Source organism: Pipra filicauda, unplaced genomic scaffold, assembly GCF_003945595.2.
Source record: "Pipra filicauda isolate LSUMZ 115617 unplaced genomic scaffold, ASM394559v2 scaffold606_size451818_pilon, whole genome shotgun sequence".
NCBI lineage: Eukaryota > Metazoa > Chordata > Aves > Passeriformes > Pipridae > Pipra > Pipra filicauda.
In genome coordinates this window covers 1-141457 of record NW_024104761.1, presented here as the reverse complement: position 1 = coordinate 141457, position 141457 = coordinate 1, and the positions used below count along the sequence as shown (strand labels likewise).

Below are 141457 nucleotides of genomic sequence, written 5' to 3'. Positions count from 1 at the left end.
TTAAATCCAACAGAGTTGATGCTGCTTGAAATCCCAGGGGCTCATCCACGTCTGCCTGACCAACATCGAGGTCTCCCTTTAACGGGTGCTGCTTTTCAAGCCTGACCGTGACCAAAGGTGGGCACCGGGGACTCTCAACCCCCCCCCTGCCTGGCCCGGGTCAGAGGGTTGTGGTCGTTTTACCCCCTCCCCAGCTGCCAAGAAAGCTTTTGCTTTTTCAAAGACGTGTTAATTGGGCTGTTCGTTTGTGACGCTCTGTCCAGCTAAGTGGTTTAGTTTCAGATGCGAACCGTGTTGTTGTGGCTCAGGTTTTCTGCCCCGTGTTTGATCAGTGAAGTCACCGGTGAAGTTTCCGAGCGCCCAGGTCCTGTCTCAGGGCGATCAGGGATTTAAGTGTGAGCTGGGGGTCGACGAAACTTGGTATTCGCCCTTCCTCTCGCTCTCGGAAAAGAGCCCGAAGGCTCCCAAAATGCTCCGGGTGTCTTTGAAAACGAAGCTCCCTGTTTGCCTGGGTGTAATCTTTAGCAAATTTCTTGCTAAAGAAATTCAATTAAACTCGGACCAACTCCCGGTGAAATTCAAATTTGGTGATTTGTGACTAATTAGAATAGAATATTTTCAGTTGGAAGGGACCTACAATGATCGGATTAGATGTTTCAAGCTCCCTGAAAACGTCTCCTCTCTACAAACTTTTCTTCAATTGAACACGGTTTTGCAATTATATATCATTTTATTCACTAATATATATAGAATCATTACTATATGTAAGTTTTATTGCATAGAATAATGGGACATAGTGCATATTTTTTAATAGGAGATAGAAAATGTGAACCTTGGTAAAAATATTGATGATTGTGCACAGTGATGGCAGGGTAAGACTTGTTCTCTAAACGGCATCAGATTTTATTCAGGAGACATTTTCTCTTTAAAACAATAAAAAAAAAAATTAAAATTAAAAAAAGGCCCTCTGGAGAACAGCAACACTTTCTCATGGAGAAACAGGCTCATCACTTCTGATTTTCTTCTGCACAGTGGGTGGAAGAGGGATCTCAAACACTTTCCTGCTTCACAGGACATGGGAGCAGCTTTGGGATGTCGCTGGTGTCTGTGAGACGTCTTCTGACCAACGCTATTTGTCTGAATTCCCAGGAATGTTGCTTGTTATTCGGAGCGGAAAAATGTTCTATTTTTGGCCGTGACAACTTTTTTTTTTTTTTTCTGGGGGGAAAAAAATGTTTTAAACAAAGCATAGCAAGGGTTGGGGGGGGTGTGTGTAGGTCTGGGTGGTGTGGGATGGGGATGGAGCCAGGCAGAGCTTCAGGCAAGGACACCAGGGAGTGATTAATGCTCTATTTGCAATTTAAGGTGTCCTCGTTAAGTGGATGATGATGGTGGAGATCCTGGTAGACTTGGATATGTGGGAAGGTGTCTCTCTGACCAGAAAAAAGATCAGAACCAAGGGGTAACTAAGCATGGCTCGGGACTGGAAAAAAGGGAGATGGGGGGGGGGGATCAAAACCCAGCATCATTCAGGAGCTTGAGGTGGCCCTGGGGGAGCAGAGGCACAGCAAGAAGCTGTGACTGCCCCAGCCCTGGAAGTGTCCAAGGCCAGGTTGGACGGGGCTTGGAGCAACCTGGGCTGGTGGGAGGTGTCCCTGCTCATGGCAGGGGTGGGACTGGACAGGCTCTAAGGTCCCTTCCCACCCAAACCATTCTCCAACCCTGCCCAGGCTGCAGCTGGGAGCTGCTCACAGATGTCCCCAGTGTCCCCACGGCCAGACCCAGCAATCCCACTGATGTTGCAAACCCCAGAAGTGCTTTAACCTTTGCAGGTAAAACGAAGTTGGAATCCAAAGGTGACAGACTGGCCCATCTGATTATAGGTGATGGCTTAGAGAAGGATTTGATTGACTTGACATTTGGCTGGTTTCTTCCCCTGTGATATGTGATGCCATGTGTTAAAGTGTTTTATGGGTGGAGCCTTTTTTACCAACTTTTTAAGCAAAACCAGCAACTGGAGAATCTCAAATGTGTTTGGAGTCGCCCATGAATGAGCCCCAAACTGCTTTCCTTTAGAAACTGCCCTGCAAAAGCTCTGGTTTGAGAACCCTCTGAAATACTTTGAAGCAGTACTGAAGCAGGAAGTTAATTAGAGCTGCTTTGATATCTTACAGCGTGTTTTAACAGCTGCTTTGGAGGCAGCTCGAGCAGTAAGAGCTGGTGTGGTTTAGTGCATGTTCCTGAGAGTTGTCCCTACCAAAATGACTCTGCATGTCACAGCACAGCTGGTTTTTGATTTCCTAAGAGCTCCAACTCGCTTTCACGGGGCCTTGGGAAACTAAAATGGCCAAACCTTACTGACTGTGGCTTTTAAAATCCTTTTTTAAGTAATTAATAATAATAATAAAATCCCTTGATGCTGTGGCGTTGCAGCCACAGTCTAAAATTTCCCGTTTCTCACTTCTGTTTTCAGTTGTCTTTCTCCCAAGTTCTCCAGCAGGCTAACATTTTCCATGGCTTGTTTGCATTTAAATGACTTCCCGTGATATTTTAAAATTAAATCATTGCAGTGAAGAAGTTCAAGCTGTCTCTTCTGGGTGAGGAACCTCTAAATAGCCCAAAAGCAAAGGTTTTGACCCTGTTGGTCCACCCTCTTGGAGGGTGCTTGCTGGCAACCATGAGCCAGCTGTGGTGTGGTGATTCATGGTCGGGTTTGGGCAATGTGCTCTGTCATGGAAAAAAATGGCTCTTCCAAAGTTTTTCCTCCCTGCAGCTGTAACTTTTACCCTTATTTCTTGTCTTTTGATTGATCTTTAATCTTATGACTTGATTTTGGTCACGTTTTATCATTTTGATTGGATAAGAAAATCATACAGTGATAGAATGGTTTGGGTTGAAAGGACCTTAAAGCTCATCCATTCCACCCCCTGCCATGGGCAGGGACACCTCCCACCAGCCCAGGTTGCTCCAAGCCCCGTCCAACCTGGCCTTGGACACTTCCAGGGATGGGGAATCCACAACCTCTTTGGCAGCTGCTCAAGGGCCTCCCCACCCTCCTGGGGGAGAATTTATTCCCAGTACCTGATGTAAACCCTGTGAGTCTGAAGCCATTTGCCATTGTCCAGTCGCTCCATGCTCTTATACAAGGGATGCTTTGGAGCTACACATCAAGTCCCTCTCTTAACTTTGTTCCTCCCCACGTCACAGGGGAAGGAAGAAGTGGAGCAGCCACGTGTGCCATTTGATGTGTGTGTCCAAATCCTCGTGTCACCTCCCGTGGTTTAAGGTGAAACCAGAACACGGTGTTAAGGCTGGAGAAGGCAAAAAGTGCCAGGTCAGCCCTGGCTTCTCGCTCTGCCTCCTCCTTCTGGGCAGTGTGACAGTCTCTGTGGTACACATCATGCACAGGGCTGCACCTTTTCCTAGGGGAGTGCACAGAGGGGGTTTGTTACCCCAGGGTGGGAGCTCAGACTGGCAGAGCAGCTCCAGCCCCACTGAAGCTCCAGACCCACTCAGTCCTGGGCTGCCCGTGCTGGGTTGATCCTGAGCGAGGTCAATGCCTGGGTATAGAGTAAAAATAAAATTATTTTGGTGGCTGCAGCGAGTAAAATAAGGAAAACCAAGAAAAAGAAGTGAGGTTAGGGTTCCCTGCAGCCCACCTCTTTTGGCTTAGTGCTTGTGTACCTAAAATGGGGGGAAACACATCTATGGGTCACAGGAAAGGGCTGAAAGTGCTGACTTGCTGAATCGTGGGAGCGGGGGACATATCCGGGCTTTTTCCTTGCTCTTTGCTCCTCCTCTTTTGGCTTCGTGTGAGCTTTTAGGAAAACGTCCGGCGCGGGCTGAGCCGTGCACACGGGGCAGGTTTGCGGGCTGTGGGGCTGTGCCGGAGTTATCCCGGTGCCCGGCAGCAGGAGGACCTGACCCTGCAGGGATGCACAGGACCGAGGTGTGTGTTTTCCCCCCCGGGAGGAGGAGCAGCCTCGGCGCATCCCTTCTGGAGGTGTGTCCTGAGGACGAGTCCCCCCGGAGCCCCTAACACCTCCCGAGCCTCTTTTCTCCTCCTGGATCAGCATCACTCCTGCCGAGCCTTGGCGCCGGGCCCGCCCGCCTTCTGCGGGGCCCGCAGCGACATCTGCTTTGCCCATCAGTGCCTGCCCTGCCCTGGCCGCCCGCCCGCCCGGCGCTGCCATCCATGAATCCATGGACGGGGGTTTCCTTCCCGCCTGGAAGCACAGCCCGAGCGGGGCTGTGTCCGCCAGGCACGGGGGGGGGGTGGGTGGATGTGCGCGGGACCCCCAGCCCCGTTAGGAGTCTCGGGAACTCTTTGCTCCCCCCGAAGCTGGGATTGCCTTCCCGCAGCTTCCCCTCTGACCCCTAATCCCAGTTCTCTCCTTACCTGCTCCCCTTTTGCTCCGGCAGCCTCGAAGCTGCTCAGCAGTGACTTGACTTCCCTGGAGCCACCTCTTTGCTGTACAAAGGCCCCTGGAAAACCGGGATCTCCCTGCCTGGCTGTGGTTATTCCCGGAGTGCGGGGCGTGGGGAGGGTGTTAATCACCTTTTGCAAACGAAGTGCTTGGGAGCCACCTCTTGGGTTAGACCAAAGGAACCAAATGGATGGTTAGGCAAGGGCTTTGGGGAGGGATGTGGTATCTTTCTGTGGTGTCTGAGGGCTACTCTTGAAGCAAGAGGCTTCTTTTCAGGGTGAAAATTGATGATCCTCTTGCAAGATTCATTGGAGCCTGCTGTGGATGACTCTGGGTGGGCTCCAGCCAACACACTGCAGGGTGCTGGGGGGAAAAGGGCAAGAAGATGAAAAACCTTGTAGCTGATCACCTGCTTAAAGTCACCACTTCTGCTTCTGCAGTCTTTGAGTTTGCAGTTTATTGCCATGGATTATAAATGCTCGTTGTTGTGCTCTTTGTATTTTGCAGGAATCTTCACTGGTTTGTCCTGCCATGGGAAACTAATGGTGGTTACAACTCGTGAAACATGTACTTGTCTTTCTGGAAAGGAAGGGAAGTTGTTAAAGTGTAACTGTGGCTGGTTTCTTTACATAAACAATCTCTTGCACATTTAATTTTTTTTTTTTTTCACCCAGTGTCCCAGATCTGTGACCCTTTAAGTCTCTAGAAAGCCAGTTGTGTTCAACTGGTTTTTCAATTAGCAAGGAGCCTTGGCACACCCCCTGTGAGGGCCGGTGGGAAGACAGAGCCCAAGGAAGAAGGGAACTGCTCCCGGGGGAAGTGCTGTACCTGGAGAGCCCGGGTGTGTGGGATGTCAGCTCTTCTCCTCTTGGACAGACATGTTTGCTTGGTTTAAAGCAGGATGTGGCTGTGTGAGGCTGTCTCCAAAAGAGGATTCCAAGAGGAAGCCTCCATGTAGCAGAGCATCATGATGTGGAGCCAACAGAAACACCAGAGAACAAGAAGGAATAATCTGGTGTCTGGTGGAGGAGAGGGGATGGGGCTTGGGATAAGAGAATGATTTAGGTCAGAAGAGCCTTCTCGGGGTCTCCAGTCCAACCTTTACCCAGCACCACGCCAGCTGTAAGATACTTTGTGCTGATTCTGCAGTCTCCTGCTTTCCAATGGCATTACTGGAATCAGGTGGGATGGCTCTCCTGGGATGTCAGACTGCCTAGAAAGGCACTTGGCCTCCAGAATCCTGCCTCTTGCAAACAGAGTGCCTGTCACCAAACCTCTGAAAATGTGGAGAGGAAGGGGAAAAATCCTCTGGAGTGCCTGCAGGTCAATGTCCTTCCAGGAAAAAAAAAAAGGAAGAAAAAGGGAATAATTGGGTTTGGCTCACGGTAGGGAACAAACACAAAACCTCCCCAACTGCCTCAACTGCCATCTGCAAGAGAGGGAAAGGGGAGAGCGTGTTTACCATGGCAGGGTGACGCAGGCTGTCAGAATTATAAAATATTCTTGGAATTGCTAAACGTTACAGACAGGAATTCCACCTCGGAAAGTCTCCCGGCGCGAATGGGATCTGTTAAACTGTGGCTCGACCCCAAACGAAACTGGGCATCGGCGTAGGAATGAGCTGGTGGTTGGTCCCAGTGTGTGGGGAACTGCTCAGGGATGTTTTACTAGATGGTCCCAAGCCTGGTCAGGAAGGCTGTGTTGGCACGAAAAGCTGGGTTGGCATGGAGGGGAAGTCAAGAGAGCTTGACTTCCCTTCAAAGTGGAAACCACACTAAGGCTTCAAACAGTCTGCAAGAGATGGAAACAGCAAACAGGGAGCCACGGGGGCCATTGAGATGCTGGGAGCTGTTCAAAACTGGTGAGGAAGTAAAAGTAAATGAGAGGGAATTTTGGGCCGCTGGGATTAAAAGGAAAAGAGAAATGCCACCATCTCCCTGTCCTGCTGCCAGTGCCACCATCAGGAGAGCTGAGCCTGCAGGTAGGCAGGGCTGGTTCAGGGTGGGTGAGGTTAAATGACTGGGGTTAGACCTTGGGAGATAAACTGCATTGGGATATTGGGAAGGAATTGTTCCCTGTGAGGGTGGGGAGGCCCTGGCCCAGGTTGCCCAGAGAAGCTGTGGCTGCCCCTGGATCCCTGGAAGTGTCCAAGGCCAGGTTGGACGGGGCTTGGAGCAACCTGGGCTGGTGGGAGGTGTCCCTGCCCATGGCAGGGGGTGGCACTGGATGAGCTTTAAGGTCACTTCCATCCCAAACCATTGGGATAAATTGACAGGAAGGTGTTAGAGATTCTTAAAGTCAGAAAAATCTCCCTTGGGAACCCCATGCCAGTGGGGGAGAGGCAAAACATCATAATGTCTTTCCAGGGCACTATTTGCATGACAAACTGCCATGATAATGCCTTTGGCTGTTGGATAAGTAGCTCCTGACAGCTTTGAAGAAGGCTGAGGAGCTCTCCCAAACCCTACTCTTGGGATGGTGGCAGCTTCCAGAAGACAAGTCAAATGCAGGTTTGACCCTGGCAGCAATGAGAGAGGGGATATTAATCCCACTTGGTGGGCAGCCACAGGAAAACACTTCGTTCAGCCCTTTCTGCTCATGATTGGCAGGTTTTAAACACTGAGTCTCATGCAGATGAGATGTTTGACACCTATAAATGTGTTACATCTGTCCTTCAAGACAGGCTGAGCCAGAGACATCCAGACGTGTCCGTGGCACCTATTAACAGGCTGAGAACTGGCTGGTGAGCCTGGACATCCCTCTAATTGTAAATAGTCAGAGGGTGTGATTCCCATAGCAAGGGTCTGGCCTGGGTTGGTTTTTGACCATGTGCTACTTTTTATTTAAAAAAAAAAAAAAAAAAAAAGCATTAAAAATGTTGGTGGTGTTTGCATTACACTCCTGTGCTGCTCTGGGGGGAGGGAGGAAAGCCTTGCCAGCATCGTTTGCATGTTTTTATGAACTTTCTTCGTGCTGATGAGCTTTTTCCAGTGCTGGCCCCGTGGCAGAAGTGCTGTTTGGTCCCAGTGCTGGGCTTGGCCAGGCTGTGTCCAGCCTTGTGTTGCACAACGGCCGCGGGTCCTTGGTTGCTGCTCGGGCTCCCTGTCCCGAGGCACAACTTGTTCCCATCTCCTCACACCAGGGGTGGTTCTTGTCGCTTCTATTTTACCCTCCTCTGGCAAAGTGTCCCTCTGGAAGTTAAAAAACAAACAAAAAAAAAGAAGTGGTCATGTAAATAAGAGGTTGCACGGGAATAAAATTTAGGTAGTGCCTGGAAAAGGCGGGTAAGGCAGAATTTGGGTAAAAGCTGCTGAAGCTGCCTGGTTTGTCAGCTGCCACTGCTGTGGAGCTGAATAACAGCCTTGGGAGCAAGCCAACCAGATGCTATTCTTAAAAAAAAAAAAAAAAAAAAAAAGAGAGAGAAAAAAAATAAAAGAAGAAAAGGAAAAGCAACCCCGCCAGGATGTGGGGGCAACACGGTGAGGAGGGAAGCACAGGCTGCTGCTGTCACAGGTACCACCTTGGCTGCTGAAACCCCCTCGTGTGGCAAACCTTGGTGTCCAGGCACCTCAGAATATCACAGAATATCAGAATGTTTTGAGCTGGAAGGGACCCACATGGATCGTCGAGTCCAAGTCGTGGCTCTGCACAGGCCCATCCCCAGGAGTCACACCCTGTGCCCCAGAGGAGCAGGTAATAATGCACCCAGGTAATAATAAATCAAGCAGCACAACCATCAACACTTAAATGTGTGGTTTATACTCCATAAAGAGTTTAAAAGTCCCACTTAAATCTGTTCTCCCTTTGAAAAATCAAATCCTACTCGGGGAGCGACAGAGTCTGACTTTGTTGAACTGTGATTCCCCAGGAGCAACCAAACCACTAATGATGGACATGTGGTTATTTTTGGATGTGGAGTTCCTGTTACTTGGTTTTTTGTCAGTTTTTCTTGAGTGAGTTTGGCCATGGAGATCCGTGGGGTGGTTTTCTTTCTGAATTTGATAACGGGGACCAAATTGAGGCACTCAAAACATCAGTGTGGTTTGCTACTTGATTCAACAGACTGATGAAATATTTTCTCTCAGAGGGAATTTGGGGCAAAGTAAGGGTTTACCTTTCAAATGTAATTGTGACAGGGGATAAAAAGTGATGAAGAGCTACAGGCATACAGAAAAAAAGCCCAGAATATTCAGAAAATTTGAAGTAAGTCATGTGCTGGTTGCAGAATGATCTCCTTGCTTGCTAAAATCTGAAGAGACTCAGCCCTCTTGTTTGGTTTTGGCACTGAGGGTGCAGACTGGACTTGCACTCCAGGAGGGTGGCAAGTCTAAATCCCACTCAGATGTTTCCAGAAAGAGTTTCTCTTTAGAGGGAAAACTGATGCCACTTCCTAAAGACATGCTGTGATGATGTGGATAGCCCAAAGGAAAGGTGGCAAAGGTGTAATATGTTCATATGATGAATTTGAGGCATGGGATCCATTTGGGAAGTACTGAAAGGAAAAAAGGGATGGGAAGGTGGTAGAAGGAGAGCAATGCTGAAAGGGATCTGAGGTCCTAAGGGGTGGGGAACTGGTCTGGAGGCAGCAGGGAAGGTCAGCCCTGTCCAGGGCTCTGTTGGCCAAAGCACACTGAGCAGGTCTGGGGAGTGCAGAATCGTGAAATCACACTGGTTTGGGCTGGAAAGGACCTTAAGGACCATCTCATCCCATGCCCCTGCCATGGGCAGGGACACCTTCCACCACAGCAGGTTGCTCAAATAATTCCTGTGCTCATCACTGGGGACCCACATCTGGATACTGGGAGCAATTTGGTGCCCCCAGTGCAAGAGAGGCATCTGCAAACTGGAGCCAGTCCAGTGTAGGGCCCGGTGGAGACTGGGAAGGGGGGGGAAGCAGCCCAGGGTTTTCTTTCAAGGGAAGGGTAAATGTTCAGGGGGTCAATTTTAAGGCAACAGGTTTAAGGTTTTGAAATGGGCATAAGGAAATCCTCCCTCCAATGCTCATTTCTCTTCCACAGAATCTAAGGAACCTCTAGATGCCCTTTTTTTCCCCCCTTTGGCCCGTGTTCCAGAGGTGCTTGCAAGCATTTGTGCACAGCTGAGGAGCTGAGATGCTGTGCACAGGCTGACTCCAAGCACGGGGCTTTGAATGACTGATTTGATTTAGAAAGTCTCAAATCCACTTACTTTCCAACTGTGCTGGTTGTGCTCATTTATTAACTTCCTTCTCCACCTCATTTACTGCGTGTCAGATGTTCACACCCAGGAAATGTGTGCTTGCATAACTGAAGCTTTTGCAACTTCAGTGTTCAGTGGTAACTTTGGCTTCTGGTTATTTATTTATTTTCTTTTAAAAAAAAGCTGTGTTTTGCAGCCTCTCCCATGCATGAAGCCCTATAGTAATAATGTGGAGTTAATTCCTAGGCTGAGTAAAACAGACCCACTCTCTTCTTCCAACAGGCTCTGAAAAACAGCTCTGTGTAGCATGGGAATTGTCTGAGGTTTTTTGGGGCAGGGCAAACGAAGCATTTTGAGCAAAAATGTGAAGCAATGACACGGAGCTGGGCTGCCCCAGGTTTGTTTTCTGAATCCACTTGTTTCATTTGGGCCGTTGTAATGGGTCTGTTGCCCTCCCTGGGAGGGAAAAGGAACTAGATAGATCACCTGATTCATATTGTGCCAATAAGGTGTTGTCTGAAGACCACAGATAAACACCTGTGGTAGCCAAGTGCTCGTGTCAAGACCACTTATTGCAGGCCCTATGAGAAAAAAGTGATGATCAGCTCAATACTGTTAATAATACCCAGGGAATGATCTTGCCATGCTCCCAGAATTTCGGTGTGAGGGTTTGGAGGGTGCAAGTGAAGGCTGTGCATGGCATCCTGCAAAAGAAGCCCCTCAGCATTGCCTGTGCAGACACCAGGGCGTGAGGAGTCTTCTCTGAGCCCTTTGAGACAAACGCTGTGATTGCATCTAAGTGGGGAGACCCTCGTTTTGAGCGGATTTTTAAGCGCAAACCCCGCAGGCTGGAGGGTCAGGGGGCTCTGCTTCCCCCTCTTGGTGAGCACGGAGAACAGCCGCAGAGCCGCGGCTCCGTCAGGCTGCTGCTCACCTGGAGACCTGGAGCTGACCACGGGGAAAGGGTGGGCACAGACCTCGGAGACCAAGGGGGATCCTCGTCCCCCTTCCGGGCTTCAGGGGGTGGAAAATGCCTTTGGCAGGAGCAGATCTGGTGATGGGGAGGTTGCCCAAGCCCATCTCAGGACTCCCGGGCTGGAATTTGCTGCTGCCTGTCCAAGTGGGGTGAGCAAGCTGTAGGGGAAGGGGTCATTTGCCTGTGGATTTAGGGAAAGAAGAAATGCCCTGTTGTCCAGGCCGGGATGAACACACTGTGGGAGCTACAGAGAGCCACCAGGCAGGACAACCTCTGCTCCAGGGTCAGCATGGGGAGCATCAGTGGTCTTCTAATGAAGACCTGATGCTGTGTTGTGTTGGGCAGGGGAGAGAGAGAGAAAGAGAGAGAGAGAGAGAGAGAGAGAGAGGCTCTTTGGTGGGTGCAGTTGCCATCTGCTACAAGGCTGCCAGTGTGGTTTCCTACGGAATCCTCTCTAATCCAGGGAGCAGAGCAGATGCTTCACTGTGGACCTAACTCGTTTTGAGGCAGTTACAGTTCTTGCACACTGCAAGAGTAAAGTGGCTTCCAGATCAAACACATCTGAGGTGTTACTTAGAGCACACAGTTCTTTGCTTCTCGGTCGATTGCAATCTCAAAAGAATAGATGGATGTAAAGATATGAGGTGAGACAGGTTGAGATTGGGATCTAGAGAGGTGTTGCAACCCGTGCACTGATGAGTGAGATACAGGGACTTTTCTGGCTTCTGTGTTGTACTAAATTTGCAATAACTTGTCACAGATGTGGTGGGTGGGGAGGCCCTGGCACAGGGTGACCAGAGAAGCTGTGGCTGCCCCATCCCTGGAAGGGACCTTAAAGACAATCCAGTTCCACCCCCCTGCCATGGGCAGGGACACCTTCCATTATCCCAGGTTGCTCCAAGCCCTGTCCAACCTGGCCTTGGACACTTCCAGGCCTCACAGGGAAGGATTTCTTCTTAGTATCCCATCTAACCCTACTGGACCTGGAGGGTCTGGAGCACAAGTCTGATGAGGAGCAGCTGAGGGAGCTGGGGGGGCTCAGCCTGGAGAAAAGGAGGCTCAGGGGGGACCTTCTGGCTCTGCAACTCCCTGACAGGAGGGGGGAGCTGGGGGGGGTCGGGCTCTGCTGCCAGGGAACAAGGGACAGGAGGAGAGGGAACGGCCTCCAGCTGTGCCAGGGGAGGCTCAGGTTGGCCAGGAGGAGGAATTTGTTGCTGGAAAGGGTGGTGAGGCCTTGGCAGGGGCTGCCCAGGGAGGTTTGGAGTGCCCATCCCTGGAGGTGTCCCAGGAAGGCCTGGCCGTGGCACTCAGTGCTCTGGGCTGGGGGACAAGGTGGGCATCGGGCACAGGGGGGATCCATGGACTGGGAGGGCTTTTCCAACCTCAGTGATTCTGCGATTCATATTTATTTGGCACATTTTTTAATTTTTAACTTATAGACACACACCCCCCACTCCCTTTCTTTTTGTTTGGTAGAAGTTTGAGATCTGTTCTTTTCTCAGTGTCCTTTGGTGTCCATAGCAGGAGGAAGAGCCCTCACAGCAGCTGCCGAGGGAGTGGGACGTGCAGCCCAGGGAACACTGTGTCCTTCTGAGGCACAAAGCTTGGCTCTGGGGGTGCTTGTTTCAGGTGGCTACATGTGTGGTGTAGGTGCCACGGATGACTCACAGATGACTGCAGTGCTTAAGACTTCTTACAAGGGGTTGATTTGAGGTGAAGAGAGAGAGAGAGAGAGGAAAGAGAAATCTTACATGACTCTGTGGGCTGCTTCTTTGAGGGTGATGTAGCAGTCACTTGCCTGTGCAATTCTCCCTCTGGCAAAGCTTAACCTTACAGCAGATTATTCCCAGGAGTTCTTCAGTTCTCAGTGACCAGTGACAGGACCTGAGGGAATGGCTGGAGCTGTGTCAGGGCAGGGTTAGGGCCGATATTAGGAAAAGGTTCTTCCCCCAGAGGGTGGTTGGCACTGCCCAGGCTCCCCAGGGCAGTGGGCACAGCCCCAAGGCTGCCAGAGCTCCAGGAGGGTTTGGACAATACTCTGAGGGACAGGGTGGGATTGTTGGGGTGTCTGTGCAGGGCCAGGGGTTGGACTGGATGATCCTTGTGAGTCCTTTCCAACTCAAGATATTCTGTAATTCTCAGCTTGTGAAAGCCAAGATGACCAACACATCCAGCAAACTGAACGTTTCTGATGTGTGCTTGAGTGCAACCAAAGTCTTTATTTAATGTGCCAAACTGCTGTGAAAACTCCTCCAAAATTAGAATTTAGCTTGTGCATCCAGGCCATCCTACAGCTGCTTCTACAGGCACTTGTTCAGGTCTACGGGACCTCTGTCTTCGAGCTTGCCCTGTTGGCTGTTGCTCATGTCTCTTTTGGAGGACCAGAGAGTTTCAGAAGAGCTGGTTGTGGTTCCTGTAGTTGTTAGAATCACTGATTCATAGGATGGTTTGGGTGGGAATGGACCTTACAGACCATCCACTTCCACCCCCTGCCATGGGCAGGGACACCTTCCACTAGCCCAGGTTGCTCCAACCTGGCCTTGGACACTTGCAGGGATGGGGCAGCCACAGCTTCTCTGGGCAACCTGTGCCAGGGCCTCTCCACCCTCACAGAGAAGGATTTTTTCCTCGTATCCAATCTAACCCCACTCTCTGGCAGTGGGAAGCCATTCCCCCATGTCCTGTCACTCCAGGCCCTTGTAAATAGTCTCTCCCCATCTTTCTTGTGGGCTCCCTTCAGGTTCCAGAAAGCCACAGTTAGGTCACCCCTCAAGCCTTCTCTTTTCCAGGCTGAACAGTCCCAATTCCCTCAGCTTTCTTTGGAAAACATGAGTGAAGAAAACGACAGGAAAGCTCAGGATTCCTCTGTGTCCCGGGGCAGAAGCTTTGGAGATTCCAGAGGTTTGAGTCGCCCTGCGTTTCCTGAGGTCTAAAATTCACATGTGCCTTTAGTGGCTTGGACTCAACCTTCACGTAAGCAACCCCTTTGGCACGTGACGCTGTGGCTCTCTCTGGGTGGTGTTGCAATGTCCTTTGGGCTGTGGGAGAAGAGAGCACTGGAAATATGCATGTTTGAGCAAGTTCAACGCAGCCTGCCCGTGCTGGAGCCTGACTTCCTTCCTTGGACGAAGCCAGAGGTTTGTGGGCTCTAATAACGTGGCAGGGAACCAGCTTGGCATTTGGGAAGGAGAAGGGCGCGTCCCCGCTCCGGTTGCACAAAAAACGTCGGAGCGTGTGGGGAGGAGATGAAGGTAGAAGGAAGACCCGGGTTATTTTCTTTCCTCCAAGGTGTCTCGTGTTTCTGGTTGCTGGGAACGATTCCTTAATTGCAAGTGCATGGGGAAAATTTCTGGGGGCCAGTAAAAGAGCTGGGGACTGAACCTGTGGCATTTGGGGCAGGGAAATCTTCCTGTGACCAAATTTCTTGGCGTTTTAGCACAGGGAGCAAAGTCAACAGATGCTGGTTGTGGTTATTGGTGTTGCTGATTCCTTGGCTGAAGGAAGTGCCTTTCCTCAGGCAGAGACTGTGGTCACCTCTGCTCAGAGCTGGTGTGTGATGGGTCTCATCACTGCCAGCCACGTGATGACCTGGCTGGCCCAGGGTGATCTCAAAGCACAGAACTAGTCCAGCGTGGGCTGTTCTTTGTTTTCCAGCTTTTTGACCCGCTCGGGGCTGTGTTTTTGAGCCATACCCTGTGGCCCCGTGCACTGGATGTTTCCTTCTGAAGGCAAGAACGGAGGCTGGGGCAACTACTGGTGTCCAGGAGCAGAGGCTTTAAAACAAATCATCAGAAGTCACAAAATCTCTTGTAAGATGGAGACTTCGTGTTTTACTTGTTACCGTGGTTCCAAATGTGAAACTGGAGAACGCTCCAACCTCATTGTCACAGTGCTCCCCCCCACCAGGGAAAAATGCCTTCGGTCTGCCGGGAATGACAAACAATGCTGGCAAAGGGAAAGTCAACAAGGCTGAAATCACAATGCTTGTGTTTCTAATTGCCTTTACCACGGTCCCTGGAAGGCTCCCGTTGCAGACGCAGCGTCCTGCAGGGTTAGGTGCTCTGCAGAAATAGGACAGAGCACAGTCCCTGTCCCCAAAGGGTTTGAGCTCTGTGAGGCTCCTCCACTGGCCAGAGTGACACCGACACGCTTGGGGACCGTGTCACAGGCACACTGGTTTCAATTGAAAACGAGAAATTTATAGACTTCTTTTTCAGCTGCAAATTGAATTTCTTCTGTCTTGTCAACGGCTCTTGGAAGGCCACTGCGGAAGGATCCCTTTGGTGAGACAAAAAAGGCTACAAAAATAATAGAAATGAACGTCTGCAGCTGAAGAGCTTGACTGAGACTTGAAAAGTTTGCTTTGGGTGGCAGCCAGGTCCTGCTGAGGTCTGCAGGAGTTTTGCTCTTGGCCTTGAGTGGGGCCAAGCCTTCACCCTTGGAGATCATGTCCTGAGGAAGAATTTAGTCTAAAATAATTTTCAAAACTTGTATTGTTTGACTCACATCCAAGCGGCTTTTTTGGAGCCCGAGTGGCTTTGTGTTTCTGACTGACTCGGGTTGCTCCCCTCGGCATCTCCCAGGGATGAGTTCCCAACGAAGGGCCAAGCACCAGGGAGGCTCAGATGGGAACAGGCCTGAATCTGGGTTTCTAAACCAACACATTCTTTGATCGTGTGAGTGTGGGACTTGTTGGGTGTGTGCTGAAGCTGCATGTTTTTGGAGGGAGATGTGCCTTGGGCCCATGAGAGAGCCACACCATCGTCCTGGCCAGGATCTGGAGCATCTTTGGGGCATCCTTCCCTCCCCTCCACTGGTGTCCTGTCCAGCAGCTTTTGGACAGAGGAAGAAGAGCGATGGTAAAAAGCAGTTGGATTCCTCCTGCGTGTGCTGCCTCTGCTTGATGATTTTTCCCTCTTTTTTCAGAACGTGGTGGCAGGAAAAGCAACTTGTTCAATTCACAGCCCTGAAACCCCTGGAGATGCAAGGCTGGGCTTTTCCCTCGGTGTTGAGACCTGCTGTAGCATCACACTTAAACAGTAGATAATTATCAAGATTTAAGGTTTGCCACCCGAAGTCGAATGGTTCCACAGCAGACCCTGAGAAATTAATTTCTTTTCTTTACTGAAAGAGAGTGTGAAATCATTTTAACAGGTTCCTTTTGGAAAACCTTGAAAACTGTCTGAGAAATAGATTTATAACTTATAGGCTCTGTTCTGTTGCACTTGAGGTTGTTCAGCATGGAGTGCATGATTTAGACTTGAAAAATAAATTAATCTGTGAATCAGTGACTGCAGTACAGGAACTATCAACCACCAATAGGCTGCTTTAAATCTCTGCTGAGCTGGTCTCTCTAAAAAAGTGTGGGGAAAATAAGGAGAATAAAAGGAAATCTGAGAATTATTAATTTTTTTATTATTATTTTTAGAAAAATAATTCCTTTTTGCTAGGGGAACTTTCATTTTCTCTGCTCTAAAACGGAGCAACGATATGGTCCTGCTGTGCCTCAGGCTGTCCACTTAAAATAAAGGAAGGGCTAAAAAGATGGACCATCTGGAAGCCTGTGCAGAAGGAGCATGCCAGGGCCGTCTGACGTGGAAGAGCATCTCTTGGATGTATTTTTGAACACTGGTCAATCCACCGAGGGCTTTGGTTTTAATTATTGTTTCTGTGATGAGTGGATGGCAGCTTCTCAGAGGCTTTTGCTGCATGATCCAGGCCTGGGTGCTTCCTTCCTGTCCCATTACAGGCTGAAAGGGAACAGTGAGACATGGTATTTCTCCCTGGCAAACAAGGCAGATATTATTATTTTTTTAGGAAATGTTGGGAAAATCCTTTGGTTTTGTTTTTGGGGTTTTTTTAATTGTGGTGGTGCTGGGTTGATAGTTGGACTTGATGATCTTAAAGCCCTTTTCCAATGATTCTGTGATTCCATAATGTTATGGTGGAAATTTTCAGGCCACAAGCAAGACCAAAGCCTCTCAATGCTCCATGCAACCTCCACGAGGAGCTGATTCTTGGGGGCTTTTTGGAGGGTGATGGAGAGGGACATTTGAAAGCTGTTAGAGTTTTTTGAAAAGGACAGATGTCATCACTTTTTCTCCTCTCAACATGGCCTGTGTGGAAAGCGTTGAAAGACTAAAGGACATTCCCAGTGTTGGGGATATTTGTGCTGTTGCTCTCTCCAGCCATATGTACAGCTGCTTTCTTTTTATAGTGCTGCATATGGCACCGTCATAATTGAATTTTTTGTAATAATTGATCTGACCTGTATCATTCTGTTCACTTCAGCAGAACTAATTCAGACAGACTGAGATCAGGGCTTCAAATACGGCCCAGTTAGCAGAGGAACCATGGAGAGCCCGACTTCACAGTGATGATGAGGCACAGTCTGGTTTGCCCAGTCCAGTTTGTACTGTTTATATGCTGCATGTGGTCAAGGCTGACAGTGGGTTTGTTTCCATTTGTTTTCCATAAGATGGGATGCAGAGGAAGCAGGGGGCTGCCTCTGTCCACGTTAAGCATCCTTGTTCTCTCCAGCAAGGCCAGCAGGTCTGGAATGCTGTGGTTGGTGGCTCTGTATGGAAAACAGGCGTGGGAGGGATTAGGGCTGCAGTGTTCCATCCCTGGACAATTGGGGTGCTAAAGAGTTTGGTATCACTGGGGATGGGCCTGTGCAGGGCTGAGGGTTGGACTCGATGATCCCTGTGGGTACCTTCCAACTCAGCATGTTCTGGGATCATCTGCTTGGATTCGTGCAGAAAACTGTGACAATGCCAAGAAAGAAAAAACTGGAATTGGAATTGGTGGGCTAAGCCTGCCCTTGTATTTAGAGGGATAAAAAAAAAACCCTTTGGTGGTCTCCAAATCTCCCCTCGCTGAAGCCAGAGTTTCACTCTCCAGCTCAGACTCTCAAAGGAAGGAACAGCAGTGACGGGCTGTGGACAATTTGAGAAGATTAGAAACTGTCCTACAAGATTAGGAAGCTGCAAAAATGGGCTGTAGCTACTTTCTCTCCCAGTGCTCTCAGCTGCAGCTGAGAATCTAGACCAGACTTTATTTTTGGCAAGGGGGAAAAAATAAATCTCCTTTGATACTGTGCAAAAAAAAAAAAAAAAAAAAGAAAGTAAATGTTAAGCCCTGTGCCTTGAGCAAGGATCTCTCCTGCTGTACAGCAGCAGTGTTTTAGAGCTGAAATCCACTTGCTTTGATCGCTGATGGGAAAAAAAATAATAAAAAAAAGACCTAAAAGGGATTTATTGTGAAATAATGGATTTGATCCCTAGTAATCCTTTCTTTGGGATTAAACTTGGAATATTATTTTTGTGATCTCTGGAATTAGACTGTGCTGGCGTAACAAACCAAAGCATGTGAGTTCCACTGCAGGAGGAGGCTGAGCTGTGAATAGAGCCCAGCGAGTTACTTGCACAGAACAAAGCAGCTGATGAATTTGCAGCTCTATTTTTGATTACTCAAGGTCTACAGGCAACCATAAAACCTAGGAAAAAAAACCCAACCCAAAGCAGAAAAGACCCCAGACTTTCTCTTCTCTGTAGCTGAGAGCACAGCTGAGGCACTGGGGTCTCTGAGGGCTGTCGCTCAGAACTTCTTTATTGAGTGTTTTCAACCTGTGGGAATTCAGGAGCTTGTACCTGCTCCTGTTGGTGTGACCATGGACATGAGGTGTAAAACACTGGTGCAAACCTGCTTGCTGCAGGTCCTTGTGTGTGGCCACAAGGGAGAGATTTGGCAAGCCTGGGCTTCTGTGCCCCAACGGTGCCCACGTTCCCAAGCCTCAGGTCTCTCAACACGTGGTTCATTTGGCCCGACATGTGCTGAGAAATCTTCCTGGGCAGCTCATTTATGGGCCTATTAAAATGAAATGGGTACGAAATGTGCTGTGAAACCTTGATATGGAACTGTGAGGTCCCAAATCTTTCGCACAGAAAGCTGCTCCAAGGCACTTCTCTCCGTTTCCCTGCCAAATTTCAGCTTTCTGCACTCATGGTGGGACATGGATGGCTTTTGAACGGGGGGAAAGTTCTCCTGTGTTGTGCTTTGAAACAGCTGACCTGAAGAAAAACCCCAAAACACCACCACAAAAGCCGTGGGACAGAGAGCAAGCTATGGAAAGGGAATAACATTCATTGCCTGCCCCATTCCTGGGTTTGCTGTTGGACTTGCATCCTCCCTTCTGGTTGCAAAGGTCACTTTGCCATCGAGCTTTGATCAGTCTCCCAACATCACCCTCGCCTGTCACCCTGGGGCAGCACAAAAAGGGTGGGTGAAGAAGAAGCAAGGAAAGGAGCCCTGGGAACACCCCTGGGAGCAGGGGCCACAGGGGTGTGATGCCCTGTGCCAGCTCCTTCTCCGGGGTCTTGGCAGTGATCTCCATTGCTGTGCTGGGGGCAGCCCCTCTTCTGGGAGCCGTGGAGACCCCAAGACAGACAAGAAGCTTCCCAAGCATTGTGTTTTCTGAAAAAAATGTTCCTCCTGAAAGCTCTGGCGGTAGGACTGCTGTGCCTGCTCTCCACATTCAGAAACTCAGAGTGTTTGGATTCCCGTTAAAACTTCTGCTGCTAGCATGGGGATCCCTACCAGAAACCCCTCCTATGGACTTCTTGAAACTGGGCTAGGCGTGCCATGTAATCCCTTAGGAAGCACTCAGTGACTACAGCCCATTTTCCAAAGGTAAAACAGTCTCGTGTTCTTGAGGGGAAAAAAAATGTGAGGGCTGAAAAATGTGTTAATCCTTTCCATTTTTGGTTCAGGGCGAGCGAGCCACCTTTCCCAGCAGCGGTGTACGTCGAAGGGGTTACAAGCGGTGCATGAGGAGCTTGGAATAAATCCTGCTTGGCTGATGTTCAGAAGCTTTTCTGGAGTGCACTGTGTGTGATTATGGCTGCTGACAGCCCTGTACACGGCGTCCAGAGACACCGCTCCCGTCCGGCACCGCTCCGTGCCACCTGGCAGGGAGAGCTCCTGGGAGCCAGAGCCTGACGTGTGTGACAGTGTCTCCCCTTGGAGCCCTCAGGGAATGGCAGGAAGGACGGGTCAGGGGCACAGCCTGCCCTGGGGTGAGTGTGTTGGCACGTGTCTTGTCTGCTGCTGCTTGTGGTGGGCGCTCAGCAGGACCCTCGGCCCTTGTTACCTTCAGGGACCTCTCTGGGCACCACTCAGCTTCCATCCATTCGTGCCTCGTGCTGCTCCCTTGCCTTTCAGCAACGCTGTGGGATGTTACCCAGACTTCTTCCACTGTGAAATGCTGCTGCTGGATATTCCCTGGCCCTGCCTGGCTCCCGGTGCCTTTCCCCCCTTCCTCCCACAGGGCTGGGGGGAGTGGCTGACGTGCTGAGGAGCAGCAGAGACTTGGGGATTCTGCCAACAGAAACTTCCTGAAGCTGGTCAACGAGATGTGCAGAGCCCAGGCCTGGGGGCGGGAAAGCCCCACTGCAGAGATCCAGGCTGGGAACCCACGGGCTGAGCAGCATTCCCGGACAGGACCTGGGGGTCACAGCACGGGCTGCGTTGAGTATAACCCGAGGTGTGCTCCTACCACAGAGAAGGCAGATCACATCCTGGCCTACCTTAAGCAGGAGAAAAAAGGATGTTGTTCTTCCCTCTGTTCAGTACCAGGGAGGTCACATCTGGATGCTGTGTCCTGTCTTGGGCATCACCCCCAGACGTGCTGCTTGCAGTAAATCTGCAGAGCCAGAAGGTGCCACAGGTTCCCGTGGGCTCAAAAAGAGAGAGGATGAAACCACAGAGGAATCTGCTGGGAATGCATTAACAACAGAAAAGTCTGCATGGGAAACCACTAATTATATTGATATCCCCTGGAATTTGGTGAAGGACCTGAGCTCCCAGCTGCTGGAGCTTTTGGGGGATGTACAGCCACCTGCTTGAGCTGCTCTTCAGCAATAAGTACCCATGAGTGGCTGCTGCTGAAGGCATAAGGATCCAGGTTTCAGCTGCAGCAACTGAATTGTTCTTCTGCATCTTCCTGGGAAGTCCTTCTTCAGTGGGAAGGGTGGGTAGAATTGTGCCCAGGTTTGGAGAAAACTCAGAGGGGCTGTTGGAGGTGGAGCTTGGGATAGTGCGCAGGAAAAACAGGATAAAGGGTTTTTGCCCCATGCTCAGATCTCACACTTGGCAGAGCTGGGAGAAGAGCTGCTTTGAAGAACTTTGTTGAAGTTCTCTCCTCTCAGATCTCCTTGGGAGTCAAACTTGGTGGATGTGAGTGTGATTTGCTCCCCCTGGTCCCCTGGCTCAGTGGAGAGCAGTGTGGCCCTTGTGTCTGTCGATGTCCTGGAGTTGGCTTTGTTGCCTGTTCCCTTATGGCCCTGTGTTGCTTAAGCCTACAGCCTTTTGTGCTTTTCCCTCAAAGATGCCAGAGTGCAAAATGTACAGGCAGCTTTCTGGAACGTCACCTGCTCCCTGGGGAATCCCTTTCTCTTTGGATGCCAGAGCCAACTTCCTTCTTCTTGCTCCCCCCCACCCCTTACCTCATGTTTTTCTGCAATGGCATCTGCTGTCACTGGCAAAAAACATAAATGTGCCATGGATAACATTTTTCTTTTCCAAAACAGACCCAGGGCTCCTCCACAAAATTTGCTTCCTACCCCGAGCAAGAGGCCTGTCACCAGTGCCACTTAAATTATCATGCTCGGAGGAAATGTTTGGGGACACATCCCAGTTTGGCTGAAATGAGCAAGAGAAATGCTTGTTGACTTTACTGGAAAGTCTCTGTTACCACAGTCATGTCACAGAGATCTTTCAGCCATCCAAATTTGGTTCAGAGACGTGGGCACTGGCTCTGCAAGCTGATCTTGTGACCAGAGGTGAGAGGACTGAAGAGCAGGAGGGGCTTGTCAGCAGGTTTCGTGTGGAACTCAGAGAGAAAAAACACCCAAGTGATTTCCTGCCCATCAGCCTTTTTGCTTTTTCTCCTTCCTTGTGGAGTGGTGGCTCTCAAAGACAAACACAGGTTGTTTATTTAGAGAATCCTTGTTGGAACGGGAGGAAAAAGCAAACCGAAAGTACTGCCTTTCAAATGTCTGTGTTATCAAATATTTGGAAGTTTGGGGGCTTAAAATAAGGGATAGAGCCACAAGTTTCCAGGAGCAGACACAGTTTGACAAAGGAATGCCCATGCTAAGAGCTGAGTGACTCCATGGCACTACCAAGCTCCACTTGTGTCGTATCCAGAGAGATAGAATTTTTTCAACCTTCATTTACTTTTTAGATTTGGACTCTTTGACCCAAAATTCCCTATCAGCAGAGTGCTGATGCTTAATTTCTCAAGTCACAGTGGAAGTGTTTCACGTGGTGCTCTGAAAAAGGCACAAGTCAAAGACTACCACTGCTGCAAAGTCCACATCTCAAACACTGCTTCCATTCCTCACCAGGAGTGAGCCAGCACAGTTTGGATGTCTGAGCATCAGTCAGAATCTTCTTCCTGCTTGTTTATCCTGCTGCACATCCAGTTTGCAGGAAGGTTTGGTGGAGGGGTCGTGAGGATGAGGCCCTCAAGGTGATAAAGACACAGGAAGACTTTTTCAGTTGGGGAAAAATGAGAATATCCCCTTGTCTTCCTCCAAATATCTTTCCCCAGTAAGGATCCCTCCTTCTCTCCTTTGTGTGCATGAAAACTGATCCTTTCTACCTTCCTACAACTTCCTCAGAGCATGGCTGTAAGTTTGACCCTGTGTCACCAGGAGGAATCATCCCTGAACTGAGGGGAAGACAGCTGGACTGTGCTGTCCCTCACCTGGGGGGTACCTACCCTACAGGTTACTTGTCCCACTTCTCATGCCACAATAAGTCAGGCAGTCCCCTTGGAGCTCAGCTGTGTGTGCCAGCTTGGGGGTAAGGTTTGCATGTGCAGGTCTTCCCCACCATAGGCATGGTGTTGGTTTTGGGGTTAGGCCCAGCTTGCAGGAAGGGCTGGATGCTGATTTTGCCAGGAGAAGACCAGAAGACTGGCTGCATGCCAGTTTTGCCAGCTGGCTGTGAGGGATGAACTTGGAGAACCTCTTTGGGCAGGCTCACTGCTTCCTTATGGCAACAGAGAGGTGCTGGTGGGAATATCTGTGCTCTCAGGCTGTCTGGGGACACAGCCTTGCTGGAACCAACCTGCCTCTTGTGCTTTCAGCTCTGGCAAACTGCTGAGAGCCGAAATCCAGAGAAAGACTTCTTTGGTTTCCAAAGAAACCTTTATCTTTGGCCTTTTTATTTCTACCTTCACTTGTTTGGCCCTTGGGCTCCTCCCACATAAGACAGTGGTTGCTTGGTCCAGTTTGCTGAAAGGAGGAGGAGGAGGAGGAGAAAAATCTCAGTGTTGTTCAAGGAGAAATAACACTTCAGCATCATTATTAGACCTCTATTGTCTCTGTTTCCCTTTCACTAGATCCAGGACAAATAAAATACTACGAGCAGTTGCTTTGCATTCTTTCCATTCTTTTTTTCCCCCCTTCATTGTGAGTCAGAGTGCTGAGGTTCGTGGAGAGGCTGGAAAGAGAAGAGTGCCTAATTTCCATGGGCACACAGAGCATCTGGACAGAGTTACAACAAGCAAAAATTATATGTAGTGTTTATGGCTACAAAGAATCTCCAGTTCTTGACCATATGAGGCATTCACAGATTCTGTAAGAGGGGAAAAAAGGCTCAGCTTTTTTATTAAAAGTGACTGTGTGATAGAAGAAGAAAACCAGAGCAACAGCTGGAAATGTGTCACCAATGTTAACATGAGCTCTGCTGGCTGGAGTGAAGCTCACTGCCTCGGACATGTGGACACGTGTCCAGGGCCATGGACGTCACCTCACATTTCACCTGCCCTGGAAATCACAGGAAACATGTCATTTTGGTGACAGGAGAGGAGCAAAAGCACAGGGATGAAAGGATGAACCTTGGTGGTGGATTAACTCTCCTGTTCATCTCAGGTTGGAAGGAGATGCCGGAGTTCTGTGCCTAAGTAAATCGTCTTCCTGGGAGCACCAAGACTCTGCCTGCAAAACTGGGTCTAAAACTACAGCTGGAGATGCCATTGCCATCAGCCAAAAGGAAGGACACTTTTGTTTTCCAAAGGGAAGGACCAGTTTCACACAGGGAAAGACATTCATGGCACAAACAATGTCTTAGTCCCGTGACCTGAGGGCTGCCAACCTTCACCATTTCTCAGGGGCCAGGTCCAAAGGGTCTGTGTGACTGTGATTACCATGATCACTGTGGAAACAGGTAAATGATGCAGTGAGATGATCATCCTCCTGTTCTGTATTTCTTCATCATCAGTATCCATGTTTTGTCTCTTCTGCTGTTTGGTGTAAGGGTGGATGGTCTGGTTTTGCCTGCAGAGACAGGACTACCTTATTCCCTTCACTGCTGGAAGTGGTCCATTTGCCCATTTCAATGATCTACTACAAAATATCCATTAATTTATTTTTGTTTTCACACTGCTTATCTGAGTTGGTGCAGTGCTGAGTATAATCCTGTTTTCAGTAGAGGTAGGTCTGGTTTCTACTCTGGAAACACCCAAAAGGAGTTTTTTTTAATTAAAAATTACCTAACAGAAAATGAGTGTGGGCACTGTCCCACCAACACACCGTTGCCTGTCCTGATCCTCAGAATGTCTCAAAGCACAGATACCACATCAAAAAAATATTACAGGGAAGCCAAAAAACTCCCAGTCAGGAAAACTACATGGCCTTAAGCCAAGGGGGCTCTTGACTTGGAGTCAAGTCCTGTTTAGCACCAACTAAAGAAAAAAATGAAGAAAACCCTGGGGAAGAAAACAGGTTCTGCCATGGGATGTATGGACTGCACAGGCAACCAGTGAGTGGTTCAATCTGTAAGATCCATCTCTAAATTATTAAAAAAAACCCCAAAACCATGGCTGATGGTGTCAGGCTGCAAAATGGCTTTAGCTTCTGCAGTGGCAGAGGGGCAGCCAGGTGGGGATCTCCTCCAGTCTCCACAGGCTTTCTGCAAACTGGACCTGAGCCCGCCGGCTTCGAGGGGTGTTTTAATACCTGATATTGCAAATCCCCCATGAAAAGCAACGGGGTGATGGAAAGCATTTCTTCATTCTCACGCACTGTTACCCCCATCTATATATTTTATGAAGCGTGGGAGCCCAAAAAGCTGAAGTTTATTTTCCATTACTCATTGCTTTACTTTTACATAGTCATTTTTCTTGCCTTAGTGGAGCTTCTGCTTGACGTTGTCTGATAGACCTCATTTCTTTCTGTGGCCCACTCACCTTGGAGGCAAGGTCACAACTTGCTGATCTAGCAAGCCCTGATTTTATTCTTTTCCCCACCTCCAATCACATAAAAGAGTTTCTCAAACATACCTGCGTCATGACCTCGATTTTGATAATCGGTCTGATTAAAGAGTTTTCACAGAGAGAAGGAGGCAGCTATGGGGAGGTTCTGCTCTTTTCAGCCCCATGAGCACAGGAACAGAACAAACCACAACCTGCAAAGCACTGCAGGAAACCCGAGGTGTGATGTGGAACCCTCGGCCCATGAAATGTGAAAATATAATCAGGGGATAATGGCACAATGGAAGTAAAACTATTAATTCCCGAGTTCCCTCTTTTGGGCTGCAGTGGAAGGAACATCGACCTGCCAGGGGAAACCATGGCATTGAAACAAGTGTTAAGGGATGTTTCATGAGGTTTAACAAGTGCTGGTGCTGCCCCTGGGTCAGGAGAACCCCTGGGATCAATGCAGGCTGGGGATGAGCAGATGGAGCAGCCCAGGCAGAAGGCCCTGGGGGTGCTGGTGGGGCAGAGGCTGGACCTGCCCCGGCCCAGAAACCCCCCGTGCCCTGGGCTGATCCCCCAGCGTGGGCAGCAGGGCAGGGGGGGATTCTGCCCCTCTGCCCCTCAGGGGAGACCCCCCTGCAGAGCTGCTCCAGCCCCGGGAACAGCCCAGCAAGGACATGGAGCTGCTGGAGCCAGTCCAGAGGAGGCCCCAAGAGGATCCGAGGGCTGGAGCAGCTCTGCTGGGAGGAAAGGCTGGGAGAGCTGGGATTGTTCAACCCGGAGAGGAGAAGGCTCCAAGGAGACCTCAGAGCCCTTTCCAGGGCCTAAAGGGGCTCCAAGAAAGCTGGAGAGGGACTTTGCATAAGGGCCTGGAGAGACAGGACAAGGGGGAATGGCTTCCCCCTGCCAGAGGGCAGGGTTGGATGGGATATTGGGATGAAATTGTTCCCTGTGAGGGTGGGGAGGCCCTGGCACAGGTTGCCCAGAGAAGCTGTGGCTGCCCCTGGATCCCTGGAAGTGTCCAAGGCCAGGTTGGACGGGGCTTGGAGCAACCTGGGACAGTGGAAGGTGTGGAATGAGATGGTCTTTAAGGTCCCTTCCATACCATGACTCCATGATAACTTTCACTTTGCCATTCTCCTAGAAACTTTCCTCACGAGACAAATACACAGGTTGGGGCTACAAACGACCTTCTTGCTGTCCAGTGAAGAGGTGTTGCAGGGAGGACTTTTGCTGCAGCTCCTGTCCACGGAGACCTGTGTGGAAACCAGCCTGAGTGAAAGCCAGCATAGGACAGAGTTCCTCCAGAACAGGGGAAGAGTTTTCCAGTCTCAAAGATCCAAAGGTAAGTAAGACAACAACATTTTTTTTTCTTTTTCTAAAGCATGAATTCGATTACAGTACGTATTTTCTAAATTTACTTTACAAAGTAATGGTCCCTGCATGAAACTTCCATACCTTGAGCTGCCATGTGGTTGTGCTTGAATTGTTCTGATATGTGAAACAGAAGATGAGCAAATTCTCATCCCAGGCTCAGTCCACACCTGCCACAGGATCAGAATTTCTGGACAAGTAAAGCAGCTTCTGCAACTTAAAAAAAATTTTTTATATATATATAAATATATATTATAAATAAATATATAAATATATATATTAGTCTTAACAAGACTAATATATTATATAAATTTATTATATGTATAATATAAATATATTATATAATTTATATAATGTATTAAATATTAATATATTAAATATATAATATATTAAATATATATTATATATATTTATATAAATATATATATTAGTCTTAACAAGTTTATCTGAGAGACAAACTGCCCCAATGTAAAATAGAAGGAACTTTGCACAAATGAGGATATTCACCTTAATTGCGTTTTAGCTTATTAACTAGGATAAACACCTCTATGTGTATGTATATATATACGTATATGTATATGTAGCTTTGCAGATTTATTTAACCAAAGTTTCAGAGCATGGCCTCTGCATCATTTCATCCTCTAAATCATTTCTTAGAGTGGTGTCCACTGCAGGAATCTGTTGTTATCATTGGATTAGAGCTCACTAATAAATAACATAAGCATCTGAGTAAGTGATGCTATTTAGAAAAAAACTAATTAAATTGTCCTTTGGTAGGTCTAAAGGCTGAAAATGAGTCAGGTCTTGCTGCAGCCTTATGCCCACTTCCAGATACATCCCTCCCTCCTTCCTGGGGCTGCTCTCCCAGCTCATCCTAATGGCTAAATTCCCAGGCAAGCCGGTGATTCCCAGGGCAAAAATGACATCCGTGAAGTGCACTGGCCCAAGGTCTCCAACCTGCCCTATGAAACCTCTGGCCAGTCCCAATCCAGGCCAGCAGATCCATAGGAATGAGCCTCCACGTCGGCGCCAGGAGAAGGAGGCAGGAGGAAGAAACGTTCCCCCGCTTCTTGCCAGGTGCCAAAATGTTAACACAACCCATGTGTCCCTGCATGGAAAAGGAACAACATCCCATGCAAACCAGCTGTCCCTGAGCTGGGAACAGCCTTGGCACTTTCCCCTTGCTTTGGGATTTTGGAGTGGGGTGTAAGGTTAATTCCTGCAGCAGCCCTTTGAAGTAGGGGCAGAGTCCTTCCTCCTCCTCCGGCTTCCTTGAGCGTGGGGCAGGGGAGGCCCCACAGGCCTTATAGGACAGATTTGGAGGACCCTTTTTATTTCCAATTTGGGGGTCCCTGGTGCTCAGGGACTTTTTTTCTCCCCAAATTTGGGGGGTCTGGGTTTTTTTGAAGACCCCAGGCTCGCCCAAAATATCACTGTTTTCAAATGAGTGATGGTTATCAAAGGATTGCAGATTCCATCTTGACTCCCTAGGACATTTGACGGATTTCAGTGATCGAAGCTAAATAGCCTTTGGCATCAGGTCTCTTTATTATACATGAAAAAGTAGTGGGATTTCAGTTCCTATTTGCTAAACTTCAACATCTTCTGGGTATCTGCTAGAAAAGCACAATAACAGGGTGGTGAAGCACCACAAATATCCAGTATTGGCTATGAGGACATATCCCTTCCAGCACGCTGGCTTAATCTCCTTGGATTGATGTTGCCCCTGCTATTTTAGTCTTAAAAGGTTTATAGCCCTCTGAGGGATGAAGACCAAACAGTCCCTGATGTAAAACAGAAAGAATCCTACACAAATGAGGATATTCACCTTATTTGCATTTTAGCTCATTAACTAGGGTAAACCCCTGGCTCACTGCCTCTCTGAAAAGGCAAACCAAGTGTTTTCCTTGTCACTGCAGATTTTTAGAGCTCCAGGCTCATTCCTCAGGATTTGGGTGATGTTCAAAAGGGAGCTGTAGGTGCTACCATTCCCATTTCTAGCCCCAGGTGTGCCCCTGCCATGCCCCAGGATGCTCCTGGTGTCAGGGAAGATGTAGCTCAGTGAGGGTACAGAGAGATTTGGTGTTTGGACCCATGAAAGAACCAGTCCATTGCTCAGGAGCATCAGAAAAAGCCAAAGGGGATTACCAGGAAAGGAAAGGGGGGCATCACGATGCTGCTGCACAAATCCAACGTGCTCCCATGTCTTGGGTGCTGGGTGGTGTTTTAGTCTTCCTGTCCCAGAAGCCAGGAAAGCTTCAGGGAGGATGAAAGATCTGGAATGGCTTCTGTAGGAAGCCACATCTGTCTGGTTGTACCTGATGTGTCCTGCTATAAAAAATTAGACTGTATCAGATGGCACCAACTTCAGCGGGGGGCAGGTTCAGGTTGGACACAGGAGGTGTTGCCTCTCAGGACACGTTTCCCCTGCAGGGTCTCCTGGGTTTGGGGATGTGAGGAGTTTTTGTGAGTTTAAAAGGGCCACGAGCAAGCTCAAGAGTGAGGAGTTTGTTTTGGAATGAGGCTTCCAAAATGACCTATTTCATAAAACCCCCGAGCAACAAAGTACCAGAAGCTGTGAGAGCACCCAGGTGAAATTTCCCTGCGTGTTTTTCTTGTTCTTACGCCTTTCCCCAGGTTTTTGGCCAGAGTTCAAGATGGGATCCTGGGTTCAGGGGATTTGCTCCAATAGAGGCATTTTCATGTTCTCCTGCCACAGGAAATCAGAGACATTCCCTTGTGAAGATGGATGTGATGAGGAAGGTAACGTGCACGAGTGATTTCCGCTTTACATCCCGATTCAAGCTAAATGTTTAATGGTGAAGCCCAGAGGTCACAGATAGAAGGATGTAAAAATACAACCCCCCCCAAACCCTTCTGTTTCAGAACACTTGTGTTACCAGGTTTCTGAGTAAAAGAACTCCAGGCTACCTCAGAATCCAGTCGTTCATGAGCTGAATTGGTGAGCAATATTGGCAGGATAAAAGCTGCTTGCACCAAAATGCTGAATGAGCAAAGAAGCCTGTGCCATTTGCAATGTGTTTGTGGCTTCTTTAGCCAGCAGAAAAGGGTCTTCTGGGTGATTCACTTGCTGCCATTTGGCTTCACTTCAGAGGTGAGGGTTTCGGAATTACTCACAGCCCCGTGCTAACGAATCGGAAACTGTGTAAGTGCTATTGAAGTGTCTTGTAGGTTTGCCCCCTTTGAACCCAGAAGAGGCACTGAGCAGATGACTTCAAAATGAGACCTCAACACTCTTTCTGTTCCCAGTTTGATGCAAGTTTTATTCTGGTTTTGTGAGGCTCCTTGTTTTAGCCACACTGGTGATGGCTGATATTAATGAAGGCACAACGACACAGTCTCAGCTCCTCACTGTGAAGAGGCAAGTGGGCTTTAATTATTGATGATATGGTGCTCTTAACCTTTACCCAAGCATCATAAAGGCTTTTCCCAAATACCAGAGCCTCTCTTTTCTAATCCAACTCGTACAAGGAAGGAAGAAGCTTTGGTGCAGAGTGCCTAAGGGCATGGGCATGATCTGGCAGAGATGGAACAAGGTGGAGTGAGAGGGCTCAAGCACCTAACAAGTGTTCACTCCATAGAGTACTGGAAAAACCTCTCTAAGACATGCACAGGGGTGTCTCTTCAGCTCTGCAAGGATGGGAAACCTTGAAGCACAGAGCTGAGATCCAGCTCTCCCCTGTGCCTGGGCAGCCAAAGCTCAGCATCACAACCTCGTCAGTGGGGTAAAACAGTGGGAAACCACTGGGTTTAGATTGCTCCGGTTGCTCAGGAATTTTTTTCCCCATTGTGCTTTTAATTTGTCTTTCACCTACATACCTATCTAGCTGGGACTTTTGCAATCTTCAAACACCTTGAGCCATTCGAAGCTGTGCTAATTTTGTGTGATTTCAACACTTGCAACACAAGCTCAAAGCACGTTTGTTGTTGGAGTTGCGTTTAGCTGAAACTAGAATCTGACACAGAAGAACAAAAGAAAAATCCCCAAAGCCTTGCTCAAGACGTATATCCAAAACTCTTGTAAAGGGAAAGCTTGGAAGCCAGACAAATTTGTTTGTTGTTGTGCCAGATACAGCTATTTCCAAAGTCCCCAAGTGTATTCCTTTTCCTTCCACAGGTCTGCCATTAAAAAGCTCCAACGCTCCCTGCACAGACATGTTTCTAAAGGTGTAAAGAGTTGCTCACCAGGCTGGAGGGATCACAGGAAATACTGCAGTGGGGATCCTGCTGCAGTGGGTGCCTCAGCCTGCCTGGGCTGGAGCTGTAGGAGGAAATGCACAGTGTCATCTCGGTCGGTGTAGATGGATTTTAGGCGGTGCCACCCGAGGCTGCCCTGCCGAGACAAATTCTGCTTCCAGAGGTGCAGGCTGAGCCTCAGGGGGTGTTGTATGGATGCACCTCCTGAAGTGGAGAGGTGTGCTGACAGCAAAGCAGGAGCATCCGGGTTTCCTCCAAGGGACTTGTGCCTTGCCAGCAGTGAGCGTGAGGCTTGAGGCTGGATGGAACAAACTTGCTGCCCCTCCTGCTCCTGCCGTCTCCAGGTGACTCCAGGGCACAGCTCTGGGTCACAGCATGCTCTTCATGCCACCTTCCTGGCCAGCTCCATCCTGAACTCTCCAGGGCTGTGCTCGTCTCCACCACAGGTTGCTTCTCTCAGCATTGGAGACATCTCTTGGTGGGAAGAGAGGAGGAAGAGCAACTCTTACAAGGAATCATGGATTTCTCCAGGATTCCATGCAGGATCACTGGGGACAGCCTCCCTAGCCCCTGTGTTTTCCACTGAGGGGAGTCTTGGCTTGTTTTTCTCCACTTTTCAACTACACGTCCACCTTGGTTTGCTCCGTGAAGCCTCCTTGGCCAAACAAATATCTTTATTAATACTTGTCAGCAAAAATATAAACAGATACTGAGTTACATCCACAGGCTGAGCTCTGATTATTTGATCTTTGGTTTCTATTGACAACAGCAAAGTAAACAATTTCTGTAGAGACTCAACCCTGATTTCAGCCAGAAATAAACAAGAACATGAGAAGAACACAGTGAGCTCTGAGTTGTTAAACCAGAGACCCAAAGCCATTGAAACTGGCAACTGCACTAAAAGTATTGATGCCAGTGGAGCAAGGATTCTCCCTTGAAAAACACTGCTCTTTCCTCCCCTTGCAGGCAGAGGTAGGTTGGATTAACATGGATCTGTCCAGTGGTGTAGATGGAGCCAAAGTGAGTTTGGGATGGGCTTCTTCCCTCCTGACTGGTGCCAGCGGCTCCCTTTAGAGCTTGGAATGGGCAGTGAAGTTTCTGTGCACAGTTCTGGTGCCCCCAGCACAGGAAGGACATGAAAGTGTTGGAGCAAGTCCAGAGGAGGCCACAGAGTTGCTGAGGGGACTGGAGCACCTCCCCTGTGGAGACAGGCTGGGAGAGCTGGGAACGTTCAGCCTGGAGAGGAGAAGGTTGTGTGGAGACCTCACAGAACCTTCCAGGGTCTGAAGGGGCTACAAGGAAGCTGGAGAGGGACTGTTCATTGGGAACTGGAGTGACAGGATACAGGGAATGGATTCCCACTGCCAGAGGGCAGGGGTAGATGGGATATTGGGAAAGAATTGTTCCCTGTGAGGATGGGGAGGCCCTGGCACAGGTTGCCCAGAGAAGCTGTGGCTGCCCCTGGATCCCTGGAAGTGTCCAAGGCCAGGTTGGACAGGGCTTGGAGCAACCTGGGCTAGTGGGAGGTGTCCCTGCCCATGGCAGGGGGTGGAATGAGATGATCTTTAAGGTCCTTTCCAACCCATACCAGTCTGTGATTCTATAATTTTATGATTCATGCAGAGCAGAGGAGTAAAACCCTGGATCCCACTCCTTTATAACCAGACAGGATAACGTTAATAACTCACAGTCTGAAGAAACCTCAAACACCGAAGAACCTGCAATGAAATAGAATGTCTTTGAAGGCTGTGCAAAAATCCCCACTTTTAGCATAATTACTGCTAAGAACCATGTGCAGGTCTCAGTTTAGTGTTCTTCAATCTGAGCTGGTCAAGCAGAGGCCTGATGTAGTCGGAGGGTTACGGTAGCCGCGTGTGCCACGCTGACCTTTCGGGAGCTGCGAACCGGCCAGCACTCCCATCCCTCCCCCACGGGCTGGGACGGCTGTAAACATCCCCATAATAAAGAGACAATTGTAATATCCTAGTTATTTCCCATTAAAAACCAGCCTGGCACAGGCTTAGGTTGCCCGAGGGGCTGGGCGAGCGAAGCCCATCCGTGTCCTCCTGCCCCAACCCGGGTGCTGGAGCCGCGGGAGCACCATGGGCCACCGCGGGCACAAGAACCCTCTGCTGCTCTCCCCGTGCCCCTGGAGCAGAGGCTGGCGCCGGCATCTCCAGGAGATGAAAACAACAGCCCCTCATCCCTCTCCTCCTCTCACCAGCTCTTCCCATCCCTGATTTTCCCCCGGGTGCAGGAGCCGAGGGTGGGGAGGAGGGCAGGAAGTCGCTGACACGTGTGGTTGGATTTTAGCTTGAACACCGTCCAGAAAGGAGCACCAAATATTAGTAAACAGATCAGGAAACATTTCCGTGTTTGGCAACAACTCCGCTTTTCCATGGCAGCAATCTCCAGTGGTTTTTCCACCGGAGAAAAAGGCCCCGCTCGGTTGATTTGCTTAAACTGCAGTAGCTCAGTTCCTGGGCCACCTTTAGATCCTGACCTTCAAACTCAGGTCTCTGGGTGCTGCAGCTCCTGGCTTTGTGCATGGAGTCGAGTCCTGCAGCTCTTGGACGTGCCCAGGGGATTTACAGGACTCTGGTGCCATGTCCAGCATCTCTGTCATGGTCCAGGCTGAAAAGGAAAGGATCAAGATGGTCGGCCTATTTTGCTTCTGAAAAGAAGATTATGAAGCTGTTTCCTTACTGGAATTATTCTGTCCCAATGGGTTCCTCAGGGCAATGGCTGAAGGCCTGTCAAGTCCTGGTGGTTCTGGTTGCAGTCAGTCACATCAGAAAGAGGACACAGGAGTGAATCAAGCACTGAAGCAGGTCACTGAATGAACTCTTAGTTTTACCATTTCTTGACATCCTCAGGTCAAGCCTGGGATGAACCCAGGCTGCTCATCCTGCAATATGTGGGGGGGAAATAATGAATGGCCCCTGATTTTGGACAAATGAACTGATGGTTCCCTCTGGCACCGTGTTGCAAACCCTGCTCTCTTCACTTCAACAAGCTCAAATGTAGATCCTTGGATAAGAAGCACATGGTCACAGACTGGTTTTGGAAAGAAGACCTCATTTTGTGCCCAGCACCTCCCACTGCAGGTGTTGATGGATTTTGATGCAGATGGAGGTGCCACCAGCATCAGGAAGAGCAATTGAGAGGACGAGGGTCAAAAATGAGCTTTGTGAGGGGAAGATGATTTCCCATTTCCAAGACAATCCTGGTTCACAGCCACCAGCAACGCTACAAGAAAACAAGGAGGAAAAAGAAGCAGAGCGTGTCTGGTTTCATGCTGAACTTCATGAGGTGGTGTGAGAGACCGTATGACACCTCACATGACCAAGTCATGGGACTGCATAAATCACCCCAAACAAACACATCTCCCTGCTGATGCTAAAGGTGACACTGTGACACCCAGAATATTCCACTCCTCGGGCCCTGCCACCCGTGGTTTTAAATGATGAAATCAATGCTGCCTGCAGTAATTAATAAGTGGCATGTCTATTTGGGCACTAGTGTCTCCAGTGAGATGCCACCACATCTTGCTCTTGCTGTTTCAGTCTCCTTCTCATACCTTTGCCCTACTTTTTCTGGTTTGCAAATATAAGGGGCCTTTTGCACAGAGAAACTGCTTGGAAATACAACTTTCTCGCAAAACCCACAACTCTCCTCCTGTCTCCTGCTTAGGAGACTGGCTCCCACCCTGTAGGGTGCCCTGAACATGGGACTGCCCCTGTGGCCATGCTGCCCACCTCATCCAGTGCCAGGTTGTGCCTTTCCCTGGTGTCTGTGTCTCTTCCTGTTTTGTTGTTTGTTTTTTTTTTGACCACCAATGAAGGGAAGAAATGCAGCCTCTGAAGTCTCAGCTGTGCCCAAAAGGTGACACTGCTCCCATGGTTTTATTCCAAAAGCCCACACAGCCATCTGTCCATGTGACTGCTACTGAGGAGGGGTTAGACCAAGTGCTATAATAAAAGAAATTAAAGGGGAAAGCCCCCTGTCCTCCATCAGCTCTGGGCTGCGATGCCATCCCATGTCTGGCTGTGGATTGTGTGATATTCCAGAGGCTCCAGTGCCCTCCCCACCAGCACCCAGAGGGGCAGGACCTCTGCAATAGTCGCATCCTTACAGGGAGAGTTGGGAAGGTTGTTTTCATTTGTGCTGCAAAAGGTTTCATCCTGTGTCCCTGGGTCTGAGGACAATTCCCATGCAGCAGGATTAGATCCCAAATTTCCCTTCTGTGGCTCTTTGCAACACGATGAAATGCCCACAGGATTTCCCAGCTCTTCTGTTGGTGTTTGCAGACATTATTGTAGGGAGGTGAAAACTGAACCACAGAATCACAGAATAGTTTGGGTTGGAAAGGATCTTAAAGCCTTGTGCAGCCTCCCAGCACAGCTGAGAAGTTAATGTCCAGATTTAAGGGGCTTTGCTGGTGATGGGCTGCAGATTAGTCGTGCACTCACCTTCTGCAGGGCTCAGCTGCAGCTCTCGCTCCCCAGTGAAAGCTCTGAGTGTGCCAGTGTGCTTCAACAAGGTTCCCAAACCATTTCTACCCTTCTCCTCTGCATATCAGGCTGACATGCAGTGAACAGAACTGTGCTGAGGAGCCTGAATCTGTTGCTTGCAATGGCCAAGTGGGAATAAGAGTTACTTCTTTATAGCAGATGTGTAGCTCAAAGTTCACCACAAGTGCACTCACATCGAGAGCACAGCGTGTATTGTTCTACAAGAAGGCGAAGCTCAGCCCTTCAAAAGACTCTGGAACAACTAATTTCATTATTCAAAGAATAAAGTGAGGGAGAGGGAGCCAAAATTAACCCTCTGGCTGCTCCCCGGGAGCAGGGATTTCTTTAGCACCCTCGAGTTCAGCGCCTGTGCTCACAGATGCAGGCAGAAAATCTGCCTTACAGTGCCCTGTCTCTGTTTTTCTCACTAGCTTAGGAGTTGAATATCTTATTGCTTTCAAAAATGACTGACTGGACAGAGGCCATGCTGAAAACCCCCACACGAAGTCCTCTGTGTGTACGTTGCCTCAGCGAATATGGCTCGGGAATTTCAGCTCCAGTTATGACCTCCAGGGAAAATCAAAAGCTACAAATCATGCATTTATTTTTTATTTTTTTTTTAATGATCCATATAGAAATAAATTTTTCTCTTAGTGACCAAATCAAAAAATAACACTTGCAGACAAGAACAAAAGAAGTCCCACAAGAAAACTTCACCTATTTTTAGGTAGATTTGAGCAAAGAAAAGTACATTCCTAGGGTTGCCAGCAAAACCACTTTTACTGGTGGACCTTTGCCTATGCTATTTATTTGTTCAGAGGAAGAGATGAATGCAACCCCTCTCTGCAACCTTGATTTTAGCCTGGTGTGGTTCCCATTAATTCAGCATGACCAGATTCTGCCCAAAAGCTGACCCTGACCCTTGTAATTTTTAATAATTGCAATAGCAAACCCTGTGTCTCTGCTTTTACTGCAGCCCTGCTCCAGCAACACACCAGGGAATGGGAATAGGGAGGTTCAGCTCCTGCTGTTTCCCTGGGGAAACCTCCACAGGCTTTGTAGGACGAGGCCCACCTGGTGTCACCTTGCTCACAATGCAGTGCCAGCAACACGGGCAAACCATTTCCCCTCCTCTCCACCCCCTGCATTGCTCGGCCATGTGGGGTGTGAATTAGTCCTGAAATTCTCCCTGTCTGACCAAATTCCCCTCTACAGAGCTGATCTGCTTGCTCAGCATCAATCCTACCCTCCCACTGCTGTTTTGCTTCCCAGTTCCAGCACACGGTCCTGGGGTGCAAATATGAGGAGTTCTTTTATCTTCAGAAACAGCCAGAAACCATCTCCAGCCACATTTGGGGCGGAAAACCCAGTTTTCTCTGCAACCCAGAGCTGTTGTGTCCTGCTCAAAAATTCCTTTGGCAAGTCCTTTGGCAAGGGCCGGGGGACTGGCTGGAACACTGGACTGTGACATTTTGTGGGGTTAATTTGTACGTGCTCCAGACCTGCTGTGCTTGCCGTTTGCATTCCCAAACTGGCCTCCAAAACTGCCTTTTAACTACAGGGGAAGTGGGATTTGCACTACACAGGTGTGCTGAGGGAGGCAGCAAATCCAAAATGACCGGGGTGCAGGGTGCTGATAATCCAGGTTTTGGAGCAGAATTGCTCCAGCTCTCCTTCTAAAGATCAATACCCACGTACAGCCAATGGCTATTGCTACAACACATCTGTGAGCAGCTCGAGAACAGAAATCCCTTTGTCCCAGAGTGTTTCCGAGATTCCCTTTCTCCCGTGCTGGGGGATGGCCACGTGTGTGCTCCCTGCAGAGGGAAGGGCTGTGCCTCACTAAGCTTTGGGGTGCTGAGCTGGGATTTTTTGTGCTCTGAAAAGGTGGCGAAGGAGAGCAGCCGAGCCCCTCCTCTCCTGCCAGCTCATCCCCTTTCCCTCTGCTCTGGGCAAGGAAAGCAGCTTCCAGGACCGAGGCTGACCTATATTCCAAGCTGAGCAGTGCCTGACTGCCCACCAATTTTTTTTCTTTCCTATTTTTTCCCCCCAGTCCGGGCTGAAAAAGGCAGAGGACGGTCAAACCCGCGCACGGTGCGAGCATCACCTCCATGCCCCGAAACCAGCCGGGGGAAACCAGCAGGTCCTTGCAGCAGGGCGTGCTCTGCTTTAAAGACCTTGACGTGTGTAATCGTCCCGGAGGGGAGATCTGAGGGGACGATAGCGCTGAGAAAGGAAGGATGTTTCGGCACCGGCGCAGGTGAGGGAGGAGGTGCCGCCCGGCCGGGCAGGAACCCTGCTCCGCACAGATAATCTCACGCCGAGCTGCGGTTCACCGCAGCGCCCTCGTGACCGGCTGAGCGGCCGGGCAGGGGAACGGGCTCCTTTTCCCACAGCAGGGCCTGGACAGGCGTGGCAGGGCTTGCCTGGGGCACGGCCGGGGCTCTTTGCTCGCCCTCGTGGCCCTGGCTTGCATTAAACCCCCCTGGCATCAGCCCCCCTCCCCCAGATGTTCAGAGCAGCAGGGGACAAGGGTGACAGCCACACACAGCGCTGGGCACGAGGGCCCTTTTGGGCTTTTTTTGGATGATGCCCGAAGCACCTGGTTACAGTGATGCACCTGGTTACAGTGATGCACCTGGTTACAGTGATGCCCCCGGTTATAGTGATGCCCCCGGTTATAGTGATGCTCGGCTGTTATGGGATGAAAATTGGGGAATAACAGGAATCAGGAGCCTTTTCGAGGCTTCAGCACCACAACCCCCATGCCAACAGCAACCTGCCCTGCACCCCCTTTGCTCAGCACAAAATCTCCCCACTCGGATTCAGCAATAACTCCCCGCGGGTTATTTCTTGCCCGTTTCCATCCATTCACCCCCAGAGGAGAAGTTTTGCTTGGCTCTGGAATGAGAGCCGCCCCCCCCTCACCCCTCCTTGGCCAAGGGCTGTGTCACTGCCCTGTGGGGCCGCGCCTTTGACAGCACCTGGAAGCGCCGGCCGTGGTGCCATCACCGGCTGAGCTCGGAGGTGCCACCTGAACGCGGGAATTAAGCAAAAATCCCAAGGAGGCTAATGGTGAGCCGGGCAGAGCAGAGCGGCAGCAGAAGGCTCCGGGATTTCAGGGCTTCAGCTCTGCCACGCAAAGCGGCTTACGGACGGCACATCTGAGCCGGAGACTGGATTAGAGGCAAAACCGGCTCTGGCTCCAGGGAAATCTCTGCACGGGGGCTCAAGGTGCTCGCCGGGAAGCTCAGGGAGCGCCCTCGTCCCCCCACGGCAGCGCTTGGGCTCCCGGTGCCAGCACCACCTCCCGCCGGCACGGCACAGCCCTTAGGAGCTGGAAACGCTGGATTTTGCAGCTGGAGCAGCCGAGCACACACTGTGCTTCCCCAGGCACCCAGGGCTGGCTCTGCGGCTCGGGCTGGATGGCCCAGGCACAGTTTGGGTGATGCAGGGTGAGGTTCCTCTTCTTTGCACTAACTCAAAGAGGAACTCGTGTCGGGGTGATGCCACGCTGGTGCCACGGCTCAGCGATGCCTGCTCTTCATCTGCTGCTGCACCAGCACAGCACTGTCCCTCCATCAAGGAGCAGTGTGGTCACGGTGGAGGATGGGGATGCCCCAACTTGCCCAGACATGACCCAAGCAAACTGTTTTAGCTGTGGTGTTGATCCTGTTGGGAGCAGAGACCTCCACCCCCTTCCTCCTTGGTCACACGTGCCAAATATGGTGATGCTGGCACATCCCAAGGGCAGCGAGATCCCTAGGAAATCCTGGCCTCTGGGAAAGCAGAGTGGCTTTCACTGCAGGGATGTTTCCCAGCTCAGTGCTGTGAAACCCACCGTGTGTTTTCAGCTGGGCAGCACCTCCTTTTGAAACTGAAAAAAAAAATAAATAACCAAACCCTCCAAAACAAAATTAATCTCTTTATTTATTTTCAGATGCCTGAAACACAGCCCCAGCCTTTGGAGATGTGTGGTTTGGGAATTGATGTGGGCTGAGGAGCTGGGTGCCTGTCTCCTCTTCCAAGCTCTTTTTGGAAATGGGCTCAATTCCTACAACCAAATGCACTGAGAGCAATGCAGGTGATTTTGCAGGATCTGTGAGAGTTACCCCAACCAGCAGCCACAATATGATGGGCTCTCAGCAGGGTCCTGTGGCTTCCTTTGGCACTTGTTCTATTTTATCTGCTTTACAGCACTTTTACTCCATCTTAGGGATCTGCAGGCGGGGTCAGATGCCAGGAGTGGGCAGAGAGATGGCAGGGTTGGATCCTTGTCCACAGGGCCCTAAATTCATGCCAGAGAGATGCCCCTCAGGAGAGGGTGTGCCATGATTTGAAGCCCATCTCTGCCAGGGCCTCCTCCAAAACTCATCCTGTCACGGGATACGACAGGTCCATCTCAGCACCCGTGACATGGTGGCAATGGCAGGACAGACTGTGGGATGGGACAGTAACTGAAAAGGAAGGATTGCTGTCAAAGGCCTAAAGGTACACTTAAATGCCCTGAGATCAGGAAGATGCATCTCTTCTGTGGCAACAGAGGAGACTTGTCTGGTTGATTTCCTGGGATTTTCCCAGGATGGCTGTGATTTCTGATTAACTGGCAGATCCATCCATCACAACCACTATCTCCTTGTTCCCATATTCCCTGATCACACTGCAAGAGCAGCGACTGTACAAGATGCCACAGGCCAGCCCTGCCAAGTGATGCTCACTGGAGGGAAGCTACCACAACTGTGAGCTAACAGGCTTTGAGCATTTATAACCTTGACTTTCCTCGTGCTGAGGAAGACAATAACATCATGGTCTGGGAGCTAAAACACTCTAATTGTGGCATATATGAGATCAGACACAGCCATCACCCTCGTCTGGGAACAGGGAGACAGTGGTTGTGATGGATGGATCTGCCAGTTAATGGGAAATCCAGGGAAAATCTCAGGAAATCAACCAGACAAGTCTCTTCTGTTGCCACCCTTTTGGACACAGTGGCCTCTTTGAAACATCACTCCTCGTTCCCCGCCGTGTGTGGGAAAGTTAATGCCATGTCTCCCTCCTCCAGTTAATGCCATGTCTCCCTCCTCCAGCTACAGAATGAGACGTGGCCACGGAGACCCTCACGTGCCCAATGCTTGGAGCACATCCAGAGGGACACATCCATGAACTTTTTCACTCCACCTTTCAAAAAAACCCCCACAAGTAGTTTCTGTCTAAATCATCTTAATCTGGGGGGAAGCTACAGGACAGAAGCGTTTTGATAGACTGTCAGGATATTTTCAGGAAGAATTTCTTCACTGAAAGGGTTGTCAAGCTTAGGAAGGGGCTGCCCAGGGAGGTTTGGAGTCCCCAGCCCTGGAGGTGGCCAAGGAAGGACTGGACGTGGCGCTCAGTGCTCTGGGCTGGGGGACAAGGTGGGCATGGGTTGGATCCACAGTCTTGGAGGTCTTTTCCAACCTAAATGATTCTGGGACTCTGTGATATGAGGAAGGAGGGGAGCAGTTTGAGACTCGCCGTGATTCATGCTCAAAAACCTCAGAATCAAGAACCTCACGATTTAAAAAAAAGGTAATTTGCTTATGAACAGGTATTTTGAGGTCTCAGAAAGACCAAAGTCGAGAGACTGCTGACAGGATGGAGCAGAGACATCTCCACTTCTCTGTCCCTTGTGGTATTTGAAGGCTGCTGCTGATACAAAGCCCCTGAGAGAACATCACAGCCCTCTGGAGCACAGCTCTTTGAGAGACAGTGAGAAGAACAACACAGTGTTAAATCAGAGATGCCTCACATTCAGTTTTCTGCAAGCTTTTAAAATTATCAAGTTTTACAGTTCTTGCCTTCACTTTAAATACTGCACTAGGAATGGTCAAACACAAATAACTCACAGCGTTCAGCCGTTCAGCTCACAGGATGCCAGATTTTTGGTCAAATGCAGAGGTATTAAAAAAAAAAAAAAGAAGTGGCTGAATTGGACTCCTCTAACAGTTAAAATTCTGTCTGGTAAATTTTGTTATTTTTAGTGCCGTGGTAGACAGGTACTAAACTCGTGACATGTGATTTAAGAGGAAGGGTGAGTTAAAATCAGATTTAGAATAAATAAATGATTTCTTGGTTAATTTTTGAGTAATTTCAAAACTGACTTCACAGAAACACAGTTTAGTAGCTTAGAAATACTTGAAACCCTGACAGGTAGTATTTTCAACACAATTATACTTGCTGTTCATTTTTTTTTAGTATTTCAAATCAAATTCCTTGTTCATTCACTCACATGCCCTTCCCTGGACCTGTCCTGCACCTGTTCTGCCAAAATAAAGTATCAAGCTGTCTAAAAGTCACCTAATTTTTGGACTGGCTGTTTACTTTGAGCTTTTATGGTGGTGATGAGGTAACTCTGAAATGTCAGCACAGTTTTCTTACTAACACCGCCCCAGACCACGCTTAGATAAACTCCTTTCCCTCCTTCCTCTTGGTATTTGCCAGGCAAAGCAGCTAAACCACCTTCAGTGTTGGCTGCTCCTACCCTGACTCCTCCAGCACCTGGAAGGAGGAAAGGGCTGCTCCTTGCTCAGGGAATCCTGGACCAGCACAGAGCTATGATGAGCCTGGCACTCTCTAACCTGGCAAATACTGAACTATTTTAAGTGCATCCACCCCCCTGGCCAGCATCTTTGCTGTGGTAAACTCATGGTACAGCCCAGATGCCAATGTTTATTCCCAGGCTGACTCTGGGACAGCAGCCCTAATGCCCACATGGATGTATGAAATCTCTGGGATCGACTGTGCATGCTCCTTCTGTCGCCTCCCAGGCTCCAAATGCTCAGAGAATCCCAGAATGGTTTGGGTGGGAAGGGACATTAAAGCCCATCCAGTCCAACCCCTGCCATGGGCAGGGACACCTCCCACCAGCCCAGGTTGCTCCAAGCCCCGTCCAACCTGGCCTTGGACACTTCCAGGGATCCAGGGGCAGCCACAGCTTCTCTGGGCAACCTGTGCCAGGGCCTCCCCACCCTCACAGCCAAGAATTTATTCCTAACACATCATCTAAACCCACTCAGTCATTTTTGCAGTCATTCCCCCTTTTCCTGTCACTAAGACAAGGAGTAAACAAGGAGTTTACAAGGAGCAAACTCGGTGGCTCCATGGATTTCTGTGCTGTTTCAAGGCAGGCTCCTCTCCTTGACATAATTTTCAGGGGCTGTAAAAGCATCAGGAGACCTGGAAAGGCTGCTGGAGCTCCGTGCCTCTGACTAGAGCCAGAAAAGGCTTTACTTCAATCAAAGTAACCACTCACAGCACAGATTCTGGAAAATCCAATTTAATTCTATCCCAGTAATTATTACAGCACACCGATACATCTCCCTTTATTTATTTTAGCAAGACAGAGGCCAGTGATGTTGACATTAAACTCAAATTTAATCCATCACAGGAAAATCCATCATAAATCTAGATGAAATTCAGCAGCTTGACTTGGAAATTGCTATAAATGAGGCTTCACAGCCTCTGCAAGGCTCATGGCAGACTCTATGCAGCCATCGAAGTTGGAGCGGGTGAATCCATCGCCCCCACAAATCAGAAGAGGTTGAGTATGAAGAATCATTTGTCCTGGACAATTGGGCACAGCCTTTGTAACCTGGAAAAGAAAAGCATACAGGCAGTTGGAAGAGAAAGTATCTCATTTACCTGAATTTCACACTAGAAGGGTCTGTTTTCCTTAGGGAAAGCCTTGGTAGGAATCCCAGAATGGTTTGGGTTGGAAGGGAACTTAAAGATCATCTCTCCTGGCTGTGTGACACGTTGTTTAGCCTGTTCCAAACCTACATGTCCATGTTGTACTGGATCAGTGCATCCCAGAGCAGCACTGGTGAATCTCAGCACGGAGACAGGGCAGCAGAAGGTAAATGTGAGGGCAGGGCAGGCACAGGCAGAGAGGATAAAAAAGGGAAGAAGATAACAGAATCATAGAATCACAGAATCGTGGAAAAGCCTGGGTTGGAAGGGACCTTAAAGATCACCTAGTTCCATCCAGGGATGCCACAGGATGCAGGAGGAAGGTGGGAAGAAGTAGTCTGAGAAAAGGAATGACAAGACAAGATCCGTAAGGATGAACTGCTGAAAAAGAGAGAAAAACATCTAGAAAGGCAGAGAGAGAAAACAAAAGGGCAGGAGCACATCAGTAGACCAGCAGTAAAGATCAAACCACAGGCTCCTAAAGCATGGTACAGAGAGGACAATTTTGTTCTCATCATTTCTGGATTTTCTGCCTTTGGTCCAAAGAGCCGTGTTGGATTCCCGTGCAGTGACACATTCCTGTGTCCCACTGTGGGACTGCCAGCTTCACTGAACAAGCCCTTATGTCCAAGGAATCTTGCTAAGTCCAGGGCATTTTTCCACTGATTCAAATGTCCACTCAGCTGGCCACTGCTGAGCCATTACCTGCCACTGCCAAGCGTGGAGCAGCTGCAAACCAGCCACATTTATGTCACTGGCTGCATTTTGTGTCACTGCAGCTCTTTAAAGGAGGCAACTATCTGAAACAGCCAGTTGCAACCCAGCTTAACAGAAGAGTCTATCCAAGGTATGGGAAATCCAGCCAGAGATCCTCCCTCTCAGACTAATTTTAAGTCAGTATTTAATTTATTCCTAAATTTTTTCTTACAGATTGAGCAGAGTATAAAGAATGAAGAAAGGTTTAGCGGAAAGAGGTTTTTTGAGTGTCCTTCCTTGTTGGCTGCTGAGTGCTTGTTTGATGCTGGCTGTACCAAACAGCTCCTGGTTTGTGATCCTGACCACAGGATCAATATTTCCACACCTCAGCCTGCAACCTTCTCACCTGCATGGCAAGATTGTGTGAGCAATGTATGAAAGACCCTCGCTCCAGGCAGGGGAAAGGAATGATCCTCCTCCTCCTTCACGTTCTTCTGGTGGTGTCCAACATCAATTCCAGATTACCCTTATTGGTATTCGGTCAAAGGTTGGACTTGATGACTTTGGAGGTGTTTTCCAACCATAATGATTCCATGATTCCATATAAAGGGACTCTCTCAACGACACGTGATGGGTTGGGAAGCTGGTGGCTCTGAATGCTAATGGTGCCTCCCCATAATTAAAGCAGGGCATCCAGAACTGCAGCTGTGCTGCTAAGCAGTGTCAGTAGAATTTTGGGAGTCCTAATCCCTCATCTGCCACGGATAATTGTAATGTCTGCATTTTAATCCCAGGATTGTGTTTGGCCATGTGAAGGATGTTACAGCCGGATTTAATTAACAAGTAGGATAAATCCCATCTAAAAGAGTCAGGGGAAAGATGCACCCATCTTATCAGTTCCCTTTGCCTCTGTGGCAACAGCTTATTATAATTGAAAGTAAAGATAGCTTTAAGAGAAAGAGGGAGCTCTGTCCCAGATATTTAATTTAGGCAGTGATTATTTTATAGGGTGGCATTAGAGATCTCTTTATGGAGATAACACATCTGACCTACACCGACTTCTTTGCAGCCTAAGACATATTGACATTCATCTCCCGAATTACAGACTGGGGGTAATTCCTCCTGTGGCACAGCCAAAAAGCACCAGCAGCTGCTGAAGGTCGTTTGCAGCAACAGAGACAGGGGCTGGATGGGGTTTGGATCAACCAGGTCTAGTGGAAGGTGTTGAAACGAGATGATTTAAAGTCCTTCCCAACACAAACCATTCTGTGATTCCAGGATTCTATAATCAATCCCCTGTGTCCATCATTTTGTCAGGCTGCAGAAAGCACCGTTGTTTCGCAGAATGCAACTGAGACTTTTTTTGTCTTGATTCATTAGGAAGAAATTAACTGCCAGTCCTGTCTTTTCCTTTATCCAGGGTGGAATAAATCCGAACGGGCCATACATAATGCATGTCACCTTTTATGTCACCTTTGACACTGTGCTGAAAGTGTGGGTAGTGCAAGGAAAGGCACATTAAGCCCTCTCCTTGCACACATAAGCAAAGCAGCTGAATTGGACAGATTTTATGCTGTATATCTGTGATAGCAGCAGAACGTAGGGTGTATCAATTCTGCTTAGAAATACTTCTTACTTTGTTTTGGGAACCCTTTCCAGAGCTGGCCAGCCAAGTGTGTGTCTGCTGGAGACAGATCCAGCCCTTCTCCTCCCTGCCACCTGCAGCTCTGGTGCTCACAAGCAGTTTGAAGCAGGAAGGTAACAGGGAAGGCAGAAGAAAAGACCAGAAGTCACAACCAGAAAACAATACCTGAACAGTGACAACTGTATGGAGACTTAGATTTATTTTTTTTGGAAAAAAAACCCAACCCTGAACTGGTAAGAGGAACATGCAAAACATACCATGATTTTGATACGATTTATATAAATATTAATAATACCAGTGCTAAGGTCACTTTTGCAATCTACCAATACCTAACTCCCAGAAAAATAAACTCTGTGCTAACGAGACCAGGTTCCCAAATTGGATGCAGATCAAGGGCTACGAGCAGACTTCACAACAGTTGTCTACAGCAACTTTTCCAGACTTCATAAAAAGGAGAAATTTTTAAGGGACTGCTTTAAAAGTAAATATTTTGCAGCAACTTCCACGTTCAGTTTCACCAATGTAATTTAACTTGAGAGGCTTTGGGTAAACATGCAGATACACTCCAATACTTTAGGAAATTGCCAACAATTTCCTTGGATTTTTAAAAGAAGCCTGTAAAATATACACATTTTGCTATTATTACCCTTAGGTAGTTTACTTTAAAATATTTTTTGCGTAACATGCTGTTAAATTGAACTGGGCCAAATCAAATAATAACAATTAGTCCCTCTGAACTCAAGGACTTCTGCTACTCTGTGGTAGGGTGGGAATTTTGCTAATAATATCACATATTTTTGGATGTGGAGAAATGGATTGAGTCATGTTTTTAAATACCAGTGAAAATCCCACTGAAGTACATGGGATTTACTTCCTTCCTGCACACTGCTCCTGTCCCTCCTTACAAGGAGAGCTGCACAACTGACCACTGAGCCAGGGCCAGGATGCAGAAACATGGCCAGAAATGACCTGGCTGTCGCTGGCCAGCCTTGGATGCTGCTCATGGCTACGTGGAGGAATGTACTATGGATACTGGGCAACTACCCCCTTTCCTCTTGCTCCCTGAGGGTGAAAACCACAGCTCCAGACTGATCCCACCGCAGAGTACCTGGGAGTATCTCCACTTGTGACACTTGATGCTGCTTGGTTTAGGCAGGGATGGCACAATCCTCTCCAGGTGACTGAGAATTATCTGCTGCACCTCTGCAGGGTCTGAATCCAGGTACTCACTTCCAAATGTCACAGTCGTGTGGACAACAAGTGAAGGCCCAACTTGAGGAGACTCTGAAAGAAAGAAGAGAGATGCTTTTGAAGGATCACTCATTAATACTTGCCTTCCCCACAGGCTGGCCATTGTGCCTCCAGCCTAGGAGTCAGTAAGAATGAAAATATCTGCGGTACCCCCCTGTTCTTCCAGCTGGAAAAAACCCACAAGGAATAACAACACAAGTTGTCCACAAGGAACACAAAGAAGAAGTCAAGGGGGACAATCTCTGCAACATGGAAATACAGAAGACTTGAATCACGGAATGGTTTGGGTTGGAAGGGACCTTAAACATGATCTAGTTCCAATCCCCTGCCATGGGCAGGGACACCTTCCACTAGCCCAGTTGCTCAGAGCTCCATCCAGCCTGGCCTTGGACACTTCCAGGGATGGAGCACAGTCTTTGCTGTATTTCAGCTGAGACTGAGCTGGTGTTTGAATTAAGCGATTCCCTCTCACTCCATTAACCAGAAATTCCCTCTTTTGGAAGCAGAAAGCCTTTTCTGGTTAAACCTTTCTTTGAATTAGCACATTCCTAGAAAAAAATACTTTAGTTTCAGGTAACGAGTGTTTTATGAGCGAGGAACCCACAAAGGAAGAGGCAGCTGAACACTTTCTGACCCGTTCTGGCTGTGAGGTACCAAGCTGGACAGAAGTCTTTATCTCTGCTGTGTCAGTGAAGAGATTCCAGCTCCTCAAGCTGGAGACCCCCTTTGGGAAGATGACAAATTCCAGCTTTCCAAAGGCAACCAAAATGTCTTCCTCTGGTAAGCTTTCTGTCTTGGGCTGATCACTTCAGCACACACCACTGAGGTGCAGCAGTGCCAAGTCTGGCACCCACAGCAAGCATGAAAACCACGGCTTTAACTTCAGCTGGAAGGACCCCCTCACTGAGTCTCTTTGGGGTGGGCCAGCTCAGCCAACCCTTGCTCTTGAGAACTGGGAAAACGAGGCAAAAAGGGTGGAAAGATGTTTCCTGATTTCACAGGTCATATCTCTGTGGGCATCAGCTTTTCCAGCTGTCTGGAAAAACATCAAAAATGCTACTCAGCCTTTCCTTCCCCTTCTGGGGGAGAAAACAGGGATTCTGATGGCTCTCCACAGAGAATGTGAGGGACAGAAGACCATGTGGGGAAGCCTATTAGGTACCGTGGGATTTATTACAGTGTACATGGTATTTTGGCAAATACTTCCACCTCAACTTGGCAAAAAGGCTCATTAAAAGAGCATTTTAATAAAATAAATATTCATTGCTTGCTGTGTCTTGTTAAAGCCAATGATTCCACCAGTGATTCCACCAATGATCCCAGCCAAGGGCCACCTTCTCTCAAATCTCTCATCTCTTCCACAGCACGTACAAAACAAGTTTCTGGAGAACAGGCAGTTCGTTGAGTTTTTAATTCCTCTGAGCTACTGATAGCTTGGAGAGCTTCCAGAGGCCACTGAGTCACAGCCTTCCAGTACTGAAATATGCAGCCCGAGAGGATCAACTTTAGCCTCAAGCCCTTTTCTTTCTCCTGCAAAAGTACTGGCTAAAACAGGAGTCCAAAATAGATTTTTCCCTGACAGCAATGGGGGGATCTCAGTCCTGCTGCCCCGTGGGTGAACGACTGCTGGGGGAGTAAAACCCATCTTCTTCCTTCCAATGAGTTCAGATCAGGCTGCAACAGCCTGCTGGGAAACCAGGGCTGCTGGCAGGGCTGCTGGGGAGGTTTTAATTTCCTTTGTCTGTGGCAAGGATGCAAGCTGGCCATGGCCGTGCCAGGAGGGCCAACCCTGTCCTGGGGGCATCAGGGAGGGGATTGTCCTGCTCTGCTCTGCCCTGGGGCGGCCTCACCTCAACATTGGGGCAGTTTGGGGGGACACAATATGGGAAAGATCTGAAGCCATTGGAGAGTGTCCAAAGAAGGGACATGGAGATAGGGAAGGTCCTTGATTTGAAGCCGTGTGAGGACACTGAGGGCACTTGGTGTGTTCAGCTGGAGCAGAGGAGACTGAGGGGAGACCTCAGTGCAGTTCCAACTGCCTGGGCAGGGGCAGAGGAGGGGCAGGGACTGAGCTCTGCTCTGGGGGGACCAGGGTCAGCACCCAGGGAATGGCTGGAGCTGTGCCAGGGCAGGCTCAGGTTGGATCTCAGGCAAAGGTTCTTCCCCCAGAGGGTGGTTGGCACTGACCAGGCTCCCCAGGGCAGTGGGCACAGCCCCAAGGCTGCCAGAGCTCCAGGAGGGTTTGCATGACCCTCTCAGGCACAGGAGGTGATTCTTAGGGATGGTCCTGTGGGGCCCTGAGTGTTGGGGGGGGTTTCCATCCTTGGGGACTGCCCCAACTCCCCTGGACACCTGCTGTAGCTGTGACATTTGCTCTGCCAGGAGCAGGGACAGGTCAGAGTCCCTCACCCTGCTCCCTCCAGCTGGAACCTGGTAGAATTTGTGTAAATCCATGAAAACAGAGGAGGAGAACCTCCATCACTGAGCAGCATGAAGTGCAAGCTGCCATAGGGAGAGGACACATCAGCTACCTGGAAGGGGTGTCAAGGACAAAGAGCATGGGAGTGATTAAGGCTCACCATACACTACACTTTGGCCAGTTCCAGCCATGAATTGAACAGAAAAGTCTCCCCATGTTGAACTTCCTGTGGAAACTGGAACTTGACCTAGAACCTGGGAATGAGGGGAAAGGTTTTTGGATCGTGAGCAGAAGGCAGCAGCCATCAGCTTCTTAAAGTTTTGGGACTGTCTCAACACTCGTCATTAATTCCCAGCTGGAGAAATCACACGGGCTGTGTTAAAAAAGAGGAGGACAGACTGCTGACAGTGAGAATTTATACAGGATTAAGCCTGTTAGGAGTCCTGTCTTCCAGAAAAAGGATGGGGCTAATAAAAGATCCCTGGAAAAGAACACAGAGAAGAGCTCGCTTCCCCAGCACAGTGGCTTGCAGCTCCAGGACATCTGATGTCAGAAAGGTGGCTCTTAGCTTTGAGTAACACATTTAGTGTGGAACTGTGGTGTCCTGGGTGAAGCTGCTCAGGCTGGAAGCGTGGCTGTCACTGTCACATGGGATACCAAGACTCAGGGGTGAATTCCTCCAGGCACTCTGTACTCCAGGACAGTGACAAAGTGAACGGCCCACGGAGCCAAGTCCTCCCACGGGGACCTCCTTCTGCCCTGAAAAGTTCTCAGATGGTATTGAGAATGTGAAGTCAGTTCCTGGGGTGGCCACATCCTCCTTACCAACAGTCTCAGGGAAGGAAGGGGACAGGGAAATCACAACAAAATAAAGCATATAAAATTATGATGAAAACAATAAACCAAAACATATGTTCCCAGAGAAAGATCACAGTGGATCATCTGTCCACCAAAATCTTCTTCCTTGCAAAATGCAAAAGTTCCTTTTTTCTGACGAATCTATGCCAAGGTCAGGGTTCAGAGTCCCTAAATTCAAAAGGGATTTTAGAGATGAGCTGCAATCCCTGGGATCCATGGAGGCCTGAAGTTTCCTCAGAAAAGAGAACACCATCAGAGCCTGAAAGTCATAGGATCCATCTGGCAAATGGTCAGGATGGTGTTCTGGGGCAGGTTGAAAAGTAACTGTGGAGAGGGAGGAACTGGAGGGTAACATGGATTTCAAGGCAGCAGGAAGGGGCCAGAGCACAGTGCTCTTGGGACAATATCAGTGGCAGAAGGTACTCTGCCCTTTGACACTGCCCGGGGAGACCTGGCAAACACAGGGAGCAGCAGCTACAGCTCCTACTGTCCCCGAGAAAGCAGAAACCAACTGGGTTTTCCCAAACAATAATATTCTAGGAGAGATAATCATGTCTAAAGGCCACTGTGGAGCATGTTTTGCAGTTGCTCAGCCGAAAGGCTTGGAAGCAGGAAATCCTAGGCCACAAGGGACACAGTGTCCAGCGAGGCGTCAAGGACAGGGCGTTCAGAGAGGCTCATCAGCCCTGATCTTAGAAGTCGTTGTGCTGGTTTAGGACTGAAGCACTTTTGTGGAGAAGCATGAGGCAGCACAGGCTGGAATCTGCATGCCCTGGAAGTGGCCTGTGGCTCACAGGCTCTGCAGAGGCCAGAGATCCACTGACCCTCAGGAGAATGAGATCTGCTTCCATAGAGGCATAAAAAGTAAGCAGCCACGACCTGCTGATCAGTCTGCAGGCTCCACAGATTCATCCACAAAACGCCCACAGAGAGGGTGGAAAATTCTTCCTGGTTCAGCTGTGCTGACATTAAAACTTGCTGGACAGCAAACGTGGACAGAGCTTGAAGAATTTCCTGTCTTCGCCAACGGGGTTTGCTTGGACTCACTTCCCAGTTCATTTATTAGTGTGTTCAGTAAATACTCACCAGAACATTGTCTGCCTCAGAGTCACAGGACTTAGGGAGGGAGGGAGGAACCTCTGGAGGTCTCCAGTCCAACCTCCTGCTCAAAACTGGAGCCAGCTTCAAAGGGAGATCATACTCCTATTGTTGGAGTGCTCAGGGATTGATCCAAGGGTTACAACCTAGCCTCCAGAAGAGAACTGTATATGGATGTGACAGGCACGCATCTCCCACAGGAATGTTTTCCGCCTTCTTAGAGGAATGGAGTCAAGTCTTTTTCTCATGTTCCTGCCCAAAACCTGGAGTCATAACAGACACCGATAAAAAACAAGATGTGGTTGTTTCCTGCCCCTCGGGATTTTTTTAATCATACTGGGGAGATGTGTTTTGCAATTCAAACCCCGTTCAGGTCGTGGGTAGCATGAGGGGAAGGGAAAGGGCATTTGCCACACCAAAAAAAACCCCCTGGAAATTAAGGCTGCAGAGGAAATGCTGCTGGGTCAGCGTGGAGGGCAGCAGAGAAGCTGGACACCTCCAGACAGGCTGGAATTGTATCCCTGCACCCTGGGAGGGATCAGCACACTGCCAAAAGAGAAGTCAACATGCAGGACTCATAAAACTCTACCTAAAATGAAAAAAAAAAAAAAAAAGAGCAGTGATTAACTTTACTACACCTAGAAAATAAGCAAGAGAGATGGAGGGTCACTTCTAAAATACCACGCTGCTATTTGGCAGAAGGGCTAGCAAGCTCTCCCAGTTATCCTCAGAAGTTCCCATGGTTTGTAAGGTCCCATATTCTCCCTGGAATAAAATCTACTCTATCTGACAAGGCACATTTGGGAGGAAAAATTTTTCCTTTGGTACTGAGAAGATAAAGGAATCTATATTTTAAAATCAAAAAGGATACTCGAGGATTACACCAACCCTAAAAACCTCTAAGAGGAATCTTCCCTTTAAATTATATAGCCCAGGAGTGAAAGAAGGGAACCACTTCCATTTTTATGTGTCATCTATCTTTAGTCCTCCGGAACACAAAGAGATGCAAAGACTGCGGTATTACAGAAATAATTTATACTGAAGAATTCCCACTGTCCCCCCGACCAGTTCTAAATATTGATGGGGTGTTTAAGGCAGCCAATCACACAAATATTTAATATTCATGCACGGGGAATTCAACATACACTTCTTGTAGGCTCTTCCTTACGTAACGTTCCAGCGCGTTACCTCTGCGGATGGGGATGGGATTTCTACAAGCAGCAGCTGAGACCCTCAGCTGATGGAAAAAGCCTTCCTTCTCGGAGGGCCACCCTGCTCCCCATGACACTGGCAACGGCAGCGTCGGAGAAACAGCCTTGTCACCCACTCACCCGCAGAAATCAGGGGAAAACAGAGGTCAGCCACGGTTCCCGGGCAGGAACCAGGCTGTGTCACCATGGAGCCAACTGGAGAGACTGAGGAGAGACCTCACTGCACTTACAACTTCTGCGTGAGGGGCAGAGGAGGGGCAGGGACTGAGCTCTGCTCCGGGGGGACCCGAGGGAATGGCCTGGGGTTGTGTCAGGAGAGGTTCAGGTTGGATCTTAGAAAGAGGTTTTTGGGCACTGACCAGGCTCCCCAGGGCAGTGGGCACAGCCCCAAGGCTGCCAGAGCTCAAGAAGCGTTTGGATGATCCCTCAGGCACATGGGGTGACTCTTGGGGATGGGCCTGTGCAGGGCTGAGGGTTGGACTCGATGATCCTTGTGGGTCCCTCCCAGCTCAGCATATTCTGTGAGAGTTACGCCGAGCACAAACTTATGACTCACAGACTATCAATACACTCTAAATGTCTGAAGAAGCAGCAAGCCTCGAGCAGTCTGCACAAAGGAATTAAGGAGGAAACAAAAAGGGAGGGGACGCTGACACGTCTCCCAGCAAGGAGAGGCTTTGTGAGTTCGCAGGTGTCGCGCAACGAGCGGCGACTCCGAGAGCGCTGCCGCTCATCCCCACACAGCAAGGCACGGGGGGTCCTCAGGGAAGGCTGAGATTGCTGGAAAATTAGACTGCAGCTCGCTGGCCCCACTGACAAACCCATCCTACTGTACATTATAACAAGGCTGTTTCGGTATTTCACGGGTAAAATGTGAAATTTGCACCAGTTGTACATCTCTGCTTTACTGAGTGAGTCAAAGCAGGCACTGCCACGCCCCATATGAATGACAAGGACACCTTGGACTTCCACAGTGAGGGCCAGACTTTGTCTTTAGGCCTTTGAAGGTTAGACTACCTGCTTTTAGGGAGGTGTCATACATGTAGCTATTTGAGTCCCTTCGCAGGAAGCTGACAGAATCCTGGAATGGTTTGGGGTTGGCAGGGGCCTTAGGGATCATTCAATTCCAACCCCACTGCAAGGGAGAACTATCAGCTACAGTTATTTCCTTTGGACCTCTATTGTTCAATGCTACCTACTAAAAAGTCACTATTTGAGGTGGTAATGAGGGTTAGATAAACCTCCATTTATTGTAGATATATCAAGGTAGGTGAAGAAACAACTAGAGAAGGTGATGGCTTTTTGGGAAGGACGACTGTCCTGAAAGATCTCAGCTGCCTCACCCAGGAGTCACAACATAAATGTTAACCTGAGCTGAACACTTACATTTTCCTTGTCACCACCATCTTCCTCAGGTGAATCACAATCAGTCAAGGCTGAAGAGCAGAAGAATGAGAAGAAAACTGAGTGGAGCACGGTGCTAAAATGGACAGCAAGGTGCTGCTGTGCCTCCCACTGACATGTTCTGGAGGTCAGTCAGAAGCACAGAAGGAAAAACACAAATGAAAGACACTTGCAGGTGCACTAAAACAAACACAAAGGAACTTCACACTCAAGTGTTTTGGTCGCAGGACTCCACACGCAAATAAATCTCACACTCAGCCTCCCTTGCCCACCTTGTCTGAAGTCTGGATGTGTGTGTCTGCCTCCACCAGCAGCACGTGCTTGGAGAAAAGTGGGTGACCACTTCTGGTTTTTACATAATATGCTTTGTAGTTGGCTAAATTTTTTTGCATTTGGAGGCAGTAGAGTTATTTGATAATTCCATTAGAATCCCATGTTCATTGTTCTCAGTGCTGGCGTTTTGAGGCCACATAGGAATGCAGGTGGGGAAAGCATGGATGAATTTCTCCCTTGGGCTGTGTCCTCTTTGACAGGACTAAGATCAGATATGGATAATACCAGTAGGTGCTATTAACTATCAAGTATTTTTCATTAAATGCAACAATGGCAATGTAATCTCAGATTGAAGAACATCTCCAGCTGAACACTGTCAATAACAAGGAGACAATGCCAGAGGAAAACAAAAAATCATCTGTATTTGTCTTTCCTCACACTGTTTTTTACATATTCACTCTTGGTCCCTGCTGGAGAAAGCACACCAGGCTGGATGCATCCTTATTTTGGCCAGTTCAGCCATTCTTTTGTTTTGTTTCCTCTCTTTTCAGAGCAACAGGCTAAATTCTTGGGGAAAATAACGAATTTGGGCTTCCACAGAGGGTTGGAGCACCTCTGCCAAGAAAGGCTGAGAGAGCTGGAGCTGTTTAGCCTGGAAAAGAGAAGGGTCCAAGAAGACCTCAAAGCCCCTTCCAGTCTCTAAAGGGCCTCCAAGAGAGCTGGAAAGGGACTTTGGACAAGGGCCTGGAGTGACAGGATAGAGGGGAATGGTTTCAAACTGCCAGAGGGCAGGGTTAGATGGGATATTGGGAAGGAATTGTTCCCTGTGAGGGTGGGGAGGCCCTGGCACAGGTTGCCCAGAGAAGCTGTGGCTGCCCCTGGATCCCTGGAAGTGTCCAAGGCCAGGCTGGATGGAGCTCTGAGCAACCTGGGCTGGTGGGAGGTGTCCCTGCCCATGGCAGGGGGTTGGAACAAGATGATGCTTAAGTTCCCTTCCAACCCAAACCATTCTGTGATTCTCTGACTCTAATCAGTGGTAGCAGCAGCAACAGATCCGGCAGCAACATCCCTGAGCTGAGCCTCGGGGAGTTCAGACCGCAGGTGAAGAAATGCTTCTTCCCCAGTGGAGGGGCAGCCCTGGGCCAGCTCACCAGTGATGTGGGGGATCTCCAGGCTGGTGTTTTTAAAGCCTCAGATAGACAAGGCACAGCCACCCCAACCCCGTGTTCGCAAAGTCTGCTGTTGAGTGGGAGCTGGAGCAGAGGTTTCCAGAGGAGGAGACCTCATTGTGGTCCTCAACATCCTCCCAAGGGGCAGCAGAGGGGCAGGTACTGATCCATTCACTCTTGTGACCAGTGACAGGACCCAGGGAATGGTTGGAGCTGTGCCAGGGCAGGGTCATCTCAGGGAAAGGTTCTTCCCCCACAGGGTGGTTGGGCACTGACCAGGCTCCCCAGGGCAGTCGGCATGGCCCCAAGGCTGCCAGAGCTCCAGGGGTGTTTGGACAATGCTCTGAGGGACAGGGTGGGATTGTTGGGGTGTCTGTGCAGGGCCAGGAGGATCCTGATGGATCCCTTTCAAGTCAGCATATTCTGTGATTTCACAGAGGTCCTGGCCCCCACTGCCTCCTGACCGCTTATTCCATTAAACTGCATGTACCAAGTGAACTCGGGAATACTTAATAACTGCTTTTAGACAGCACCTGAATAAGAAAATCCTTATTCTGTGACTGTGAGTCACAGGGCTCTGTGGGTCACCACAAAGGTGGGCAGGTTTTTCACCCCACAACATGTTCGTGGTTCACCCTGGTCACCATCACAACTCAAGTAACAGAATCGGGCAGCGTCTCCAGCTCCTGATGAACTTGATTAAATTCAAATGCTGGTGGTTTCTCTTGAGCTGTTCTATGCCAACACACTCTTCGTATATGCAATACATTTAATAAATAAAACATATACTTACTCGACTGCCGCCTTCCAGAAATAGATGAGAAGTGTCTGCCTTGTGGGATATCCTCCAAGCCTTACCAAGCAATCATTTCAAGGATTCTCCATGATTATAAAAGCACACTGGCTAACTCTGAATTGGGCTGAACAGCCTCAATTATATAACTCATTACTACTTCCAAGCTTGCTTAGTGGAAAGAACAGGAGTTGTAGAGTGAGATGATGGGAGAAAAATTGGCATGTGCATGAATCAACGTTTAAACAAAGGCGCTCCGGCTCTTTCTTGGAATAGCAACATTTTGATGTCTCAAATCCCCCGACACTGGTTTCATAAACGCAGTAACGTAAACCATGTGCTGGGTGGTGATTTTCTGAGGACCTTCCCGCTTTCATTGTGTATTTTATTACAGGCCAAATGTGACATTAAATGCTATCCGCTGCGGCTTGGAGTTAAATACTTGCTCTGTTCAGAATAGCAACACTCAATTAAACAGCATTTTTCATGATCTACACCCTCTATTGTCACTGTGTTAAAGGGAAATAATGGGAGCACTGACCTATATTGCGTTTCTTATTATCGATGGAGATGAAGCGTATGCAGGGATTATCAGTGATGTACTGAGCAGCCCAGGGGACATCAATCCGTGCACCAGCTTCATAAAAAAGTCCCAGAGCGTAGCGGGAGGAGTAGCTCACGGATTCCAGTTGCTGCTTTTGACTTTCATTAATTACTGTAGGAAAAAAAAAAAAAAAAGAGAGAAAGAAAAAAAAAAATCAAAAAAAAAATCAGACAATCCCTCTCTCCTCTCAGAACATTAAATATGTGAATGCTGCGGTTAAGCTGATTATTCCTTCCTGAAAATGACCAGACTGCTAAAACTAAGAATTTAATATTAAGCCTAGTGCTTTGTAATATTTTTTTCTGGGACACCTCTTCATGAAGTTTTAATGGTGCATTATGTAGAGTATGTCCTTCACACACAACCCTCCCCCAGCTGCTGGTGGTTCATCTTCCAGCTCTCTGCTAGTTGCCTCTGACTGGAAACTTCAATGATCAGTGACTTTTCCCCAAATCTTTTCTCAAAATGGTGAATAAATTTTAAGAGGTTTGGGTTGCCTCAAGCACACCAAGTAAATGGTTGCATGGCTCAACAAAAAGCTAAATGACTTCACATATCGACAAAATGAACCCAGAGACTCTTGAATGTCTGGGGAAAATACCCCACAAACTTGTGTGTTGCAACCTGAATGAACAAAAGCACACAAAGGGTTTGCAGTGAGGTTCAGCTCCTTCAGCTGAAGGCATTTCAAAGCAGTTTACAGTGCAAATATAAATCCATTTCTCCCTATGATTAACTCCTCTATCTCCTAGTTACAGTAATATCTGCTTTTTGCCTCAATTCGATAATCTTCACAAAAAGCTGCACAAAGTGGCATTAGCCCCACTGTGCACTCAAACTCTATTTAATTTCATGCCAAAGAGAAAGACAACAGTTGGACTAATCGTGGAGGTGGGTTCCATGTCTCTCCTCCTGTGACTGAATGGACGACCAACACTTCTGTGAGCTGGGGCAGGACATGCAGAGGATCACAAGTCAGATTCCATCCCAAATCCCACCAGAAACCAACCCTGAAACGTCTTCAAGAAAAAGCCTCACGAATTTTGAGGATTTTTCCCACGTATTTTCCCATCCACATTCCCCATGTATTTTCCCCACAAATATGCTGGGGAATGGAGAAATGGGGGGAGAGGGGGGCAGAAAGAAACACTGATCAAAGTGTGAAAGCTGGGCAGTGAAAAGGAGGAGAAACCAGGCATCTGGCAGTAGGGCTGGTGGTGGAGATGGAGGAAGGCAGAGGACAGGCGTGCCCAGGAGGGCAGGACTGGCTGAGCACGATGGGGTTGGAAGGAGCTCCCTTTCCCTCTCCAGCGCTCCCTCTGAGAAGGTGCCAAGGGGTTCAGTTGCCTCTCACCTCACCCCTGGCACCTGGATCTTTCCAAGCAGGATTTACTCCAAGGTTGCTCTGCCTTCCCCCAGGGCAGGCTGCTCCCCTGGGATCCAGGGCTCCTGCGTGCCTAGGGCTCTATGCCACAGTCCAGAGCAGCCTGGCGTGGAGACACCCCAGGCTGCAGCAGGGCACTGGATTTCATCCCGCTGTTCCGTGCCATCCAAACGTTTTGTGTTGACCCAGGCGCTGGCAGGACTCCCCCAGTTCCATGAGTCTCCTGCAGGCTGTTAACTCACTCCTCCTCCATCCCTCTGCTCTTCCACAGCTTCTCTCCAGCTTTTGCAGCCCCCGGGACCGGGAGATTCCGCAACCTGGCAAAGCCTGTCCCAGGAGGAGGGAAAGGGAAGGGATTAAGCAGGGTTGCGGGGCGGACTGGAGGACTGCCCTGGAGGAAAGGATGCCAGAGGACCTCGCACATCCCGCCCCACTGGAAACATTCCCTGGCCTGTGCTAAGCTCCTGCTGAAGCCGTGGATTTAACAGCACGGGCACATGGTGCCAGCATCCGGGAACCACCTCGGGGCTCTTCTCCAAGTGGGAACAGCGGCGTTGGCCATTTCAGCCCTGCCTGTCCCAGCTCCTCCTGGCAAAGCACAAGAGCCCAGGCAGGGAACAGAGCTGCTGCTGCTAAACACTTTAAGCACAGAGCATGGGACAGATCTCACCCAGAAACCCCCCTGTCCTCTTTCAGGTAAGGGCTCTGCCCAGCTGGGTTCTGAGACGTCCACCAGCACCAGGTCCCCTTCCTACAGTACGATAAATAATCACAGTGTGTTGTTGCACATTCTTGCTGTGCTTTGAAAGAATATTTAAGTCCCATAAACAAGCAAACAAACACAAAGCCCTAACATCCCATCTAAACCAGCACTCTTTGTCCAGGTTACTCTGGCAACTCATTTCCCCTTGGGGAAGGAAAAATAAACAAGACCTCCCCCGGCCTGCAAAGCAAATTCCCCCAGCAAAGCCGTGCTGCAGGAATGCATCTGGGATGGAGCTGAGCTGCAGGGGAAGGGACCAGCAGGTTGAAATTTGTTTCAGGTTTACTTCACAGAGCCCTTCAGAAGGCACAGCCTTCACAAACAATGTTCAGTGTTGCCAAAGGCAAGGCAGCCAGTTGGCTCGTTTAAGACTTCCCATGTCTTTAAGGACCTGCCTTCACAAGCTGTAAAGGCTCAGAAGGTGTGAGGGGTCAGTGGGGATGGATGCTGAGCAGCAGAGCAGGAACCAAAGCTAAGCCACGATTTTGTGAGCTGTAACTCTGCACCTACACACAGAGCTTGGCCAGGGGATGCTGGGGAAAAGGGGATGAAGGAAAGAAACGAGCCCAGCTGGGCAACCTCCTTCCCAGGAGAAGGGAGAAGAGGGAGGGCAGGCAGACACAAGTGACAGAGCTGTGACTTCACAGATCAAAGGACTGTAAACAGCCAGGGTGGCTTGTTCACAGCAGCCAGAAAAGCAACAGCTTCAGGAAGGAGCGACTTTTCAAAAAGCCTCGAGGAGCTGGAATAACACACAGGCTGAGGGCAGCCTGTTACAGTGCCCAGCGCCTGCAGGCACTCTGGGGGCAGGGGCAGCCTGCTCACTAGAGAGATGTGAACCCCAGAAACACTGAGGAGTTCACAGAATCAAATAGCTTGGAAAACACCCCTGAGATCATCAAGTCCAACCTGTGACTGATCCCCACCGTGTCCCCCAGCCCAGAGCACTGAGTGCCATGGCCAGTCCTTCCCTGGACACCTCCAGGGATGGGGACTCCAAACCTCTCTGTCTAATCACCTTTTCTGTGAAGAAAGTTTCTGTGAAAAAAGGTTCCTCCAGACTCTGCCCTGCCCTGTCCTGGGGGTAAACCAGAGCTGGAAGGGAAGCTGCAGGGTGGGAAGAGGAGGGCAGCGCTGCCACGCTGGTCACCCCACACACGGGCACTGCCAGGCTCAGGATCAAGGCAGTGGCAGCAGGTCACTGGGGCCACGTCTGAGCTACCTGGGGCATCCCTGGGGATGGGGATCCCCCACCACTCCAGGCCCCTTCCCAGGGCTGCCCCACTCTCACAGGGATGGGCTGTTTCCCTGGGCTGGACCGGGGTTCCCTGCACTGCAGCTGTGCTGGTGCCTCTGCTCTCCTCCTGCCCACACCATAACCCAGGAATGACTAATACTCACCACCCCAACAGTCAGGTTTACATCTCAAAAGTGTGTTAATTCAACTACTGATGCACCAGTTCGCTTCGTTATGGCTCAGGTTTTTAAAAAAATAACGTCTGGGGTTCACTGGGTCCTAAACGGCTGCAAATTTAGTTTTTACAAGGGAGTTTTTACAGCTTGAGAAGACAGGCAAGAAAGTGGCATCAAGTCTGAAATCCAGCAATGAGAAAGCTGAACTACAGGCAGAAACAAGGTTAAGAGTTGTAAGACTGAGGTTTTTTTCCCCTGCTCCATCCATTATGTGTTTCAGCAAGGCCAACAAGTTGATCTAAGGACATGAAGAGAACCTTCATTTCAAATTTCCATACTTTTATTGCTTTAAATGAAAACCAGACTGTTGTTTTAATGCTGTGGATGAAACCACAGAATAACTATTAATTTTTCTCCTTCCAACAAAAACGGTTAAGATGATTTTAATAACATTTTGGAAAAAAAAAACAAAAACAAAAAACCAGAACACAACCCTCTAGCTTTCAGACCACGGAATTGCCCAGCATATAAGAATCAGCCATAGCAATATTTTTAAAGCACTGCATAAAGACACGAAAATCTTGTATTTTCCACTGAAAAACTCAGCTACAGCTGCACTGCGAGTGCCACTGAAGTAAGTGTCCTCTGGAGATTTCATCACATCAAAGCAAGGGGCATGCATACTTCATTTGCTGTTTCTCCAGACACTGACAGCACAGTGGATTACTTATCTGTGACACTCAATAAATACAGCCAGGGCCTTTTATCTGCCGTTCCAGTACTTTAATGTCACCTCGCCGCCTCACTCGTGTTGTGGGAAGGAGAGGACCCAGAGATCCCATTAGGGCCAGCAAGAGAGAGGAGAGCCAAGGCTTGAGCTGGCAGGCTGGGAGCACGGGCACCAGGCCATCCAGGCAGCCAGGACCGAGCCCAGCCTCCCATCACCAAGGCCAGGGAAGCAAAAATAAACCCAGCTGCTCCGACGGCCAAGAACCGACTGGGGTGATCGAGGTTTAATCCCGGACATTGAGCCTTTTGCCAGCAAAGTCCAGGAGGAGATTGCAATATCACAGACTCACAGAATGCTTTGGGTTGGAAGGGACCTTAAGCATCATCTTGTTCCAACCCCCTGCCATGGGCAGGGACACCTCCCACCAGCCCAGGTTGCTCCAAGCCCCGTCCAACCTGGCCTTGGACACTTCCAGGGATCCAGGGGCAGTCACAGCTTCTCTGGGCAACCTGTGCCAGGGCCTCCCCACCCTCACAGGGAAGGATTTCATCCCAATATCCAATCTAAACCTACTCTCTGTCAGCCTGAAGACACCTTTCTCTGCAGAGAGGCACTGCAGGAGCCACGCAGCACCTGGATCACTCACCACCAGCTTGTGGCAGCTGTCAGAGGCTCCAGCAAGGACTGGGCTTGCAACAGCACTTTTGAGCAGGCAGAGACGGGGATGAGACACGATGGGCCAGTCCAGGACTCTGCTCAGCCTGGTAACTGAAGCAGACAGGTCACCTGTGACGTCCCACCAAGTCCCATGAACCCGCCACTGTAGGTCACAGCTGCTGGGGCCAGGGAGAAACCACGTCCAGAACTGCAGGGAAAAGCAGATGCTACAATGTGAGATGCATTGCAAATGATACTTGTTCTGCAAAGTTTCACTATTCCTAACCCAGGACTTCTGAAAGCCTGTGGATACTTATCTCCCCATCAAGCCACCACGTGATGTCAGAGCTCAGTTGGGACACTTGTATCCAGCTCCTGCATGACCAAAGGGATGTGTGGGCAAACCTGGGTAAACAAACTGAGATCCCGGTTTAAAAGACTTCCAGGGAGAAGGAAAACTCTTATTCTGTTTCACCATCCAGTCTTGCTGAGTGGCACAGGCCCCTGACAACCAGCAGCTCCAAAGGAGATAACAAACAGCTGGATACAGCCTGTGCTTTAGTGCACACAGTCACTGCCCAATAGGTTAAAAATCACTTATTAAGGTATGGCCAAGGTGGCTGTAAATCTAGAGACAAGCAGACATGACCAGCCACCAGAGCAGTATGGAAAAAAACCCTATGGCAGTACTTTTAAGGAATGAAAGTGCTATTAAACCAGCAAAATATGAGGATGCTGGACTTGCAGTTTTCTCTCTCAGGAAAAGATTGCTCTTTTTAGTCTTAACTTCTTTAACTGGAAACTTCTTATGCTTCTAATCATCCGACAGCTTTAGTGGGAATAGTATTCAAGCCTGGCTTGAGCTCTGTGACTTTGTCACTGCTCAGCCACCCAGTAATTTTCAGATCCTGAGCTTCCTTTTCTGGAAACAAAATTAGTCCTGCCCAACTCCCAGTCCCCACTTTTACTTCTCTTCACAAAGAGAAGTAAAATACCCTGTCCATTCCTTCTTGCTGGAAAACACCTTCTGGAAAATGTTGTGAGACATCCAGAATTAAGAAAACCTGACAAATTCGTAACTATCTCGGAGGTGTTGCTTGTTTTCCAGCAGATGAATGAACTGGTGCACAAGTCCCCCTGTAACCCCCCAGAACTCAATTCAGCCTTGGACTAGGAAGGTTTCCCTCTGCCTTCTTCATTTTTTGTGGCCCATACTTCCGTGACCACCCACTGCTCTCACAGCCATGCCCTCAATAACCCCACCACTGACCCAATCCCCCCAAAAGGTTTCATGATTTCCTGAGGCTGCTTTGCTGACGACTTTACTTGCAGCACCCGACGCTGCCAGCGATGTAAATGCGTCACTCAGACACTGCCAGTGCCAGGGTGTCTGTACGTGGCAAGTGCCCACCACTGTTTTAAAAGTTAAAAAGGAAACGCTGTGGTCAAACGGCAGCAAAGGTATTTTTAGCCTGGGTATCAAGTTTAGAGATTCCCATCAGAACGGGCAGCTCGGTTAAGTACCTGGAGGGACAGTTTATTGTCACAGCTGGCAGAGCAGGAGATGAATTATTCAGGCTGGCACATTATCATAACCTTCACACAACGAAGCCTCCTTGGATGGCAAACTCTTCCTCCTCAGCAGGCTTGCAGAGACCTTTCCTACTGCTCTCTGGAGGCAGAAGCTGCTGCCCTGAGCTCTCCAGCTGTGTGGTGACAAAGGACAGGCTTTTCAGGCCATCCCCCTCGGCAGAGCCACCAAGCCACTGGCCCTCTGCCACGGCGCTGACCGATTCAAGATGCAGCCTGTTCCTGCCTCTGCCTTTGCGTAGGAGGGAGCAGAGGTTATGAGAAAGGCTCAGTTTCTAAGTCCAGCTTCCTTATCAAACAGCTTGGGAGCTTTTTTAAAAAGGCAGCATAACAGTTAAATGCAGCCCTGCCTGTATCTGCAGTGGAACGCTCACTAAACGCAGTTATCTGTTGGGATACACTTCTCATTGTCGGAATAATCCACTCTGGATCCAACGCAGCGCTCACCTCTGAGCATCTGAAGCGTCCACGAGGACTTAAATAACTGTTCCAAATCACTGCAGTCCTGGCTGACTCTGGCCCAAAGCTTCTTTATCTAAAGTTTGTGGCATGCAAGGGAAAGGAATGTTTCGAAACGTAGATGATTAAGTGGAAAAGAAAGATGCTGGGGGATAAAAAGGCAGAACAAGTGATTTTTTTTAATGAACTTTATAAGAATTATGCTTGGATACCTGTCTACCAGCTGCTCTTGACAAGATTATTAAGAATTCACAGACTCACAGAATAGCTGGGGTTGGAAGGCACCTCTGGAGATCATCCAGTCCAACCCCCCAGCCAAGGCAGGGTCTCCCAGAGCAGGTGACACAGGAACATGTCCAGGTGGGTTTGGAATGTCTCCAGAGAGGAGAGGCCACAGCTTCCCTGGGCAGCTGTTCCAGTGCTCTGCCACCCTCCATGGGAAAAAAGGTCTTCCTAAAGCTGAGGTGGAACTTCCTGTGGTTTAGTTTATGGCCACTGCTCCTCATCCTCAATATTTCACTCAGTATTAAACTAAAACCTCCATCGATTTGCACAAGAAACATTTTCATGAACCTCCTGCAGCACCACTTATGTCCAAGTCAACTTTTGAATCAGCAGAGAAAAGGAACTGCACCATTTGTAGGACGGGGGACAAAGCTGGCACGAGGGCTGAGAGCCACCCACTCCTGTCTCCGCGGGAGGAAGGGCAGGGATGAGGAAACAGGGGAGATGCTCCACAGGATTTCTGTCGCTTCAGGTCATACTTTTTACCAAAGAAAACTCGGATTCAAAGCAGTAATGTTTTTTTTATTACTTCTACTATACAATTCCAGTTTTCAATTTAACAAACCTCCATCCTCCTTCCCCAGTCCCACAATTACTCTGCCCCTGCACGCTGTGTTACCCACAGCCCAGGAGCATGGCCATGCTGCTCTCTTAGGCCTGTGTGCTCAGCCTCCAGTCTGAAAGTGGCTTTAATACACACATTCACATTATTTTGCACTTGCATTGACGGGGAAAATAACTTTTCAGACTGGTTATCTGGATGGCTGAGAAGCTGCCTCTTAACCAGCAGTCTGGTCCCACGACACACAGCACACCCCACAGTTTGTTGTATCCAGGGTTTGGATTCAAAATTAATCACATCTTCATTTAAAACACGAACCTCTGCTAAGCTCCCACCCTGGGAAGGACAGGATATGACATTTACAAGCAAGTAAAACTAAAGGAGAAGACAATAACTGATTCTTTCAGCGATCCAAACCCTTCCTGTGGTTACAGCACAACCTGCCCGGGGAAAGGAATCCAGTCCTGTAATGGTTCAAAATGCCCATATTTTAGCTGGGAAGTTTCTTCCAGTTTTGCTTGGGAGGGAGCAGAGATAAACATCTCTGTGGGACAGAATAACTCCTTCCAGCAAGGAATACTCAGAATTTTCCAAGAGATTTTGGACATGCTTGGAAATGTCATTCATTTAAGAAAGAACCCCAAGAAATAGGTCAATAGAGTCCAAATAAAAAATATAATACACATGGTACACTCCAGTTTTTGCTTTGTAAGCATTTAGAGGTAATGATGTAGAATATACATGACATGGCATCACGTAACTCTCACTAGCAGGACTGCAAATACCACTTCCATACTACAACAACATTTTTAATGTGTTATTCTCACAAAGCCCACTAGTTTCTGTGGCTGGCACTGAAGTCGACAGAAGCTGAAGACAACTTTGAGAAAATCTGATTTTATTCAGAAACCTCTGTATGGATTTAAGATCTCATCTTGGAGCTAAGAGGCTTGGAAAAGTTTGGCTAAAAAAAATAAAAAGATAAAGCTCATTGTCACATTTCCCCTGGATTAATTTGCAAATTAATTTGCAAAAGTTACTCTGTAACTTGATGTAGGAAGGAAGCTCTTCTAAGTCCCTCTGTAATGACACGGCACAGCAGGAAGATGAAGCTGGATTAATTTGCAAATTAAGCTTCCTTCCTACATCAAGTTACAAAGTCCTGCACACAGTTCTGTTACTCTCTGGTGCCAAAACGTAAAAGCTCATTACTTACATAATCGCCATCATAAAACATTTAGCAAATAACTTATGCACCTACTGTACACAGCACTGAGCTGAATAATAAAGTCAAGAGGATTTATTTTCTTTAAATATTACACTAGTTGCTGAAATAGCATTAAAAGCTTTTCAAGGCAAGCAAGTAAGAGGTTGGCTTACGGCTCTGTGTTTTGACTCGGACAGAATAAACACATAAATAAATTGAATTAAGATCTGCCTGATGTTTGTGGCTTCTGGGCTGCAGCTCCTCGCTGGTTACAGTGGAGGACCCTAATGGCACACAGAGCTGGAGCACAGCAACTTGTGGGGGTCCCCCACGAGGTCCCAGTACAGAGCAACTCCTTGCATTGCTTCCCTTTTCCCAAACTCCCATCCGTGCCTGTAATGCGACACCAGACACTGGGAATGCAAACTCACAGCACCAAAATGCAGCTTTACACTAATGGGCAGCAAAGCTACTTCCATTTAAATCAGTACCAGAGGAAAATGCCTTCAGGCATTAATTATTGAGGAAGGATTCAGCTAGTCACTGGAAACTTCCACTTAAGACAAAAAATTAACATATTTTCTTCTCTTTTTAGAGAAGTTCATTACCAGGAGGATGCAAAAGTTACAGAAATACAGGGTAGAACTGTGCACATCAGAAAGTCACAGGAATTGTATTCAACTTTGACAAGAATCACCTTTGGGGTGATTTTTAGGGGATTTTCCCCCCATTCAGGCCTGACCAGTTAGGAAGTTTCAGTATTACCTTTATTCAGACCTCTCTCTTTTTTTTTTTTTTTCATGTTCTGAATCACTCCAAACAGCCTGTGCTGGAAGAGAGGTTTATCCTTCCAGAGACTGCTAATACAACGCAGCTGCCTCTTCCAGGCTGAAGAATCCCAGGATACTTAGTCATCTCTTCCATGCCTCTGGCCATCCACCCCCGTGGGCACCTCTGGAGCTTTTTGGATGTTGAACACACAACTGCATGCCACAGTGGAGCTGCAAGCACACCAGGGATGTCTCCAAGAGCACCAAGGAATGCACAAATAGGAGGAGCTGGGAATCTGAACAGGAGCCCCTGATCCACCTCTCCTCTGAGTCATGTGACCTTCCTATACATGGGTTAAAACCAAATTATAATGGTCTCCCTCCTAATGTTGAGGGCATTATCAACCACATTCCTTCTTAAACAGCACATGCAGTAGAAGTGGAGTGGAAGATGCAGCCAAGAAGTGGTTTGTTGCCATCCCTCCCTCCTGTGACTATAGTTCCCATATGGTTTTTACTGGTAAGGAAAGCTTGTGTTAAATACTGGAGGATCTGTCTGCTGCTTTGCTTATTCAAGAAAAATAGGGGACTAAATGACCTTACACATCTCCAGGGAAGTTTTGGACATCTACTCTACTGTTAATTCTCAACATTAGGTTTTGCTTTCTCAAGCCATCATAAATAGCCTCCCTTTTTTTAACATTATTAATGACTGTGAATTTATATCTGCCACACAATTTAGCTTAAATGCTTCCAAGCTGCTTCTCTTCAGTTCATTAGTTTGGCCTGAAGGTGCCTATATATTTTACCATCCTCAGCTGGGTCATCTCACAGCTCTGCTCATTTCCACTCTCTTCTACTGCAGCAAACCTGGACCTCCTGAGGAGGATCTCAGTGCATACTGATGCTTCTCTTGGAAAGGAAAGTGTTGGAATTAGTGAGAATGGTGTTCTCCCGAAACTGCTCTCCCAGTGGATGGCCAGGCACACCTCTGATCACACTGACCTTGCACTGTACTGACTGATTTTGCAATACCTTGAAGTAAGTTGGACACCTGACTTCTCTGTGAGAGGCAAATAATGATGGCACAAACAAGTACATGGATAAGAATATAATTTAGTGTGTTATTTTTTAAATCTGAAAAGAATGATTCCCTTTCGGAGAGGACAGGAATCAGCCCCCTGATCTGTTCTGCTTCCACCATAGAAAGCACGGACCAGTATTAAGGCAAACAAGCAAATAAAAGGCAGCATGGAATAAATCCCAAAGTGAGAAGGGGTTCTGAAGTCAGTCTTAGTATGAAAGGCTCAAAGAACTGGGATTGTTCAGCTCGGAGAAGAGAAGTTTTGGGGTCACCTAATTGTGGCCTTTCAGTGCCTGAAGGGAGCTGGCAACGAAGATGGAGAGAGGCTATTTACAGGGGCCTGGAGTGCCAGGACAAGGGGGAATGGCTTCCCACTGCCAGAGGGCAGGGTTAGATGGGATATTGGGAATAAATTGTTCCCTGGGAGGGTGGGGAGGCCCTGGCACAGGTTGCCCAGAGAAGCTGTGACTGCCCCTGGATCCCTGGAAGTGTCCAAGGCCAGGTTGGACGGGGCTTGGAGCAACCTGGGCTGGTGGGAGGTGTCCCTGCCCATGGCAGGGGGTGGGACTGGATGGGCTTTAAGGTTCCTTCAACCCAGGCCATTCTCTGATTCTGTGACGGGTCCCGAAACCCCTCAGGAGAGCAGAGTTGCAGCGAGAAGATGGTTTTTCCCCATCTGATCAAGTCCTGTCCTCTCCCTCGGGTGGGTGAGCTGAAAACCCAACAAATACCAAATCCCACCGTTCATGTCACCACAAGCTGTGGAATGTGTGCCCTGATTAAAAGGCAGAAGGATCAGGATCAGAAAGCTTCCAGTGAGGAATGAGGGAATGGCACTGGCACAGAGACGTGCCAGCATCGAGGTGCCAGAAAATTCATGACAAACCACACACGAATATTTGCAGGGGAAAAAAAAAAAAAAAAAGGACCAAATCATATTTGGAGGAAGTCTGTGATTTTTCTACTGTTGGGAGAAATCTTCTCATCACGAGCTTAAACACTGAATCCATTTAAATGTAATTTAAACTCCCAATGAGGCTTTCAAGGCGGTGTTTCCAAAGGCATACAAATTATTTCAGAGGATAAGCTCGGATGCCACCAAGGCAGGGCCGAGGGAACCGTGCCTGGTTTGCCAATACCTTCACCTGTAAGACAGGCAGCAGGAAGGTGCAATGGGTTTTAAGGGAAGAGAGGAAGACCCGGGGCAGAGAGATGTTCAGACAGGTGACACAAGACACTTGTTCCCACCTCATAACAGGGAAAATAAATATTTGCTTAATACAATTCACCACAGCTGGGCCAGTGTAAACACAATGGCCCTCAACTACCTGGCACTAGAAGCTTTCTGATTATCAGCCTTTTGCCTAATCACACCTAATAGCTCCCTGTCTCAGAGAATTTTTATGAAGCCTTTAATTCACCCCAAATGCTTTTTAAAAGCAGCCAGTAAATGCACCTGCCTGCCCTATTAGGACTTTAGGGGGTTATGGGGAAGGAAATAAACCCATAAACTTTATTCTTTCACAGGGAAAATTCAGCTTTTCTGAAGAAAAAAGTTATTATAAAACATAATACCTAATGAGAAAGTTTAATTTTAGCAGCTTTCTGCACTGTAATAATTAGTTCAAGGGAATTTGGGACACAAGGTTTCAGGAATCTGCATCCTGAGATAAAACTACGTAACGTTGGAGCATCACATAAACATGCTGATGTTTATAAGCATGTCACAAACATCTACAAATCCAAATTTGCGCAGCATTTAAAAGCTGCACATTTACAATATTGTGTACAAAATAATAACAAAAAACCAAATCCATTTACTTTCATTTGAGAACTATCTAAGCAGTCTTGGAAGATAAAGCAAATCCACTTGCTGGGGAAGAAGAGTCTGTGGGACAATGGGAAATGCCAGGACTTCACAAATACCTGACTGGGCAGAAATTCTCATCCCTCACATCTTTTACAATTTACAGGACTCTCATCTTCTCTAAAAATGGCCCTGATGAACCATTCTTCTTAAACTCACACCAAGTTCTGTTGGTTTTCATATGAACCACCAGAACTGGGAAATACACAATAAACCTCCTCACACAAACAAAAAGACCCAGCATATAAAATACCACTTAGAACTACACTGACACTGTCCACAGACAGAGCACACATGAGATTTGGGGCTTTTGTTTTGCTCTGGTTTTTTTAATCAAATAGGTCATGGCTATATTTCTTTCTGCGTTTTATTTTGCCTCTTTTTTTTTTTTTTCCTTGCAGCTGAATTAGTTCTAGACTTTCTGGGGCTTTCCTCCCAGAAGTTCTAATAAAGCAAAGACTGAAAAGCTGAAACAAACAGTTTTATCCTTTGCCTATTTTTAGAAGCCCATTTGAATTCTTATGTGCATATTTCAGTAACTAAAAGGGCAAGGGAGAGGGGAAAGCATAATTTCTGATGTGTTCCAGCACTGCAAACAGAAGAATCTGAAGTGGATGGAAAGGGAGAGGCAGGAGAGAACAGGGAAGAAAGCAGGACTGAACAAAGGAGTCAGGGGATAAGCAGGAGGGCAGATGACAACCAAGGTACCTGGCAGTCCACACAGGAGAGAGATAACATGAAATACAAGGCAACAGGACAGGAGGAAGAGAGACAGCGGAAAACAAGGTAGAGGTAACAGATTTACAAACAAAAAAAAAGTTTAAGGAAAATTGCTTTTCAAAGGAAAGATTAATCAAGAGAAACCTGAACTAAATGAGGAAACATAGAAGTGAGGTTTGGAGAGAGGCAGACCAGAAGGAAGGCTCACAACTGAGATTAACAGACACTTCTGTGCATTCCCATGCCAGATGTTCTGTCTCCCTAAATTTAGAAGAGACAATGGGATGAATCCTTTTACTGATTTGGCAGGGTACTTTATTTTCGATTACGCGGTTTAAGAATTAAAGTTGCCTTGGCCAGTGTTAAATGCCTGAAAGTCCCTTTAAAGATTTCCACTGGAACTGCTGAAAAGAAGCATCTAGAGAGCTGCTGTTCTCCTCCCAAATATGCTGTGTGTTGTGATTTACCCTTCTGAACTGTAACCTTCAAACATTGTATTCTATAACCGAACGTGCAGCACCATCACCAGTCCCCAACAAGTTCTGAGTTCATTCTACCTTTCCAGGAAACAAGCCAAAAAGCTGAGACAATAAATAACCCAAGCTGAAAAATTATTCAGGCCCACCAGTAGATGCAATGCCATAATACACTGAAAATAGAACAAATACAGAAAGGTTGAAGGCCAGATTGGACAGGGCTTGGAGCAACCTGGGCTAGTGGGAGGTGTCCCTGCCCATGGAATGAGATGGGCTTTAAGGCTCCTTCCAACACAAACCATTCTGGGATTCTGTGATCCTCTGAAATGGGTGAGGAACTGGTGGGCTGACAGGTCTCGAGGAGCAGCTGTCAGTGGGTATTTTTAGTGGGTTTCTGCAGAGACTGGTAAGACACAAGTGTACCAACAATTCGACTGCTGAAAAAATAAGTGGCAATGAAAATAAGTGGCAATGAAATTTCCCAATGGCACAAAGTCTGCCTGTGACACACCGGGGAACAGACACGGATCAAGTGATCTGCTCGATCCTTTCCAAACAATTGTGATCCTTTAAACCATTTGTGAGACCTGTGCAAACTCTCTCCTGTGACACTGGCACTATTCCAGTACCTACAGGGGCTACAAGAGAACTGGAGAGGGACTTTTCCCAAGAGTATGGAGAGACAGGACAAGGAGGAATGGCCTTAAGCTGAAGAAGGGAAGGTTTAGATTAGATATTAGGAAGAAGTTCTTTACTCAGGGGGTGGGGAGGCCCTGGCACAGGCTGCCCAGAGAAGCTGCTGCACTGTTCCACCACACCTTTAGACAGGAGCTCTGAAGGAATGGGGGATGAACTCTCTCCCTCCCTCATCCTACTGCACCGGCCTACGTGACTCATTTAAGCCAAGATCAAACCATGACTTAGCCATGTACAGCCCCGTAAGTGTGACACACAAATGACACTCTCACACCCCCGTCAGCAATTCTGGTTCTTCCCACCGTGAGCAGTCTGACAGGGGAGACACAGCGCTCAACTCCCGACCTGGAAACCTCAATTCCTCAGCCACCTCCTGACTTGGACACAAGGCCATCCAGAGAAGGTGACAGCCCTGCTGCCCCAAGGCTCGGATGAGCAGCCAAGACGAAGCACGGGAGCTGCCAGGCACAGGGAGCAGGAGGTGGGATGTGCAGGGAGCACTGGGAGCACTGGTAGCACTGGAAGCACTGCCATCTGCTGCAAGAGAGCTGAATGTCAGCGCTGAAGCACAGAGCAGAACCACGGAGCAGAACAGGGATCACATCCTAACCTGCTCTGGGATGCCGTGGCACCCGGGGACACGGGGTAAGGGCTGGACTCCATCTCAGAGGGCTTCTCCAGTCTTAACAATTCAGTGGTTATTTTGCAGCACGTGGATCAGCCGGAGAGAGTCCAGAGGAGGCACCGAGAGGATCCGAGGGCTGGAGCAGCTCTGCTGGGAGGAAAGGCTGGGAGAGTTGGGATTGTTCAGCCTGGAGAGGAGAAGCTTTGGGGTGACCTGATTGTGGCCTTCCAGGGCCTGAAGGGGTCAAGAGGAAAGATGGAGAGAGACTATTTCCAACAGCCTGGAGGGACAGGACACAGGGAATGGCTTCCCCCTGCCAGAGGGCAGGGTTCAGTTATCATGGGATAATGGGAGGAAATTATTGTGAGGGCGAGGAGGCCCTGGCACAGGTTGCCCAGAGAAGCTCTGGCTGCCCCACCCCTGGAAGTGTCCAAGGCCAGGTTGGATGGGGTTGGAGCAACCTGGGCTAGTGGAAGGTGTCCCAGGCCATGGCAAAGGGTAGAAATGAGATGATCTTTAAGGTCCCTTCCAACCCAAACCACTCAATGATCATCAAACTTCAGCATCTCCAGCTCCCACATCAAGCTTTGAAACTAAGCATCTGTTTGCCTTCTGATTTTATTTTTTTAAACTTCTCTCATTAGCCATACAAAGCATAATATTTAATTTTTCAGACATGGTCAAAGCAGCTTAGCTAGAATTTAAGGTGACTTTAACTCTGGATTTAAAAAATCCCAAGCCAACAACAAACCAAAACCAAACCCACCAGATGCTGCAGAATAAAACTGATACCACTGTAACCACATGAAAAATACTATCCTGACAGCTGCAAAAACAGTATTTCTAGTTCTGAGTAGAATCATATAATCAAAGCTCTCTGACAAAAACTGCCAGAGAAAAAACTCCTGCAGCCCCTCCCCTGTAACTAAGTTATGACTGAGGGGAAAAAAAACCCCAAATAATATTAGTAGAATTATGTTGGCAGATTAAAAAAAACCCTAAATCTGTGGAGTAGAAGTACATTTTAAAAGAAGACCAAGTACTACAAATTAGGGACCAACTATCTTGATCCACAGCAAAAATCCCATCGATGCCCACAGAAATTCTGGGATGAACTGCTTGCTGAAAAAATATCCAGGCTGCAAAGTACCCATGGCAGCAGCAGCAGCACTCATTGGAAAAGATGATTCTGATCATTTCCTGGGCAATGTTTAGCTCTGCCCTTTCATTATGTGTTGCAACACTGTTAACTCATATCTGATAAGGAACAAAGACTCAAAAGGTCTTCAACTAACACACTTCAAGCTGAATAAAACTACCACTACATCTTCAGGCTACTGGGCAGAAGGTTCACTCTCCATCACTAGGACTGGAAGCTACTTATTTTCAACAAATCCCATCATTCTGCAGAACTTGGACTTGTCACAAAAGCAACAGAAACCCATTGAGTGGTCCAGGCTGCCAGAGTATTAGGTCTCTTCCCTGGATCAACTCCTGTATGTTCAAATATAATCCAGAATAAACAGCTAAATGTTATCACATTAATAGTAAATAACAGCAGTGCTTTTCAACTTAAATAGCCAACCCAAAATAGGAAACTTCTTCTGGAGGAATAAAAACCCCAGGAGAACTTTGTTACATTTCAGAGCATTGTGCTGCTATCCTACTGGCACAGGTTCTGGCCCTACAGAAACCTCTGAACAACCAGTTACCGAAGGGAAAAATCCCTTCCAGCTCAATCCCTTCCGCAGGAAACTGCTCTGGTATTTCCTCACCTGACTAACCAGAAGTCACAAAAAAACTCAGGCAACCCAAAAAACCAAACAGCACAACAAACCAAAGAAAACCTGTCTGGTTATCTGGAACCAATTCTGTCCAAAAATCACATCCTGGACCTTAACAGATGGTCTGCTCTGTTAGTTCATACATAATGCACCTGCCTCATTAAAACACCTTATTCCAAGTTTCCAGCTTATGCCTTTGGCTGAAAACAGAGCACAGCACAGCAAGTGTATCCTAAACATGTGGAAAGGTTGCAGTTTATCTCCATGCTCATTTGCTTGGCAGTAACACGTGCCCCTTCCTGCACTTTTCTGTTGTGATTTATAGGAAGGGTATTAACACACAGGAACTGTCTCTTCTGGTGTTTGAACTGAATTAAAGTCCCAGCCCTAAATAAGAAACAGATACATCAGTATTCAAATTACATCAAATTGCAGAATGACCATAATGGCTATTTCATGGTTAAAAATATCCTAAAAAATACAGTCACTTCAACAGGACTGAAAACTCTTCCTTCTACAAATAAAGATTTCATCCATCTGATTGAAGAAAGATATCTTTGCAGCCATACTTTTTTTTAAAAAAAAAAACAAACAGATTTTAAGTTCAGAAAACACTTAAAGATTGAAGCTTTCCTAGTCCAAGTCTCAGCCTGCAGCAGATTTTGCAGTTGAGTAATAAACCCTTTTAAAATATGGTTTATTATGGAAATACTGTCAGAGCCTTAATTAAAGAAGGCGCCACACAACAGCAGAGCTGCTTACACAACAAATGGATTCTGCAAAGAACATCAGGCACTCACTGACCTCTGCATTAAGTGCTTTTATTTCAGCCCACCGTTTCCAGTGGCGCTGTCGATAAAATCACGGGGATGAGATCACTCCCAAAATCCCGCTGCACACCCCACGGAGCACCAGGAGGGAGGAAACAGCAGCTCACAGCACCAGCAGTGGTTGGAAACCACCAACGTGCACGTCTCCTGCGACAGACCAAGGAACTGCTGTCTGGAAAATGAAAAAGGACCTTTAAACCAGACTTTCAGGTCTGAGATTTAATTCAGCTTCGCTGTGTAGATCACAAAGAATTAAGCTCCCATGTCAGCAATATTTCTGTCTTATTAAATTTTCACACAGGGTGAAATCCTGGCCTCACTGAAGTCACCTGGGAAATTCTGCCCATGGCTTCAGAGCCCAAGTTTTACCTGAAGTAAATCAGAGAATCACCTGCTCATTAGGAAAAAAAAATGGAGGCTTTCAGAAAAATGATGCTTTATGACAAGGATTTGTTATATGCTGCTGAAGTGGAACGAGATGGATAGAGTCTGATGAGCACAAAAATAACCTCAGCATCCTTCCATCCAAGAAATTCAGAGTCTGCATGTAAAACACACTCAGTGTGCCTATCCCAAGCAGGAATGTTCCCAGAGCACAGTGCCTCCCCTCCTGTCAAGCCTTCATTTCAGCATGTGCTCCCTGTGTCTAGGTTTAATCCCACAGTTCCTTACCCTGAGGCAAACAGGATTCTTTCCCAGTCAATTATGTTAATTGCAAAAGAACTTGTCTGTCCCTGGGGAAACTGTGGGAAGATCCTGCATCACCACGCCAGGGATTCCGGCCACATCCTCAATGTCACTGCAGGGGAGGAGGGAGGAAAAGGGGCTTCTGCCTCCAGGGTTAAGGAATGCTGACTGTGCCAGCAGCCTGCTCTGAGGAAGAGGCTGAAGGTTCTTTAAATAGATGGTGTCCTTGGACACAGACACCTCTGAAGTGGTTTTTTGTTGGTTTTTTTTTTTTTCAGGCACAGTCTCCCCTCAATTTCTTCAAATGCCACCTGGCTATGAACAAATGTCCCCACTGCCAACTTGCTTCTGTGTTTGGTCTTCCCCCCCCCCCCGAAAAAAAAAAAGACATTAGGAGTGTGCAGGATGCTGTGAGAAGAAATGCAGCCATATAAAGTATGCCTTTATATGCCCTGAATCGGGGTTTGTTCAGTGAAAGGAATGCAGGGGTAGCACACGCAAGGACCCCCATTCAGGAGCACATGAAGACACAGGATTGAAAACCACGTCTGCAAAGGAAAAGCTCGTGGGCTGTGCTCCATCCAGCCCACACAGACAAGGCCAAGGAAGAACTGAATCCCACAGGGATTGCCTGAGTATGGGAAACAAACACTCGATAGAGGACTTGTCACTTTGGCAGACCCAAGTCTAGTAAGATCTAATGGCTGGCTAAATCCAGGCTCACTTCAAGGCAGGGCTTAAAGGGAGAAGTAAATCAATCAAAGGAAAAGAATGGAAGACCTCTTGCCCTTCCCAAAAGCTGAAAAATCCCAAGCCAGAGCAAACCCCACCAAAACATACCAAGCATCGTTCGGATCATCCATCACTGGAAGTGTTTATGCCAAGATTGGATGTTTCTTTCTAGATTGGCCCCAATTAAAACAGTCTTATGGCCTGCAGGGGACTGTTTTATCTGGTCATAGTGGTCCCTCTGGGCTTTCTAATCTGTAATCTAATTTCCAATCATGGAACAGCACTGCTATGTACTCTCCTCGGTTCCATCCTTGGAAGTGTCATGCGGTGCAGGATGTGGTAAATAAAAGCACATAGCACTTATTTTTAAAGCTGGCTGGGATGAGATAGAGAGGAAAGACTATTTGTGGGTGGTTTAAATGAATGTACTATATTTAATTCACTGCATTCATCAGATGACAGGGCAAGAGGCGCATAACAAGGATCAAACAATTAAGATTTACTGAGAAAATGCAGTAATTCTACTTGTTTGGAATGAGTAAGGATGGCCTGTTCCTCAGCCAGCCATTTCATTTTCCATTCATCAGTCTCCCCCCAAAGCCTGGCAGTGAAATCCGTATTTATTCACATGGGGTTTGGTGACATCATATTTAAGAACATACCAAATCTCTCTGTCCCGCTGACAAATTCTGGTGTGTAAAATGGGAACAGAACTGAAAAATAACCATGTCTGACTACGGTCTCTCAGCATTTAAGTGGCTCCAGCTTGCTTCCCATCACTTTTAATTCTTTGTGGATTTGCCAGGGTGGAGGTGGCCAAGTGGCTCTTCTACTTCCAATTTCAGCCCATGTCACACCTGGCAGGGCAGGCGCCAGGTCTGCCAAAAACTTGGCTGGATTTGTATAATAAATAATAATAAATCTACCCAGCCCGAGAATGCACTTTTTTTTCAGGAGTCTCCCTCCAATTCTCCACACAATCAACAGACAAAAGATGCTCCTGCCTGTTTCCTTGAAAAGAACGTCTGCAATTAGACAGAAACTTGACTGGTACAAAGTTAGCTCAGTGGAAAACTGCAGGAATGGTGAGATGATCAAAGTCATTTGTAAAAACAGACAAAACTAAACATTTGCTCATGTTTATCCAATGGGGCTCCGGGAAAGGAGCACTAATGAACATTTTAACAGCACATTTCACAGCCCAGACAAAAACCGTACGAAAAAAAATCTAATTCCAGATCTTGGGCAACTTATAAATGAAAACACTCAGTACTGCTCTGAAATGAGCAGTCTCCTGCTTTTTATGTGATAAGCAAATCTCTGTTTATTAAATACCAAGTGGCCAATTTTCATTCCACAAGAGCTGTATGTATAATTACTTTCAGTTTTTCTGGAAGGCAGCACTGCAGTGCTCGGGACAGACAGTCATTCTTTTAATCCGTTGTTGTCTGTACTTCATGAGCTTCTGAGTGGGAGCTCCTTTAAAATTAACATGAAAGAACTATAACACACATAAAGAGCATATTCACAGCCAGACAAACAATAAATAGCTCAATGAGGCCAGATTGTGATATTACAGCAAAGACTCGTCCAGCATGTGTGCGTGTTATTTAAAAGTTCAAAAAGTCACATACATTTTTAACAAACCAAAAACACACATTATGAGTTCATTACTGCTGAGTCTTCAGCTTAGTGGACTGTAATAATAATCCAAGTTGAAGTTTACGACGTCCCATGTCTTTTTCTGCACGACAGATTTAAGCCTCACACAGCTCTGTAACCAGACAATTCCCACCCTTCACTCAAGCCTGGGATTCCCATGGACTACAAACTTCCTCCACCGTAACTAAGTGAAACTAACACCCCAAAATTATGCAAATCACTCCCCAAAACGTATATCTCTGTCTCAGAACAAGAAAATGAAAATAATGACTCTACTGTAGTTTAAATAATTATTTTCTCTCACTTCAGTTAGCACAAAGGAGACTGAAACAGCCTGACTGCTTTGTGGTTAAGTTGTGATGCATTTAGCCAATTTCCACGGTCCCTGCAGTGGATTTAAAGCCCACTGTTCATGTTAAATAAGAAATTCTACAATTTTGAAAAAAATCAGCAACTCCTGAAAACAGAGAAGTGCAGACGTAGCTGTTTAACCACCCTAAACCCCCGTTTAAAATAAATCCAGTTTGTTAAGTGAGGAAAGGAAGTAAAGACGTCAGCCTCACCCCCAGCACGTTTCCTCCAGAGCCTGTCAATGTGACAGGCAGGCTGTGTCATCAGCCCACAGACAGGACTGGGGTTATCTGCACCCCCAAAACTTGGGACTCTGCTCAGCCCACGGACAGGACTGGGGTTATCTGCACCCCAAAACCTGGGACTCTGCTCAGCCCATGGACAGGATTGGGGTTATCTGCACCCCAAAACCTGGGGCTCTGCTCAGCCCACAGACAGAACTGGGGTTATCTGCACCCCCAAAACCTGGGGCTCTGCTCAGCCCACGGACAGAACTGGGGTTATCTGCACCCCAAAACCTGGGGCTCTGCTCAGTTGGGCAGAGCCTGGCCCTGGGCACAGTGAAGGGGTGATCCTGCTGTCCCAAGCTTCCTGAAAGCCTGACTGGAAAGGGATTTTTCTGTGTGTGTGTTGTCAGGTGGGAGGATTTGGGAAAGGTCCTGGATGGGGATTCCAGCATCAGGCTCTGCTGGGTTGAACGACCTCCCAGGGGAGCCTCAGCTGGTCACTGGGTCAGGGCTCATTTTGTCCCTCTGTCTCACAGACTTCACATTTCTGGGGGATCTGAGGAATCCAGCACAACCTTGCTGGGGGTCTCAGTCCCCTACCTGCAACTGCATTTCCCCCTTGGAAATGACCCTGGAAAACGCCCCACCGAGCCCTCCTGACAGGCTGCATTTTTCAGTGCAAGAGAAAGCCTATCCAAACTCTTGCCCCCACACTTGTGAAGGACAGTGACCACCAAAACACAGTACCTGACTTCATCCTGGCCTCCAGCAAGGAGGTAAATAGAAAGCAGAAGCTACTCTTAGTTTCCTCTCAGTGCACTCCTTTGTGCCACCTCTGGGAGCACAATCACAGCTCAGTGACTGTGGTACAGCCACAGTGGTACCTTCTCTGGATGAGCAGAGACACTGAGATGGGAAAGGCCAAAAAAAAAAAAAATCCTCAGTGCCACCTCCACTACAAGGGAAACATGCTCTTAATTGAACTAAGTACCTCTAATGAACAAGGTTACAAAGAGAGCTCACTAATATATATGTATATACACACCAAGAGAGTTACCAGCTTTCAAATCAAAGATATTAAATCTCCTAAGAAAACAAAATAACTGCTGAGTTTTATAAAACCATTCAGAGAAATAGCCAGTGATGCACCTCTCCTACAGAGCCAGGCTGGGAGAGCAGGAGGTGTTCAGCCCGGAGAAGAGAACCTCCAGGGAGACCTCAGAGCACCTTCCAGTGCCTAAAGGGGCTCCAGAAGAGCTGGAGAGGGACTGGGGACAATGGATGGAGTGACAGGACACAGGGAATGGCTTCAAAGTGACAGAGAGGAGGTTTAGATTAGATATGGGGAAGGAATTGTTCCCTGTGAGGGTGGGGAGGCCCTGGCACAGGCTGCCCAGAGAAGCTGTGGCTGCCCCTGGATCCCTGGAAGTGTCCAAGGCCAGGTTGGACGGGGCTTGGAGCAACCTGGGCTGGTGGGAGGTGTCCCTACCCATGGCAGGGGATGGGACTGAACGAGCTTTAAAGTCTCTTCCAACCCAAACCACTCTATGACTCTGTGCCTCTGTAAGATACACAGTCACTGTGGCAGCAGCAGAACCTCTTAAAACTGCGTTCCATCCTTCCTTTCACTGGCTGAAATTACAGGGATTAGGATTTCCAAGGGACCTCATCTGTAGCTGAACATAAGTGTGCCCTCTCTGCCTGTTCTCTTGCTTAACTTTTAGCTGGTGGCACCACTCAGAGCAGGTTAGAGACAACCCCAAAAACAGTGTGTCCCCTTATCCTGGCAAATCCTTGCCTCCACCAGCCTCCTGATGCTGGAGGATCTCTCTGTCCTCTCCAACAACCATTTCAGTGTGACAGGCCTGCAGAGGTGTGTCTGAAGGAGCCTCAGCAGCTCCAGGATGTCTGTCAGACAGAGAAGCTGCCACGGAAACTGCCACTGTCACTCATCTGGAGGCCACTGCTCACTCACAGCGTGGTGTGGGGGGGGGTGTTCTCTGCTTAATTGGCTTCAATGGTCCCAGCAATGAAGTATTTTCATCCTTCCATCCTTATTTTCACACCCAGGAGACCTGCCTGGAGTTTTAATTCAACAACTCTCCAGACCAAAGCAGGTTACCTTCTCCTAGTTGTTGTAAACCACAAAAAGGTACTGAGAAGCATTTAAAGAGCTTGAAATTGAAATTACTCTAAACCCGTGATTTTAAGGTTTCAATGAAAACTCACACTGGGCTTAAATTAGTGAAAAGAGTCAATCTGCCCCCTAACTTGTAAACTGTACAACTTGCAAACATTACATGAAGGATATTGGGGTAAAAGAGCCAAATATTTAATGCATCTATTCTAACCAATAACACAAATAGGAAGACTTAGAATCACGGAATTATTTAGGTTGGAAAAGACCTCCAAGATCATTGAGTTCAACCAACCACCACCTTATCAACTTAGAAATTCCTCCCCCTTAAATTAAAAGGAATTCTAAGGCACAATTTGCAAACTGACTGTGGACAAGACCAGGAAACCTGACAATTAGGAAGGTGGTTCAGGTTACCTGGAACGCCACAGCCTTTACTAAACAGTTCTTTGCATGCAACCAGGGGTACTATCAACAACTGAAAATTCAGTTTAAGGCCTGCACTCCCAGATGACACCTCCAGCTTTGGCACTGTCAGACTGCGAGTGCCAGCTGGCAACGTTTCATCTGGAAGATCGTGCACACCACAGCCAATTTTCAAGTTAACATCAAGTTGTGTGTGCACAGGATGGAGGGAACTGCAAGGCAGCTGCAAGTTCTCCTGACTTGCCCAAACAGGCCTGTATTTAAAGGCTGCCTGAATAACTCTGATGCAGTGGTTAGCTGCTGCTCAAATGATGGGATCTGATGGCTGTATTGTTTACCCAGTCACACTGGATCCACTCCAAAATTTCATGCAGTCTGTTCAGAATTACCTAAGTTGAAGCTTGCTGAAATCACATCTGCTTTAGCCTACAGCTGTGTCTTACCAACTTGATTAAAAGAAGGAAAACAAAGCCCCAGTGAAAACTAAAGCCACGGGTAGAGCTCACCTTTAAAATATTCCCCACTCATCGTTCCTCTGCTGCCCAGCAGAAGGCTTTGCTCATTTTAATAGGGTGGGTTTTAAGGCAGGACTTCACTTCCTAGTGATAAGCAATAACCAACTTAGTATCTACCCAAACAGAGAAACTCAAAACAACATAACCAGAATAGCTCATCTTGTTTAAGGGTTAAGGACATTCCGAGCCCCAGTTGCAAAAAAAAAAAACAACAACAAAAAAAACCCCAAACAAACAACAACAAAAAAAACAAACCAAAAAACAACCCAAACAAACAAAAAACCAAACAAAAACCCAAAAACAAAAACCCCCAAACAAACAAACAAAACAAAAAAAAGCAGCATTAGTTCCCATATCAAAACATCAAAACATGAAATTTGAAAATTTATCACTTCTAAGTACATACCATGTTTGGGGATTGGCAGAATAAAATCTATCAAAGAGCATACAGAATTCACCCTTGTTATCCCCCACAAATTAGGAAAAGTAACACAAAGCAAATGAAAATGAGGGAAAACTTTGCAGAAGAGACTTTTGGGTTCTTGGGCAGTGAGAGTCCTTACTTGCTTCCATTTGGCTGCCACAAACTTTTCCTCGTAACTGTCCAGCTTAAAAGGAAAGGAAAAAGGAGAAAGGATGCTACATCCCACGATTAGTGAGATGTATTGACACTATTGACAATTCTGAATAGAAACATCTGGAATGTCCAGTTATGATAACATGCAATTCTCAATCATGGCATTCCCAGCACCCAGCCAGCCTTGGGAACTTCACCAAAACCCAGTAAGCCTTATGTTTTAAAGAGGGCTGTACATGGATACAACCTGCACTGACACACCTACACACACAGTCAACCTGTTCACAATCCCAGAATGGTTTGGGCTGGAAGGGACCTTAAAGACTATCCAGTCCCACCCCCTGCCATGGGCAGGGACACATCCCACTAGCCCAGGTTGCTCCAAGCCCCCTCCAACCTTGGACACTTCCAGGGATGGGGCAGCCACAGCTTCTCTGGTAACCTCCCCACCCTCACAGGGAAGGATTTCTTCCCAATATCCCACCTATCCTTGCCCTCTGGCAGTGGGAAGCCATTCCCTGTGTCCTGTCCCTCCATCCCTTGTCCCAGGTCCCTCTCCAGCTCTCCTGGAGCCCCTTTAGGCCCTGGAAGGTGCTCTGAGGTCTCCCTGGAGGTTCTCATCTCCAGGCTGATCACCCCCAGCTCTCCCAGCAGTGCTCCAGCCCTGTAATCTTGGTGGCCTCTTCTGGACCTGCTCCAGCAGCTCCACATCTTTCTTGTGCTGAGGACCCCAGACATGGACACAGAACTCCAAAAACTGCCCAAACCTAAAGCATTCCTGAAGCTCCTGCAGATCAACCAGGCTTAACAAGAATAAGCCAGGGGAAAAAAAAAAAAACAACAACAAACAACCAGGAATTGGTTTTTTTGTGTAGCTTCCAGAACCTTAATCCCCTGCGATGCTTGTGCACATGAAGAACAGGCAACATTCTCTTCATCCTTCTAAAAACACTCTGAGGAAGTCACAAATCATCGAGCAAACAACTTCAAACCTTGCACAAGATTTCTAATCCTAATACAATCGATGACTCACGATTTGTAGCCTCAGTAAGTGAAACTGCTGACATCAAAATCAGTGCCAAGGGTGAGCTGGCATGATAATTATGCACACTTACTTTCAGCTAGCCAAATGCCTCCCAAAAATAGAACCAGAGATATGAGGTCTAATTAGAAGTGTCTGAATTACCAGGGTTCCTATATTTAAAAAAAAAAAAAAAAAAAGAGCTATTGATGAAATCTCAGCAGATGGTTTCCATTTTCCATCCCACTACAAGTATTCCAGTAAAATATTCACAGTATTAACACTGAGTTTAATGACTGGCCTTGTGAAGAAGTTCCTACCTGGCAGTTTTGTCTTTTGTTCAGAGTGAAAGATTTACAACAAATTAATTAGTTTTTGGGAGATGTTTCAGGTGCACTGCAATGAATGCATCTCACAGCCAGCATTCTGCATTGAGAGGTTTTGGAGCACAAGCCAGTGTGGTAATGAACAATTAATTAGCATGCATTTGTAAATGCTAAAATTTAGGGCTGGCCAGATTAAACCTAACCACCCCTGTGCAGCACTGGTTTACCTCCTACACTGCAAAAAGAATCCTGAGAAAGTGCAGAATTGTATGTGAAATCTGCAGCTATACAGAGCATTTTGGAGTCAACACAAGTCCAAATTAACTCTTTCAATCCAAACTAATTCCTTGTGTCCCCGCTTTGCAGCCTTCTGCACTGAAGATGCTGAATTTAATCTCCCTAATTTTCTTAGATCCCTGGGGTTCCTGCTTCCAGAAGTCCACATCCCTTCTGCTACTGCCTTTCTGACTCGGGGACCAGTTAACACTGGCTCACAATGACTGGGAATCAGCTGGCATTTTCCTTGCTTCTTGTAGCATCTCAGGACACTCCAGGATGAGCCACAGGCACATCATCCCTCCAGTACCTCACATGAAGGCTGGAGAGGGGCTTTTCACAAGGGCATGTAGTCACAGGACAAGAAGGAATGGCCTTAAACCGAAGGAGGCCAGGTTTGGAATAGATGTTAGGAAGAAATCCTTCCCTGTGAAGGTGGTGAGGCCCTGGCACAGGTTGTCCAGAGAAGTTGTGGACTCCTGGAAGCATCCAAGGCCAGGTTGGACGGGATTGGAGCAATCTGAGATAGTGGAAGGTGTCCCAGCCCGTGGCAGGGGGTTGGGACGAGATGGGCTTTAAGGTCCCTTCCAACCCAAACCAGTCTGTGACTCCACTGCACTGTTGATAAAAGTGCTGTAACAGAGTCAAAGTCTATTCAGTGAACTCTGCCCACCAACACACCTCCAGTTTCCTTTGCCAAATCCTGGGAACACCCACGTGCACACACAAAGGCACCGCAGCCTCGTGTGATGCTCACATTTTGTTTCACACATTGATGGGAAGCACCAAAGGTCCTTGTACAGCAGGGACTGAGAGTCTAAGGCAGCAGTCTGGAGGCTACAACAGTTCACTTCCCCAACAAATGATGAAAATTATGAAGCTGAGAGCAGTAAAAGCTGTTAGTCAGCACGACAGCCTTCAACAGCACAGCTCCCTTCAGAGATCCAGCTCTTATTTCAGGAGAAACACCTGGCAAACCACCCAGGACCCATCCTGCAGACACCTGGGTGCACAGCTTTGTTTGAGACACAGACAGCAAGACACAAAAAGGGAAGAACAAAACCTTTCATTTCCTAAAGGTACTTGTTAACAGCAGCCACTGTGCAAAACTGAGCTCAGTTCTTCAGGCCCTCCAAACCTCAGCAAGCCACTTGATTTAATGCTTCCTTAGAGATCACTGTTCCCTGCAGCCTAAAATATCACCACCTTCCAAAAAAAAAAAAAAAAAAAAAATCCTCATCAAGTGCTAATACTTAGTCAAGCCACAGAAAGCAGCCCTTGCACTGCTCTGAAATGAATATTTTTACACACCAAAATGAAGCATTTTTGGTAACTGTTCCCACAGAAAGGGAACGCTCACTCCGATTTCCCCAAATGGAAAAAAAAAAGGCAAGCAAGGAAAGACATTTTTAGATCATACAAAAATACAAAGAACTGATATAACCAACAAGGAAGTGTGGTTTGTGTGCACCACTATTAATCTATCTTGACTGAACAATATATATATATATTTTTTTTTTTTATTTCACTCTTCCGCCTCCACTTTTTGTTTGCTGTTGAGGGCAGATAAGTGCTCCTGGCAGTATCTTGGCACAGGCACTTCACTAAACAGTAACTCTTGTAATAGCAAAAAGTCTTAGGCCATCAGCCTTTGAGAATTTAGCTTTGGGCCCATAAGACTGAAAGATCTCCAATTCCAGGTTCGTGTTGGGAAAACAAGTATTTACAGAGCAACAATAAGCATTTCCTCTGCAGAAAGGGGTAACCCAATCAATGAGGTATTTTGAAATTCTGATTAAGTTCTGTAGGCTTCTGGTTATGAAGGCAAATAAGAGCCAAGACAAAGAATCCCACTGCTGGGGATCCAACTGGAAGTACAGGTGGGGGAGTGAGACAGAGGGAGTCCCACGGTCAGGGGGAAAGGCTGGTGCTGGACATTCCTTAGTAACTGGATCTAGAAAGTAGTTTTACTACCAGCTGGCATTTAGGAGAAGCACGTTCAGCACACAGACAGAAACATGAACCAGCGCTTTGACACCAAAAGCTGATTAAACTTTCCAGCTATGGAAAGCTATGGCTCCCTTCCAGTGGAAGGTGTCCCTGCCCATGGCAGGGGGTTGGAACAAGATGGTCTTTAAAATCCCTTCTGACCCAAACCATTCTAAGATTTTGCAAATATCGAGCCCTGGTTGCTCAGCACTGACAGCACCAAAATAACCCTGGAAAGGAGGGGCTGCAACAACCACAGGCTCCAGCAGCAAACCATTCCCAGGGGAAACGGGGATGGCTCAGTCCTGCAAGGCTCTGCTTTACACCTGACCACAGTGGGGCCCCAAAAAGCCAGACTGACACCTGCACAGGTCCCCAGCATAGGTCTGAGAGCCAGGGAAGGCTCAGTCAGCTCCAGCACTCCATAAAGGCAAAAAGGTGGACATCCTGCTGGAGACATCTTCCCTGGACTGGAAATCCAGGAGGGACTGAGGACAGAGGCTGAGATTGTGAAGTGGATGGGGAATTCTTGCCTTACCAACGTGAAAAACAAAAAAAAAAAAAACCCAATCACCAGCAGCTCACACATCAGGAGTTTCACATGGAAAAGGACAGCAGGGACTCGCTCGTTCTAGTAAATATTCAGAATTACAGTGTGTACATTCTCTTTTCAAAGGGATTTTTCAAATCAGTTCACAGCTGTGTCATCTTTTGTACCAGTTTTGTCAGGGCTACTAAATTAGTTTTTTTTATTTACTCTGAAGTGTCTTTTTAGGGAAGATTTAGAACTGTGCCAAGAAATAAAAGTGCTAAATCTTCTCAGACATGAAGGTATCTTAAATAACTGTGTCGCTGTGCCTTTGATCATTTAAGGGTATAAGCTGTTGAGAGAAGTCATAGCCTCTATTAGTTCAGCAGATACTGCACAGACAAAACAGACATCCTTTGATGCTCACTAACCTTGCCTGCCTTTATCAAGTCTGAAATAGAAGCTGTAATTGGCAAACTAAGGACTAATTGAGAGCAATTGCTCCGACTGTAACTTGATTATGTTAATCAAGTAACAGTTTGGGGGGGGGAAAAAAAATAAAGCTGGTTGATAGTAATTATCTTTTTCTTCTGCAAGACTAATGCAGGCATCCTCTTCCCCTGTGCTAAACCCTTTTTTACACAGGCATCCACCACCTTTTCCTTCCAACTGACTGAAATACAGCTGTGCCTCCACAGGCAGGATGTGACACAGGCCATGCTCAGGTTTTGGAGGACACAGCCTCTGGACTATAATTTAGCTACTTGTTTTCTAGAAAAAAAAAAAAAAATTAAAAAAAAAAATCAGCATCTTTTTCATCCTCACCTTCAGCTGGATTTATTTATGCTCTTATATTTTTCATCCTCACCTTCGGCTGGATTTATTTATCCCCAGTAGCTCTGCAAAACTGAATTCCTTCATTTTTTTTGGCTTTCTTGGATAAAGGCAATCACATCCTTTTTTACTCATTATAGGTGAAGGCTGAGGCAAAATCCAGCCATGAGAAAAGAGCCAATGGAAATTCTGTTAGCAGCTCTGGGCAGGAGGAGTTGGACAGGCCGCTGGATCCGGGATCCTCTGGCTTTGCTGGTGACCAAGTTGTGACAGCACCGTTTTAAAACTAAGCTGCATTTTTCTATATGCTTTTCCAGGATTCTCTTACCCCAGCCCCACCACGGTTCTGGGAAGGCAGGCATTGATGCATATTCCTGTAAACCCTTCTGGGTTTTTTCAAATGCTCAAGTTTTCCATCAATTTTAATAACCAGCATTTTTTCTGCTGACTGCTTCTCACTTCTTCCTCCTATTCCCAAGTTCAGGGATTCCATATTTTATTTCCTCTTTTTCTTGCTGTTGGGACTTTTTTTTTTTTTTTTACATGGATAGTTCCTGAATTTTGTAATTTTTTTTTTCATTTACCAAAGTTCTCACAAGATAATTACCTAAAACCAGGAGATCATAGTTAGTCAGTGTTGTCTCCTACCAACTTCCTCTCAAACATTACCCGTGCAATTAAAGGCAACTCAATTTAAAATTAATTTCTGTGTAAAACAAACACCTGAATTGCAGCTGAACACGTCTCAAACCTCTCAGTGCATTTTTTTTCACTGGAGGACATGCTACAAAGCGTGAAGAAGTGACAAAGAGATAAGAAGAGGCTCAAAATACCTTCCCACAGCAACGCACATCTTGCTGCTTTATTGCGGTCCAAAATAGCCCTTGTGTTTTGATTCAAAGAGCTTCAATCAGCTTAGCCCATCAGTATCATGAGCAGTAATTCTTATTAAACCCCACTAATAATGTTAATGGGGGGAAAAACACTCCAAGTATAGATTTTCCTAGAGCTAAACATGTAATATTCCGAAGCTGCAAGCAGCGATTGTAACAAAAGAAGGTGAGCTGCCAGAAGTTGCAAAAAGAAAGTGATAAAGCCCTCAAGACCCCATTAAAATCTCCCCTGGGAATAATTTGCAACCTGCTCTGCTTCAAGCAGACATTGGATTAAGCATCTGAGTGTAACCCTTAATCCAGGGGTTTATTTCCCGATGGGTTTCCCTCCCCGTTTCCAGGGATTCAGCAGGAGCTTTCTCCACACCGCCCGCAGCCCCCGTGGCTCTGGAAGGATTTCACTGATCCCAGCAGCACACGAATTTCACATAAGCCTGTGATCCTGCTGGGAGCACCACTCAGCACTGTGCTCTCCCGAGCCAGAGTTTGGACTCGGCAGCCTCTAACAGATGGCAGGTTCTCCCACCCCACTGTTAGCTGGAGATGACACCCACAGGGCCCTTCCTCTTCCCCTGCTCTCATCTCCAGCCCTTTTGATTTAATACCACACTTACACCCTTTACTAATCTGCTGTAATTGTCACTGGCTTCAATGCCAGGCAACACCACAATCAATTTTTAGCAGCGTAAGGAAAGATTGAAATGGTATTTCCTCATGCTGGCTCCAGGCACACGGTAACATGCATGTTATAGAGCCTTTTTCATGGATCATATCCTGTTATCACCCTAATGCCCTCCTAGCTGCAAACCTGCAGCCCTCAAAGATGTTTTCCAAGGAGTCATCAGCTGCATTTCAAAGCAACCAAACAGGGAGTTAAGGCACCTCAAAAATAACAATTTGTTATTAGTCATCACCCTGGGAGATGATGAGCTTTGGGCTCATGAAAGCTGATCCTTGTCTTCCACTTCCCTCTTTCCTGGCACTGCTTTAGGTGAGGGAGACAAAACCTGCAGACGTGTGACAGTCACTGGGATTGCTGCAACTGAGAGGGAGAACCACAGCAACAGAGCTCAGAAAATACACGCAGGAGTGCGTGTGCTAAATCATATTGCAAAAAAAACCCAAAACCACCCCAGAACAAACCAAAAAAAAAAACCAAATCCAACAAAAAAGGGAGAAGCAAGTACAGGGGAGAACTTCAGAGTCAAAACTGGAACTGGAAACAGAGTGTATCAACTTTCCTGTAGCTGCCTATTGTTCTGGAGTGTGACTCAGCAGAACAAAGGCTTTTGTCTCCAGGCAGGAACAGAGTCCATACTGCAGAGGAAGTGGCACAAATCCACTGCCTGGAATGGGACTGTGGTTCCTTTTGTTCTCATGGGGATGCTCCACAGAGAGTCCCTACCTTTGTAGGGACTGCAAATCATGACCCTGCTCCACATGAACCGATGAGATCAGGGTAAGACTGGCTGCCCTGTAAGTATGGAAAAGCAGTGGAAAAGGAGAAATTTGTAGGAAAAAACCCGCAGGACTGAGATGGTAATTCCATTTTGTACTTCCATGTATTAAATCTGAAAATATCCGTATTTACAAACTGAAATAGGACACAGGTACACGACAAAGTCTGTGCTGCCACCATGATCCAACACTTACAATCCCCACCAAAAAAGTCAGCAGGTTTAAGACTAACATCTATATTTGAAATACTTGTACTTCCCTTTTTATACCAGATCTGTCACATGTGTAAATGTTACAGGAGGCTGAAAGGGGAACAAGGACAAATAGTTTTTAAATCATCAATTAAAAAAAAAAAAATTGCTTTAACAGTACCAAGAGATGCTATTAATCACTTGGATGTGATCAGACCAAGAGGCTGTAGTTTATTAACGTTTTGAAGTTAAACATCACGTAGTAGAAAAAACAAGCAATATGTTCATTCAAGGACAGATTTTTCTGTTCATGCACACATCACAATATCTGTGTTTGGACTAGTCCCTGTCACTCTTCCTCTCCAAGCATTCCCATATCATCAATCATCAGTGAGTTTTCTGATGAAAATACATTATTCTACACCCAGAAACCACGTGCTATCATGCAAAGCAGCAAACTCGAGCAGTGTGTGGTTTTTCTACTACCTAAAAGTTAATTTTCTTTGTTTTCAGTGAAGCCACGTTTATCCTCAGCCGGATAAAATAAAGCTCCACCTACTTCCATGCACTTTCTCTGTTTTTCTTGAAATTGTGAGTGCACACATTCACTTGCAGGGTGGGTGAGTGGGAGGGTGGCACACAAGTAAACCCCGTCTGTGAACGTCACAGTTGTGAAACACATTCTAAATAAAACCAAATGCTCTCAGAAGAAAGTTTCATCTCTCCCCTTTCGCTGCAGGAGGGGACAGGCCCCAGTGCAGGATTGAGGACTGCAAGCACACCTACAGAAAGCTCTGTTGAGAAACTGATAAAAACCACATTAATTTCTCTTTCTTTCCTAATTTTAAGAAGAAGTCTATGGTTTGGCTCCCTCTCTTATTTTCTCCCTTGAGACAGTTGTGAATTGGTGTCAGCTGGTACCTGTGATGTTTTAGTGTCTAACACTTCAGTGATTTTTCAGAGCACACACCTCATGAGGACGGGGGCAAAAAGAAATACCAAGCCACCGTTCTAGTAAAAATAACCTAATTAATAATAGATTTAATCTAGAGCTGGTTAGAAAGGTCTGCAGTTTGTCCTACCAGGTAAAACTTTAATGATGCACTGTGCAGCACTCCCCAGCTATGAAAGCAAAGGAGCCTTTTGGTTAATTCTCTGTAACATTTTGCAAAATCCGCCTCTGACACGCCAGGGCAATAAGTTTCTCTTACTGAAACCATGTTCTTCTTTTTCCTTCCTTATTTTCTGCTAAAATACGTGCTTTGGTGACAAAGGAAGGCCAACACAGAACGTGGTGAACAGAGATAAACTACCTCATTTCTCTCTCATATCATGACTTCTTTTAGTGATCTAAAACACCCCAAAGGGGAAGTACCATAACTTTTCTCAGTGTAATCTGAATCTATTTCATTTCTAGTTCTGGGTTATGCAATGACCTCTCCCGAAAGCAGTTTTTCTTTCCTTGGCTGGTATTGGGTATTATGCAGACACAAAGCCCACAGAAAGTTCCCATAATGGCATTTTTCTCCCCTCCTTTGGTATCTCACCTGCTGTTCACGTTGCTCTTAATAAAAGGGGCAAAACCAAAAGCAGCACTTCCCAGTGCTGCAGTTCTGTAACAAGGGGAAAATTAATATTTGGAAAGCAAATCAGCAAACCTGAAGAGTCAGGTCATTCCAAGGTGGGAGAAGGAGAGAGGAAAATACCTCAGGGACTCTGACAACAAACAGTGACAGCATCATATAGGGGGAAATGCTTCTGGAGAATAACACAAATATTTTTTGCTTGTTTTTTAAAGCAGCTTCCTTGCCTGGTATTCAGATATACCTAAAATATAATCACCACCAGAAGGGAGCGTGAAATGGTTAAAAAAATAAAATAAAATTAAAGCTGTAATTTGTAATTTAAAGCTGTGCATTTGTAATATGTGGCTTCAACTGGATCACGTGTTCTGGAGGTCTCATCTGGTTTTTCTTTTGTTTTATCCCACATTCTTTCCTTTTGCATCCTGTCTCTCACCTCACAACTTTCCAAAGGATTTAGACATGCAGAGCACGTGTTCTGAAAGCACAGATAAATGAAACAAGAGTGTACCTGAATGCAAATGGCCCCTCTCTGCCATAATTTATCCAATTTTTCTAAATTAGACAGTGCAGTCAAAGTATGCAACTTAAAAACCTCATTCTCCAGTCATTTTTTTTTTTTTTTAACTTGTAAGAAGGTAAGCCTCTGCTAGCAAACACTACTGCTCAAAATGTGACACAGTGGGGGGGGAAAAAAAAATAATGGTTCCTTCAAAGTTATTGACAGACTGGCTGCAACCTACCAGAGGCTGGAAAAAAATACCAGATGGGATAAAAAAAAAAAAAAAAGGAAAAAAAATCCTTGCTATTAGTACATCATACCAAATGCTGTATTCAAAAGCCAAACTCTCCCCTCCTCCTGCTACAAGAAACCATTCCTTGGGAAATTGTTTATGCCTTTATCAGTGGTGAGTATAGACTCTAAAAGCTAAATCTGACAAAGACCAAAAAAAAAACCCCACAAAACAACAAAGCAAAAATACTGATGTCATAAAATGCCAGATTTATCTGCCTTGCAAATTCCATTAAAAAAATATATACAGGTACTCACTGAAAATTGAACCTTAACCCCCCCCCACTGTTATTAATACCCAGTACCTTGACATTTGACTTTACAGTAAAATTCAAGTACTGCTGGGATGACACAAAAGTGGGGAGGTAAGACTTATAGCTAAAGGCAACATGACAGAAAGGAACAAAAATAAGCCAAATATCAGTGTCTCTCAATGCCTACAAACACACACAGACCAGCAGCACAGTTTCACAGCCAGAACACTTACAAAGGCTTAAAAAACACAAAGCCAAACCCCTTAAAAACAGCATGGATATAAAGCCCAGTTCAGGCCAGCAAACCACCAGAAAATCCCACTTAGATTGGTCCCAAAACCGAGGCTACCTCACGTTCCTGAGCACCTACAGGACACAAAAGCCATTTTCCCTAACAAACCCCCAGCTGAAGCTGCTCACAGACTTCTTCCCCACGGGATTGCTACGGCATTTTACCACCTCCTAAGCGCTTAAAAAAGCCAAAGGACCGACGTGTTACATTTGTTTTCCAAACAGCTGATGGTGTTCCGGCAGCTGAGGCAGCAAACACGGCACCAGACAGGGGAAAGCTGGGAAAAAAACAAATCCCACATACTAAAGAACCAAGGGGCAAAAACTTCGAGGAGTTGGGAGTTTAGGAAGCTGCCATAGTTGTGACCTTCCCTGGTATTTTAAGCAGGACACGAACTGAGACTAGAATGCCTTCCTGGAGGCACTCTGACAGCACCACAGATATGCCAGTGCTTAGTTTACCTCTTCCCAAGTGTGCAGATGCTGATGGTGCCAGGAGCCTGCAGCACAGGCAGGAGGCAAACAGACTTACACTGACATCTAAAGGTATCTATGATGTGATGCCTTATGAGTGCCTGCAAAAGGGACCAGCACCCCACAAAGTGCTAACAACACAAAGGTGAAGAAAAGTCAATTTTCATACCCAGAAGAAGACAAGTTTTCCCTCTCACTCACACGTGATACACTTTCAGAAGTTTAAGACTCCACTGCACACCATAAAGAGATGATGGCCTGCAAATGAAAAGGAATGCTGACATACAAAATATTAAAGAGTTACCAGAAATTTGTATTTCTGAAGTTTAAGTCAGGATGGACTTACTAAATGACACGAGCTGAAATACAAATACAGGAAAGGACACCCTAGGACCAGGAATTTCAATTTAGTCACTACTTAATTCTTCCAGTAAGTGTCCAAGGCCAGGCTGGACGGGGCTTGGAGCAAGCTGGGCTAGTGGGAGGTGCCCCTGCCCATGGCAGGGCACTGGAACTAGATGACCTTTAAAGTCCCTTCCAACCCCAACCCTTTTATGATCCTTTGCAGACAAATCCCAAATTTGAGGCAAATTTCCTTGTTTCTGTGAGAATCACGTGGCATTTTCGTCAGAGTGGAAAATTAAGCTCTTACTTAGGGAAAATGACCCATCTTTTCAATGGAGTTGGGCACAAATTCAGCCACTTGAAAACAAGTGATCCTTTCCAAGTTAGTGGTTTTTTTGCTGCTTCTAAGTTGGCTTTGAGCATAATATACATTAGAAAATGTGAGTTCTGGTTTCAAGGCTCACTCTTGCAACCAGCATGCCTTAATTCACACTACATGAAAGCATTTCTCATCAGTGTTCCAAAATACAGTTCCTACTGTGCCAGAGAGAAAAGAATATGCAAACACCCAGCAAATCTATTTCTTTTAAGCTTTATAAACTCATCCACCATTTCCCTGCTCTGCACTTAACAGTCTGCAAGACACTTAAACCACTTGCTGTCTGCACATAGTTCATTGAGTAAAATTTACTTTCCTAAATTTCCATAGGCATTTTCCCTGCTCTCCCTAAAGTATAAATCCAACGAGAGGAGACCAATAAATCCTTCTTTATGCAGAGGGATACACTTATCCTCTCATACCTGTCTTTCCAGAGTTGCACCACTCGGCCACATTTCAGTACAGCTGTATTTTTAAAGCATGACTTTGGGAATAGAACTGGACGTTACTGGTGCTCTAGAAAGCCTTGTTTGCATGTCCCCTGTTCTTCTGAATAAATCAAGTGAAAAGATAGCTCTAATCCCTTTAAATAAGGCAATATGTTCTTTACACTTTAAGTAATTTGCAGCAACCAAGTCCATTTCTGTAACACGGGGGCTTCATCAACTGTGCCAATAAAGGAGACCAATCACACCTTCATTTCTCACCCAGACTATTCCATTTCCTAAACTGAATGAGCCTTGGGACGGTGAGACTGCCTGTCTACCCTGTTGGATAGCAAGGGAACGGGAAAACAGCGACCCACATGATGCTTCCTGAAACATAATCCCCACTGAACTCCCCAGGATCACCCTGACAGCAAACCCTGATCGCTGCCGTCCAAACACAGTCACCACCTTAACAACTGCTAATGAGCTGATAAATAGTGTTTTAAATCCAGAGGGGCCACCAAGCTGATCAGAGGAAAGGCTGGGAGAGCTGGGATTGTTCAGCCTGGAGAGGAGAAGCTTTGGGGTGACCTGATTGTGGCCTCCCGGGACCTGAAGGGAGCCTGCAAGAAACATGGAGAGAGAGTTTTCACAAGGGTCTGGAGTGCCAGGACAAGGGGAATGGCTTCCCCCTGCCAGAGGGCAGGGTTAGATGGGATATTGGGAAGGAATTGTTCCCTGTGAGGGTGGGGAGGCCCTGGCACAGGTTGCCCAGAGAAGCTGTGGCTGCTCCATCCCTGGAAGTGTCCAAAGCCAGGGCTTGGAGCAACCTGGGCTAGTGGGAGGTGTCCCTGCCCATGGCTGGGGGGTTAGAAGTACATGATTTTTAAGATCCTTTCTGGGATTCTATGATTTTATAATTATCAGTAACTTCTGAAATACTGGGTTACAAAGCCAGATTCTGCCTTGAAATGAGGTGAGAACTACACTAGTCACTGGACAGAAGTTTATCAGGGCTTTCTCTTTCCTAAAGAACAATTACAATGCTTTGAGTATCTCTGGAAAGGTGGGTGTAGCAGGGAAATCAAACCCTAAGGAACAGCCAGGCAACTAAGAATAAACTCAGGCTTCCAAGCAGCACAGGTAAATCCAAACCACCACCCAGCTGCAGTATTAACAGCATATGTTAATACTGCATGGAATATTATTACAGAAATTACAGAAGGAAAAGGTCACTGCTCTCAGTTTCTGACAACACAAGCCACTGCCAATGTTGTCTTTTCTCCCCCTCCACCTCCCAACCTCATTGCAGTTGCCACGCAGGCAAGAGGATTAAGGAACTGACCCAGGCTTTAATCTGGTAAGGAACAAAGATCCACGAGAGAGGGGACAGGGAAAACATGCCTGGATCACAGGCAGCTCCCACTGACCCGACTGCACATTCCTCAGCAGAGAGGGGATTCCCATCTCTGGGTATTCCCACCTCTCTCAGGTTTGCTCAGCTCTGGACCCCACACAGACCAAACCAACACAAACCTTGTCAGATTGTTTTTTCCCTCCCTAATGTTAGTTTTCAGCCACATCAGTGAGCTGACCCAACTGAGACCTTCCAGGCTGAGAACTGTGCCAAATAAAAATCTTTACCTTCTACACCATCTCACCTGATGGCACAGGGAAAGGAGCACAACTTGCTTTCTGCAGAAGGTGTCTGAGGGTTATCCCTGAGGGTTTTTTAATACAAGAGCAGGCCATGCATTCTTGGCAGTCATGATGCCAAGTGCAGAAAGCTGACAGCAAGCTCAATGCAAATTTTAGGCTTGACTCAATGCAGCCCAAACCTCATTAAGTTTAAAATTAACGTTTTTTTTCTTCCTGCTCTAATCCAGATGTGGACTGCAGAAAGGACTTGGAAGTTTGCAGGCGTATCCTTGGGAGGTAAAGATAATCTTTATAAAGAATGGTCTCAATTACAGTGATGTGAGGGGCCAGCAATTATTAAAAATCCCTCTAGAAATCCACAAACCCCCCATCCAGTCTAGAGGCACTGCCTAAGCTGGGAGAATACATTTAAAGATTGTGTTCCAGTGAAGACTTCTGTCTGCTTATTTGATTGCAGCACCAACTCAAAAATAAATAAATCCCAAAGCAAGCAATTAAGTGTTAAGACAACTTGCAGACCTGCACCTGGCTTTTCAAAGGTTTTCAACCCTAGAAAAGCCATAGTTGGAGTGGCAGATTTCACATCAAAACAAAGGCTGTAAAGCCCAAGTCACCCCTGCACACTTCTCTCCCAGGTTTGCTGAGCAGGTGTGGGAACAGGAAAGGTGGGAGAGCTTTTCCAAACACGTTTCCACCACCTCCCCACCCCAAAAAAACAAGTGAAAATCGCCAGATGAAGGATTTTACTCCAAGGCAGAAGTGACACGTACATTATCACTGTTTCCCAAAATCAAAAGCATCTTAGATTCAGGATCTACGAATTCAAGGCTGAAAATAAAGCCCTCACTGGACTTACTGAATTCAGTGCACATCCAAGCTTCCTACAACACAGAACACATTAAACACACAAGATACAAATAAAGAAGTTTCAGAATTGCTCAGTTTGGTCACATTTTTTTGGCAGGGAACTTTTTTTTCCTCTCCCCTTTTGGTCTCATGGCAAAGAGCAGCTTTGCAAAAGATTTTTCCATCTAAACAGAGAGAACCAAAGACTGGGAAAAACTGAGAGGTATCTGTGTTTATTGTTGAGATAAACAAATTTCAGAGCATTTGTTTGTTCTGTTCCAAGTATGTCCTGTGCTCAAATACCATCACCTTTATTATCTAGAAGAAAAACCCCAATGAGTGCATAGGCACATGGGCTTGTGTTTAGCTGATCCAATATATCTGTGGTCCCATTCTCTGTTTTGAGATACAGTACTGGAATGACACAAAACAACCATTAAATAAAGATCTGTGATCAAGTCCCCGGGTATTGAAGTTCTTTGCCAAACCAGCACAGGCTGCATGACAGGAAGAGAAGCATGTCCAGGTTAAATTAACTACAAACAGCCAGATCAGGTGGACTTAAACATGTCAACACACAAAAGCAGCACTGCCTTACATGTCAGAAATAACTTTTTTTTTTTGTTTCTTTAAACCAGTTTGGCTAAATCAGCACAATCTGCTGCCAGTTTACTGTGCAGGTGCTCTGAGTCTCTCCTGGGACTGCACAGGAAACCTAAGCTTAGAATTCAAACCACAGAATCACGAGCATCGCCTCGCTCAGACGGTTCAACCAACTTGCACAGCCCCTGTGCTGCTCTCCTGCCCCTGCTGAAAGAGCACAGTGTGCCAGCCAGCCTGCAGGCCACATGGGGAACCCAGGATCACACCACTGATCCTGCTAAAAATAACTCCCCTGCCGTTTTGGGGGGGGGGCACCACGTTCCTGTGGCCCCACAGAGAGCTGTGCTGAGCCAGCTGCCTTGCTGGAGGTGGGGCAGCACCAGGACCAGGGGCTGATGGAAGAAATGCTTCTGACACGTTGCCAGGCACTAAAAAGTGATGCTGTGATGGCATGAGACTCACCCACCCCTGCATGGGTTTTTTTTAAGAGCTGCCACGCCGGTCTGGGCAGAGGATGTAACGTGGCTTCCCCTGCCCCACTCCCTCCAAGTCTTGCTTTTTTCCTTCAGTTGTACCCTGAGATCTGTCAAATCCCAGTTTCAGCTCTCCACCAAAGGCAGGCAGCCTCCACAGACAACACTCAAATGCAAAGTAGCCCTTTATCTAATACATATTCTGTTTCACTCTCCTTTTCAAACCTCTCCTGCTCGCAGGCATAGGGTTTAACCCTCACACCTCCCAGACAAAGAGGGTCACTGGGATCACTGTGGTACCTATTTGACTTTTGAGAGGGTTTCAAGGTGCTCTAACTAATAGTTGCAGAACAAGTCCATTACAAGCACTCTAAAGAAACACCTAAAAACACTGTCAAACACACACTTGAGTACACACACATCCTACTTTGACTTTTCTCCCTGACGTGCAATTCCAGCTCCAGCAGCCTCTATTTTTAGAAGTGCTCCCCAAGAGAGGCTGTGCCCAAGCAGCAGAAGGCAGAGAACACGCAAGAGCTCTGCCTGCTTTGAAGGCTGACATTGTTTCAGCAGCAGCTGCTCCTCCTTAGACACTCCTCTGCTTCCCAGAGGTTTTGTCCCACCTTCTCCTCGCTGCCTTGTCACACCACTCCACGAGCAAATCCTACTCCTTGACCAAGAAATAACAACCTCCCAAAGGAGGGCCACGAGATGATCAGAGGGCTGGAGCAGCTCTGCTGGGAGGAAAGGCTGGGATTGTTCAGCCTGGAGAGGAGAAGCTTCGGGGTGACCTGATTGTGGCCTTTTAGAGCCTGAAGGGGACAAGAAGAAAGATGGAGAGAGACTATTTCCAAGGGCCTGGAGTGCCAGGACAAGGAGGAATGTCTTCACACTGACAGAAGGCTGGGTTAGATGGGATATTGGGAAGAAATTGTTCCCTGTAAGGGTGGGGAGGCCCTGGCACAGGTTGCCCAGAGAAGCTGTGGCTGCCCCTGGATCCCTGGAAGTGTCCAAGGCCAGGTTGGACGGGGCTTGGAGCAACCTGGGCTGGTGGAAGGTGTCCCTGGCCATGGCAGGGGGTGGGACTGGATGTTTTTTAACATTCCCTCCAACCCAAACCATTCTAAGAGATAGATGTGTGTAATATCTATATATATCTCCCTGCTGGATTGGTGAGTCAGACCAACCCCCAGGAGGGTACCAAACGCTGCAGTGGAAGGTCAGAGGTGGAGGTGACAGCAGCACTGGGAAGCAGGGCCAGGAGCCATTCCCTGAACCCAGAGGGAGCACAGCTCACCCCAACTGTCAGGTTACAGCTCAGGGGAGCTGAATCCTGCCCTGTGCCTCCTGCAAACACCTCTCCCATGGGCAGGGACAGAGGGTTTCACTGCAGAGCGAGATGCCCCGTGTTATCAAGTGAGTGACAGTTTTTAAAAGGACCCAAAATAATAACTACTTGTACTTCCCAGAAAGCACAAATATTTGCATGTTGTGATCTCAGCTCCTAAGGCCTGATAAGTAACCAACAAATCAGTGTACATGTTTACACTAGACATTCTAGATACGTTAGGTAATGAGAGCTCCGAGCTGGATAAGCCCTGCTCAGATTGCTTGGAACTGGAATTACAAAATTCCGAATTTATCGTCATGCTATCCAAAAATAAACACATTCACTCAGCAAGGACTCGGGACTCATGAAAAATTATCAGAGTTGTGCTTTCCTAATTCACATTATAAAGCCTCCCTATGCAAATACAGTCCTATTTTACTTGTATCTCCTCATCAGCTTGTATTATTTAAAACATGTGGGACATTCACACAGATGGAAAAAAAAAATAGGTCAGGCTGGAAACAAAAGCCAAGCCATTCTGTTTTATTAGCAGATTAAACATGCAGAACTGTAATTCGAAATTCCAAGGAAAGCGACTTAATGAAAACATTCTGAACGCCCAGATAAAAAAAACCACTGCAAATTGTTGCAACCTTTAATTGCCGTGTTGCCAACTGAATTAAACTGAGAACAGAACCGATAAAAAGGCCTGTCCACCTGGTCTGAAAATGCACAGAAAGAACTACATTGCTTAGTGACTGTATGGAATCTGGGACACAAATCTAGGAATTTTCTGCCAGCAGCAGCCAACACAACAGCCCAGTTCCTTTGAAATACTGTAGGACACTGAACATTTGCAAAAATCTAGTCCTTTCATTTGCAAAGACCCTACTTTTAAATATATTTATTCCTTTCCTGACAACAACTTGACATCACAAACCTGAGAAACACTTATTCATTTCCCTTTTATCTTCTGCATAACCACACTATTTGCTACCAAAATATGTAAAGCCCCAATACAAATCAGTGCACTCAATTTAATTTAGTTATTCAAGCTGAATGTCCTGAACATCATTTGATTGCTGCCACCTATTGTTGTTCCAAACATGTTGCAAGGAGTTAACCCCTTATCCAGCAGCTACTGGAAGTCCTACTGGAAATACTATTTCTGTCTCTGCTGTTGCTAAATATGCAACTGATACGTCTATTTGGCCATGATAACTCTAGAAATTATGAATAAAGGTTGAAAATGAAGGTGGATAGAGATGAATAAATCTAAAAAGATTGGCCTCAGGCAGGTCACTTCCCTCCCTGTCCCCCTAATTTATCAATTAAGAATTTAATCACCATCAGTGCTGGCAAAATTCAGAGTACAAACAAACCAAACAAAAGAATGCAAGTAAACAGTACCAGCTGCATATATATGTATACTATTTATTATATGTTTATTTTTAAAAATTAAGGTGTGCATACACAGTAACTTCTCCATTAATTTAATATTTGGCTTTTCACTCACAGGAGAAGTAAATCCTGGGACAGTAATTCTGGAACAGTAACTCTGTTCATTTAAATGAACACAGTTCATTTAAAATGATAATTCTAGGTTGCCAAAGGCCATTTAATTCTGTCTTCTCATAAATGCAAAGCCTCACATAACATCCAGGTTCATCTAAAATGTTAAAGGACACAAAAAACTAAACCCTCAGCCTTTAGCCTGCAGAGCTTTAAGTATTAAAACAGCAACTCTGTCACTGAACGTGAAATTTGAGGAGGCCATTATTTCAAAACCTGAATTCCCTGAATACAATGTAAGTAAGTGAAAATTATTTTCAAAAAACATGGGAGGCAGAAGACCACCTCTAGGCTGTGATTTCCCTGTCAGGGATCTTTGCTCTCAACAACAAGGACTAATCTCCCTGAGGGGAAAATTTTGGTCCACTGCAAATTGACAGTTTTCTTTCTGCAACAGGAGGTTAAAGATGTCCACACAGAGATGCCACTGGACCAAAAGGCATCTATGAAAGGTAACTCAAAATCCAGCTGCTGGTCATTCCCACACAACTAAATGGAATTCCCAGCACACACAGGCAGGACACCCTTGTTGAAGCAGCTGACTACAAACACAGGAGTCCAAATTTCCCAAGATGACTATGAAAACATGGGCATAGGTGTCTAGGGTTTGGGGTTTTTTTTTTGAGAAAGATACTGCATGTTTATGGCAATAATCTGTGGGACCAGTGCTTAAAAATACAATATTCAGACAGTCCAATATTCTCAAGGGAGGGGAAGGGAATGACATGACAGCCAGCCTGGAGGTTCAAACAGCAAAGTGGTGAATTCCTGCAAGGGGTGAATTCCCACCTCTAGGCAGCCATTTGAACTCCCCAGCTCAGCCTCTTTCACACACAAATGTCAAGGGGTAATTCCAATGCTTACTGCCGGATCAAAGCATGTTCTGCTCCCCCCAGCTGTTCCTTTGCACCTTCTCTTCTTTTACAGCCTTTATCTATACATTAATGCCAACAATCCCCCATCAAAATCCATTTAAAACTTCATTTGGCTCTGAACTGATAGATCCAATTATACTTAAGTGGCTAAAATGGGACCTGGCACAGGTCCACAGTCAGCAGTGCAGCCTCCAGCGTGCTGCAAAACCGCCGTGAAAAGGCACCTCAGAGAGGAAAAGTGAAAAGAGACTACCAGGATAGGGAAGATGTTCAGCTAATGCCCCCAGTGAAGAAGCTGTCAAAGCAGGGATGTTGAAGCAGAGTGTGCAGTAAAGGCTAAAAACCAGCACTGCTGGGAATCAGCCAAAGCTCCCTCCTTTAACACTCATCACAAACCGCAACAGCAACCGTGGTTAACATCATAGCGGACTGAACTACAGGCACGCCTTCCATTCAGCTCCAGAGTCTGTCCTCTATGTAATAAGGGCCTTCCAGATGAGCAGTGAGGGCAGCTGTGCTCCCCAGTCCAGCCCCCTTCCCGTTAAGCCCCTTGCCTGCAGTGGCAGAGGGGCCACACGTGACCCCGCGCTGGCCAAGGGCTGCTGCTCCAGGAGAGGGAACCCTCCCCTTCCGCCAGCTCTGCGCATCCCTCAGTCCATCTGCAGCACAATATGATTCCTCTGGCCCGACTGACAGCGAGGGGGACGCTTCCAACAAGGAGCAGGAACCTCCCTCCCCTTCCAGGAGCAGCTGGAATCACTGGTTTGTCTCCAGGGAGAGCACAAACACAGCTCCTGGGAGAATCGTTGAGTTCTGTCCCTGGGTTTGGGAGACCAGAGCAGACAGCCAAGTAGGGCAGTGCCAGCACAGAAGGGAGAGAACAACCACTCCTTTCAGCAGCTGTCAAATTCCACCTTAAATCCCAAGTGAGGTGGATCCAGGAAAAACCCCGTTCCCTGTCAGTTCTCTGTCAGCACAACTCGGCTGTTTGACATGCAATCAAAAGGAGGTTGAGATTTACAGATCCAGGGATGTGTCCTGGTCCTCTCTAAGTCAAAACAGATCTGAAACTACACCCTGTTCAGGCTCTGAAACACCTTCATTACATCCTCCTCACCTGTTTTCCCCCTATTTTAGTTCTTAGACTAAAGAAACAGGAGTAAAGGTGCCAGGAGCTCCAACGCCAAGGAACTCTGGGGTATGGGGAGTCAGTCCTGCTGCCTGAGACCAAGAATTAACAGTTGGTTGGAAATCTGGGAGCTGGTCTCACACAGAGAACAGGCAGACAGGGGAAGAGAAACAGAAACAAGGGGAGGAGAAGACAAAGCTGCTGGATTCCCTCAGATAAAAGGTAATCCTGCAGTTACACAGGAGGTGAAGGATGCTGTGAATGCATCAGACAGTTCCAGCACTCCCAAGAGCAAGTGAAATGAACTGTTCACCTTAATTACATCTTCAGAAGGGGACCTGACCACTTTCTGCACATGAAAGGATTTAATTATCCCAAGAAAAACCAATTTGCAAAGACATCAGTGCTGACTGAGGAAGGCCTTGAGATGCAGAGTAGTAGAACCTCGGGAGGACTCTGAGAAAACAGAACTCCACACTACCTCTTTTTTCTATTTCCAGGACATTCATGATCAACCAGACCACCTTAGCAAGGACAGGAGGGGCCAGACCCATCACTACTTTCCCTGGTAAAGGGACAGGGGAAATGAGAGGGCTTATAAAACAGCAAACAGCAGAGAAATCCTGTTCCTACAGAGTATTTACCTATTTAGGCACAGAGCTTAAAATAAGAGGTTGTAATGAAAATACTTCTCTTTAAAGAAATGCCCAAGAAAACCCCGATCAAGTACCAATTTTCCCCTTGCTGCCCTAAGATGCTGTGCTGCAGCTCAACATCCTGCTGCCATCCATCATCTTTTTGCTCATACAGGTCCTGGTTACTAAGCAGTAACTCCAGACAGACCCCTAGACCTCCATCCCTTGCTCCAATATCCTTTAACAGGCAGCTTCCAAACCACACTCATGGATTTAAACACGTTAAAATCCAAGATACAGCAGAGCACAAAGAGCCAAGTGTTAAAGTCAGCTTCTCATCATTCCAGCACTGGTGACTCTTCTACAAACCAGGGCCTGAACTTAACACTTCTTCCTCAGCATGGAGCTGCTCTTTCTAAGCCTCCATGGCGCTGAAACACATTCACCCCAAAAAATCACTGAAGGATAAGTGAGATTTACTCATATTTGGAGAATAAAACCCCCAGGATGCAGCCAGAAACAGCAAACAAGCTGGAGGCTTGGAGACGTTTTCATCTTATGAACTCGAGACCAAGCAGTTCTCAGCTGGACTTTTTCCTCCCCTGCATTTCATATGATTTTAGGGTCACTGAGATGCCCTAGGGGTTTTTCCCCACAGCACAGCTGTTACTGAGGTCTCACTCTCCGGGACATCCCCACTGCAGACATACCAAGGGCAGCACTGGAGATCAGCACAAGGGGCAGTGACAGGGAAACGCCACCTGGGGACCAGCTGAGGGGCTTGTCCAATTCACAGCGATTTTCAAGTCACAGAAAGACAGGTGCTGTCTCGGAAGTCAGCAAAAAAATTAAAGATCAGATTAAAAACTGACTTACCTGTGTAGATATTTTTGCTATCAAGGTGTTACTGGTCACACATGGCATGTAAGGCCTTGAAATCACCCACCTCCTGTCCTGCTCCACCCTATTCTGTCGGTAATTAAGCAGCTCAGACTGTTCTTTGCCATACAAGATGCTAAATTGCCATTTGAGATTGGATACCTGCAATTTTGAGGTGTGAACTTACTGTTTACAATGTCCCCCTGCAGCTGGAGAATTTGTGGAACGGGAATGGTGAGAATAACTACATCAAACTGCTCCGGTGGCCCCACCTTCCTGGAGACTTCCCACTTCCCACCTCGGAGAGAGATGTGAGTTACATGCTGCTCATACAGGACATCTGCACCTGCATGGAAAAAGGAGCAGTTAAATCCACGTCCCAGTGAATTCCAGAGAGAAAATGCAGAGTGGTTTCTCTGGAGCCAGGCTGGGAGAGCTGGGGAGGTTCACCTGGAGAAGAGAAGGTTCCAGGGAGAGCTGAGAGCCCCTTCCAGGGCCTAAAGGGGCTCCAGGAGAGCTGGAGAGGGACTGAGAACAAGGGATGGAGGGACAGGACACAGGGAATGGCTTCCCACTGCCAGAGGGCAGGGTTAGATTAGATACTGGGAAGGAATTCTTCCCTGTGAGGGTGGGGAGGCCCTGGCACAGGTTGCCCAGAAAAGCTGTGGCTGCCCCTGGATCCCTGGAAGTGTCCAAGGCCAGGTTGGAGGGGGCTTGGAGCAACCTGGGCTAGTGGGAGGTGTCCCTGCCCATGGCAGGGGGTGGGACTGGGTGAACTTTAAGGTCCCTTCCAACCCAAACCATGCTGTGATTGTAAGATTCTCTAATTCAACTCAGTAAACAGAGGGAGAGCTCCCAGCTGCTCTCTTTGCCAGGTTATTTCCCCTGGCTTTACTGAGCTGAACCAACCCAGAGGGAAACCCAACAAACACAGGAGGTGGCACTGGGTAAGCAATGAAAGCACCCCCCCAGGTGCTGAGAAAGACAGCACTGTCCCTGTTAGCAACTGAAGACAGGGACATAGTTAGTTATTTGCAAGATTAGTGTCTAAAAACCCAGCTAAGTAAAAAAAAAAAGATAACAATCACACGGAAGGACCAAAGCCTGAGTGCTCTTACGACTCATATTTTTCAAACCAGGGTTAAATTAGTCACTGAAATGCACACTTGGTTCTACCACATGACACCTAATGCAGTAGTAACATGGTTTAAACCAGCAGGTGATCTCCTCCTCTGGCCTTTTCTAAAGGCTCACATCCTTCATAAGCACTCCTTCCTCCAAAACACAGGCTATAGTTCACCACTGTGCTCCCAGTTACACAGCAGTTAAGTACCCACTCAGAAAAAAGCCACCCTCACTTCATTCCAGCTGCAACTCAAATCTCTTCCTAACCACGATCTCCCACTAAATTATCTTGTTCTATTCATGCTAGGCCCGACTTTCATATGCTAAAGTCACCGGTGTAAATATAGGCTTGGCCCCTGAGCCTACAGATGTTCTATTTATATAGGGATTTTTACATGCCAGGCCTGCAGGACTTGGAAGCTCACAGAGCTCCCAGACGTGTTTACCCATCCACGAAACTTCCAGGCATACATAAACAAACAAGGAACTTAAACATCCTCATCAGAAATTTAAATTCGAAAGACAGTTCAGGAGTGCCGTCATTAAAACCTTTCATTTCACACAAAGGCATCTAAAAACGTTACCTGACTCTTTTAAATAATACTTGACAACCGAGGAGATGCCCTGGGGTGCCACATAATTGTAGGAGCCTTCTCTCACCACCATTCCTTCCACGGGAGCAGTCAGTGGTGTCAAGATGCCGTGAGACAAAAGTTCCTCATAGAAGCTTGGAGGGAGGAAAAATACACAGAGGTGAAAACTAGCTCCAATTTTTCCACAGTTAAAGTTAAGGCCAGGCTAACTTTCGAGTTTAGAGAACAGCTTTTAGCAAGCGGCGTTTGAAGGCAGGTAATGCACCAACACAGCCGTAAAACAACCAACTACCTCGCTATTGTCCTGTGTCTGGCCTTTCACCTGAGAGCAAGGCTGCCCGCAATGGCACTGCCAGCGGCGCGACCCGAAGGGGCAGGAACAGGCGACAGCTCCTTAAAGCTCTGAGCACCAGCACGGACCGCAGGAGCATCCCAGCCGCCGGACGCGGCTGCCTGAAACGCGCCTTTTCCCGGCTTTCCACACAAATTTTGCATCTTTTTACATCGCTGCTACACCTCCATCCCCTTCCTCAAGGCATAGCGAGCTACCCCTGGGTCCTTTTATCTCAACCCACGTGGGTTTTCCAGCTTTTATCCTCCCATCTCTCTCCGCCGGCGGGGGAGCTAAGGTTGTCGGGCTGGGGCTAAATTAAACCACGACACCTGTGCCCGCAGCGAGCCCGAGCAGCCCCAAATGCGCTCCCGAAACACAGCTTGCCACCTGCGGCGGCGGGGACGGGCGGGATGAGCGGGACGGGGGCGGGATGAGCGGGACGGGGGCGGGATGAGCGGGACGGGGGCGGGATGAGCGGGACGGGGGCGGGATGAGCGGGACGGGGGCGGGATGAGGGAGCGCGGGGGGCGGACGGGGGCCGGATCCAAAGCGCTGGGGGCAGGAATGGGGCGGGATGGGGCGGGTCTCACCTGAGCCGCGGCCCCGCCAGCTCCGTGTCGCAGGTGACGAACTGCGCGCCCAGGTCGGCGCTGCCCAGGTCGCGGCGGGTCGTGCTCATGCGGCCCCCTGCGCGACAGCCAGTCAGACACCGACACGACACACGCACGACATGACACGACACACGACACACGACGCGGTCCCCGCCCCGCCGCACCCACCTGCGCCCCGCGCCTTGTCCCAGACGGCCGCGCGTCCCCGCGCCCCCCGCGGCAGCAGCGCCGCGCACGCCCCGCCCGTGAGCCCCGCGCCCACCACCAGCACCCGCGACATGGCCACAGTCACAGAGCACCGCCCCGGCCCGGCGGGGAGCGGCCAAGGCACGCCCGGCACGGCAGAGAACCGCCCGTGGGTGGAGCGGGGAGGACACGGCCGGGAACGGCGCGGGAGTGCGCGGGAACGCGCGGGTACAGCGGTACACACAGCTGGACACGCACATGTGCACATATCTGTACACACACAGCTGGACACACACGGCTGGACACACACGGCTGGACACACACCTGTACACACACAACCCTGTACGTGCACATCTGTACACACACAGAGCTGTACATCCTGTACACACACTTGTACACCCATCTGTACCCACACCCGTACATCCTGTTCATATGCCCACCTGTACATACACATCTGTACACACACACCTGGACACACCCAGCTGTGCACACACATCTCTACATCCTGCACAGACACACACCTGTACGCACCTGTACATACACATATGTACACACACACCTGTACACCCACCTGTTCATACACAGCTGTACATGCACAGCTGTACATACACACCTGTACACACACCTGTACATACACATCTGCACACACACCTGTACACGCACCTGTACATACACATCTGCACACACACACCTGGACATACACAGCTGTACATACGCACATCTGGACACACACCTGTACATCCTGCACATACACACACCTGCACACACACACCTGTACATACACATCTGTGTACACACACCTGGACACACACACCTGGACACACACATCTGTACACACACCCCTCTGTCCTGTGCACACACCTGTAACACACAGACCTGTACATCCTGTATACACACACACCAGTGCACACACACCTGTCCTGTACACACACCCTGCATGCCCACACACACCCCCTGAACGCACGTGTGTACACACATCCCCTCTGCACGCACACGTGCCCATGAAGCTCTGCCCACACACCCATGCACACCCCTTTCACATACACCCTGTCCATACACCTGTGCACACACAGCCCTGCACACACACATGAGCACACACACGCGAGCACACACATGTGGGCACACACACACAGCCCTGCACACACACACAGCCCTGCACACACACGTGAGCACACACACGCGAGCACACACATGTGGGCACACACACACAGCCCTGCACACACAGCGCCACACACACACGTGAGCACACAGACACAGCCCTGCACACACACAGCCCTGCACACACACGTGAGCACACACATGTGGGCACACACACACAGCCCTGCACACACAGCCCCACACACACACGTGAGCACACAGACACAGCCCTGCACACACATGTGGGCACACACACACAGCCCTGCACACACACATGAGCACACACACAAGGGTTGAACTTCAAGAAAGCTTAGCAAGTCCTGCCCCTGTGGAGGAACAGCCCCTCAGCAGCGCATGCCAAGGGGCACCTGGCTGCACAGCAGGCCCTGGGGATGCTGGTGGACACCGAGTTGAACACGAGTCAGCAATGTGTCCTTGTGCAACGAAGGTGAACAGCGCCCTGGGCTGCACGAGGAGGATGTTGGCAACAGGTCGAGGGAGGTGACCCTTCCTTCCCCCTCCTCAGCACTGGTGAGGCCAGACCTGCAGTGCTGTGTCTAGTTCTGGACTTCCCAGTACGAGAGAAAGTCCAACTGGAAAGGCTCCAGCAAAGGACCAGGAGGATGGCTGGGTACCAGAGAGGTGGGACTGCTCAAGCAGGAGAAGAGAAGGTTCACAGGGAGGGTCCCATAAATACCCAGGTTCTTCTCAGTGGTGCTCAGGACCAGAGACAACTGGCAAAATGAAACAGCAGAGGTTCCCTCTGAATATCAGGAAACACTTGTTTACTATGAATGTGACCAAGCACCAGTGCAGGTTGCCCAGGATGGATCTCCATCCCTGGAGATACTCAAAAGCCATCTGGACGTGGTCCTGGGCAAACAGCTTTATGTGGCCCTGTGTGAGCACTGGGGGATGAACAAGATGATATCCAGAGGTCATCCTGACCTCAACCAGCCTGTGATTCTGTGATGAGCCATCTCTAGCATCAGACTGACTTCATTCCAGTAGTCCAGGAATGCTCTAGAACTGGGTTTGATCTGCCCTGCTGAGCAGCTCTTACCATAATCAAAACCTGGCCCCCTGGAGATGCTACCCAGAAGGAATTGCTGGAGGGTGTGACACCTTCCAGAAAGTGCTGATGGGCCATGTCCAACACCTGAGGGTTTTATGAAACCCTGCATGGCACTGGCAGGGTTTGATGTTAGGAAAGTGGGATCCTGAGATGCTGAAATTGGAGTAGATAGTGCTGAGGGCTGGTGACACGTGTGCACCACCTCTGCCTGGGAAAAACAAACTCCCATTCTGAGAGCCTTGAGCGTGGGCAACTGCTGGGAAGTATTTGGATTGCTATCCTTTCCCAGCTGTGTAGGTGAGAGAAGAAATTCCAGACAATTTCTGATAGGATCGTTGTGGTATGGGGGACACCAGAACCTGGCACTTTGGCAATGGTGTTTAGCAGCAGATTGCTGTGAAGTGCCTTCTGTGGAGCTTGTTGTGCCTAAGGGAGACAGGTGTTGGTGATGCTCATCTTCAGTGGGAGCTCCAAGTTGACTTCAAGGCAGATATTGTTTAATGGAAACTTCTTGGAGAAAGGTTGGAGCTGAGTGCCCAACCACCCCCTGGGGGAAGGACCTTTCCCCTATATCCAACCTGTCCACGATGGGTAGTGCTCAAGTTTCCATTGCAATGGAAAAAGCTCTGTGCTCACCAGTGCACACACCATGGGGACTGCTAGCAGAGAAAGCAGGAGTGTTGTAAGAGAGGGCTGCATGAGTTGGGTGAGAACTCTTGGATGTATGACATGTTCCTGCCTTGGGGTTAAACACCTACCTGAAGTATGTGGCGGTGGCAGGCGGCCCTGGATGAGGGCAGGGCATGGTAACGCTCTGTTTAGGAGCTGTGGCATAACAGCCTTACTGGAAAGGACCTGGGAGGGGTGGCAGGCACCAAACTGAGCAGGAGCCAACAATGTGCTCCCTCCTCAAAGATGGAGAATGCCAGCCTGGGCCACTGGGGCATCCAGGGCTGCCTGGGTCAGTTGTCACCCCTGGGAGGTCAGACCTGGATGCTGCGTCCAGTTCTGGAATGCTGGGTGAGAGGGACATGGAGACAACCCATGGAGGCTGGAAAACTGGCAGTGACCCTACAGCAGGAGGTGGATGGAGCTGAGTTCATTGGTTCTGGCCTTGGGGAGGATGAGGGTGGTCTGAGAGCAGCCTGTGACTCCTCAGGGGGCAAAAGCTGATAGAGCAAAATGCCTCTCTGAAGGGTCAGGGAGTATGATAAGGGAAAAAGTTGTTGCACCTTTGGATGTTGGCTCTGGACATGTGGAAGTGAAAATGCTTCTTTCCATGCAGAGAGGGAGCAGCTCTGGGATGGTCACCTGTGGGGTCTCCATCCTGGGTGATTTCCAAAACTTGGCTACTCAAAGCCAGGGTCGGTCTGATCCAGTCCTGGGAACTGTCTTGCCTCTAGTGGGGCAGCAGAGGGAACCCTCTAGAGATCCTTTCCCACCAACATTTCTTTGATGTCATGGCCATATAATGAAGTTCAAGGGACTCCCCTCGATCCCATTCAGCCTCTACAGTGGTGATGCTTCAGCAAGAGCTGCACGTGACCTTTGAGAGGACAGAGCATCTCGTAAGACCTGTGATAATGTCTCACTCTTCTAGTGCTGTGGGACTCTTTTGAGTGCAGCCTTGGTCTTGCACCTTCAGGGAGGACAGTGCCTCCAGATGAGCGTGACCAGAGTTGCTCTGCCCTTTCCCTGGAGTGCAGACTTCCATTATCTGTTTCCTCCAAAGATGAAAGTCAGAGATGTCTCACCCAGAGAAGTGTGGCTTCGGTACCCTAAAACCAAGCCCCTCTTAATGTCCAGATCTCTGAATTACAAACCAGTGTTCTACTGTGGCTGTGTTTAAAGAGTGGGACCAACTGCCAAATCTAGGTGTGTGCCTTGGATGCATCTCAGGTCCGTTCCAGGCTGACAGCCAGGAGACATCTTTCCCTACTGACCTTTCACCGCGATTTTCAAAGCAAAACAATCCAGGAGAGCAGGGCAGAGGACACCCTGCCACGGGTGATGGAGAGGGATGACTCTCCCTGTTGGCAGGGCACATGTAGGACAGGGTGCTTAGGTACTCTTCATATTTTCCTGTAAGGGTGTGAAAAACAAGGGTATCGTGGTGGGTTGACCCCAGCCAACATCTAAGCACCCACACAGCTGCTTGTTTGCTCCAGCCCCCACCCCAAAGTGGGACAACTGGAGGGAACTGGAAGAGCAAAAGTGAGAAAACTGGGTCGAGAGAAAGAGTGTTGCTATGGCAAATTGGCTGTGTCCCATCCCTGTGGCATGAGGAAAGGGAACTCCATCCCAGCCTGACCCAGTGGAGATGTTTTTAGTCTGTTGCCTTGGTTTTAATCTCCATCACACATTTGACATCTCTGTCTATATAACAAGGGGTTGTAGAGTTCCACAGAAACATCATCATCTCTAAACCATCTAAGATCTGCCACTGGAAATCCATTTTAGATTTTGATCTTCCTTTGCAATAACTTAATTATGTCTCCTGGAATAAATAAATCATCATGATAAATAAATCACTGAAAGGTGAAACTGGAAACTTTCTTCAGCAACATCAATTAAACCACTTTATCAATGGGCATCACCTCCGAGCATCCATGGTTATTTGACTCTGCCTAAACAGTATTTAACTGGCCTCCACAAACAAATTCTGGGAAACTGTACTTTCTAAACCATGGTGTTGCCTCATGATTTACATGTTCTATATTTCAGTGTGTTTACATTTGGCCTTCTCTGCTAGTGTCACCCCACCCTCCAGACAGTTCAAATAGGGCTGTCTCCAGAGAGATGAGGAGCACTGCACCGTGCACCAGAGAGGTGACCCTCAGTCCCCTGCTGCTGCCCTGTGCCCCTCTCCATCTCCTCTGCATTGCTTCCCTGCACCGCCCACCCATCCCAGGGGCTCACATCTCCCTGTCTCCTGCTGCAGGAGCTGTGCCACCCCTCGGCTGGGCTGCTTGCCTTCCCTTCTGTAAAGGTGAGTGTGGGAAAAGCGCTGCTCGAGCTGGGTCTCGGGGTGGGTATGAAGGGCACTTGTGACTCCAGCCCAGTGGCCCACGTTTGTCTGAGAGCAGGGGACCCACGTTTGATCTGCTGGGTTGGTTCTAGAGGTTGGTCCTAGAGGTTGGTCCAGATCAGTTTTCCCAGTGGTCCATCACCTGGTCACTGAGGTGGTCAGTGGTCACTGAGGGAACAACCCTGCCCAGACCTTTCAGCATCTGTTTAAGGACCTATATCCATAACTGTATGTAAAAGTTGCTGTTCCCATTTGCTTTCACCACCTTCTGTGGTAGATACACTCTCCAGAACACAGAGTACCTTTTTAAGCTGTGTGAAACCCAGTGATGTCTAGATCTCCTGGAAGATACATTTCTCTCACTTTTGTGCATAGATTGGCACTTATAAATATCCTTTTCTGAATTAAATGTAATAAATTCTAATTTTTTTCACAATAATCAAGGAGAAGGACAAGTAGTTAGAGATTTTCTTGTCACAATTTCATTTCTGTTTAGGGAGGGAATGCAGTGTTGGGGATGTGAGAGACAGTGTTTGCACAGCCATCAGTCTGCTGGGGGGAACACCAGAATTTACCATTTAAAGTGGGACCCACAGCACTCTGTCATGGGTTGGTTTTAAAGCCATAATTAAATGCTCGGTGATTTCCAGTTTGCAATACCTTGCCTTGCATCCAGCACTGGCAGTGTGGCTGTGTTGTTCCAGGCAGAGCGAGGATGTGGCTGGCTCTAGCTCTGGTGTCCATGTTCCACGGGATGGGATCCGGGCAGTGCCTCCTGAATTCTCCATTTCCCAAGAATCCAGAAGCACGGATGAACGTCGTAAGTACAATGGCACTGGGGCAGTAGTCCAGGAAACAGCCAGTATAAAACACTGAGAGTTAAATACTACATTTAGGGACTGCCTCGGAGGAGCCTTGAAAACATCATTGTTTGCTTTCTTCTTCTTGCAGAGTGAAATGGTCTCGTACTGGGGATACCCCAGTGAGGAGTACGACGTGGTGACAGAGGATGGCTACATCCTTCACCTGGACAGGATTCCTCATGGGAGAGGAAATGCTGGATGCCTAGGTAAAACTGGTACCCTATGGGACACCCACACCTTTTGCTGTTGCCTGGGATACCAGGGCTTGTGCAAGAGGGTTTCCAAGGTTCCCTGTGGCTTGGCATCTGTGGCATCACTGTTGAACAGCCAGAATTTGTAGGGTAGACTGATCCCCTGCAGCCATGTTTTCTCACCCTTTGTGGACCCCATGCCCCTGTCAGGCTGCAACCCCAGCAATGAGAAGCATCCCATCCTTCCTGGTTCCTCACACACACCTTGGGTTTCCCCCGGGAGCCTGGATTCCAATATGTGGTCCTGCAGCCACATGGAGGGTCAGGATACTGGTCAATACTCCTTGAGGAGCTTCCAGGGGATCCTCTTGTCCTGTGAGGAGTGACAATGGGGGGGCCAGATCCATGAAAAGGTGCATCTTTTCCCATCACATCTCCAGGCTGCTCCGTGTTTGCCCACAGAGCTCCCCGGGCAGCCCGAGTTCTGCCAACGCTCCCAGAGGCACAGGGGATAAAGGCAAAGATATGATGCACCCGGTGCATCTGCTACATAGCAAACCTGCTTTGTTACTGAAATCCAGGGGAACACTGACACAAACCTCCCCAGACCCTGACTGCCACAGTTCAGGAGGATAATGCTTCCTAAACTGTCTCCAAGGATGACAGACAGCACTAAAAGAAAAAGCCATCCCGACGCCTGTCTTCCAGGTGCAAGACCCGTCGCGTTTCTGCAGCATGGTCTCCTTGTAGAAGGCAGCAGCTGGGTCACCAATCTGGCCAACAACAGCCTGGGCTTCATTCTCGCCGATGCTGGCTACGATGTTTGGATTGGGAATAGCAGAGGGACCACTTGGTCCAAGCAACATCTGCTCCTGTCTCCCAAACGGGACGATTTCTGGGCTTTCAGGTAAACGGGTAGTTTGGGGGCCTCAGGAACAACCAAATTCTTTCATCTTCAGAAGGTGATGATACCCTGTCTCAGGGAGGAGTGAAGCAGGATGAGCTGAAGCACATCCACTTATTTGAGGTGAAAACCCCGTGTGCTTTCCCAAGGACACACCGAGTAGGATGAAGAAGTTTGTGGGGTGATCCTGCCCTGCCTGCTGATTTTGTGATTTGGTGGTGGTGGTTGGGCAGATGTAGATGCTGCAACTCTCAGTAAGGTGTCTACTCTTCCCTCTGCAGCTTTGATGAAATGGCTAAATACGACCTCCCAGCAATTATAAACTTTATTGAACAGAAAACAGGACAGAAACAGTTGTATTACATCGGTCATTCACAAGGCACCACTGTAGGTGAGTGGGACTTTTGGACCCATCTTGGTGACAGTAGGGAATGTTTACATCATCTCTGGGTCCTGAAAAATCTGAATTTAAATTTAATCTGAATTTTAAATCCGAATTTAAAATTTACTGAAATTAAACTGTGTACATGACTGTCCTGAAAGAGTAAACCATTTCTTTTTACTTTCTTCCCCCCCCCCCCCAGCTTTTATAGCCTTTTCCACCATGCCTCAGCTGGCTCAGAAAATCAAAATGTTCCTTGCTCTAGCACCTGTGACCACAGTTACATTTTCTCCAAGTCCAGTTAGAAAGCTTGCACTCTTTTCTGACCATGGGCTTAAGGTATGTTGGTCCAGACTATATTGTGAGTGTAGTTTTTAACAGGGATTGTGAAACTACTTACATAGAATATTTCAAATCATTTACAGAGAGAGAAACTCTGTGCTCTATTTGTTTTCATAACAAAGAGAATCACACATATCAGCCCAGAGACCTTCTGTCCTGAATTTACTCGCCAAAATGTTCTGGCAGAATTAGAGCCAAAATGTTGGCAAATAAAACTGATTGTGAATTGAGCCTCACCGCTCAACTCCAGAGCATAATGGATGTAAGATGTCACACACATAAAAAACAGGGAACAGAAGCATTTAACAGGATGCAAGGAAGGCTCCACTTGTGGGCATTCTCATACCTTAATATGGGGGTAAAACAGAAGCTGTGAAGTGGTGGTGCTTTGGGGAAAAAGCACGACCAGATTTTGCATTTCGTGAGTACATTTGCAATTTTGCAGGAGATATTTGGCAGCAAAGACTTCCTCCCCCACACTGCCTTGAGTGAGCTCTTCCTTTCCAAATTCTGTGCCTGCTCGAAGACCTGCCTGAGCTTCTTGTCTATGGCGTTCGGATTTAACTGGAAGAACACAAACATGGTATGTAGGAATAGATCTGCAGAGGGCCCTCAGTGCCCTCCTGAAGGACGAAGCCCTGGAGCCGGGTGGGCCCCGCTGTGAAATGTGCTGGTGTCCTTTCAGAGCCGGGTCGACGTGTACGCCGGTCACGTCCCAGCGGGGACTTCAGTCCAAAACATAATCCACTGGCTGCAGGTAAACCTTCCCAGCTGCTTTCCTGTGCAAAGCAGAGGATTTTGTGGGCAGCCTGTTGTGTTGGTTGCTGCAAGACATATCTTGGTTGTATCTTTGCTGTACCTTCTGCTTTTGCCCCTCCAAAAATGCTTGGCAGCTTCTCGTAGAAGTAGCAAAGCAGAGTGGCCCCAAAGGAGTGGATCCGTAAAGAGAAACACTTGCAGGTGAGGACCCTGCATCCAAAGCAGGCACATGGCAGGGCTCTTATTTCAGAGCAGCTCCAGCCTTGCCCTGCAGCCTGAGGGCCACCAGCGATCACACTGGGGCAGAGATTCTTCTGGACAGCACCCAATTAAACTTATTACCAATTAAGTTGATTATTTCTTCTTCTTCCCGCTGTGGGCGTGAGAACAGCCACCACCAGAGCCCCTGTGACACTGCAGTTGTGCTCTGCTGCCCTCATTCTCTCCTCCCAAGGCTAAAGGTACCCGGATGTTTGCACAGTTCTTTGTGGATCATGGATTCAGCCTGAGCACCTTCTCCGCAGGCACAGCCTCTTCCCAGTGTGACACTCCTGCCCAGAGACCCCCAAAATAACTTTGGGGGCTTTGGAGCAAGAACACACACTCCATTTTCTGAAGTGCTGTTGCTCAGTCTTCATCAATCCACCAAGTTTTCTTTTCTATCTGTAATTTTAAGACTGCCAGATTTCAGTGTATCAGTTGAGCAGTGAGTGACTGAGAGCAAAACAAGGGGCACTGAGCACAAATTACAGCCTGGGGGAATCAGGCTGGAGGTGGGGAATGGCCTGGGACAGTGCCCAGGGACATGGGAGGGATCAAGCCATGGCCACCCTGACCTTGTATTGCTGATAGTCCTGTTCCAGTTAGACAGGAGATGTTCAGAGACTCCTTCCAACCCCACGTCTTTGATTGTGTCACTTCAGGCCAATTCTTCAGCCAACAGCGAATATTTAGAGTCCTAATCCCACTCTATAGAAGGTTTTTATTTTCTCCCATCCTGCCATTAACCACAAACCATAGAAACATAATCTCTGTTCATTTGTCCAAACTAATGACAGTAATTAACTGTACTGGGCCTATGCCAGACCTGTGAGACACACTTGAAAAATCTTACCAGTTCAGTGGCAAAAACCAACTTTTGAGTTTTCTCTTTTAAAGTGGCTGGCCCCCCTCAGAACTGTGATATCATTTAGACTGTTGCCTGTCTGCATTTGCTGCAGGGATTTCAGAGTGGGGCACTGAGAGCTTTTGACGGGGGGACCATTTACAACAGTCTTCGCTACAGACAGGTAAGTGCTTCCAATGGCCCTGGTCTTCCCTTCCACTCACACATCCCACTCCCATCCATTCCCCTGAATTCATGGTCCCCCTCTCCTCACAAATTCAAGTAGCAAGTCAGCAGGATCTCTGCTTGGAACAACAGCAGTGTCTGCTCTGAACTCTATTTTGCAAGTACCTTTTAGATGGTGTCAAGCATTCCACTTTCCACTTCCAGTAGGACAAGGGGAAATGGTCTCAAGTTGCACCAGGGGAGGTTCAGGTTGAATATTAGGGAAAATTTCTTCACTGAAAGAGTGGGTAAGCATTGGAACAGAAAAAAAATCCCAACAAACTTCTTTCTTCCCTAAACAAGAAAAAAATTGAATTGTCCCGAAGGTGACATTCTTCTGAACTGGAATAATCACACTGCAGGTAACAAGACACATGGCTGATAAATGCCCTGATGGCAAGTCCTCAGGGTGTTGAGCTAAAACAACCCTCCAGGGCATTTTAATTTCAAGAACTTGCTTGAAAGCAGAACTTTCCTGCTGTTATGGAGCTGAGGAAAAGGCTGGTGCTTGCGTGAGGCATAACCACAAACCCCGGCAGAGCTGGTTGGGAGGGACCTCTAGAGGTCCCCAGTCCAACCTCCTGCTTGAAGCAGGATGATCCACCAGCATTACATCAGAGCAGCTGAAATTCTGCCTGCTTATCAAAATTGTCTGTAGGATCAGAACCAGAATTTCTAGCAGGCCAGACCTAGTTTATTGATTAATTTAAATTAAATTGTAGCGCATCAGGTGCCACAACTTTGAATGAAATTTCTCCTCTTTCTAAAAGAAAGCCTTCCCAGTTTTTGTTTCCCTCCATTCCCGAAGAACAGCAATTCCTCTTGCACAGTGCAGGTTTTGTTGCATTCCAGCAGTGTCTCTCCCCTGTGCAACTCTGCTTTTCCATCCCTTCAGGAGGGTCCGCCGCTCTACGACGTGAAGGACATGGAAGTGCCCACGGCCATCTGGAGTGGTGGGGTGGACTGCCTGGCAGATCCCCGGGACACAGCCCTCCTGCTCCCCCAGATCAAGAACCTGGTCCACCACAAGCTGATTCCCCAGTGGAACCACCTGGATTTCATACTGGGGCTCGATGCAACCGAGACTTTGTACCTGGAAATGCTTGACATCATGAAGAAGCATCTGTAAAGATGCTGGTTTGGTTTTATCCTTTCTTTTTTTGGTTGATGTGTCTTGTAAGTTTAGTGCTGCCTTTAAAGGATTTTGAAATTTCTCTCCATCTGGAGCACCTGAATAAAGCTGATCAAAATGCTTTTAACTGCAGCAGTGACAGGTGGGGAGAGGAGCCTTCAGATTATTCCTGACTGACACTGCATTCCCTTCCCTTCTTTTTCTTCTTTTTTTTTTCTTTCTTTCTTTTTGTTTTTTCTTTTTTGTTGTTTTTTTCTTCTCACTCCATCCCCTGCCATGGGCAGGGAAACCTCCCACTAGCCCAGGTTGCTCCAAACCCCATCCAACCTGGCCTTGGACACTTCCAGGGATCCAGGGGCAGCCACAGCTCCTCTGGGCAACCTGGGCCAGGGCCCCCCCACCCTCACAGGGAACAATTCCTTCCAAATATCCCATCTAAACCTACTCCCTGTCAGCATGAAGCCATTCCCCCTTGTCCTGTCACTCCAGGCCCTTGTAAATAGTTTCTCTCTATCTTTCTTGTGGGCTCCGTTCAGGTCATCTCCTTAGAGGCAAAACAGTGGTTTTGAAATTCAATAAGAATTGTAATTAATCACACTTTCAATGTGGTTGAATGTGGAGAAAGAATCGAGAAATAAATAAACCCTGAAAAGATATTACCAGAAATCCTGAAGGGAAATTACAGAGAGACAGTCCAGGCTGTTATTCTGATGTGGAAATGTGCAAAATCCAAATAAAAAAAGGGGCTTAGGGGATATACAAAGTGCCTTAGGGAATATACAAAGGGTTTATCTGACTCGTTTAGAAAAAAAAGATTGAGTCATTCATTTTTGTGTTGCGTGTTTTCTTACTGGAGTTCTTTGACCAACTCCAGTACACACATGTGGGAGCAACAAAATCCTCCCTGGCAGTGGATTTGTGCAGCTCCAACCACATCTGGCACCCCCCGTGCCCTGCTCACAGAGAAAGTGGTGATCCCAGAGGTGTCAGGAGGTGTTGATGACTTTTTCTTTAGCCTGAAGGAAGGACAGTTATTTTACAGCAACAGCCAAAATCCCGAGGCTTTTTTATCAGATAAACTTGATAAATATGTTAATGACGTGACCACCACATCATGACTCTCAAGGAGGAAAAGCCCAGTTGTGAGGTGAAGCAACACTTCAAGGAGAAACTAATTCCTCCAGCCCATGCACTGGGGCACAGTCAGATCTTCAGGCTGTTGTGCTCCCTTTAAAATTCCCTGGAAAACCTGCATGACCTGGAAGCAGCAAAAGATCAAGGAGAGGTTTCTGAAAGCAGGAAATCAGTGTGAGGGAGAGCAGCCTTTCCAGATGTTGTTGCAGGTTATTTTTTGTAACAGAATCTGTCGCTGGAATTTGCGTGGCAGAAATGAGTGGCAGGGATTCCCCCCCGGTGCCGGGTGTCCCTGTGCTGGATATGTCCCTGTGCTGGCCATTCTTCCAGGAGAAACTTCCCAGGGGGACTCCCAGGGAAGCCACAGCAGGTTTGTGTTTGTTCCTCTACCCCTTTCTCCACAGCTCCTGTCCCAAACCTTTCTGCTCGGGAGAACAAAGCCAGCAAGCAAAATGAAAATTTAATGAAAGTTACTTATGAAAGGAAGCTTGCATTCATTACAGTTCCCTGGTATAGCATGAAGGTACGTTGGTTACAGTAAATAATTCATGATTTCATTCTTTTCCCCCCCATTTTCTCCCTAAATATGTTGCTTCTGCCTCATTCCAAGCAGCTTTCTGTAAAACTGTCGTTTTAGGCAATGCTCTTCACCTAATCTGTTTATTCAGCTTGTTCAAGACAGTCCATTTCCAGTAAATACTTTTTTCTCTGCTAAGAACATGACTTGTAATTTTTATCAGGTGATCAGATTATCAGATTAGGATACTGGTTGCTTTTCTGACTTTAAGAAATTCTGTAAGCATCTTTCTGTAATACAAATTCTTGCTTAAGTTAATCCTGTTTAAACACATCTCTTTTTTTTTCTTTTTGTTTTTGTTTTTGTTTTTTTTTAAATTCCCTTTCCACTTCTGTGGAAACAATTTCCCCAATGCAAGAATAAAAAAAAAATAAATAAAATTAATATGCAGCTTCAGTTGGTATTTTGCCATAGGGACAAGAGGACTTTTCCCTGATTGCTTTGTCTCCTTTGCTGTGCCTGAGCGTTTTCTTTCCCTTTCAAACCCCCGAAACAAAGCCGTGACCCAAATCCTCGCTGAAATGAAAATAAATCGGCTGCCAGCAGTGGGAGATGTTTGCAGATGGGACATGTGGCTGGGCCCAGGAGGTGTATAAATAAACAAGTAAGCAAACTCCAGATCCTCCCATGGGGTCTCCAGAGGGGATCAGAGATCCCGGGCCCAGCCCCTCAGCCAGGAGCTGGGGATGACACAGCATCTCCTACCCCTGCTCCCCTGGGGTGTGCCTGGCAGGCACCCAGGGAGTGGGAAACACAGTGCAGACCAAAAAGCACAAATCACCACTCTGGGGTGACTTCCCTGTGAGCTGATGGCATTCTCCATCAGTGCTTTCCCCTGGATGCTGCCGGGCAGTCGATGGTCCCATCTCACCTAATGGGGCCGTGGCTGGTGCACAGACCCCAGGACCTCTTCCCAGCACTGCTCCTGTGACAGGTGTGGGACACCCCAAAGGCTGTCACCACCCTGCTCCTCCCCAGCTTCCCAGTGTGACCTGCTGTGCCTCGCTGGGAGCACTGGGGAGGAAGGCTGAGGGTGCTCAGTGCCCATCAGCGCTGCCGTGAGGCTGGCACTGCTCCAGGGGAGGAGATCTCGTTTATTCCGTGCTGTTTTGGTGGGAAAGGGTGATTGAAGCTGTGACATGCCAGACTCCACTGCCTGCTGAGCCGGCAGGTTGTCCCCTGGCTGATGGGAGAACACATCCCTTTAATAAAAGGCTGTCGAACAGGCTTTTGCCACAGGGCTCGTGGGCTCCTGGAACAGCAAGTCCCAGCCGGCACCAGTGACAGCCGGACCTGCTGGTCCTTGGCTCCTCAGCTTCTCTAATTCGGTGTGCCAGTTGATTCCTGGTGAAAGGTCCCGTTGGGAAGCACTGTCAAACGGTGGTTAGGGCTCTCTCCCAGTTCTCATAATTTTGTGGATGAAATGACATGAACCGACCTTGTCTCACCTGAAAAAGGTACCCGAAGCGTGTTAACTGAAGGTGCAGCTTTAAACACAGGCGTGACCCACCCTCATTAGCCTCAGCATTGTGTTGCAAATCGATGGCAACATCTCCGATCCTGAGGGCCAATTTCTTACTCTTAACACCCTTTTATTAGGCAATCTACTGACAGACTGACTTTGCTGCTTCCTGAAGTGACTTCTGCTCCTTTTATTCTTCGGATATAGGTCAGGGGTGGGAATACTTTTGCAAACTCTGAGCTGGGTGCTCCAAATGAAGCTCAGTGTCTCGCAGTGCAGCTGGTGGTGGCACCACGAGATGCCTTACGACAATCGACGCCCTGAGCTCAGCTCTCCAACCCCACAAGCTGCTCCACTGACGTCAGATGGGGTTAGAGAGCAATGCTTTATCCTTTAAACATATTTATCCCTCTGTTAAAAGGCGGGGGATGCAGAGGTTGCAAATTAATCTCACTGAGTCCTAATCCAGCCAGACTGTCAGCATTTTTATTTTCTTTGGACTGGAGGTCCTAAAACCTTCTGCTCTTAGGATCACTGTGGGTGTCTCTTGCCACGTGCAGAGACTTGCAGGCAGAGTCATGCCCAGCTCTGCAAACTGCTTGACCTGCTGGCAAGCACAAAGTAATAAATAGATGGGGCTGTCATAAATAATATGCAATAAACAGAATAAATAAGTAACATGAAATAAACAGATGGGGATATTAGGCTGGGCATGAACACGCTCACCACACCTGATGAGTGGCTCTGCTGGCCGGGCAGTTATCAGGGAGGAGGGGAGATGCTGTGTGTGTTCCTTGGAAACCTTTCTGATTGTCCATTCTCCAGCCAGGTTTCCACACCAAGGTTTTTTTCTCCTGAGTCCTGGAGTTGCTGACAAGATAGAAACAGCTCAGTTCTGGCCACTGGGCCACACCAAGGACACTCTGTTGATCCAGATTATCAGGCACATACAGAGGACTCATCCATACCTGGTGCTGGGCCACTCTTCTCCCACAAGCTGACACATGAATGGCTTTGGCCATTGCAGGATTTATCTCTGAATAGTCCCATCGGGAAGGCAGAATCCAGAGAATGAGATGCTCCTCTACTGCATTTGGTAGGCTCTGGGAAGTCATCCCAGCACTACTTCTGACATTGTGACACTGTTTGAGACTCCCAGGTTCCACCTATTATTTATTAAACATCACGTAGCTGGTTCTGAGAACTCCTTCTCCAGGTTCTCCTGTGTGGATGCTGTGAAGCTCAGTACCCACACACGGGCTGCCTTCGTGCAACCAGCCTTGTCAGCTGTCCCCAGAGTGTGAGCCCAAATCATGGCACTGCCAATCCCTGCCCTGTTTAATGCAGCACAAGTGTAGGCAACAAAAAATTATTATACCTTTGGTTGCAAAGAGCCATTAAGGAGTTAATCCCTCCAGGGTAATCAGAGTTGCTGAAATTCACTTCTCTAGTCTTGTTTTTTTTTTTTCATTTCAACACCAAGAAACTGAACAGGATGAGCAAGAAAAGCTTGGCAAGAAACAATGTGATTGGAGAGGGATGACTGGGTGGATTTGTGAGGTGAGGAAGGGCTCAACCTCTCCGAGCTCTTCATGTACATTTTGCCACCAGTAAATCACCAGCTTTTGAACTCCACTTGGCTCAGTGAGGACAGTCCCCTCCTACTCTGACCTTTGCCAACTGTGCGCAGCTCACATGTGGCCTCTTTCCCTTTCATCCCCTGCCTTTGCTCATCCCTTGCATCCCCTGGAGACCCCCAACACTCTGGAGCTCTCAACACTCATGTGCCACTGCTGTTCCCACTTGGGTGGCTTTGGCTGGAGCTGGAGGATGCTAAAGAGGAAGGGCAGGCATTTGGGGCACGTCTCACCAAAATCATCAGTGCTTTCATGGGTGGGGTTGTCCTGAGCCCTGAGCTCCATGAAATTCTGTTCTCAACCTCTGCCTTTTGCTCACAGTGCTCTTCCCATGCTTAGACTTAGACTTATCTTGGACTTAAATATCTTATCTTATCTTAGACTTAGATAGACTTCACAGGTGAGCACGTTTCTTCGAGGGAGGGATGAAGGGATGGATAGATAGATAGATAGATAGATAGATAGATAGATAGATAGATAGATAGATAGATAGATAGATAGATAGGTAATTTTTCAAATATACATGCTAAGAACAGAGTTTTCTAAGAATAAACACTATGGACCATGTTAAATTCAACTTCCTATAAAACACAGGATCACTCGATCATTTAGTTTGGAAAAGCCCTCCAAGATGACCAAGTCCAACCTGGGACTGATCCCCACCTTGACACCCAGCCCAGAGCACTGAGTGCCATGTCCAGCTGTTCCTGGGACACCCAGGGATGAGGACTCCACCACCTCCCTGGGCAGCCTCTGCCAATGCCTGACCACCCTTCCCAGGAAGAAATTCTTCAGAATTCTTCCAGCTGGGTTTTCACCCCAGGGCATAGCCCAGAGGCAATGTGGGACACTACTTTGTGTCTGGGTTATCTCCCAGGAAACACCAAGCCCAACACCAAGGCCAAGATGTTTCCCTTTCTCCACCTCTCAAGCACGTGGTGTGCACTGACCTCACTGATTTCGTTCTTCTGTGAGGAGTGTTTCTCCCCTGCAGTCAGTGCTCACCTCCTGCAGCCTTTCCAGAGCCACACTCAGGTCCCTTTCCTCCCCTCCTGTGCCTAAACCCACAACACAAAGCACGTGCTCAGTTCCTGGAGTCAAATTTTTTGGTCACAATGCTCCGAGCCAGCAAAAGGTAAAAAAAACCCAACGAAACAAAGCAGGTCTCCTGCAACCCTCACCCCAGTGAGGCTCAGCAAGGAAAGGGCTGGAGCTTGCCTGTGATGCAAGAGTTTATTGCAATCCTTATAGTCACAGAGGGCGGGCAGAAACCACATCATTGCATTTAAGGCTTTAAATCAGCGTCGAACAGGGCGATAGGAGACATTGGTAAGGAGGGAAGAGCAGCGTGGCTTCCCTCACAGCAACCCTGTGCCCTCAGGCACGTGGGAGTGGGGTGGCTGCTCCACCCCGGGGGCAGCACATGGGACACTCATGAGTACTGCCCCATGAGGGAGAGCATCTGGCTGTAGAGGCGCTGCGGGGCGTCCAGGCCCCAGTGGTAGTCGAAGTGGTTCCACTCGGGGAACTCCTCGTGCCGGATGACGCTGGTGAGGCGGCGGAGCAGGAGGCGGATCTCCCGGGGGGGATTCACCCAGTCCTGCCCCCCGCTCCACAGGGCCACCGGCACCGTCATGTCCTCTATCCTGTACTGGGGTGGGGACGACTGGGAGGGGAAACGCGCCGGTTATTTGTGACACAAACAGCACGAATCACAGATCAGCTGAGCTGGAGGAGACCCACAAGGATCATCCAGTCCAACCCTCAGCCCTGCACAGGACCCTCCCCAAGAGTCACCCCCTGTGCCCCAGAGCATCATCCAAACCCTCCTGGAGCTCTGGCAGCCTTGGGGCTGTGCCCACTGCCCTGGGGAGCCTGGGCAGTGCCAACCACCCTCTGGGGGAAGAACCTTTCCCTGAGATCCAACCTGACCCTGCCCTGGCACAGCTCCAGCCATTCCCTGGGTGCTGTCCCTGGTCCCCCCAGAGCAGAGTTCAGTCCCTGCCCCTCCTCTGCCCCTGCCCAGGCAGTTGGAACTGCACTGAGGTCTCCCCTCAGTCTCTTCTTCTCCAGCTGAACACACCAAGTGCCCTCAGTGTCCTCACACGGCTTCCCCTCAAAGCCCTTCACCATCTTCATGTCCCTCCTTTGGACACTCTCCAGTGGCTCAGTCTCCCTTCCATTGTGTCCCCCCAAACTGCCCCAGTATTGAGGTGAGACTGCCCCAGGGCAGAGCAGAGCAGGACAATCCCCTCCCTGATGCCCCCAGGACAGGGTTGGCCCTCCTGGCTGCCAGGGCACTGCTGACACACATCCAACTTGCCATCAACCTCGACCCTCAGGTCCCTTTCCCTTCTCCTCCTTCCACAAGTGCCCATTTACCTGGTTGTACTTCTCCTCGTTCTTCAGGAGCCCGTAGTCAAACTGCTTGAACTCCCCGCTTTTGGCAGTCTGGAGGGCAGAGGCAAAGGTTAACCCTGTGCAGGTAATGCCCTGGATCAGCCCCACCTGGGCAGCTGTGGCTTTTGAGACACCTTGGTGCAGCAACTTAAAAGCCCCTTTTATGTATTGACTTCGATTCTACCTCCTTACCTGTCTCCAGCAGAATTTGAAAATATGATATTCACAGATTAAAGGAAAAAGCATTGGTTTCAGTAGTTATAAAGTCAGAGTTCCTACCTGTCCCCAGTGGAGAAGAGTTTTTACTGATGTGTAGTCTGGAAAATGAGCTAGGTATACATCCAGTCGGCTCTGTAGGAAAAAGAGAGTATTTCCTAAATGAGCTGGGAATGATGAAAATCTGTCTAGGCAAAAAAACCCCAAACATTCCATCTTATAACTTCAACATAAAAGTTATATGCACTTTATTCTTCAGCAGCTTTATTCTGTTAAGAGCTTGGAGTGGCTTTTGAAGGTAAAGCAGTTAACCAACACTTCAGAATGGAAATAAAACTGATCCAGTCATTTTTTGATTATTTTCTTCTGTAAATTTGTTGCACGTCAGCAGAAAATGAGGCAGGGGTTACCCTTCCCTTAGAGACATGACCACAAGTAATTCTTTCTTACCAAAGACTCCACCAGGTTTAACACTCCAACACCACTGCAAGAAATCTCCAAATAAGTGCTGCCTTTCGCACCTTATTTTGGGGTTTTATGCTCATTTTTGTAGCTCATTAACTATCTCCAGGTGTCCAGGACAACTGGAGGTGACTGTGACTGGAGAGCCTGATGCACCCACCGTGTTCAAGTTCTTCTTGTTGTACCCGCCAACAAAGAAGATCTCATTTTCACAGACATCATCCACTGGATGTTTGCTGCACTTCTCAGCAAAGAAGGCTCTGTCCTTCCTGCTCACCAGGCTCAGCTCTTTGGTCCCAAATATTAGCTGCAAGAGCGCAAGGAAATGTTAGGAGTGATGTTGGGATCTCCAACGCCCGCCGCAGGCATGGCATCGGTGCACAGTGGCAATGCAGGGGGTATGAGTTGCCAGAAGTCCTGGATTTTGGGAGTAATAACGCACAAACACCTCACGTACCTTCAGGACCTCATCTGGTAGATGTGCTGTCTTTAACACAGGGCCTTTGACGTGCTGCAAGGTGTACCCAGGAGTCAGAGCAAAGAAGAGTTTGATCTTCTCTCCCAGGTGTGGCAGGCTGGAAAACGCTATGAAACCTGGGAAGCAGCAAGAGATCACAACAGCAACCCCAGCTCGTCCCAGACACCCTGCCTGAGGTGCAGAGTCTGAACAAAATGTGCTCCTGGGTGTAAGCACAGCCCAGGGTAGATGGGCAAGATGTGGCAAACCTCTCCCGTGCAGGAGGACCGAGAAGGCAGGCGGGGAAAGCGGCTGCACGGGCCAGTGCAGCCCCGTTCCCAGCAGTGTCCAGTTTGGGGTGGGCATTGGTGCCCTCTCCCATGGCATCCCCGTGCCCCACTCCCACCCCCCATCCACTCCTCCTCCTCCTCCTCACTCACCCAGGGAGCTGCCCTGAGCGTGGCCCACGTAGAACAGTTTCTGCTGCTCGGTTTGCATGATGATGAAGCCCACCATGGCCGGGAGATCGTAGATGGCCATCTCGTGGAAGCTGGGGAGCAAGGGGAGAGGCTGGAGGAGACACCCATCTCCCAGCATCCCAGCCCTGTCCTTGGTGGCCTCCTCACCTGAAATCCCAAAACTTCTCCTGGTGGACAGAAAGGTACAGGTGCCTGCGGGACCAGCTGTTGCCCCGGTTGTTCCCGATCCAGACGTCGTATCCCGCGTCTGCCAGGATGAAGGCCAGGGTGTTGTCGGGAAGATTGTCCACCCAGTCACCACCATCCAAAGAGAACCCGTGCACGATCAACACGGGTGTCCTGGGTGCTGGAAAAGGAGGTAGCAGGTAGTTGACAGAAGAAGATGCCTTTCCCATATGGAAATAAAACACCCCTGTGCATCTTGATGTTATTTTCCACAGGCTGCACGCTAAACATTCCCCAATCCCATCATTTCCCTGGCTCTGCTGGTGCTTTTTTTGTTGGAAGGGCTTTTGCCATCCCAGACCCTGAGCTGTCAGGGAACACTGGACCAGGACATGGGGTTTGCTGCAGGGAAGGAGGCGCTGGGGCTCACTGGGTCACGTTGCCCCTTCCTGGATGCTGAGCTCCTGCATCCCAAGGGACAGCTCAGGGCAGCTGGGCAAACACTTCTCGTGCCTCTTCTAGCTGCCAAAACCCCCTGTGAAGGCAGGGGCAGTCCCACTGGCTCCCCTTGCACACTGCCTCATCTCTGGCAGGGTCACAGCTGCTTCACCCTGGGTGCCCACCTGAGTGCCCAGCACCCGCTCTGCCGTGGGGGATCCTGTTGAGGCTGAGGATGTAGCCGTCCTCTGTCGTCACCTCGTACTCCTCGCTGGGATAGCCCTGGAAACGGATCTTCTGGCTCTGCAGGGACAATGGTGCAGGGGGAGAGGGTGAGCCACCATCCCATGCCTGACCTCAGTTTGACCCGCTCCGGCCACCCACCGTCTGAAGGTCCCTCTGCACTAAAGGAAGAGCAGGGAGAGACCAAGCTCACGCTGAGGGCATGAAGTGAGTGACACCCATGCAAATATAGGACACTTTTGACGCTCCCAGATCCCCAGATGTCAGGAACAGGGATGGGGTGAGCCCAGCTGGTCCCTCAGGAAGGGCTTTGGGGAAGCCTGGGTTCTGCAGGGGTGTGTTTGCCCTCCCAGCACTTACAATGTTCATGAACCTCTCGGGGTTGCGCAATCCTTCAGTGACGGGGATGGCACCACCCAGGCCCTGGGACAGGCACAGGGCCACCAGCAGCAGCCACATCTCCCCTCTCCGCAGCACCTGGGGGACGATGGGGTTGGCATGAGCAGGGGGGGGGCACTGGCAGCACGAGGGAACTGTGCAGCTCCAGCATCCAGCAGCCCCAAGCTGCAATGTGGAGCAGGTGTTTCCAACCCCCTGTGCAGTCAGGAACCCATTCCAAGCCTCTTGCTGACCATTCTCATCTAAGTCCAGCTGCAACTGCAGCCACCTGCCTCCTGCCACCCCCCCACTGGGAAAAGCACAGGGGTGCTTTCAGGGGATGCATTTCAGGGGAAGTATCGTCCCTCAAGCGGGGAGGGGTTGTGTCAGAGATCCATTCTGCCGGAGCCTCCCTGCTCCATCCCTGCCCTGGGTGGTTTACAGCTCATGTCCACGTGCTCCTGGGGTGCCCTGCCATCCCCAGCACACCAGTCCAAGGGGTTCCAGACTTCAGGACAGATCCAGCAAAGTCCATTTCCCTATGATGCTGTTGCAGGAGCTAAAGATAACTCCTTCCCTCCCAGAGGAGTTGTCTGGGAGCATTTTCCCAGTATCCTCACAGCATGGAAAGCTTTTCCTGGGTTGCTCAGCAAAATGGCAACACCTACCCACTGCATGTGGGGCACGGAAAAAAATCTCACTATGACAGGAAAACAAAGTGCCAACTCAAGTCTTGCTCTGTGTTCAAGTCCACCATCAACATCTCAGTGCCTACATCTCCATGAGGAGAGGATATCCTGGGGTTCCACTGCTGTGATGGTTGAAGGAAGGAGAGGACAGATTGTTCTGTGACCCTGTAGACAAACCACATCGCTGAACCAGGCATCCTCTTGCCCTGTCCAGTTGCCCAACACCAGCATCCACAACTACAGATTGGACCTGTTGGTGCAAATCACCACTTTAAGATGCTTTTAGTCCTGCAGCCCCTCCAGCTGCACGTGGAAGGAAGGTGGGAAGGGCAGCAGGCAGGCAGGAGTTACAGCAGCTGAATCTCACCCAGCTTAGTTGCACACAGACACAGGCAAGACATTGCAGGCCAGGCCTGGGGACATTAGAGACCGGCCAAATTACTGAAATAGCCACTCCAGTAAGCAAGTGGATTACTAGGGACCGAGAAGCCAAGCCTCCACAGGAATTAGGAGAGGCCAGATATGACAAGATGCTTCTCAGGGCTGTTTTCTTGTTGCAAAACCCACACAGAGTTTCATACCTGTTGTGTTTTCTTGTTGAGCTTGTCACTTGGGAAAGAGCTTCTTTCCCTTGGGTCTGCAACTTGGCTGGATAAAACCAGGGCTGGCCTGAGCAGCGCTGGAGGTGGTCCTGCTCTGAGTAGGAAGTTGGACCAGAAGTCTGCAGAAGTCCCCTTAAAAAAGCCATGGCTGGGCTGGAGCCAGCTGGAGCAGCCTTTCCCTGTCCCCTGTCCAGAAAAGGGTCCAATCCTTGCCAAGTTCTGCCCCTACAGTCCATCTCCCTTCCATCTGCAGCCAGCTCTGCACTCCACCACATGCAAGAGGACCATCCACTGCTCCATGACCAGCAACAGCCCACAGGCCTGTGGTTTCTGTGGCTCGTGCACATTTTGTGATGAGAATTTCCTGCTCCAAACGCCCTCTCAGCCAGCTCCTGAGCTGTGGCACTAAGATTTCCCACATGTCTTGGAGGTCACCACCACCATGCTGGAGGCTCTGCCGCCCACCCCAGTGTCACCCAGATGTTGTGGTGGCACACCACGGTGGCCACAAGCTGTGCCACAAACACCACAGATTCCAGAGAGTGGTCACTGAGAGATGAACCGTCAGCAGTTACAGAAACAACTCCTCCTGGTATCCCAAGGGATTAAAGCCCTTGTGGCAAAGAGGGAAGGATTAGTCACTGTGCATTCCTGTGGCACTCAGCAAGCACTAACAGACCCCGGGGCTGGGGGGTGAACACAGGGTAGGAACACATAAAGACAAGCCCAAATGACAGATGGGAGGGAGGCTGCAACACATCCCACCATCCAAACCCACAACCACCAGTGACAAACTGCTGCTCTGCTACAGCTCCCTGGGCATGGGCAAGCAGGACAGAGATGGTCTCTGCTCCTCCTCAGAGCTGCCCTTCCCCATGCATCAGCCCTGAGTGATCCAGCCCAGCCAACATTAGGGGTGCAGAGGCACCCCATCCCCCTCACACAGCCAACATGGATAAAGACCCAGGAAAATGCCTAACCACATCCAGGAGGACTCACAGCACCCCCTCAGCTCACTGGGAAGCACCAGAGCTCATGCCTGCAAAAAAAAGCGAGAAGCTCAGATGCAGAGCTGCGAAGCAGACCCTTTAACTGTGATGGTGACCACAATGCTCAAGTTCTCCACGCATAAATGAGCAGCTGGAGGGATAATAAAGCCTCTTGGCTCGGTTGGGATCCTTTCTTTCAGCAGCAGCCCGGGCCAGAAGGAGAGCAGGCACTGCACCTCGACCTACCTGCTGCTCCAGGCCCATCCGTGCTGTCAGCGGGGTTGGTGGCACTGAGCAAACCCATCCTCCTGGCTTATAAAGACACGTGGAGGGGTTGGGACTCATCCATCAACACCTGAAAGCCCAGTCCCTCTCCAGTCACACTGCCCAATGCTCCTCCCCTGCCCAGTGATCCACACACAGCATCCCAAATCCCAGGGAGCTCAGCAGCAAAGTCCCACATCCTAAAAAGGCAGGTGAGCTGCTGGGCAACATCCCCATCACCAGCAACAGCACAGGTCTTGTGGTGTCCTCCAGCTGGGAGCTGCATTTTTGGCATTCCTCTGCAGAGGAATTCCAGCTGCCTGCCTGTCACACAAGGGGACTCCAGGGCTGGACACAGCACACCAGGGCCACACCTCCCTCTTTAACCACTCAGCTCAGCATCCAAGGGACAATTGCAACTCCTTGAAGCCAAGGTGTGCTTTCCACCCTGCTGATGATCTGTGGTGGTTTGCAAAATAGCTTCAGAGGGAGGGTTGGGAAGGGTTCAATCATGCGAGCAGCAAAATGATCAGGTAGGGACAGAGCTCAGCACAGGCTGCACAGAGCTTTGCTTCTCCCCCTGGTGACGAAGGAGGAAAGCAGACCAAAGACATGAGTGCCCTGGGGGTTTGGGGGTTGGGTGGGGCTTTTTTTCAGTAGCAGACTTTACACTCTGCTCCACTCACACAAACCAGAAAAACCTGAGCTCAAGTTTCTTGCTAAATCAAACTCAACAGCACCCATGCACACACAAAAAGAAATGTCTCACCAGCTCTGCATCACAAAGAACACCAAAACCCCTTATAATCAGCTGGAAAATACAGGGGATTTATGGAGGGGCTTGTTTCTCCCCCTCCTGCTCCTCCACAACTGCAGAGAGAAGAAATGCAAAGCCAGCCAGGGCATGGTGGTGATGCTGACTGGCAGCAGCCTCTGCGAGTCTGTGGTCCAGCCTTGGCCCCCATCAGGGACAACCTCACAGGGCCTGAAATTACACCAATGCAACTAAAACCCCCCTCTCACCCCGACAAAGCAGCACAGACACGGTGTCACTGTCCCCAGCACGGATGGTGACAGGGCTGGACCCGGACAGGCTGCCCTCTCCCATCCTCCCAGCAGAGAGGGCTCCATCCCCACAGAGCTCCTGCCCCGGGTGGCCGTGGCCAGGCTAAAGAACCAGCTCAAGAGGTGCACAATTGTGTTGTTTTGTTGTTTTGTTTTTTTTTTAAATATGTCAAACCACAACACCTTCCATGAGGGTTTGGGCAAGAGACCATCTCCCTCACCAGCACTTTCACAGCACCCTCTGCTGCCCAGGCTTTCCCATTTCCTTCAGAGAGCACCATTCCATGGACAAGGATCGCTCCAAGACCTCAGTGCCTGCACGACCAAACAGCAGCCAGCTGAAGCGCAGAGAAATTTCGGAAAGAGCGCCTGAGCCTAAAGCAGCTCGGGGCACAGAAGTGCCCGGCTGTGTTTGGTGCAGCCCAGGGTGAGGTTTTCCCCCTTGCTGCCCAGGGTGAGGTTTTCCCCCTTGCTGCCCGGGCACTCTGCTCTCTGCTGCCCCACGATGAGCTGCTGCCAACCAGCAGCTCCAGGTCCCTCTGCACGGCAGCTCTCCACCCACACGTGGTGGATGTTCGACGTGCTCACACCGGTCCTGTGCCAACAGCAGCAGTGGTTCACCCTGTGGCTGCTTTCAAGTAATCCCCTCCTCTTTCCCTCCCCCTCACTGGGTGTTTGTTGTTACAAGAGGAAAATAAAATGGCTTTTAAAACATTTGGAATGAGCTCGACTCAGAATTCTTTTTCTGATTTGTTCATGCCTTAATAGTCTGAACTGGGGTCATCCTGGGGGGCTCCCAGCCCCATTTTACCAGTGCTCTGGGAGACAAGGGGAGTACCCCTGGTAGTGAGATACCAGCTGGGACTGGTGCAGAGAAGGGTGAGGGAGTGGGGATGGTGCACAAAGCCCCAGCAGATGTGCTGGATCCTCACTGGAAAGCCTCCATCCCACTGCTAGAGCCATGGGATCTGCATGTTGGAAATGTCTGAGGACACCTTGGTGAAGGCTCAGCTCCTGCTCTGCTCTCTCTCCATCAGACTCAGGTAATAGGGGAACTGGGCTAGGGGGAGGTGTCCCTGCCCATGGAAGGGGTGGCACTGGATGGGATTTATGGTTCCATCCAGGTGTCTGCAGATGGTGGGATGGGGCTGTTGGTGCCTTGTAGCACAACTGCAGTGGCTCTGCTTGAGTTGTCATCTCTGAAGGGGTTTCACTTTCTAGAACTGACCACAGAGGAGAACAGGACAGGGTGAGGTAATCTCAGGGTGCCAGAAGGAGGCTGTGGGTGAGATAGGATCTCTCTGCATTGACAGTGATTACCTGCCTCACTTGGTAGGGTTGTAATGACATCTTTCTCTGGGGGATGAGTTGCTCCCAGCAGGGCTGTGCCCTGGAGCAGCATTCTTCCAGCACTGCACTGGGCTCATGCCATGGCTATCAGGGCAAAGGCAGGAAGACCTTGCTGTCTTTGCAAATAAACACCCAAATCTTTTCCCCAACAGGCTTCTGAGAAGGCTGCAAGAAACTGGAGTCCTAGAATTGTTAAAGTTAGAAGAGATCTCCAAGATCATCAGGTCCAACCTTTATTGTGGCACCCCTGTGTTTGTCACTAAGCCACGTCCCCACCTGCCATTATTGAAATGTAGTTGAAAAATACTTTTAACTTCTGAAAATTCCTAAGAAGTTCAGGCTTTAGTCTCTTCCTGTTCAGGTTAGAAGTTTCTGCCACTTCTGCAATTGTCTGGTGTAGTGTTTGCATTCTCTTCCTTCCTTGTCAGTCTCCCATCAAAGCACTTGGGTGAAGTTCTGGAAGTTCTAACTCAGGTTCTGGAAGCACCCTGCTCCCCATGGCACTGGTACTTGCTTCCCATCTGCTGTTAAAGGCTAACCAAGGGATGAAGAGGTGTCTTTGGGAAGGAAACAGGGCAGTAAATTGATTTATGGTTGGAGCATAAACGTTGTGGAATCATCTGGGGTTGCCTTGATCAATAAATGGATGGAAGGCAGCAAAGGCAGCACTGCCAAAAATGACACCCACAGCCCGTGCCACCCCTCACCCACCCTGCAGGGACCTCCTGGGGCATCAGGCAGCTCCTGGCAAAAGGCACTGCCTGCTGGGAAGCAGTGAAGTCTGGGAAGAGGTGAAGGCTTCGTCCCCAGCTTCTTCCCTCCCCGGGGATGGATTTATTTCTCATTTTTTCAAGAGCACCCCCTGAAGTCACTGTGGGGACTGGGAAGTTCTGCATTTTCAGGCAGTGGCTCATTGCAAGCCAGGAGGCAGTGAGAAGAGGCAAAAAGAGCTGGATGGCTTACCCACAGGAGCTCGTTGGGATGAGCTAAGCTGGTCCCAGGCACCCCAGAGCACCCTGAGCACCCCACAGCTCCGTGCACCAACACCAGCCCTGTGCACCATCAGCCCTGTACACCAACACCAGCACCATGCACCAACACCAGCCCAGTACACCAACACCAGCACCAGTCCCAGGCACCAACACCAGCTCTGTGCAGGTGGAGAGTCCAGAGGCTCCAAGTCCTGCAGTTCACAGAGGTCATGGGTGACACCAAATGACTCCATCAAGTGGAAAGAACCAATTTGTTCCAGCTCTCAACTCTCCTGCAGCGCCACGAAAATATTCCCAAACAAGCCCAGGTGGGCGGGCTGTCTCCTGCCGGAGCAGACTCCGGCCCTCAGGTAAATCACATCCTCGTGGGAGGAAGGATTAGAGGGAGTGGTGACCCGTGACCCTCCCGAATCCGCAGAGCAGAGGGAATATTAGCCAGGTGAGTGCTGGGCGAGAGCAGAGTGGACGGGCAGCAGGGACCTTCTGCGGGGTGGACATCGGGAGCAGAGACACCCACACCTCTCCTGCTGCAGCCCCTGCACCGCCACAGGTAATCAATCAATCAATCAATCAATCAATCAATCAATCCCTCCTCGGCGGGTGCCCCTGCCTTGGCACGGGCTGCCAGCGAGGGGCTGTCGCTGGGCACGGCAGGAGAGAGCTGCAGGGAGCTGTAGGCAGTAGGGTGGGACAGCGGGGCTTCCCCAGAGTCCTTTTGCCAGGGAATGTGGTTTGTGCTGCGGGAGGGGCAGTGGGAGCGCTCGGGGGCAGGTGCTGGCAGAGGTTTCACCGCGCTGCACCTCTCGGAGCTCACCGGGGGCTCTCCAGCCCTGCTGAGCTGAGCGACGCTTCACTGAGGGAGTATTTCTGCAGGTTTGCTGTTGGGAGGAAAGGGCCATCCCAGGCAAGGCTCTTCCCTGGAATTTGCCTTCTCTCCTCCTGACGTTACGCCACAAAAATGCTTTCTGTCTCTCCTTGCTTCTTCTAAAGGCTCAGTCTGAAAGTCCTGAGTGCAGAGCCCCGGGGCCGAGCTGGGCTGGGAGAGTTCTGCGTGGCTGCCGTCCCTGCCGTGCCCCCACCTCTGCCCGCCTGTCCCAGAGACCCGTGTTCTCCTCAGGAGCATCCCGGGAAGGATGCGGGGAAGGAGGGTCCTGCTGCAGCCCAGGGATGTCGGCAGGGACAGGCGGGGCAGTGAAGGGTCTTGGCCCCAAATCGCGGCCCAGGGGGTGCAGGGAAGGAGGGTGGTGGGGAACCCTCCTTTCCCCAGAGTGGGGGTCAGTGCCTGTGCCATCAGTGTCTCTCACATTCCTGCTGTTGATGATGTTTTGCAGAGCACCAGGATGTGGCTGTTCCTGACCATTGCTTATTTAATGTGCATCGGGGAAATGTCAGATGCAAACCCCGAGGTCTCCATGGATGTTGTAAGTCCCAACTTCTCCCCCTTCTTTCCCGCTTGGTCAGGCAAGCTCCCTGGGCATGGTCTCTGTGTGTCTTCACCAATGTTTGATACCAGGTTTTATTATCTCCCTGTTCTTCTTCATGATAAATCTTCCCAGATTTATGGCTGACATTTCTGGGGAACTTCATTCCAAGTCAGCAGGTTTGGCCAAGGCAGCTGTCTGAGGCTCAGAGCGTCGCTGTCACTGCTGCCCCGCTCTTCACACGCGCTGGTTGCAACACCACAAGAGACAGTTCTGTACCAGACCTGCTCAGGGAGTGCAGGAAACTCACGCCTGCCAAAGGTTCCAGCTGCAGTCGTGGCAGCGCCGGTGGAAGGGCCCCTGGGAGGTCCCTGCCCCTCCCTCCCGCCGGCAGCAGCAGCCACCAACACCAGCTCGGGGCAGCCACTGGTGGCTTTGCCCAGCCAAGCCCTCACAGCCTTCAGGAGAGAGACCCCCACCCCCTCCCTGGGCACCTGTCCCACGCTGTCCTTCCCCCCCTGCAGGGTGAAATCGTCCGCTACCACGGGTACCCCTACGAGGAGCACGAGGTGCTGACGGATGACGGCTACTACCTGGCCCTGCAGAGGATTCCTCACGGCAGGGGCAACCCAGGCAGCAGGAGCATCTCCCATCAAGCAGAGGCACGGGGCTCCAGCATGTTCTGTCCCCGTAAGTGTCCCAGGAAGGTCTGCCTGGTCTCCGTGCAAAGGGCACAGTCAGTGTCCAGATGTGGACCTGTGTCTCTCTCTGGGAGTGTGATTTATCAGCCTCCATTAAATGTAGAGCCCAGCCTTATTTTCCATCTTCACTGTAACAATTTCCTCTGCCCTGGCATGACCAAAGAGCCTTCTTCAAAAGCACCTCTCCAGAGAGGCTGAGGACAGAGGTGACCCCCTCCCTGCACTGGTGGCACTGCCCCAGGGGGTTGCTGCCAGAGCAATACCTGGATGGGAACGGTCAGTGTTCCCAGCGGTCAGAGCAAATGATTCCTCCTCTTCTTCCTCCAGCTCCAAAGGCTGTGGTCCTCCTCCAGCATGGGCTGGTGTTGGAGGGAAGCACCTGGGTTACCAACTTGCCCAACAGCAGCCTGGGCTTCATCCTGGCCGACGCCGGCTACGACGTGTGGATCGGGAACAGCCGGGGGAACAGCTGGTCACAGAAACACAGGGAGTTTGACTTTCACCACCAGGAATACTCAGCTTACAGGTATTTGCTGCCAACCTGCAGGGCGGGCAGGTACCTGGCACCCTCAGCAGGGTTCAACAGCTGGAGGAGCAGCGCTGCTGCAGTCACACCATCTGCCAGAGGGGAAAACAAACCGGCACCACCGGGACTCCACGGGGCTGCCCAGACCCGCCAAAGCCCTTGCCTGCTCCCAGGCAGCCAGGGCACTGCTTGCCATGCGCTCCCAAGGTCAGCAGGAGTGATTTTGTCCTGTGCATGTCTCCCCTGCAGCTTCCACGAGATGGCCATGTATGACCTCCCAGCCACCATCAACTACATCCTGCAGAAAACTGGGCAGGAGCAGCTGTACTACGTGGCTTACTCTCAAGGCACCACCACAGGTACTTAGCAGGAGGTCAGCCCAGTGTCACAGTTGCACCCAGTTTTGGAGTGTTCTTAAAACCTTGGTCAGGCACAGTAACATCCAGGCACGTCCAAACAACAGTGGGAAAAGGGCAGGTAATAATCCCTGTTTTCTTTAACAGAACAGTTTTGAGCAGTGACAGCCCAAAATCGGTGGCAGTCCTAGCTTTTGGTGCATCCCACTGCTGCCAGAGCCCCAGGAAGAGCTTGGGGAGGTGCAGCTGAGCTGAGCACTCAGGCTGAGCACTCAAGCTGGGACTTGAAATACATCAGCAGCAAAGGCTTCAGGTGAAGTCACCAACCTGCTAGAGCCACTTCTAAGGGTCTTTCTGGTGGGCTCACACACCTGGGAGTCAACAACTCCTTCAAATTTAACAGGGCAGGGTCTGCTTCCTTCTCCCTCACACAGGTTTCATTACCTTTTCATCCATTCCTGAACTGGATCGCAAAATCAAGATGTTTTTTGCCTTGGCTCCCACCACTGTGAACTCCAACACAAAGACACCCTTGGTGAAGGTGTTCGACCTTCCTGAGGCACTGGTTAAGGTATGTCCTCACCACATGTGAGATGTGCTAAGACATGCAGGGCTTGACCACCCCCTCCCTCCTCCTGCCCTCTGGGTGCCCTCTGTATGTTTGTGCCTGTGCCCTTCACCCTGCAGGGCCTTGAACACTGTCAAACACCTCCCTGCCCAGCCCTAATCAGAGAAGAACTATTTCTGGATATTGGGTTTGGGTCCCTTCTCCTGGGAGAAACCTCTCCTGGGAAGATCAAGGCTCTCCCAGGGCCATGGATGTTTCTGAAAAGCCCAAATGACAAAGCACAGCAAAGCTGTGGCAAGAAGTCAGCAGCTTCCAGGGCTGGGCAGGGAGGTGGGCAGCACCTGGAGGCAGAAAGCAACAGGAACCACTCTGACCAACCCTTTTGGCTCCCACAGCTCGTTTTAGGACACACAGTGGTCTTTGATAAGGGCCATATCTTGAAGCAAGTGATCTCTGCTGTGTGCACCTACCCCATCTTTAGCAGTATTTGCTCCTTGGTCCTTTACCTGCCTGGTGGCTTTACCAGCAGCTATGATGTGGTAAGTACCCTCCAACTTACCTTTGAAGGGATCCAGTTGCTCATTGTCTGACCAGGAGTTGTCAATTTGCTCCCTTTCACACCTTTGATGGGTAGAAACATCTGGCCACTGTGTTGGCATTTTGCCCCCCTGGACATTCATTCCATGCTCCAGGGGCTCCCAGGGTTTCTCTTGCACTGAGTGATTTGTGATTTCACAGGGGTTTTAGGGACATTATGGAATGAACTTCCCTTCAATCCACCTCTAGGACTGAAGGCCATCAGGCTTTTCAGTCCACCATCCCTTAGAACAAACTTGTCCCCAGATCAGAGCCTTTCTCTGTGCTCCACTGCACCGAATGTGGAATCCTAGAAAAATCCAGGCTAGAGGCACCAGGCTGGGGGTCTCCATCCCAACCTGCTCCCACCAGGGCCAACACTACAGTAGCTTACTTGAGGACACATCCAGGCAAGCTGGGCAGTCCCAGGGGGACCACAAGGGGAAGGGCTATTTCCTTGGGGCCAGCCAAGATTTCAAGGTCCAGATCCTGCCAAAACCTGCTCATGTGAGTGAAACTGGAGACAGGTCCACACAGAGTACCAGAAGCACCAAAAGCAATAATAGCTTGATCCTGGATGGAGTCAGAACTGGGCCACTGTTTCTCAAGGAAAATGTAGGTGAAATTTCCTAATATTCCAAGAAGGAAACATTAGGAACAACACACAGCTGCTGCAGTGAGCTGCACTCTGTCTTTGCAAAGGATCCTGAGCACAAGATGTGGAGTCTTGCTTTGGTTTGAAAAGCAGACAGACTCCTAACATGGCCCAGCATCCCATGGGGAATGCTCAGCTTGCTGAAGGGAGCTCTGCAGCTCTGTGTGAGTGAGACTTGTGTGGCTGCTGAGCAGGAGCCGTTTTATTTCTGGGGGGATTTCTCTCCATGCAGAGAATAAATATCTCCCCTGGTTTCTTGCAGAGCCGCATGGACGTGTACATGTCTCGCTACCCTGACTCAACATCCCTAAAAAACATGCTCCACTGGCGCCAGGTAAGATTTCCTGCTGCAGGGGCAGATTCCATGCAACAAGAGCCCATGTTCTCTTCTCTCAGCTGCTGAGGGCCCCTGCTCAGTGCAGGGCTTCCATCCCCCACTGCTCTCCCTGCAGAGCTGGATTTGAGAGAGAGACAGGGAAGCTGAACTGAAACACTGGTGCAGGTGAAGTTCCTTAGGCCATGACTCCCAGCAAAAGGTGTCCCAGAGTCTTTGGAGCTGGTAGGAGGTGGAGATGGAACAAAGAGTGGTGATAAACCAGGACAGGAGATGCCGAGGGTCAGTAGGACAGCAAATGATCCAACTAATTATTGGAAACATGCACAGGCTCTTTCTGCTGTGGGCACTGACCATGACAGACGAAGGAAACTTGCCCACAGGTTTGATTCACGTCTCCTTTGAGGCTTTTGGTTGTACAGCAGGTTCCCTGGGGGGTTCTGGGGCCTCAGCCCCCTGACATCAGTGCTCTGCAGAGAGGAGGGGTGAGCAGAGCCAGCACAGCTCAGGCTGTGCTGAGATCACCCTGGGGACTGAGCTCTGCTCCCAGAATACAATATCAGACATAACAAAGGCTTCCTTGAGCCCAGCTGGCAGGAGGGAGCAAGGCAGCTCCCCAGTCACCCCTGTTATCCTTCTTGGGGTCCCCTCCAACACAGGAACAATAAACTTGGCTCTCCTCCTTTTCCAGCTCTATCAAACAGGGGAATTCAAGTATTATGATTATGGCAGTGACAACATGCTCCATTACAACCAGGTAAGAGAAGGCCATTCCCATTTGACAGTTTTAAAAGAGATTAAAAAAAAAAAAAGGGAAATAGTGGAAAGAAAATATTGCAGTGGTTGAGACTGACTTTTGAGCATTGAGCAACCTGGGCTAGTGGAAAGTGTCCCTGCCCATGGCAGAGGTCTGGAAGTAGATGATCTTTCAGGTCCTTTCCAACCCAAACCATTCTATGATTCCTTGAATTTTATGATATTTGTGGCATTTACATTATATGGGGAAGCAAGTTTGTGCCTTCCTTCCAAAAGAAGGTGTCTGTGATGTCACTCAGTGATGACTTTGTGACCCTCTGGTGAAAAGCACAGAGCCCAAGGCACTGTGAGGCTCCCTGGTGATAGTTTCTCTGCTCTAATTGGGCTAAGGGAGCAATCCCAAGCAGTAACCAGGAATAGGCTACACTTCCATTTGTCTTGCAGACCTCCCCTCCCTTCTATGAGCTGGAGAAGATGAAGGCCCCGCTGGCCGCGTGGTACGGGGGCAGGGACTGGATTTCAGCCCCTGAGGATGTGAACATCACCCTGCCCCGGATAACCAACCTGGCCTACAAAAAGTACATCCCCGACTTTGTCCACTTCGACTTCCTTTGGGGCAAGCAAGTGTATGAACAAGTCTACAAAGAAATGCTGGATCTCATGGAGAAGAGCTCCTAGAGCTGGAGCTGTGGCCACTGGGGGCTTCTCAGTGACTTCTGGGGCTTCTTTGGTTTGGAGGGGGAAAAAAAAAGTGAAGAAACAAAAGAGGGAAAAGGCTCAATAAACTGCTACACTTGATTTGGATTGACATTACTGTGGCCAGAGGGGAAAACAAGCCAATGCCATGATCAGGAGAGCACGCTGGATTTAGGTTCAATAGGCTGAGGTCCTTCAGAAGTTGGGCACGGCCCTTAAACCCTGAGTCTCCTGGGTGCCTCACTCAGGGGGGTTTCCAGCAGCCACAAACTGCAGTGGAATTGGGCTCCTGGTGGCCTCCCCACGCTCGTGTTCCCAGCTGCCACGCCCTGGACAGAAGCTCGGTGCCTCCTGGACGCTGGTGTTTCCCGGGAGTGGGTCTGCTGGGATGGACCCACGGGGTGGGTCGAGCGATGGATCCTCCAGGAGTTGCTTTATTCACCTTCTGGTGGCTCTTCCACGCCGAGGACCCCAACATCCCGACATTCTTTGCTTCACTTCACGGTCAGAAGGAGATGGAAGCTCTCTGCCTGGTGACAGTGAAGAGCTCTCAGGGGTTTTTCCCATGAGAACTGTCCATTTTGCTGACATAGGGAAGGTCTTTCTCAGGTTCCTGTTGATTTGGATAACACTGGTCTTGCTCATACACAAAAGAGTTTTCAACCAGTTCTACCAGGAAACACCATTTTAAGCACTTCTAAGGCACAAACCCAGCTGGAAAGGCCACCTTTTGCTGCCTCTCAGGGAATACTTTTGTTTTCCTTACAAAAACAAAAGCAAGAGAGAGAAGAGTCTGGTGGAAGCCAGTAATGAGTCTAAATCTGTTTTCAGCCTCTGGATTAAGTTCTTAACAATACATGATGATGATAATAATAATAATAATAATAAAACCAATAAATTTATAAGGTCTACTTGGCTCTGTGTGGTTGTACTGTCTTAAACCCCTGGAGAAATTCTCCCCTGGGAGGGTGGGGAGGCCCTGGCCCAGGTTGCCCAGAGAAGCTGTGGCTGCCCCTGGATCCCTGGAAGTGTCCAAGGCCAGGTTGGACGGGGCTTGGAGCAACCTGGGCTAGTGGGAAGTGTCCCTGCCCATGGCAGGGGGTGGAATAAGCTGATCTTGAAGGTCCCTTCCAACCCAAGCCGTTCTAGGATTCCATGATTCTCAGAGGGGTGTCTGGCTGGGCTGGCCAAGATCCCCTGAGTGCTGCCAGGAGAGTGAGGGTTACCAGCTCCTGAGTCCCCCATTTGCTCCTGGGCTCTGCTTGAGGCCCAAACCCCAACTGTTTCTTGGCCTCTCAGGTGCTTTAAGAGCCAACAGTTACATCCTCTGGTGTGAGGTGTCACTCCTGCATCTTGCTGACTTTGTGATTCAAAGACATCAGGCCACATTGCTGCTGGATGTCTCTCATGGTCTTGTTTGAGCATCACAGGGCTGCAACCCCTCGTGCTGCTGGGACAACAGGAAGAGAAGGAGCCCCTGAAGTCAGCTGTGTCCCC

The 141457-nt window shown here is 48.6% G+C and overlaps 4 protein-coding genes and 1 long non-coding RNA gene across 5 annotated transcripts; 3 read left to right on the top strand and 2 right to left on the bottom strand.

Annotated features, from left to right (window-relative positions):
• The first annotated feature begins 25913 nt into the window (after window positions 1–25913).
• On the top strand, window positions 25914–30671 carry LOC113982658. The gene is made up of 3 exons (XR_005566063.1): window positions 25914–26192; window positions 28859–28984; window positions 30360–30671. It is a non-coding gene; the product is annotated as an uncharacterized LOC113982658 (long non-coding RNA).
• An 11578-nt stretch (window positions 30672–42249) lies between these two features.
• RNLS (renalase, FAD dependent amine oxidase) lies at window positions 42250–106122 on the bottom strand. Its single transcript, XM_027711126.2, has 6 exons — window positions 106023–106122; window positions 105090–105232; window positions 103568–103726; window positions 56037–56210; window positions 46128–46303; window positions 42250–42580 (listed from the first exon to the last, which is right to left on the bottom strand). Exons 1-6 carry the CDS (start codon window positions 106109–106111, stop codon window positions 42428–42430), a joined length of 894 nt encoding a protein of 297 aa, XP_027566927.2. The 5' UTR covers window positions 106112–106122; the 3' UTR covers window positions 42250–42427.
• Window positions 106123–112185: 6063 nt separating this feature from the next.
• LOC113982654 (lipase member K-like) lies at window positions 112186–117499 on the top strand. The gene is made up of 9 exons (XM_027711090.2): window positions 112186–112289; window positions 112421–112538; window positions 113232–113430; window positions 113709–113818; window positions 114012–114148; window positions 114597–114734; window positions 114837–114908; window positions 116131–116199; window positions 117136–117499. Exons 1-9 carry the CDS (start codon window positions 112212–112214, stop codon window positions 117367–117369), a joined length of 1155 nt encoding a protein of 384 aa, XP_027566891.2. The 5' UTR covers window positions 112186–112211; the 3' UTR covers window positions 117370–117499.
• Window positions 117500–123438: 5939 nt separating this feature from the next.
• LOC113982655 (lipase member M-like) lies at window positions 123439–127501 on the bottom strand. Its single transcript, XM_027711091.2, has 9 exons — window positions 127403–127501; window positions 126985–127102; window positions 126344–126542; window positions 126158–126267; window positions 125718–125854; window positions 125421–125567; window positions 124862–124933; window positions 124565–124633; window positions 123439–123848 (listed from the first exon to the last, which is right to left on the bottom strand). Exons 1-9 carry the CDS (start codon window positions 127499–127501, stop codon window positions 123615–123617), a joined length of 1185 nt encoding a protein of 394 aa, XP_027566892.1. The 3' UTR covers window positions 123439–123614.
• A 7210-nt stretch (window positions 127502–134711) lies between these two features.
• LOC113982652 (lysosomal acid lipase/cholesteryl ester hydrolase-like) lies at window positions 134712–140028 on the top strand. Its single transcript, XM_027711088.2, has 9 exons — window positions 134712–134792; window positions 135317–135482; window positions 135821–136019; window positions 136269–136378; window positions 136810–136946; window positions 137339–137482; window positions 138437–138508; window positions 139200–139265; window positions 139709–140028. Exons 1-9 carry the CDS (start codon window positions 134712–134714, stop codon window positions 139940–139942), a joined length of 1209 nt encoding a protein of 402 aa, XP_027566889.1. The 3' UTR covers window positions 139943–140028.
• The last annotated feature ends 1429 nt before the right edge of the window (window positions 140029–141457 follow it).

What these genes read in the sequence shown, in the direction of transcription:
- RNLS (XM_027711126.2), bottom strand. Translation starts at nt 106,111, where the DNA reads ATGAGCACGACCCGCCGCGACCTGGGCAGCGCCGACCTGGGCGCGCAG. An exon ending in GCAGGGGGACATTGTAAACA is followed by an intron (nt 56,211 to 103,567) that starts GTAAGTTCACAC and finishes TTTTTCCTACAG; the next exon opens with TAATTAATGAAAGTCAAAAG. An exon ending in ACAAGTGGAGATACTCCCAG is followed by an intron (nt 42,581 to 46,127) that starts GTACTCTGCGGT and finishes TTTCTTTTCCAG; the next exon opens with GTTACAAAGGCTGTGCCCAA.
- LOC113982654 (XM_027711090.2), top strand. Translation starts at nt 112,212, where the DNA reads ATGTTCCACGGGATGGGATCCGGGCAGTGCCTCCTGAATTCTCCATTT. An exon ending in AGGAAATGCTGGATGCCTAG is followed by an intron (nt 112,539 to 113,231) that starts GTAAAACTGGTA and finishes CCTGTCTTCCAG; the next exon opens with GTGCAAGACCCGTCGCGTTT. An exon ending in TTTCTGACCATGGGCTTAAG is followed by an intron (nt 114,149 to 114,596) that starts GTATGTTGGTCC and finishes GCAATTTTGCAG; the next exon opens with GAGATATTTGGCAGCAAAGA.
- LOC113982655 (XM_027711091.2), bottom strand. Translation starts at nt 127,501, where the DNA reads ATGTGGCTGCTGCTGGTGGCCCTGTGCCTGTCCCAGGGCCTGGGTGGT. An exon ending in AGCGGGTGCTGGGCACTCAG is followed by an intron (nt 126,543 to 126,984) that starts GTGGGCACCCAG and finishes CTCCTTTTCCAG; the next exon opens with CACCCAGGACACCCGTGTTG. An exon ending in ACGAGGAGAAGTACAACCAG is followed by an intron (nt 123,849 to 124,564) that starts GTAAATGGGCAC and finishes TTCCCCTCCCAG; the next exon opens with TCGTCCCCACCCCAGTACAG.
- LOC113982652 (XM_027711088.2), top strand. Translation starts at nt 134,712, where the DNA reads ATGTGGCTGTTCCTGACCATTGCTTATTTAATGTGCATCGGGGAAATG. An exon ending in CAGGAATACTCAGCTTACAG is followed by an intron (nt 136,020 to 136,268) that starts GTATTTGCTGCC and finishes TCTCCCCTGCAG; the next exon opens with CTTCCACGAGATGGCCATGT. An exon ending in TTCCTGAGGCACTGGTTAAG is followed by an intron (nt 136,947 to 137,338) that starts GTATGTCCTCAC and finishes TGGCTCCCACAG; the next exon opens with CTCGTTTTAGGACACACAGT.